This window comes from Drosophila grimshawi, unplaced genomic scaffold (assembly GCF_018153295.1).
Source record: "Drosophila grimshawi isolate 15287-2541.00 unplaced genomic scaffold, ASM1815329v1 contig_1377, whole genome shotgun sequence".
Taxonomy (NCBI): domain Eukaryota; kingdom Metazoa; phylum Arthropoda; class Insecta; order Diptera; family Drosophilidae; genus Drosophila; species Drosophila grimshawi.
This window is the reverse complement of record NW_025062900.1, coordinates 26,073,720-26,217,898: the sequence shown is the minus strand read 5'-3', so window position 1 is coordinate 26,217,898 and position 144,179 is coordinate 26,073,720. Positions and strand designations below refer to the sequence as shown.

The window sequence follows — 144,179 nt, the reverse complement described above, 5'->3', positions numbered from 1 at the left end:
TGACTATTGAACATATTGAATACTCGTCGAAGCTGCAGGCGACTTCGAGCTCGAGTTCGAGATGAGTATTCCATGGGCGCTTAGTGAGGCGTGTTATCGACGGTCTTGCATGCCCGCACAAGCCGTAAATGTCAATTGGCCTCGCATGTGGCAAAGTGGCAAGTGGCAGACTGTCATGCGGCAACAAGTTTGCGTAACGGTAATATCCAGCAAATTAATGCCAGCTCCATCTCACACTGTCATAATTATTAATGGTTATCGGTTCATTTCCGTGATATCTACTGTGATATAGAACCCATAATGCATGGTGCATTTTTTAAAAATTTGGTCGTATTATGTACTGATCAAATATTGATCATAGACAACCAATGTTTTAAAAGAATACGAAGAAAACCTCGGCTGGAAATCGGTTTACGATAATTTGTTGACATTAAAATGTATATATATATATATATGTACACCCCAAACGATTATTTTCTATTAGTATGCATTTCACTTAAAGTTCTAAAAATGTGCACATTTTATTTTATATAAGAAGTGATTAACAAACTAGGGAGAAAAGGTCAAAGTCCTGTCTTTTGTACTATTTAACCAACATATATTTACAATACTTGTAAATACCTTATTTTGAAATTTGTAAGGGGTTAACCAAAAAATCGAGGGCCCATGAAATGTGAATATTTAATAAATATTTCAAATGTTTTATATATTCGAAAACTGAAATTAAAACAATAGTATATATTTGTACGTATTTTAAAATAGATATTAATTGTAAAACGTAAGTTATAATAAGCCAGCATACTTGTAACAAAATATCTCCCAGATTTTATTCTTAGGGGAATCTGTTTTATAGTATATAGTAATATAATAAAAGTCCAGTAACTCTTGAAGGGGCTTGTTTTTCGTTTACCTATTCGACATGGCTTTGCTCAATAATTTAACCATCTAGAACGTCATTCACTCCAATTCTATGTAAATTTGTTTGCTATTTCACTTCCCATCCCTGCGTTTACCCCTTCCGGCAGTCACTTGACTTGTACCCAGACAGCATCTCTCCTTGTCTCCTTATCTCTCTCTCACTCACTCTCTCTCTCTCTCTCTCCCTCCCTCTCTCTCTGATTTAAATGCTAAAGTGCACGATTATCATTTCGATTTTGTATAAATAGGATATGAATTATTCATGGGCACTTACTTATGCGCCATCAAAGCGACTTATGTAGCTCAATTTCCATATCCATCTGCGGCCCCGAGTAGACATATGGCAATATGATGAAGTTGGCTTATTGACTTTAAGCCAGAGATGAAATACTTACAACCAATTTGTGGGTTGAAATCACACACAAGTCATTAGATCGTGTGGTTTGATAGAGTCAAGTTCACAAATTAAAGTATTTTCCTGTTATCGAACTTTTCGCAAAACTTGTGACAATTGTTATTTTAACACACAAATATATATATATGTGTATATATATGTGTTTGTATATTTGTATATATTGAGTGTGATAAACACAAATTACTGTCGATTTCATTTCACGCCTTGAGCAAAGAAACTTTACTATGCCGCGCAGCATGCCAAGCAAAATCGGTGCCCATTGTCAACTGACGACGCGGAGTCCTGGAGTCCTGTTGTCCTCCCATCCTGGCATCATCCTCAATGTCATCGTTGTCTGAAATTCGATAAGGCGACGCACAGACGGAAAGACAACGCTAAAACCTGGAAGCAATTTGCGCATAAGCGTTCAGCACGATAAAAATTTGCAGTTTTGTTTATTTTTCTGACAGATGCTGGGTGAAAAGCAGCAGCTCTGAAATGCTTCCTCTGCAATGCGAAGTTTTGATTTGAATTAAATTTACGATTTGTATCTGTGGTTGGTATACGCTTAAAGCTATTGTAATGCGCAGCTCGCATCTTAGTTATCAGAGTAACTGTTTTGTGTGCACTATGCGAAAATCTAATTTAAACTTTAAAGTAATCTAAAGCAGGCTTCTTAAAATAAATACGAAAGATATACACATACAAAAAATTTCATTTAGTTAGATAAAACATAAATATGCAGCTTAAAGTGTATAAGTTCTTGAATTGTCTAAAGTTCACTATGCGTTAATATTTTTGGAAAATTGAATTACAAGTTACAAGTAACAAATGAGTGGTTCTACTAAAATAATTAATACCAATATAATAGAAACTTAAATTCGATTAAAGCTTGCTTATATAAATTGAGAAAAACAATTTACAACAGATCTGATTTGGAGGCCATTAAGCATTGACAGCACTTCAATCACAGATCTAAACAATTACAGGACAAGGCAACAAATTGGCTGTTGCTGTCAAACAGTCATTAGCCAAAACTGTCAATAACATTCGCCCACCACAAATGTCAAACAAACATGGCCATAATGATAAATCAATATTAAAGAACGTAATATAGGTTGATTTTTTTAACTGTTGCCAAAGTAAAGAACATACAAATAGGGGCTAAATTGTCAATGCAAATTTGAAAACCATTGAATAAGAACAACACAGACAAAGTAAGGGGGTAACTAAATTGTATCAAATCACACAACTAAAACGTATTTGGCTGACTGCCAAATGAAAAATTATAATTGATGCGATATTAATACTCGTGACACAGCCACCCATCCCGCATCAGCACTCCTATTTCACCAGACAGGCAACTGATATTGGGATTGATGCGACGCATTCGCGGAAAAAGGCTTAGCAGCCCGGCTGGCCACTTTGCTGTTAGCTGCCCCAACTGACTGATGGCATACGTCATTAATGTCAGCAATGGTGTTGTACACACACAACCGCGTACGCACACACAAATACACACACGCACTACAAAACACATACAGAATTGTCATCAGAATTGCTTTGGCTTTTTGCCGGCTGGCTGTGAATGTTTCCTGGTCAGTGAAGCCACCACACATTGGATCTGTTCTGCTATTCTCTGCTCTGCGGGCGTTGTGGTAATTAGATGAATGTGCCATAAATCATTTTCTAAATCATTTGTTGCCAGTTACCAGTTACCAGTTGCCAGTTGCATTGGCTCTTGATAGCCCCAGTTCTGCCTGCGAGTGTCCAATGTTCACTTGTATTCTCAATGTAGACACTTTTGATTGAATTTGTGTTTGGTTGGTTGCCATTTTTATACTCTGATACCGAAGGTTAAAGAGTATACTGGATTTGCGCGATGTCCCTCATGCTGTCCGTCCGAATAAACGCATATTGTGTCGACACCTCTTGTCCGCAAGAACCTTGAAACTTGCAACATTTACTGGTCTGCGACGGCGTCAGACAAAGTGTTCAAATTAATGCGTCCACTTAGTGCTCTGAAATCGATAAAATCGATAATCGCAAACGATAAGGCCACAATTTTAAAGCTATAGACACCAAATTTAGTTAGTGAATTGTTGGCGATGTCCTTCATCGATCGGCACGCCCACCTTCGCCAAACTTGGAGAGTAGATTACTAGGGATTAGATGGGTACACCCATTCTTTTCTGCGTCATCTGTTCTCAGATGGTATTACTTATGTCGAATTTCACAGTCGGTTACGCCGACCGCAACGTTCTCACTTATTGTTTTTTCTTTTTTGTAAGTCGATTAAGATATACACACACTTAGTACTGAGAGCAGATGTTCTTGACGATGGAAAGAGATTAGCTGGGAACTGTTGAAAATCTAAAATAGGTCATCTGCACTTGTTACTCCTTTTCTCAAAAGAGAAATAATGAGTCTTAATTTACGGAAACAATGTCTTTTTGAAACTCACTGTAATTCATATTCATCTTACAAAATTAAATTTTTTTTATTTAAAATACGCTCAAAAACACGTCTAGAATAAGATATATCCTCACAAAATAAAAATCTATTGAAATAATAATCTCATAATTGTTCAATTTTAGTATTTAAAATATAGACCAAGAAAAAAATAAAATACAGAAAAGAAAATTAAACTAAATAATTGCATAGGCAAATCACTCTTTACTTTAATTCGAAATCAAATTGAGTTGACTTCAAGTGTGCCGGTTGGTAAACGGTGTTGTGGTATGCTACAGTCCAGCAGAGAGGCTAATAACAACAGAGACCACAACAAACATGTAACTCATTATGCAAGTAATAGCAAGGATCAAAACTCAACAGGCGCAGGGCAACGCTGAGCCACTGGTCACCAACGAAAACGCATTTAACAATGGACCTCGCCCCATTGTGCGGTAAAAGGAGGGGAGAGAGGCTAGCAAACACACACTCACACACACCCACAACAAGCATGAAAACACACACGAGTGTGTGGAGAGAGATGAGGAGTGTTTAGTATATGGTAGCAGCAATATCTGTTAATTGTGTACAACAAGGAAGAAATTGCAGTGAAAACAAAATGAACTGTGGCATAGAATGTCAAAGCAGATAACATAACAGCAACGAAAAGAGCACACTTGAGCTGGGCGTGCCCTGGCCAAAGTTTAGCTATAAAATATACGGAAACACAACACTTCAGATACGGATGCGGATACGGATACGGATATGAAAGCGAATGCGACTCCGACTGCGAATGTTGACCATGTGCTGCCCGCTTGACTTGTCTCAGTGCTTATGGCAACTGCATTTTAAGTGCTAAGAGTCGACGCTGTCAGCTAATCGCATTGGCGCCCAGTTAAGCGGCTTAGATGCGTACATATGTACATACATAAAGAATATTTATTGTGCCATACTTGTATCTTAAAGATACACAATTGTGTGTTTAACACACGGGACACACAGTGCACTGCAAGATATTGAGGGTTCAATTCAATTTCAATGACAAAAATTTAATGAATTTAAAAGCAAAGATGCATGTTAGTTTTGTTATTTCGTAACTTAACAACTCAGCTTGAAAGTATTCTCTTGAAAATACTCGTAGTTATATGAGTTAGCATTATTTCTTGGTTTGCCCTTCTACCGAGCTACTTCTGAGTTAAGTAACTACTAATGCAAACTGAATATCTTATACATTTCTTGGTATACACAGCAGTTAACAGAGAGAGAGAGAGAAAGCACAACTAGCCTGATAAAATTTCTTAGCATGTTTTTAAGAATGCTAATTTGTTAAATGCTACAAAATTTAAAGGGAATAGTTCAATTAACATATAAAATTAAGAAATAAATATAATAAAAAAAGTGTATAATAAATCTGGTGGTAATAAAATGTTTCAACATTTCTTGTAATGATTAGGGTAACCCATTAAACCAAAAATTGTTAATTAAAGATGCTAAATCTTGTTAATTAGGAAAATAACACATTAAAAGCGAAAATAGAAAGAGAGATGAGAAGTGAGAAGTGAGAAAGACACAAATAGAGATAATAAAGAGCTAGTGAAATCTGTGAAACTGAAAGTAAACATAACAGATAATTATATTAACACTACCTTTTTTTTGAGTGTGTATGTAAGGTATGAAATATTGGTGCCACATGTTAATTAAGTTGAATGCCACAGCAAAGGACCGCAACCAGTTGGACTTTTGGCTTAGCTTTGGCATGTTTTATGCAGATTTATGGAGTCGCCACAGGGCGACTGCAACTACAGCAAAACTTTTGTAACTCGACGGCAATTCAATTGTTGTTGTTGGGGTTTCTAAGGTCGCATTAATGCAGAGAGACACACAAACATAATTAATAGTTTCAAAAGGTGAGACAAAATGGTTGCGTACATACATTCCTAAATGCCCAATTGTGTGGTAAATATTTTTGGTGCGTCTGGGAGATAACACATACTGTAATTATACCTTCTTTAGTTTTAATTGTAATTTATGTTGTTGCTGCAGGCTGTGGTGATTTATTGTTTTGTCTGGCGATTCAACAGGGTATTAAAAGTATCATTTTGAAAGAGAAAATATTTATGCACATTCTGCCATTGAGATACAATTAATTTGAGAGTGTTGTTGCGCATTGCTGTTGGCTTATTTATTTAAACAGCTCTTAAAGATTTCGACTGTAATTTTATTTAATGCGATATATCTCCCGAAATGTTTTAGTTTTTGTTAAGTAAAAAAATTTAAAATTAGAATTGCGAATGTATATTAATGAATAATTCGGACTTTGTTTAGAATAATTTCTGTCTAATATCCTTATGCCACTGTCAATATTACTTACATTCTCGAATGTCGACAGAATGTAGAGTTGTTGTCTGTAAATTTACCCAAAATGCACGACATTTATTACATGCAAAAGCACTCCGCGAAATTCGAATTAAGGCACTTGATTTTTTCCTTATAAAATTGGAAATAAACTTGAACAATTTTTTGTTTCCACAAACGTTAGCTGATTTAAATACACATCAAATAATGCAAAATTTCATTTGTAAAATTAGCATAACATTTTTTAAAATCATTTTTAATATGAGATTAAGTTGTGATTAAGGTACTAATACATTTAATATAATATATAGAAATGACATGAAAATAACAAATTAATAATGTGTTCAGTTTGTTTCAACAACTTTATTGAACTCAGATAGTGGGATTTTGGACTGCTCAACTGACTCAAAATGTCGATTCCCCAATTAAACTCGACCCACATTTTCTATATGGATTCACGGTCGCTCTAAAAGTTAAAAATCCTTATCCATAAACTTAATAATCTTACCATAAACGACTCACGAGAGGCCCGCGACACATGTATTGGAGAATTCTCCTGCTGGAATAAGGCATTTGCGTCTGGTTGATGCTTCATAAAACCAAAACTGCGTCCAACAAGTCAATATAACCCCGAGTTCATACAACTTGAAATTTCGAGTAGACTTTCTTAAATCATGTCAGTATTAATTTAAATCGCTTGGCCCATCGAGATTAGAGCTTTTCTCATAAGAAAATAACACGTTTTGCCACTCCTGGGTCCAGAACACGTGTTCTTTTGCAAAATTTAATCTGGCGTGGTGTGTAAATACTGGCTTTGAGCTCATTTTCTTCCAAACCAATTGATTACTACCTCATAAAATTTGTTGACCACGATATTTCGATATTAGAAAGATATATAAAGATCCGCCAGATTGCGGAGTTTTGCCTGTGTGATAATTTTATTCTCGTAATTTCTTAGCATTGTTTGTTGTAGATTTCTTTTAATTTTAACATGCCATCAATTGCTGATGCCGATCGTCGTAATTTAATTGACATTTGGAAAATCCCAATTAATTCTTAAGTTTTTAAGGGAGGTTAACGCCTGTCTTATAATTGTATTATTTATTATTATTATCATTTGTATTATGTATTATATTATCAGCAGTTTTATTTAAATCAAGCGTTAATTTTGCCACTATAGCATGTAAGTGGACGGATGTCCAGAATGCAACTGTGAAATGAAGAGAATGTGAATTTTCCAAATAGTCCGGCTCCAAAATTTAAATATACTTAAAATTAATTTAAAGAAAGACCGTTGGAATTATAATGTTTTTGATCATTCACCACTTAGCAACCAACTTAATTGTATGTGTAGAAACTATCGGTGACAATTGAGTGAACTATCTATTAGAGCACTGTCTACCATTGAACTGACATTAGCAAGAGCTGAAAAGCGGATAGAGAGAGTGAGGGAGTGTGTGTGAGAGAGAGACAGGTACTGGGACAATGTCACCAAATCAATGAGAAGCACAAACAAGACACCAGAGCATTCGACTAATTAAATGGTGATTTGTGTCAATGATAAGGATAATAATTGCTAGGCGAACAAATCCACAGGCAGGCAAAAAAAATATAACGCACGTACTTGAGATTTTCCTACTGCCTTTTCTTCTTCATTTCCCACCCAATGCTAGTTAATGTTAGCAATGGGGACGGCGGGGCATTGACTAATGATGTGACGGCGATAAGAACAGCAAATGGGCAGACTGGCAATAGAATTTTCTACAATATTCGTGTATAATGACAAGTAAATGACGTTTGAAAATATTGAACCACTTGCCGTGCTGTCAACCAATAAATGAAAAAGAACAAGAACAAAACAACAAATCAAACAGCACGTAGCGATGTCAAAGACCGACTTCTACCCATCTTTTGCTGTCTATCTCTCTCTCTCTCTCTCTCTCTTTCTATCTATCTACCTTTATCTCTTTCTTATCTTTATCACTGTTTGCAGCGACTGTTTTGACAGTTCTAATGAAGATGTGTCGACTCATTGAAACAAAGGCCAAGATGAGTCAATCAAACATTGAACAAGAACAGCAGCAACAACAACAGCAACAACAATTTCAACATTTCTCAGCCAGCGGGTGGGCGTGTTCCGACGTCTACACTCAGAAAAAATCGACTTAAAATTTGAAATTTGAAAAATCTTAATAATTTTGATGCCAATTGCTCTACTTCGAAGGGTACATTTTTCTAAAGTATAGAAAAAGATATGGAAATGCTGTGTGTTATTTTACTTGTATACACTGAATTCTCACATCATTTTAATTATATTATTAAGAAATAATATTGCATTAACATTTTAAGAATTCACATTTAAAAATGAATTTTATTTATTATATTTTTAAAAAAATGAGTCTTGCATGTTCACACTTAATATCCTTGTCAGAAATATATTTCTTAATAATAGAAAACATTTCAGAAAAATAAAAAATTTCTTTCTTATTTTAGCACATTTTTTCGAATATTCAAAAATCACTTAAAAGAAAAACTTTCTAGATTATTAGGTCATTCCCTAATTTGCAGACCGAGTTTTTGTCTGAGTGTACAGATAAGCAGCAACACATTGACATTCGGATGCCCATTGAACCATTACCAAAATATGAACATTAGCTACGCATTATGAGTGTGTCAAGCAGCAGCGAGCACAAAATAAGCAAAAAGTTATTATGAAAGACATTTTCATTTTCATTTCTATCATCAATCTTTGCGCTTCAACACTTGCCGTCCAATTTTGTGGGGTTCCATCGGCTCTTGGACACTTGATGAAGTTCTAATATTTATTTAGTTTATTATGCCGCCAGTTGTGCTTATTGTCTCGTTTCAAGATCTTTTGACAGCTCATTTCTTATGCCCTTGCTCAGGGTATACTAACTTTGGGACATAGGGTGTAACAATGCTAGAAAGGCTAAAATAAATGTTCTTTTTTATTTCGAATATTTTGGCAACATTTTGTATACATTTAAGGATGCTGAATAACGCCTATAATAGAAACGCATATAATCTAGAAGGGTATTAAATCGTTGATAATGTTTGATTAGTGAATGAAAATAATCGTTTTTGATTTAACATTGTTAAGCGAAAAATTTAAACATTTATGATTTCGTATTTTTGAGCGCTATCTTGCTAAAATAAATAACACATATTTACGAAATCGGTTTTGATCTGAAATTATATTCACAACATCATCAGATCAAAGAGACACACTTTATTGATTTTTCATGTTTATAAGCACTCGAGGTCCTCAAACTTTTGAACTGATTAGTGTGTTAACACTAAGCAAACCGGCTTAGCGGTGTCATGAATAAAACCCATGAGAACTTTGCCAAAACGAATCAAGATTTATGCTGTCGTGGCTGTGAACAAAATATGTTTTCTTATCAATTTTGAATACAAAATCGAACAACAGTAGCAAGAAATGTGTTGTCAAATATATGTATATAATAATTCGAGCAAGTGAAAAATCATACACATAAACGACACAGTCGCACCAAAACACTAACACTAACACAATAGCACACACACACACACACACACACACACAGATACGTACACACCCACACACACACACCTGCATACTGCCATAAATGGCACGCAAACATTTCATTGTCAAAGCGCGCACACGTGGAAAAATGGCAAGCCTGGCAGCATTAATGGCATTTTTTGTTGTTGCTGTTGGGTTGTCATGCTATTTTGGCAACATTGTTACGTGTGTCGGTGAAATCGTCCGACTGTCTCTTTTGCCTTCTTTCTGCGATTTACCAACACAAACGACGTGTTAAGTAAGAGAAACAGCTTAGGGGCTAGTGGAAAAAGGGAAGTGTGTGTCCCACCTAGAGGGGAGGGGGCAGGTGACTGTGTGTAGGCACACTTGTGTTATTGCCTTGCCTGCAATTGTATTAACCTTATCGTAAACTTGATTTATGTATGTACATTTTTCCTTTGCTTCATTTTTGTTCGTCTGACTTGCCGATCAAGAGCCACGAAAGCTATACTGAAAATTGACTAATGGCATTGGCTTAATACATACGAACATACGTACACATACATATATATACACATACATATGTATGTATGTCAATATAATATGTAAGATGTATGTCAATAAGAGTATTTATCAGTTTAGAAGTACATAAAATATTTGTGAATATATTGATTTTGTTATTTAACGATTATTAATCACATTTAACAATATTAACAAAATATTTGTCAAATATGGATAGTTCAAATATGGTCGTATTTTAAGCTTTATTTATTTTAATCACTTACAGTAATATTTGCTTTGCTTAGATTTCTTTAAATAAAAAAATAGAAAAAAACTTTTCAATCATCTTACACTAAATTGTACACAATTATAGTTTTCACGCCATCAATACATAGCCTGTTCATATCATTCACAAATATTAGTTCGATCACAATTTTGCTGCTTAGCCAGCGGGGTGTGAGACCAAACATACTGTGGGTCAGTGCAGATTAAAGATTCTATTCCAAAATAGAATAGACTGATAACATGTCTCATAGCTGGTGGGGTTACAAATGAGGGTATAAATTGCTCATGCCTGTTACTAGCTGAACTCAGTGTAAGAAGTGACATTCCTAGATCATGTCATTAAATAAGATGTGTTATTATTAAATATTATATTGATTAAGAATAATGTCTATGCCTTAAGTAGTAACCATTAAAAGGTTGTTTTTGTAAATTATACCGACCTTTTAGTGTACTACTTAAAGTACATTCATTGCAAGTCGACGAATATATACAATAATATGCAAACTGTAAATATTTATAATCACTGTATTGAAAATTTAACACTTAAGTAGTTGATACAAGGGCGAGTTTCATAAAGTATCGCATTGTGTGACCTACTTGAATGAGAGATTTTTAAGATACTGTAAATTATGAATAAATGTAGCAATTTAATAAAGCAAGCATTTTAATATAACGGAAAATATTTAATGATAAATCTTTTAATTACAATTTGAAATGCAGTTTTAAAATAAAAGCGTGCAGTTTTAAAAAAAACTGAAATAATTAATCTCGTATTAAGGCACAGTAAAATTTTGAGTACACGTATGAGCCACAACTAAGTAAAGTAAATTTAATGATCAATATTTTAATTTCCGTTTAAATTCAGTTTTAAAATCGTATAGATTGCAAAAAGTAAAACATTTTTGCTAACAAGAATTTAAGAGTGTGTTTTAACACGGCTGCCTTGTTAATGTGTTAACAAAATGTGAAAAGATGCTAAAGCCCAAGCAAGCTGAGGCAGACGTAATAACGCACACAGATGAACACTCGACTTTAATAAAACAAAATCCTATGGCGATAATTTACAACTCGATGTTGCGCGGCAAATTGCTTTGATTTAAACGTGCCAACGTGCCAGGACTTCGGCTAACACCCACCCACGCACACACACACACACACACGCTGAACGCCAAAAAGGAAATAAAAACAAGCAGTCAAAATGGGGCAAGCAAAACCTTCCACAAGATGTTCCTCCACACAGTTGCTACACACTTGACTGGCAAGCAGAGCCAAAGGCAAACCAATTCAACATCCGTTTGCCGCTAATTCAAACACACAAACATACACAACACGACACACACACACATTCACACACCACCACGAAGCAAGCGTCTTGACACTAAGGATATATGAAATACGCGCAAATAACGTGTTAGGAAAATTGTGTGAAAATTGTTATATATATTATATCCGTACGATGGAGCGCTTGATATGATTTCTTATGCCCCATTCTCCGCGAAAGGTGTTGAGCATCGTTTAGTTGGAACCGGATGTTGCTGCGGATGTGAATGCGGATACAAAGCGGTAGTTTTATGGGGTGTCATTTCAATATATAGATAAGCAGAGATTCTGTGATAAGTAAAATGACTCTGCATCTTGGCTACATGTACATATATACCATAAAGTTTTCATGGTAACATATTCAAAGCAATTGAATTTAATTCGTATTTGTAAGATATTTACAGTTTATTAAAGTTAAGTAGAGTGAATTTTGTAAACATTCCAGTTTGACTCCGGTAAATATCGCGAATTTACAAATAAAAAGGACGGATGGCCACCTAAAAATTTCTTTATAAACTCAAATTGTCCAATTGACTCTGTAGATAAATATTTACATATATATACGCTCTGCAGATATATAGCAAAATCATTAATTGATTGTTTTTAATTATTTCTTATTAATTTTATTTATCCTACAAAAAATCAAGAAATGCTGCTAGTTCAACCAAATAATAATAATAATTTTCTATTAATTGAACCAAGCATATTCCAAATGAAACCAAGCTTTGAAAAGAGCTCGACTAGCAGATTTTCTGATGTTAATATAATATATTCAATCGATAAGAATATTGATTCTAGTTTAACTACCAAATTTTCCTTTATGTTTCTTTTAAATATTAGCAAGTTAAGGGTATTGAATTGAGTAGCATATATTCTTAATAACAGTAGGAATCACACACTATTTTGCTTGAACCTTTGTGTTAAATAGTTATATAAGTGAAGGGTGAATGACTTTCTGAATGTTGTAGTCTACTTACATCAACACAAGGCATTTTTCCAACACACAAAACATAAACGCAAAACTCATATAACTAAGGCAAAAGTCAATACTAAGCTTTTTGATGAAAATGCTATTTTTCTGCCGGCACAAACATTCATAGATCTCATTTTTCATCGCTGTGGTTATCAATGTGCTCGCCTCTCACACCTGTATAGAAGTATTATCGATGAAGTTAAATAACTGCTATAGTTTATTTTCCAAAACTTAAGAGTCTGTAATCGACGTGTATATTTTGTGTGACGGATATGGCATTACTTTACTTGGCTTCTGGTGCTGACTAAGAATATACTCGTAAGTTAACACGATCACCGAGCAACGAGAAAATTGCCAATGTGACAATGCACAGACTGCATAATAATTGTGCAATGCTAACGGCGCTCAGGTATTGGTCAGCGCAAACTTTGCGGGCATTGTCCTTCGATGCTAGATTAATGATCATATCTGGAGAATAGGGCTAGCTTTAGTCGTAAGAAAAATTGTACTTGGAGTTCATTGGGTTTTGGTTAATAAATGACTGAGCTCCCGAGCTCAAGCATTCAGAGACAATCATCGTTTATTTGTGCAAAAGAGCAATGTTCAATTTTGATAGTGAAAGTAATAATATCAGAACCGGAATACCGCTTATCATTATTTATATGTACCTCCTGGTAGAGATATGCTTCATAATGTCTGTAACATATTTCGTTACACCCGTCTTCAACATTATTATGGATTCGCACTATAAATTGGTTATTATCTTGTATATAATATATTTAGTTAGAGCTCTAACAATTACCTTTTCCTTTGACCTGATCTTTCTTAGTTGACACACACTTTAGCAGACGCATACGTGTGCACACGCATGTGGCACAGGTACGCTACGGAAATTTGTTGCCACCAAACAATGTGTACAAATGGTTAGCACATGCTCACAACTCATTTGGAAATAGGAATAATGACAATTAGGGAAATAGCAGATTCGTTCGGAGCGTAACCCAAACTCGAACCGAAAACCCAGTCATTGTTATGTGCACGTGACAGATTTAGTCAGCAAGTTAAATTTAACGTGAGTGCGAGTGCAAGAATGCGTACGACGCGAGTACTGAGTGCGATGAGTACTATTGCAATTAAATGGAAATTTATTTAATTGCGCTCCTGGCAATTGGCACAATGCCGAAGACAGGCGCACACATAGTCTAGATATTTGGATCAGCTTTAAGTTAGGTGAAGCGTTCGCAGTTAGTTTGTCAGTTGCATACAGTTGCACCTGGGCAGGGTTGCCAGGTAGTGGCGACATGTCTGCAAACTTGTACGTGACTTTGCTGCAAGTTGCAATATTTTCAGCTAAGCTGCGCTATGAGCTGACAACAGGCCACGACAAACTTGAAATCAAAACTAAAATTCTGAAAGTCACATAGCACAAAGTTTCTCATGCATACAGGTAGGTAGATAGGTAAGCAGCTATCAGGATAGTGTTGTGTAATGTGCATTTTTAAACAGCAGTTACCAAATGTTAGTTTCTCTTCCATTTGTTTTTTATAAATAATGGGAGAATATTTTATAATATGTTGTATAAAATATTTAGCAAAGCGAAGGTGAAAATATTTAAGAGCAAGAAATATTACAACATTAAATGTTATACAATGCATTTTCTTCCGAAAATATATCAGCATGCTTAAGGTTATGTATTTTTATATTTAATGTGAGCTAAAATTATTTCACAAATTTTAGAAAAGTTTTTAATAATAAGAATTTATAAAATTCAAGTTACAAATTTAACGTAAAAAAAAATTAAAGTCAATAATTTAATTACAATTTAAGATGGAAAATAAAAAAGCGTAATACGAATTTGGCACACTGTTGATTCCGCTTATAACTAGCTTTTTTGCAGCGCAGCACTGGCAGCTGGATTGTGTATCTGAGCGATATGCTAGGGGCTGGGTAAAAAGTCTGTAAAAGTCAGTCACTGTTTACTTAAATGATTTTCCCAGTTTTTTTTTTTTGCTCCGCTTTTGTTGGGGGAAACTTTTGCTACTTTATTTTTTTACATTCTTCTTCTTTTTTTTGGCAACGCTGCCACATAAAACTAATATTGTGCCTGCCAGTTTATTGGAATTCGTAGTCGAAAAGTTTCCGCAGGTAACACGCGTATCTTGTAGTTTTATGAAGTTGGCCCAGACTAGAAGTTGCGCATGGAAATCGCAGCTAAAATGTCGTTAAAATCAACGCAGCCCAGGCATCTCAAATGCCGTTAAATGTGCGACTCGAACTGTAAAACTTCTACGCCGGATTTTGTCGTGCGGTTTAGTTTTGCATTATCTAGCCATGGCAAAAATCCATCGCATTCAACCGCATTCCGTCGTCATTCGAATCGAAGCTTACGTGCCCTGCATTCGCATTAGCATTTACAGGACACCTTGTCCTTGGCTTATAGAACGTAGGTCCGGCTCAAGCTCTCTGTCTATCAGTAGCAAACTATTTCACGGCTACGCTTCGATGGCTCTAATTAATGTTTAAATTGCGACTTCTATTATTCAGTGGCTATGCAGCACATCACAAACTGAGCATAATAAAATGATTCTGTTTTCCAAGGATCATGTCCTGACATGTTTTCCCAATATACTATTAAATGAACCAAATGAGCATCGTAAGCATATGTATATTCAAGACAAGATAAGTTAAATCACGCCTTAATCTGGCTTACCAAATGTCTATGATGTTTGTTTATAACCACATTCGTATTTTGTACCAAGCTTTATTCGACACTCAACCTTCTTGGATTCAGAGCTTTTCCCTCTGAAATATTCAGCATTGTATTATTTTTTAAACATGATATCATTAAAAATACCCATACCCGTAACAGGCATAAGGATGGAACTGCTCCCCATTAATCATACTCAGACATAATGCATATTATATATGAATATATATATGCAAATAAATAATAGAATTTTTCTTGACAGACCGACTGGATTTTTGGATCGATTGACTTCTTGCAAACATTTTACCTGTTTGACTTTTATTTAGGAGCAGCATATACAACGGCAAATTCGCGTAGTTATTTTACGAAGTTATGTTATGAACAAAATTTAGCCGTATAGCAAAGCAAAGTGGCAATAATACATGAATGTAATGTATTGCAGCTTAAACACAATTAAATTAACTGCATTGTAATTGTCTGCAGTCAAGAGCAATAATAATAGATTTATTTGCTGAGGGCAGCCTCATACCGGACAAACCACAATCCAATTTATTGCTTTTGGCCGCGACTAGGATTTGGCTTGTTGGCTGCTTGTTGCTGCTGTTACGGCACTCTTGTTGCTGCGACTCCGGGATGCAATTTACGTGCTACGTAAATGTTACAACAAATACAAAAACAACAACAAGAGCAATAAGCGCAAAGGTAAGTCCGTGCCAGGCAACATTTGATTGAAACGCTGCAATTTGGCGGAGAGAGAGAGTCGGGAAAGAAAAGGATACTTGATAGTGGTGCATGTTTGCATAAGTGGACGGAAGTTTCAGGAATATTCATAGAATTGCGAACGCTTGACTGGCAACAACCACAAAAATGCATTGAATTGAAAATGTTTGAATTTGAATTTATATTGCAAGTCTGACTTGAGTGAAGCACTTGATGTCGTTTCCTTTTGACATTGCCCCTGCGTCTCCCCCTTTAAGCATAAAACATAAATTTCAGATTCAGATTTCGATTGAGTTTTTGGTTTTTGCCTGCAGACGTTTGGTTAACAAGCTGGGTATTGCCATTGATTTGACCAATGCTCAGACGAGCTGCAAACACACAAACCCAATAATATTAAAAGCGGTTTAGTTGCATACCACATTACAGCTAATTAATGTTAATTGGGTGAGCAGGACAGGAACCGTCAGGCAACAAATAAAATTAACAAATCGTTGTCCAATTATGCAACAATTGTTTTAAATATCTTTTAGTATTACAAAAAAATCTCTCGTCCATAAATTTTAATTATATATATAGAGTTTAGCATATTGAAAAATTTTCATTTGACTGTGTGAATAACATGACATTAATATACATATTTATTGCAAATGTAAATTAATGCAATATAACGCGTTCCTATGAAAATGTCTGAATTACTCAATAATTTTACGATTTTTAATATACTTACATAGATATTTATTTAAAACAAAACAACAAATGTAAATTTTAATCATAAGTAATGTTTATAGCTAGATAGCTGAGAGAGTAAACATGTTAGTAATCTTGTGAAGCTTAGTTAAGAGCCAACATAAATTAAAGTTAATTCACATAATATAAATAGACTGCTTCTGTTCTACCTCAACATTATTTGGAATGAGGTTTGCCACATAATCTCATCGTTACTTCTCGTTATCAATAGAAAGCAACAAAGTCAACTGCAAAACTGCCAGATTTCAGGTCCCCTTTGACCCCAACCGGAAACGCGTAACTTATTGCGTGCGTGTTTCACTGCCAAACCCCCCTCCCCCCACTTCCAACGAGTTGATTTGCTTCTCCTGCCACAACTCGAGTTAATTTAATAAATCTTGAACAACTGAATAAGCTTTAAATTAATGACCCTGTAAAGTTCATATAAATTATTACGTTATCTCGAGCGTTCGCTCGGCAACGCAACGAAAGCGGAGTTTCCCAGTTTCCCCCATTTTCATCGGTTTCTTGAGCCACCCAACTGGCAGCTGGCAGCAGGGCTCGACTGCCACGTGTGGCACATTATGCCAGCATATGCGTGCCACACTCGCTGCCATTCCAAATGATTTCTCATTTTCAATGCCAGCCCCAGCACAAACATATTTTTCTGCCTGAACCGAAATCAAATTTGTATCAATTACAATTGCATTAACATATCATTTGTGTGCCTCTCGAATTTCACAGCAGTAGCACCATTGTGGAAGGCAGCTGCTTGCCTCAAAATGACTGTTTAAATAGTTGCTAAGGAAACTCAGTTGAGTTTTAAAGCACACATGCTCGACGTAGGTTACATAGAAAAATATCACATTATCTTACTCATACAAATCACTTTAATAAAAACAATTAATATTAACATCACGAAAAATAACCTAAGCTCAGTCGTCGAACATACTGTTGACCTCTAATTGATAAACTTTCTATCAATTCTGCAGGTACTGAACTCATCCACATTTTCATGGATCTCAAGGCGCTGCAGAATACATACATACCCGAATACATATATTTTTCATCGCTTCGCTTATCATGCTGCTCACTTCTCACACATGCATTGAAGTGCATTGAAGTGTTATCGATTTTCATCGATGAAATAAAGTTAAGTATCTGAGATATAAACAAAGAGACGAATACCGGCCTAACTTTAATCGGCTGCTAAAGCTGATCAAGAAGATATATACTTTATGTTGTTGATTAAATATATTAAATATATATTTTTGAATTAGAATTGGTAAGCAATGCCTAAAGCCATGAATGATGCATAGCAATGGAAAATAATAAAAAGCAAAACTATATTTATAAAATTTCAGAATATGAAAGGAAAATGTTCGTATATACTAACATTTAATTTAAATGAATTACAGTTTCAAAATCTGGTTATATCAAAATTATCCCATTATTGTATTTTTTATTCAATATTCAACTGCATATTTTATCAGATTAAGCCAGGTTCAGATCGTTTATATATAATTGAGGTTTTCAATCACAGTTCGTATCATGAACTTAGGGCACAATGCCAAAGCTTTAACAAATTAACAAATTTAACCTTTGGGGTATATATGCGAAAACTTCGCACCAGCTGCGGCACAATATCAACAAAAGGGTCGACGCGTATGAAGGTGTATGTGTGAATGTATATGGATGTGGGTGAATGTGTGTGTGTGTGTGTGTATATGTGTGTGTGGTTAACATAGCTGGAAGACCCTAGTAGATTGCTAACCAAACAAGGACTGCATAGTTGCCATTGTAGTTAGTTGACGTCGTCTTGGCCTTGCCCAGTTTGAAAGCCAAGTCTTTACATGATGATGATGATGATGATGATGATGGGGTTGATGTGGATGATGATGATGTTGTGGCCCAATTTCCATATGCGCCAGTTGTCGGTTTTCGGCTTAACTAGCCAAACTTGTGAGAAGTTTGCGTGCCAAGTTGGCATAACAGCAAGTCAAACAAACGAAAGCTAGCTAGATACCACAGAGGGACGTAACTACACCTACAGATTCCAGATAGCAGATCTCAAATCCCAACTCTCTGCTCTCGATTCTTGGCCACCCGTCGCGCTGCGGCTGTGGGCCAAACAGACAAAAACTTGGCTACCGCAACTGTGGAGCCGGCCAGCCATTCCAGCAGCTTACAATATTGAATGAAATTGAATTTGCGCCGTTAGATTGTTGTACAATTATTAAAAATGGCACTGGATTGGCCGGGCTCGGTTGGGTTTTCAGGTTGTTGGCAACACCTTCGCCTGCGGCATTGCCAAGTTCCACCCAGCCGCATACATAATTCAATTAAATTCCTTGCCACAAAATTGTCTACACTTGGAAATGTGGCAAATTGTAATAGTTTCACGATTATGCGGCAAATTGCAAATTTTCCGATTATGGCATTACTTCGAGCCTTCAGTTTCGGTCTGTGCAAACCGCAATGCTAATTGAAATTGTACCACATAGTTGTAGTACTGAGTAGATGTAAATTGGCAAGAGATAAGTTTAGCTTTAGATAAGTGTTCTAAATAATATTTATAAACTGATATGGGTGTTAAATAACAAAAACAAATGGAGTGTGCCGAACTGGCAGAAGTCCTAATAAAATCTTTCTAACTGAGGTTCTTAATTCAAAGAAAAAATGTATAGAGATCTTATTTTTTATTTGTTTATTTATATGTAGAAAAGTCACATTATGAATGAATGAGATCGATTCATTGCAGCGATAACTTCTTTACTATTCGATCCACGAAATGAAAATTAAAAATATTCGATATTATGGCAACTTAAATCGAAGCAAAAGCAAAATGCTTTACTTAGACAATAGCTGCAAAGCTGCTTACACAAAGCATCATTTAAATTGAATTCACAAGCTGTCGAGGTGGTTGTAGATACGTTGGAGACAAGGCAAGCTACAGGATTCGCCTCAATGTAAATATTCAGCTATAAATCCGCAAATCAAATGCAATCAATTCAAATTTCACACTTCAATATTCATTAGAAATTTACTTTACTTTTCACGACAGCACTGCTGATGGAAACTAAGACTCTCAATTCAATTGCAGCATCAGCACCATAGCTCCGGATGTGCTCGAGCCAATGCAATAGGGGGTTTATAAGGGTTCGGGTTGGGCGGAGTTGTGGGCAGCCTGGCAATGATCCAACAAACGCTTTTGAAATCCTCAATGTAGCGCAAACTGCACAACCCAACATAAAAAACTGCAAATTTTGCGCAAAATTAGCTGCCAATTGTTTTCAATACCGCCAACAACTTTGCGTTGATAAATTGCAAGCGGAAATTGTGGAAGACCAAGCAAGAAATTTCAAATTGGTAGACAGCTGCATAGGCAACAGCTGCTGCTGCTATCTACAGCTTTAAGTTGCACCACTTTAATTTATCCACAATTTATATCAATTAAAGAAACGTAAGCAGCAGCAGTAACCAACTACGACACACGCGGCGTATGCGCAATGAAAAAAATTGTGGCTAATGGCAAAAGGTGCAGTTATATATGTGAGTGAGTATGTGTGAATATTGTGCACATAACTTAATTATGCAGAAGTGTAAGCGTTGCCAGCAGCATATGGCACATAGGGGTCCTTATTTCATCCTAGTCGCCGACTTTCTCCCTTCTCTTTCTCTTTCTCTCTCACTCTGTCTCTCTGTGCAGCTGGCAGACAATGCTCCGCTTGAAGTCTTTTCATAAGCTCAAAGTTCATAATAGGATTTAGTTAGTGTAGCTCGTTGTTTCTCATCATGATGATGATGCATTGTTGGTGTTGTTGTTCTACTGCTACTGGTGTTACAGTGGTAGAAATTTTGAAAATTTGAAATTGAAATTTCACACAATATGAGCAATTTCTATATATTAAATCGTATACGAAATATTCCGATTTAATTTATAATATTATGAATTATTATATTATGAATATTATGGTTTATGTTTTAATTTAAAATATTTTCATATTCACAAATATTTTAAGATATATTTGAAAAATATTACTATATATGTATTAATATATATATATTATAAAAAAAATTTTTTTTCATATTATAAAATATTTGTAAGCTGTTCATATATCACAAAATTAATCACATTTAAATAAGATAATCTCTTTTCCTCAAAATAAATAAGTGATATTGGCACAAGTCAATTCTTAATAAATCTTCAAATTAAATTTAAAGTTGAATTCGTACAAAAATTAAAAGTAATAAAATTTGAATGCAGTTAGTTCCACTGTATCACCTTTGCTCTACTTACTTGACTGGGTCCATACGCCACATGTCGTCCGCAAGTCCTGCTGCGGCTGTAAACCGACTGTTTCTGCTTTTTGGTGTATTTTTCTCTCTCTTATTCCTTCTTTTGTCGTTCATTTAGTGCATTTGCTACTTTCACTGACAGATAAATTATGCACATAAGACAGAAAAAATGCAGGTCGAGTCAGCAGGCGTGTAACTAAAACACTGGGCTCACAGTATTTTGCAAGCGTCTGCTTCGGCTCCATTGCCAACTTTGGGCTCTTTGTGTGCCTGCATCTTATAATTCTTGTATATGAATAATAGCTGGCTAAATGTTAGCATGTGCTAATGGAAATTTATGTGCCACAGACATGACAAAAAACGCAAAAAATAAAAAAAGAAATCACGAACTTAAGTACAGGACATGCATTTTAAAACAGAAGCCTCAACCTTAACATCAGCAAAGTCAAATGGGGTCTTCCCCTCAACGCCATTCATATTTGGCTTTATATAAGAGAAATTTTAACTGACTGCATTATGTATTGATAAACATTAAAAGCCAATCAGCGTAATGGGTTGTGATGTGAAGAGTCTTCTCTGCCCGTCAACCCTCCATCTCTCCCTGGATCTCTCTTACACGCCCTCTACTTCTCGGTTCCACACTTCATTTCCAACAGCTCATAAAATTGCAATTGACTTTGAGCTCTACGTACTTACGTATTATATATATATGTGTTTGTATATATATGTATGCATATGTGTGCGCTTGAATCGCTCTCTCCTCATCCCATCCCTCTCTGTCCCTGGTCTTAAAATGGTGCAGTCACATACGAGCTTAATTAAGTGTATAAATTGATATTTGGTGCAATGCAGTCGTTTCCTGATTATGTCGAATTAGCTGGATTATTTGTTACACTCCCTTGGACTCGCTGTAAAGACATACAATCGCGAACTTGTATATAATTCCCATTAACGAACTTTCACTTTCACATTTTCAAGGGACATTACAACATTCTAGGAAGGCACTTGAGGAAACCCTTACAAATTTTCCTTTAGAAAATCCCGACTATTTGAAACATTATAAATTTTAATAAATATTAGAAATACTGTTCAAAAAATTAATAACTTTTTGTATTGGAATACAATATGTGCTATATATTTTTTTGGATAAATATTAATACTGCTTAAAAATGTTTGTTAATAAATAAACACAAGAGATAACGTTGCAGTCGGGCGGAACCGACTAAGAAATACTTTGATACCTTAAGTTATTCCAGCGGATAACAGGTAGCAAAGAACAGAGTGGGTGTAACCAAGAAATACTGCCCAAGTTTGCTTATCAAATTGCGTTAGATATAAGCTTCTGTGAATTTTAAGGTGTGGAGTGCGTGTGGCCGAATTGTTGGAAAAGTTTCCTAGTAACCTTTCTTCTTTTGTAACTGCAGCTATTCAATTACGGGAGACATGCGCTTTTGTAGATTTTTGGGGCGAGAGTGGGCGTGGCCAAAAAATTATTAGAGAAGGTTCCTAATCTTCCTTCCAAGTTTGGTAACTGTAGCTCTTAAATTGCGGGAGATATAGGCATTTATTGTTTTCGGGCGCGGGAGTGGGCATGGTCCAAGATTTTTTTTCTGGATGTTTGAACGGTGTAACTCTAGCGTTATGGTCTTATCGACTTACACTAACGGGTGTATCGGCTTAGGGAGGCTGAATGGGCATGGCCATCCAATTTTCTATCGATCTAGGGGAGTTACCAGTAACATACTTTTAGGGGAGTTGCCAGTAACGTACTTTCAAAATTTGGAGACTCTAATTTACGAATTGTGGAACATATGCGCATTTCAGATTTCTAGGGCCGAAGCTCTTGGTGGCGGCGTGTATGGGCGTGGTCTGAAAATTTATATGCCGAACATTGGAGGAGGTTGCCGGCAAGTTACTTTCCGATCTTTAAAGGACATCGCCAACAACCCACCAATCGAATTTGGTGACTGTCGCCTTAAAATTCTTGGAGATAAGTGGTCTTATCGATTTGTGAATATCGATTTTATCGATTTGCTAGCCCCCCTTTTGTCTCTATATCTACGGGCTTCGAAAAAAACTGCGTTCATACAGATGGATAGGCAGATAGACGGACAGACATCAGACATTGCACAAAAGCAATATACAATATACCTTCGGCATCAAAGTATAAAAATTACAATATTTCCATTTTCATTTTCGATGAACTTAAATGCATTTATTGTATATCAATTTACAACAAAACTAATTGAGTGATGTAGTCCGCCTAAAAACATTGGAATTTAAACTAAAATAGTTTTAAAAAAATGACAAAAACGGAAACGGAAAATTTTTGTTAAGCACGGAAACGAAATTTTGTTCCATATGTAGAAGCACGACATATGTTTTTTCTAAATTGCGATAATCTACATTAATTATTTTTTTTAATTTTAATGTGTGTTTTCTTGTCGACCTATTGAAGGTGATAACCGCTTCCTCATGCTGTCAGCTTTGTGTCAAGAATGAACAAACAGATCCGCAACATAAGAGTATGAGATTATGTTAAGTTTGCACAGTATCTGAAATAGCAAAGCTCAACATCTCAGAAGAAAAGAGAAAAACTTGCCTAAACAAAACCGCAAAGTTTTCCATAACACAAGTCAGTTTCAAGTGTAACTTGTCGAAAAATCGTAACAAAAACAAAAATGAAATACATCCAGCTTGGATTTTTACTTGAGTCTCACGCCCTGAAACTTGTTCAACAATACTCATTAAAGAACATATTAATTTGGGAGCGGCGTTGCAAGCATTTTGCGGTACATCAACTTTGATAGTAGTTCGTTTAAAACAATTAGAGATCTCTCAGTGGCGCACTCGAGGGAAATTATGGTGAGTACAAGTCAAAAATGAAAAACGCAGCAGAAGTTTGCCCAACTGGCACTAATAAGCGCTAATTTTGTTAGCCCAGAGCGGAAACATCAGACATCTCTGGCATGCCAAATTCGTTGACTTTGCTAACTGATGGCCTGATGGACGGTTGGACTGATGGCCAGCTTTTGAGGAGCCGCTGGACTTTGGAGGCGCTGCCTGCACGATTTAACAAAGTCAGTGCAGCCCAGACACTAATTCCATTCATTAAAAACTTTTTATATTCCAAATTTTTGTTGTTCTCTTGCCATTATGCAGTTACGCTCAAACTTTCAAGAAGCAGCTCGTCTTGCCACTCCCGCAACATAACTCCATTTTTATTTTATTTGATTTTGTTTTTTTCTTTTTGACAAAAACAAAGAGTGCAAGCAAAAAAAAATAAAAATATAATATGATTACTTACTTTCTGCTGCTGTACATCATCAGTCACATAATGAAGTTGCAGCTGGAGAAAAATTCTGGTAACTTGGTAACTTTCGAGTTTATGACTTGTCCGCGCATCAAGTGGACTACACAGGATGCGAATGAAGCAGAAGCAATTCACGAAAGAGATAGAGGGCGATATAGGTTTCTCCCTGTGAGATAACGACAAGCCAGCAAATTAATTAAATTTCTCTTTTAGCTACGTGGTATGCTAAGCATTTTGGCACTCCCCCTTCAGCCAGTTGTCTTGATCTAAAGTGTTGGTCAATTAGAGCAGATTTTTGTTGTTGAACACAAACTTGCTCAAATTAAGAGTGGCGTCAGCACTACAAATTATGTCCCTTAATAAAAGACTGTTGCAAACAAATTGTCTGAATTGGAGCCATAATTAATGCATTTTCGCGGCCACACTTAAGGAATGTCGAAAATAATAGTTTGGGTCAGTATATTATATATTCTAGCTTTTTGAGCTTATTAGTAATTTTATTTAATTGGTTTGTAACGCATTTTTCACATGCTCTTAAAACACTATATTATATGTCAAATATAAAATGTTCAATTGACTGAATATTAACATCAGCTCATAACTGATATATACACCGAGAAGTGTTCAGGACCGCAAAGAATGCATAAAAGTCACAGCAAGTCATCGTCATTGTAGCTCCTGTGGAGTGGAGACAGACAATTTTTCAGTGCTTCAACTGCAACTCCAACTGCGATTGCAGCCAATGGATGATAGTGATGAAGAAGTAGGAGGGGAAGCAAAAAACATCGGGATGGCCACAACGGAAATCGACGTGTAATAAATTTAAATTTATGTTGCCATTTAAAATTGTATAAAAAATTACTATAAATTTATAACCCACGCAACCACAAAATGTGGTCAGCCGGACAATAAAAATGCGGCAGATACGAGTTGAGTGCGAAAAAACTCGTTTCAGAAAGGGAACATAAATAAATCAATTTAGACATAAAAAAAAGAAGAAGAAAAAGCATACGAGAACTAGTCGATAAAATAGTTGGACCATTTAATTTTCACAGACTGTCAATTCAATTGAACTTCAATTTCGTCTTTTTTTTTTTTTTTGCTCTTTGTTTTGGGCAGGAAAATGAGAACCGTACGATACGAAATTAGAACAATTGAATTGTAAATATCAGAGCGCAGAGTAAAGAGATGGAAAAACTGTGACAGGGCTAGAGAGAACGATAACGACAGCGACTTTGACAAAATTGCAAATGCTTGTCACGTATTTTACAAATTCACTGCGACGACAACCGTGTCTTTGTAGCTTGTATCCGTAACTATATAACCGTAAGACGTGCATATGTATCTGTAACTTTAGTTACCCCACACACGAATGAACAAAAATGGGGCAGTGGGCAGTGGGCAGCTGGGCAGCTGGGCAACCCGTCAGAGGAAGGGTGGCATTGTGGCTAGTATGTCGCAAGCCCCATCGATTGTTCATTGATATCTTTTGCGGCATTTGGTCAAGGGAACTGCAACTGAGCAACCAAAGCTGGCTGGCATTAGTATGTGAACCATGTTCTTATGTGTGGCAGTTTGAGCCACCGAGCATTTGGTTAGGACACTTTTGTGCCCGTAAGACAAGCCAAAATTATAGTTGGGGTGCAGCTTTAAAAATTACATCGACAATCGCAATCATCGAAGAATTGCAATAACAAGCCGCGCGAATAACAAGGGAATAAAATATGTACGAAATTTTTGATTTATTTCAGTTTGTGCATGAAATATTAATTTAATATTGACTCAAACTAACAGATGATTTTAGATTGACTACAAATTAAACCAGAACTTGCTTTTAATATTTTAAACAGATTATAACGTCATTACTCTTGAAAATATATATTTGTAAAAGTGATTTATATAAAAATATTCTAACATATAGTAAACTAAACTAGTATGAATGCTGTAGACGAGTGAGCTCTTAAGATTTGTAGTTTATTTTCGACTTAATTAGAATATATAATATTCTTTACTTGGAATACTTTTGTAGATTGCAAATCAGAGGCTTAGTTATTCTGTACATTTCTCTGCTGAATTATGTGGTTGCTGAAATACCAGATTTAATGTAAACTCACAAATTCAATTAAAAATGATATAAAAAATTGTTTAAAAAAACTAATTTTCATTTAAATAATTTGATTTAAAAGATTAATCAAGAACTAATATTTTTCAGTTTTGTCGTCACAGGACTATTTACACACATGTGAACTGTCATTCTCAGCTTTGAGGAACCGTCGTTAAAAATACGTAATGGCTGTCAGTTGCTCCGATTTATAGTTACTCAGCAGAAACTTTAAAATAAACGAAAATTTAAAATTACCGAGCATTTTTTCAGCTCAACAATAACAGCGGCAAACAATAATAATAAAAGCCTGAAACAAGTACACATTTATATGGCCACAACAGACGAGTCGGCCACAGTGTTCAATGAATGGGCTAAAGACCATATGAAAAAGCCAGCCCAAGTAGCTGAGTGAGTGTGTTCGGACAATTCCGTGTGTGTTTCTCTGTGTGTCTGGCCAAGTGCATTATTGAGTTAACTCATTGCAGCTGCAAAAAGTTGCATTTGGTGCGCGTTTAAACGTAATGCGAGTCTTAAACTGCCCACCTGCGAATGGGTTTAATGCGCTTACACGAAACACTCACAGCACCCACACTCGCCGTCCCGGCTGTTGTCGAGCTCTGTTGTTAAGTGCTAAGGTGACTTAAGTTACGCAAAAGCTGTTAAGGTATTTATGGCCAGCATGAGCGTGCCAGGGCAAGGCGTGCCAAGATCCGGCCACGTCGAGTTATTATGTCTTTTCTGGCTGAAATACAGCCTGGGGCTGCAGCTGCCTTCCACCGTTGATGTTTACAGTTTGGAGTTGTGATAGTTTCCAGTTGTTTGCCAATGTGCGCTTAGCCAACTTTAGTTTCTACGCAGAGGATAAATGAAACGACAATTGAAGGTCTCAGACAAGGTGAGCCAAGAGTTTGGACAGTGAAATCTCAGTTAGTTTCGGATGAAAGATGGCATAGAACTCAAACAGGAAATCGATGAGTGCAAAATTAAACGAAAAGAAACGACATGTAACTGAATGTGCCTTTGTTTATTTATAGTTTCTATTGATTATTCTCGACAAATGCAACAAAACTGTGTAGCTCAGATAAAAAAGTATCCTATTTATATTTCAAATAGTATACAATGAGTTCAATAAATATATTTCGTTTTTTTTTTAAGTCGGGATAAGAAGAATGCTTGGACTCATAAACAGAAATAATAAAAGAAATGTAAATAATGTGGAATAATGTAATAATGTATTCACAATTTAAAAAAAAGTGCACAAATTTAAAATGTTTGAATTGCTTAATTACATTTAAATAACAAGCAATGTAACAGATAAAAATTAATATGTACGTATTTTTATCTCAGGAATAGTCATTATGCTTAATTAACGTCAGCATAAAAGAATGGCAAATGTATAATTACATATTCCGATACTTCTTGAGCAGTTGCTGTAATTGGATTAGTTGCTCAAGTTTTGTGACTTTTTGCCTCGCGCTGAGTTGCTGTCTTGGCAAATTTATATAAATGCCCACAAAATTGACCTGTGGTCGTCCCCCGGCAATTATAGCAAATTATCAACTCGCTCACACGAATGGCGTCACACAGCCACACGCACAGCCTCTGTTTAGAAACCGACACACACACAGAAAGGTAGACAGACATTAATTATTCATAACTTGAACTGTGTGTTCGCTTGCCTAAGTTGCCTCTGGTTAGAATTGGGGCTGGGGATGGGGCTGAGTCTGAGGCCTGCTTGCTCGATGTCTCCATTTCCATGACATTGTCTATGTCTTTGGGGAAATCTGCTCCTGCTGCTGACTCTACTGGGTGGATGATGGTTGTCTGGACTGTGGATTGCAGACTGTGCATCTGGCCTGCGGCTTACGCCAACAGCATCAGTTTAATGTCTTCGAAATGTCAAGCCCAGTGACCTGCGGTCAGAACGTCACCTGTTTGGGCTTAAGGTTAAGCTTTAGCTGAATTTCTCCTCTTCTCTCATAATCATTTGTCAACATAGTAAAACAAAAATTCCTATATCAAACACCATTGTCATATATATGTTATGCAATTCATATACGAATATTATTTACATAATTATATTAATGAAATAACAAATTAATTTAATGTAGTTTTTAGATTTACATTCGAGAGTTTAACGAAAGAGTTAAATTTTTATAACAATATTTTTACTTAAAATTAATAATTAATATTGTCTAACAAATCGTTGAAGTACTAAGATCCTCTTAGAACCTTAATCTATTTACCAACCTCTCTTTATTTAATTTATCAAGAACAGTATAAACATGATCAATCTGTCATAAGCATATGATAGATGGAAACGAATATCCAGAATAAAATTAAATTATATAAGTGAAGTTTTCAACCAAAATTTCAATAATTACCCACCTAATTTATTTCCAATTTTGAATTTAGTAATTGTTTCTGCTATGAGTTATTAAATGTATTCCAACTTTTTTTTTTACCGCGTCTGATGGGCAATTGAAACTAATTATAATTATAATCCACTCATATTATAATAATATATAATATATATCCACTTACGACAGCAAAATACTCACTCTAGCATCTGCGTTGCTTGGCTTTAGCCGATGCCTTGATCATATTAATTTATTGCCTGCAGCCACGTGGCATCTGCTTATTTGGTGCACTACTCATTCGCTATTCGCATCTTAATTATATTGCGAAGTTGCGGTGGGCATACTGTGCATCGAACAACCCATTCACATTCCACTCATATCAAATATGCACCTGCGAATTCTGCATTGCTTACTTTCTGTTTCTCTTCATCTCTCTCTCTCTCTCTCTCTCTCTCTCTCTCTCTCTCTCTCTCCCTCTTTGTAAATATCTGTCTATCGCAATGTTCGCTTACACTTGCGGTCATTTGAGCGAAAATCGATCGCGCGTTGTGCAAATATTTGCAAAAATATTTACTTCATTACACGAAGTGATTAACTGCACACGTGTGTGCTCGTTCACTGATTATGTGCCATGCTCTGCATAATTTAGTATTAATTCCGTTTAGGGTCAACAGCATATTAACTATTAAGTCCCTTAAAAATATGCTCATATTGCGGATGCAGATGCAGCTTTCGAAGTCTGCAATGTAATTTTCATCTATATTCATCGGAATATAATCAAACGATCCGGAACCGTCAACGGAATAGCTCTGTTCGGGAATGTGGGCGAGGTTTTTGTTGATATATTTCGGCACACTATGTGAGTGTTATTTATGGGGCCCCTCGAAGCCCTTTTTAGTAATACTTAAAGGGATTGACCAGCCAGGTCAATACGAATTTGCAACAAAAAAAAACTAACAAAAAAGAAAGGTGATGACTTTAAATTACAGGAGAAAAGTGGGAGGAAACCAAGGATACGTAGATGTTATTTGACCCACACCTTCTGCACCCGACTATAACCTGCAAGGGTAATGTTGATTGCAGATCCCCATATGTGCCTACAAAATCATGACAATTTTTCGACCTTATGACTAAGAAGGAAAAAAAAATGTTTAGTTCTCATTTTATAATCTTCGGAAGGTTATAATTTTAATAGCAAAAGAATGGTATACAATTAAGATAAAATTTTGCTTTCATTTTTAAATTACATGTATAACAAGTTTTAATACATTTTCTTCGCTAAACGACTTTTTCGAAATATTAATTGGGTACAGGGTATTGTACACGATAATTTGAAATGCATTTGTTTATGTTCTGTGCATTCAGGTTTTTTTCAGTGTATATTATTGGGGAACTTATTCAAAATAAAAAAAAATTATTCATATTTGTTTACTTATTTGCAAACAAATTTTTTGCAGTGTTTTTTGGAAAACTGTTTGAGTAAAATAATATTCATAATAGTTTCTTTTCTTATTTGACATTTATTTTTTCCAGTGTGTTTCGAAAAATTATTTGAATTATAAAATTTATTCGTATTAACATTTTTTAATCTTAAATGAAGACAATTTTTTTCAGTGTATTTTGAAAACCTATTCAAATAAAAGAATTATTTATTTTATTTATTATTAATTTTATTTATTTTTTAATTTTTTTTATATGTAGAGAAACTTTTTTCCAATGTGTTTCTTTTTATTTTTGCAGAATGTATTCCGTTATGTTAATTAATATAAGTGTTGATTTATTTGCTTCATTTAATTTATTTACTATGATTTTTTTATTTTATTTTCTTTTGTTTTTTATTTTTGCTTTTTCTTTGTTTTCAAAATGTTTTTGACTTAAGCATTTATTCTAAATTCAATTAAATTTTACTGCTCTTGACAAATATTTATGTACATACATATAGAAATGAAGAGGTATACAAGTGCATGTGTATACAATGTATAGAGGTATTTGACTTATTAAAGAGATTTTAATAAGGGGTTGAATAAGTTACATCAGAATGCCAAAACTTTCTCTTCAAAGACTTTACACTAAGCATTACGTTAAATGCTTGCAAGGGACGAAAGCTCTGTACGCAATTAAAAGAGTACCATTAAAAATTTGCAAGAGTTTGCCAAACCAAGAGATCGCAACAATATTTAAGATAGCGAAGAGTGCACGAGCATAGAGCGCGTTATCTAAGCTTACGCTCACGCTTACGAGGAGCCTCCTCCACGCACACTTCAGATCGCTCTCAAATTCTCGCTCACTTTCTCACTTCTTCTATTCGCTGTGCCTGCATGCAAAAGCCTGCGCTGGCTTGTACAGTGGGATGAGCAGCACAAACACTCACCCAAATTAATCCACGATGAAAGTCTTCACTGAAACGGTGTCGTTGTTGTTTTTGTTGTCTGTTGTGTGTTTGGCGATGACTTGTTTTCTCTGTGTTTTATTTTGGTATTGTATTTTTAATTTTTATTAACTTGAAATATATTATATATATATATATATTTATTTTTTTTTACACATATACCTTTTTCACTTAGTGAACATTGTCATTACGATTCTAATTTTCCACAGTGAATTGAATTGAATTGTTTTGAGAACAGAAACAAAAACACTTAACACTTAGAACTAAAAAAAAATATGTTGGTTCTTTTAATAATTATTTAATATTTATGTTTTGTGTTTGTACGTTTGCTTTAAGCCGCAGGGCTTTTAATATTTGTTTTAAATTATAATTGGTTTACTTTTGGATCACTGCACACCGGCTGTATAGTTTTATTGCTTTTGTTTTTGCATTAAGATTTGTTTAACACTTTTTAAGAAAAAGATGTCTGCTTCTTCGGGGACAGGGACGGGGGATAAGGCCAGAACTCTAAATCACATCTCCTCCAAGTTACGTTCCAACTGTTCTCCATGGTGTTTACTGTATTAAATCGCGGAGGCTATCGGCTCTCCGAAGAACTTATCCTAATCCTATACAATTTGCCGGGAAAAAATTAATTTTACGATAAATCCACATTTTTCGCGAAATAAATACCTTAACAATGGACTTTCTCAATTCCACGTAAAGCCGTGGATGGCTTCAAAAATTATGGATTTAATTTTTAACCAAGAAGCAATTAACATTTTTTTTTTAAGGTTCGCGTGATAGACACATCTGCTTGCTCTTCGACCTAAAACACAAAAGAAGGAAGCTGGAGTTAAAAAGCAGGAGCTCTGTTTAAACAAGGCTGTTAACAGTGGTACTGCCGACAACAGACCCCACAGTTGATTTAGTTTCGATACATCGCATTGTGCGGTATTGGCGAAAGCTAGGTCGCAACATTTACATGTAACGATCGAAAATTTGCTGAGTTTTATTTCTGTAAAGTGGCTTTCTGTTAACTAGCCATTCTATAATTATGAAGCTGACGTTTATTGATTTAGATGAGAAGTTTCTGAGTTTCTTTTTTTATTATTTTTTTATTTGTCTTTGCTATATTCACCTATGGAATCTACTTAAATTAATTGGTCTATGGGACCATTGTAGCATTAAAATGTTGTTTTGCACTGTTCACTGTCAAATACAATATAAATAATAATGAAATAAATCGAAAAAAACGAATAAATATACATTAATTGAGATAAATTTAAAAATAATAAAGTCGGGGCTGTGGACAATTTTCTATTGTAAAAAAAAAAAAATTGTATACGAAATCTTCAGATTTAGATATTGAACATCCCTCCAGAGAGTTGAAAATGTTGAGTTTTAAAATAATAAAATAAATAGCTTTAAAAACCAAACGAAGACTCATGCGATACATTTAATCATCAAAGATTTAGCTCAGAATGTTATTCTCATACTGGAATAAATGTTATTGATAAATAAATTATGCATATTTTGATTGAATTGAATTGTAAATAATGCAATGTCTTAATGCTTTTAATCAAATTAAACCTAAATTTCGGTTTAATTATCAAATTTAACAAATGTTACAGTTTTTATAAAGACTAGCACTCATATCCACACGTCTCTGAATTAGGATCCAGCCAGAACCAGCCAAACTTGAATCATAAAGGTCCACGTCATTAGCTGTAATCTCTTTTGTTTTATTTGCTGACCAACTACAAATTTGGACCCAAGTCAGATTTTGAGTGTCTCTCTTCTAGTTCAACGATTTTTCATTTGGATTTAATAATTTCGATTTTTGATTCATTGATTTCAAAATCCTTGTATTTGGTAATTGAACCTAGTTCGGCATTAAATGATCTCAATAAATCGTTTCTGGATTGCTGTACTTTAAACTGGTTGATTATGATCTCCTGTTCATGAACTCTGGCCTACAATTATGCAAAACTCTTTCTCTTAGGTGCACCTCAGTTGCATGTTGTAAGAGCGGCTTACATATTATACGACAGTGTTTATCGCAATCCCTATCTAAATTCTCAGCTCAACAACGTTTCTGAAATACGTGAATTTAATTGATTTATATCAGTTTGCACACTCAATTTCAATTTATTTAATAATCTAACCAAAAAGTTTATTTCAAGCACTTTCAACACGTTTAATTTCATTTTCAAAAATATGTAATACTTGAAGTGTCACTCAAAAGAACACATATAAAAATTAATTTGGTTAGTGAGCAGTTTTAGCAATGAAATCACTTGTTTTTTTTTATCTGAACAAATTCATTATTTGGTAAAAGTTTATATTCTAAATATATATATAATAAATAAATAAATAAATAATATATTCTAAATAAATACATAATAATACATAATATTGAGTTAGAGTGAAAATTATAAGATTAATAATAGAAAATTGAAAATACCTTCGTTGTCACACTCAGAAATCGCACTGAACATTTTCAAAAAGGTTCTGGATTATAGAAAAATGCTCCAAATATACAAAAAATATTTTCTGAAAATTTTAAAGGTCGCGGGTAGAATTGTATCTTATCTATAAGTAAATTTTTCAAACTAAATAAAAAAATGGTAGAAAAAACTTTTTTTTACAAAAATGAACCTTGGGCTCAAGAAAATAAAATCTCTGGATCAGAGAGCTTTTTTTTTAGAGTGCAGTTAGATAAGGCAGCGTGCCTTGCACAAAATAGAAGGTGATATTTAGATTGCTTTGCTCTACAGGTTTAAAGCAGCCAAACACAGCAAAACACATATATGTACTTAAAAATACATGCGCAGAACAAAATTTCCTCAAAGCAAGCGAAAATTCTTGATAAAATTAATTGTAATATTTTATTTATAATTTCGGTGAAGCTATGATTAACCGAAAGCTGATTCGCACTCGAATCTTATCATTCTCATATATTTGGAATATAAGTCAAAGACCAAAACATGCAACCTTTTGCTTAGTTATATTAATTTATTTGTTTATTTAATGTGAACTAAAGTCAGTCGACACACAAAATACAAAAAGTAAAAAAAAATTAATTAAAATAAATTTTAAATATAATTTAATTATATATATATAATTTAAAAACTAAGGAATGTTTATAAGATTTCTGAGGGTATTTAAATGTAAAATAGCAAGCGCATTCATCTCAAATCTTATCAGTGTAGCTGCACTCAGCAAAACAATCTTAGATAACCTTTTTGGCTACTGCATTAATTAAATAATAATTAATCATTAGTGTTTTAAGATTTCCTTTGTACAATCATATTAGAAAATGTAGGATTTCATATAATTTAATATGAAAATACTTAACATTTTATTGAGATTTTTTGGGTAAGTGTTGCAATTATACTTTTTAAAAAGAATTTCTAGCATTAAGAAATATAAATCGAAAAACTCTTACAAATTATTGTGTTTTCAGAGTGTTATTCATTTTAGGGCGACTTTTTTTCTGAGTGTTAGCTTAATGCTTCATAAACTCGTCGCTGATTTAATAATATTAAGTTCAACGTCATAAAATGCTTGCGTTAATGTTGTTCAGTTAACATTTTTATGCTTGGCCCATAAGACTAAACTGGCAAACTGGCAAAATTGCTGCCAACGAGCCACTAGAGGGACGAAGAGAGAGAGAGAGAGAGAGAGAGAGAAATAGAGAGAGATAGAGAGTGAGTTTTGCCTACGTTTTGCGAGCTGACAGACGTGGCTCTTTGGAACATCTGACATCTGTTGTTTGCAACATAATAATCATTATAATTTATTTTAAAATGCAATTTACGCGACACCGAGTCGGCATTGTGTCGAGTTGAACGAGTTGAACGAGCTGATGTTCTGCATGCTAAGCAGCAGGACATTTGAGCCATGAACAGTTGCTGACTGTTTATAGCCCTAAGGCGGGCCTTGAGTTAATTAGCGCTGATTTTGTCTTTGTATTCGGATTGCGTTGATTACTACTGCAAAATAAATACGACTATTTATTTATTACCAAAACAGGTCACGTCACAGAGCGCACAAATAAAAATCGACACCGTAACCGAAACAGTTAGTGATACAGGAATCCACTAAAATGTACGCCCCCCTTTCTCATTCCTTGTCCAGGTCCTCACAGTGGCTGTGTTGCCCATTTACAATTAGGCCTCGTTGTCGTTTGTTTTGTTGTTGCAAAACCGAAAAGGTAAATAACAGGAAACATTTTACACTAATTAGCGACGCACGCAAATGGGCGCTGTTTTGGGGGCCTGATAATGGGCAGTAGGTGGGGGATGTAGACGCTTGTAGCGGCACTTGACTATAAAAGTCACTGCCATAAGCCTAATTATGTTGTACGAGTTGTCGTCAGGGTTGTTCTGTTCAAAACCTAATTTAATGGAGAGTTGCTGCGGTGTGGCGGGGGTGTGCGGTGCGATTCTTATTTGTGGGCTTTAGCTGTGGGTTTTGTGGAAATGGGGGCCGGAAGGCGCAGCTCTTCTTAATTTACATTAATTTGACTTGTAGCCAGATTACCTTAAGTGGGTCAGTTTAGTGGAACTTAAATCAAGAATTCGCTCGAAATGAAAAGAATTTAACGCTAAAAAATGAGAAACAGTAATTTGACTATTTCGGGTTTTCAATCGAATCTATAATTTACGAGTAGGAAATTGTAAGATCTGTGTATTTCAGTAATATCAAAGTCAGTTAAAAAGAACATTTAATTGTGTGACTAATTTTCAATTAATTATATTTTTAATTTTATTATTTTAATAGTAATGCAAATCATTTGTAATCAGGATGTCAACGGGAATAAGAGTGAAAATCGGAACCGCGTGCTTCCCGATTCGGATTTTGATCCGGATGGTGAATAAATACATTTTAAATGGGTTCAGTGTATAAAAAATGAATGTATTCCAAATATAACATTCCCGGACCTCACTTCGCATATTGACACATAATTTTCATTCAAAAAATTTAAAAAACCGACCAATCTATATGATAGATCGGGCTATAGAACAGTAGTCAGTTACGAACGAGTAGAAAGATCTCAATTATTTTTTCAAATTATTGCATGGAACTGGTACAAATCGTTGTCAAACCAACAGCGCACCGTAAAAATCAAGCTACCAATAAGTAACCAGGTATTTTTTTTTACGTACTATAACCTGAACCTAAATTCGATTCGGCTTGACACTGTTTGTAATCAGTTCAAATAAAAATGCACTGAAGCATAACTTAATTTAAATTTATCGCCGTTAAATATCCACACTGTAATATTTGAGAAAAAGAACAAAGAAAAGCCCCTAGGCGGGAGACCGCGACACAAATCAAACAACATTCAAAAAGCGAAACAAACCCCAAATAATTTCCGCAAAACCAACTTTGCTTAAAATAAATTAAACAATGTGCCAAAATGTCGACCGCAGAGCATGCGAATTGTCTGTCGGCAATGCAACAACGTCCAAAAATGTGCAAAACAAATTGTAATTAAATTGACAATCGTCAATGCTCCCGTCTCCCTTCCAGCTGCTATTACATATTGCTGCCTGCCACAAAATGATTTGCGCGTTAATTATGGCAAATGGCCGAGACAGCAGCCTACCATCAGTTGTTGGCCATTGGCCGCTCATTGACAAAACTCAAATGGCAGAAATCAATGACAGCGTGCCGCGAATTGTGGTCTCTTGGCCATTAGAGCAGCTTTTTCAGCTGCAGCGATTTAATATTATACAAAAGTGTGTCAAATTGGCCACAGTTTAGCTCTCAAACACTCTGACCTCTGACCCAAATGGCGTCGCTTTGTGTTGTGGCTTTCGGTTTTGGCTAAGCCGATTCTGCAATTTTTAATGAATGAAAATGGGTCGTAGCACAAATGAGATAAGAACTTTTTTGCATTGGATTTTAGTAAGCTTCCACAATAAAACAAGTAAGCTATTTGTCAAATTTTGTAAATACAGCTTAGTATGTAATATAATTTAAATATTCTCGATTGACTTATACAGAGCAATTAAATTATATATATCATCAATTGAATAAACATTTATTAGAAAAAGTTATTGGTATCTTATGGAAAGTTCTTAAACTTAATATGTATAAGTCACAATCAACCTGTGCATGTACAAAATATATTAAAAAGTAATTTTATTTGACTTTACTCTTTAATATTTAATAATTTAAACCAAGCTCCAAATAACTGTTACTTAAAAATCAATTAAAAAATAGAAAATAAGCAGTCCGAATAAAAACTCATACAAAATTTCTTTTAAAGAAAAATCTTGTAATAAAATACATTTCCCTTTAATAAAAAAGAATACAAGAAGGTCACATAATAAAACATGATTCAGATACAATAAAATATTTCGAGATAATATACATATACAACTTTTTTTCTTATACAAATTCGTATTTCTTGTATAGGTACAATGTTTGTTGAAAATTGTACTTTATTCGTATTTATATATTTATGTGCGCAGCAAGAAATTAAATTTGATCAGAGCATAAAGTTGGTCAAGTCGAAACTCAACAGTCGCACTCATTCCATAGCTGTCAGTCAGACTATATAAGTGTCTGTACGTCTGAATGGCCGAGTGACCCTCGACGCAGTCGGGCAATTTAACTAAAATAATCCCCATTGCATAATTTCATAGAGCAGCTCAACACAGCAATACAGAGTGCATATAGAGTTGGCCAGGCCTATGGGCGACTCTACACAGACATAAACATATTTTACGAGGCATGTGCTATGGCAACGGATGTGGATGAGAATGTGGGGGTGGGATTTGGTTAGGGTGTTAGTGTTGGTCCCGCCCAGCTGCTGCCCCAGAGTCTAACTAGCTGCCACTTTGGACTGTCATCATGCGTCGCTTTGAACAGTTGTTGCTCTCTCTCTCTCTCTCTCTCTGTCTCTCTCTCTCTATCATCGCTCTCTCTCTCTCTCTTTATCATCGCTCTCGCTCTCTCGCTCTGGCTCTCTTCTTCGTTCATATTCTCGATGTGGAAAACTTTATTACCACACGACCTCGAAAAACTGTAAAACGCTGCTGTCATTTCAAATTTATGTGACTTTTGTGAGCAACTCTCATACAAACACATTTAGACACACACACGCACATATAAACGCATACCCACACACACACACACACCCACAGAGAGAGCTTGCTGGGGCCTATATAGCTGCACCAGTTTATGATATGGCAATGGCGCAAATACTTTGCTAATTTCTCCTTTTCGGAAATTAGAGCATAAAGTTTGCTCTTAAAACTTGCCACCCAAAATAGTGGAAGATGCAAAAGCAGAAGTAGCAGTTGAAGTACAAGAAACGGAACATATGCCATCAGCCCCAAAAACCGCGCACTTAACACTTTGGGTATTCTTACCAGCTGCAGCAAAAAAGAAACAACAGCAACAATAGCAACAACCGCAACAAAAATTTATTTTCTTTTGGCAAAGTTTTCAGTGTTGCACACTCTGTATAAATAACAAATAGGGCATATTGCATATAAACTATTTTCCTCAGCATAATTGAAAATTACTTAAAAAATGTTCCATATGTGTAAAAGAAATCAAATACAACAAATAATTTTCAATATCGCAATAATATTATCTAGAAAAATTATTATATTGATTTTCTAAGATAAACTTCAAATGAATAATCTTAACTTGTATGATGAAAATAATACATAAATTTGGCAAAACTAAAACTAATAAAGTTTTGAGGAAAAATTAAATTGGTATTGTTTTATTCACAGTTATTCTAAAAGTCCAGCACTCACGAATAAAATACAATTCGCAAATATTTTATTATTAACTCACATACACACACGCCGCAGAGTGTTGTTAAGTTTTCTCTTTTGGGTTATTGTTGCCTTGCTGCCAAATCCTGCTCCCGCTGCTGCAGTCCAACTTCCCTGCACTCTTCGTCTGCACTGTGCCTCTTCTCAAAGTAAAAGTTATGAGTTGCTGGCAAAGTTTATGCATACAGTTTGGTGTTTTTTCATGTTGTTTTTTGTTGTTGTCTTGCAGTTGCCAGGAAGCTTTAATTGCAGTTAAGCTTAAAATCATATGCAAAGTTTGCCAGGGCTTATTTGTAATTGTTATCAATGTGGGAGTGTCACCAAAGTCAAAAAATTAAAACTGATCAAAAATGAAAAAAAATCTAAAAATCTAAAATGATCAGTATATATTACTTTATTTTAAATTACGTTATTTTTGTTCATAATTAAAATTATTCAGTGTAAACAAATTCATTTAAATTAAATTCAAATTAAATCTTTATGAAATTCTTAATTAAAATACATAAAAACTAAAATCTAAGCTATTCAGCACAGGGCACTTTAAAGCAATAAATAATTATTTGGACTATAAAAATATTATTATATTTCTATTTATATTCAACTTTCAACGAAAGCAAAGTAAATAGGCTACAAGCCACATATAAAATTTGTTGTGATATTTCTTGTGTACACTTTTAACATATTGCAAGTGCAATGAACTTCCATTTATAGATGCTAAACAAATAAGCAGAAAGTCACATAATACAATCATTATCAGCATAACTGAAAATGATTTGCAAAAATATGCACTTTTTATGACACTTTTCTTTAGAGCGTGAGCAAACAACATAGTAAGCCTGTGATAAGGCTGTTTTTACCAAACAACAGCAGTAGCAACAAAAAAAAACTGCTGATATGCATATTGCGTATATGTAGGGTGCATCATGAAATATTCGCCATATGCATTGGCGGAAATTGGGATTTGTGTTACTTTATTATTGTGCACTTACACATACACAAACATGTCTGCGCTGCAGTGGAATTTTTTATTGACACAACGGAAACGTCCGAGGCATTTGCAACTGGCCGCCAGTTATGCACCACGTTCATTTCCTGCAGAACAGTGGGCGTTAAAAATAAATTAAAAAATTCTCTGAACTCAATCAAAATGCGTAAGTCAGAATAACAATAATAACGCCAATGTGTCCGACAACTCAGTTTTTTTTTTCAATTACAGTAATAAAAATAATAATATTAATAACAATGGGCAAATGTGGGCGGCTGTGAGTATGCAACAGTTTGTGACAGCGTGTTATTGGCTATATTGGTCTAGAATCGCTCACTTGGCTTAAATCGGCAACTTTTTGAACAAACTTTGGCATACTTTAAACTTTAAACACACTCAATTAGATAGAATAAAATGTTAAGCCAACTTTTTTGGGGCAGGACACAGCTTGACCCAACGGTCCAACGGTCAAACTTTTTGACTAGCAGCAAAAATGTTGGGCAAAAAGTTTCCTTTTTTTAAACAACTTTCGGCAATTATCTTGTGAGCCATGCTTGTCTCTAAGCATATACTCTATAAAGCAGCAGTATCTGACTGGTTTCAGCTGCAGCTGCAACATGTCAACAACTGAACTGCCGCACACAGTTGTTGCACTACTATTTTTGATGGATAAACAAAACAAAAGCTGTAAAAAATGTCAGAACTTGATGAAATTATTTTTAAAAACAGTGCCACACTTGTAGCCAAAGCATCTGAATTGTGATCGCTCGCCAGCGCTCGCTTAAGTGTGTCAATAACTTGCCACTTTTAAGCTTTTAAGTGCATTTTTGATGGGTTTCCTCAAAGTTTGAATGACACTTTTCCAAATTACAGCTGCCAAATTTTCATTTAGCTTTTGCTTTTCAAAACGAATATTCATCAAATTTAAATGTTCTTCAGACTATAGAAATATTTGGTGAATAAATATTTTGAAACTTAAAGGGAAATAAATTTTAAACAAAGTTTGTTTTCATTAAGAAATACTTTTGCACAATACACCTATGAATTTCAAGCGGATTAAATAATAACATGAATTAAAATTCAATGTATACATTTAAAATTAACTTTAAGATACTCACTGAAAGGACATCATTATACGTAATATGTTCCCAGCAGATAAGAAAATTATGCTTAAAATAATCAAATATATAATCAAGTTAACTAAGATATTGAAATATCTCTTGATGGTAACTTGGTCTACCAATCGTAAACATAAAATTGAAAGAGAAACCACAAATAAAGCTCTTAGCTAGACTGGAAACTTCCAGTCGGCTGCTAAGAGCAAACTTAAGAGCGCACACAAAGCGTTCATTTTCGAACATAACATAAACAAGAAGCGACAGACAGCTAAGTAGCTTGCATACACTCTTAAACACACGCACACACAGTTTGGATAGAATATTGGGTTGCAGTACAAAGCATGACCGAAAGGTATTGCAAAAGCGCCAAAAAGCACACACAAACACACACAGGACAATACACAGGACAATGCACAGGACAACGATACAAGTTGCAATGGCAAACTAAAAACAAAACAAAAAAAGCATAGAGGAGTAGAGGACAACAGAAGCAGCCACACAAAAAGCAAAGCAATGCAGCGAAAACACTTTGCTGTTGAAAATTGGGTCAACATGGCGTATGCTCGATATTTGTTTGTCAGTTAAATGAGCCCGTTGAATGTAATGCATCACGCACACACACACACCAACGCGCACGCATCAGCACGCATAGAGATGCAAATCAAAGGCAAGTAAATTCTGTGAGACATTAGAGTAAATATACATATATCACAGCACATAAAGCTGCATACGTTTTGGTGCATTTGCCTGACTTGGCTGTTTTTAAAAGTCTGCCAACTGGTTGGCTTATGTTGTCGACTTTTGTCATGCCACAAAAAAAATAAAGAAAATCACAAAGAAACAAAGTGCAAGAAGTTGCACAAAATGCAGAAGAAATTCATAAAAACTTGTTGAGATTTATCTTGCCACACGCGACGGACGCTGCAATTCTTTGTCAGAACTCCAGCTCTAGCTGCGACTGCATTAGAGCATACTTCATGCTGCATATGCCAGTTTATTTATGGCGTAAAGCAAATGTGACTTCGCTGTCTGTCGCTGGCACTGGGTGCTGAGCATATAAGCGCCTTAAAGTATGGAATGCATTTCTTTCAGGCCACATTCTTGCCACTTGTTGTGGCACGCGCTTTTCTCATATTGTTGCGCCGCGTCGGTTGGCATTGTGGAAATCTCTGACCCTACATACATATACACTTGACTGCAAGAGTAGTTGCATAATAACCCGAGCAGCGGCTTATGCATAATTGAAGGGCTCGCAAGGGTGCAAGTTAAACATGCAATTGGGTCAAAAGTTTGTTTGATATCTTCTTTTTTTTGTGCATACTGAATTGGTCAATTATTCAAACAAAAGGCATAGCTGGGTTCAAATTGTATACGTTCTTCCTAGTTAGATTTCCAAAAGTTAACTGCAATGAGAACAAATTTGCTTAATTTTAAATGCATGCCATTAAATACACAAACATATTATTTATCGAAACTCATATACATAAATTATCGGAGCTAAAAATAGATATTCATTGATTTTATTAAGTACAAACGAAAATACAACAACATAAATAAATTGCGAGAAAAGTAAAACAACATTTGAATTAAATGAGTTTTCTCTTCTTTTCAATTTGAATTAGCATTCAGAAAAAATTCACCTGCAATTTAGAAAATTTAAATTACTAATTTTTAATAATAATATAAGTAACAGATTTCGTTAAAATGTTTGGAATTTACCCTGGAATTTAAAAAAAAGCACCGTTTTCAGAATAACCTAACCGAACATAACTTTATAAAATGCAATCAAAATGTTTCCTAAGTGTAATTTCATACAGCAAATTATCCACTAATAATACTGAAGATATCACCTTGTTTAAGAAATAATTTTATTAAATAAGAAATGTACCTTAAAGAAGTTGGTTTTATTCAATAAATAATGGTCTACAAACTTTCATCAATATCATTATTTTCCCTTTCGCATATTTTAAATCCAATACATATTTGTGTAGTATTTAAATTTAAAAATATACTTATTCCATCTTAATCATCATTCGCTCACCAATTCCTTCAAATTACATTTGTTTGCCTAGAGTCAGAATACGTGGCCATATTGAATCTATTGAATATTTTTGCCGCTGTTTGCTGTCCAGAGAGAAATGGCACAGTCTCCGTTCCCTGTACGTCGCATCCGACGGCATATTGATAAAAACAATGGACCACAATGTGTACAAAACAAAATGCCAAAATTGTACAAATAAATATACCATGTAGTGCAGAAGCAAAACGAAGCGATAAATTTTGTCCAGTATATAGCGCACAAAATATGCACTCATCGTGGGTTTTGTCCGGGTTTCCTGATATGGCGTGAAAGCGTGTTCTGAAAGCCGTCCATGTTATTCCCCAAGTGCTCGTCCATGGATTAACAAAGTGGCATAAGTTGCAATGCAGCCGCAGCTAAGGCAAAGCCGAAGTTTCAATGATCTTCAACTTCTGGTCAAAAAATGAAAACATATTTAAAAAAATAAAAATTTATATGGGAAAATAATCAAGAATCAAGATTTGTTGAGAATTGTGTGATAAATTAACATTTTTTAGCCTGTTTTACAATTTCTTAAATAAAATAATGAAATTTAATATCTCACAAATTTTTCAAAATATGAATAAATTTTATGAAATATTACAGTTTACTATTTTTAATATTATAAAAATGCTATTTCAAATTCTAAATAATCATTATATATTTATAAACGATAGATTGAACAGACCACCAGCTACAATTGAAATATAACCTAAAAGAAATATTGAATCTAGTATTTTAATATATTTTAATGGTTAACTAATTGCGCAATTATTTAAACAAAAATTTCAAATGAAATATCTGATAGTTTTATGCTATTTAGCGTTATTTTTAAAAATGTAAATTAATAATATAAAATAAAACAAGTATTTAAAATTATTATTTTATTCTTTTTAAAATGCTATTTATATTTAATTAAAATTCGAAATAATCCTATATATCATATCGACAGATTGAACAGACTAGCTGAAGGACCGAGAAGAGAACCATCAGCAACAATTGAAATATAACCCAAATATGCAAAACTGTTGCTGCAAAAAGATAAAAAGTGGAAGGCCTTGCCGCACAATTCGAACCGAAGCAAACCGAGCCAAACAACTGTTGAGTGCTGTCCGGCAAACGCCCAACAATTTGTATTTGTTAGCATTTAAATAACCGGAAGCACACTTTGCCTGCCACAGTAAAACACAGCACGAAGGCAGCGGAACAGCTTCGAGCAGATCTACAAAAACAAATGCAAAAGCGTTAGCACAAAACCATGAAACACAATACTGCAGAGTGCAGAGTGGGTTGAGTTTGGCTCTGGGCTAGATGTTTGGGGAGGGGAGGGTTTAGAGAACTCAACGCCATTCCGCTCAGCTATCAATAACACTTAAAAGCTTTTTTAAATATTTGCTGGCTTTGTTGTTGTTGCTTTGGCATTGCCATTCTGTGCATTTGTTAGTTTTTCTGTTGCGTATATATTATATTCACTCATTTTTTTATTTGTGAAATACGTTTTTTTCTCTCTATTTTTCATGCATTTTAAAAGCAATATTGCTCTTGTCGAAATGAAAAATATGCTACATTTGGTGTTGATTCCCGCCCACTTGGGAATTATATGCAACTCGTTTTGTGGGGCAACCGGCATCATCAAATATTTGCCTAGATTCATAAGTATTTCAATATTTATTGATATGTATGTGTGTGTGAGTGCTGTGCAATGCATTTGTAAAATGTATTGGCAATCCATTGGAGAGTTCGCTTCTCTACTTAGCTGCGAGCTTATAAGCATTTTTAATCTATACTTTTTTTTTAATAATTGCTGTTTTTTTCTTAGAGAAATTCTGAAGTTTTTAAAAATTTCAGTACAGTTAAACACTAAATGTATGCAAACTATGCAATGATTTAGGCTTATATTATTAGTTATATTTTATCCTTCTTCTAATTAACTTTATTTACCTCTAAATTATTTTTTAATTGAGCATAACACTTTTTAATAATTAAATATATTTGCGACTTAAAATAAATTTGGACTCACAATGAAAAGGATATTTTTATGGTTGATCCTTTTAAATCTGTTTGGCACTGGACTTGCTGAAATTGAAATACTTGAATATATCAGATCAAATATGTATATCAGAAATCAACCCACCTAATTGTGGATTCTGCTTAAGGTGGCTTAACTTTAATTAATTTCATTTCATTAAGCCTTTTACGGTATTGTTTACAATAAACTGTGACTATATCATAACATTGAGGGGGACAACAATAGACGGATAACAATAAAAAAATGTATGTAAAAGAGTAATAGGAATATTAAAATGGACGAGATGAATTAAATATCAACAAATTTAAATATATTAAATAAAAAAGATATATATATAATTTAATTAAATGCTTATTATTAAAATACAGATTAGTACACATTCATATCGCAACCAGTTGTAAGCCTATTATAAATCCAACCTGCACTTAATTCGTACACTATCAGATATATTAAAAAATAAAAAAAAAAAAAAAAAAAATTCTCTATTGGCCAACAAATATAGAGCTTAACATCTAAAATACGAATACAATTGAACTTTTCTTATATGTATGTGTGGAAGCAATACTCATTTGCTGAAGGTATTTTGAGAACTTTTGAGATTTTTCTATAAAGACCAAACTCAATCAAAATTGCTATTCTTATGGCAATCGCTTTAGACAAATTGAAATAAACTTAATCAATATTTTAAGTCTTTATCTCTTATATAGGCATTGAAACCCTTTTCTGCCTTCCTAGAATGTGCTTCCTATTCTGCTTATTACATACAGACTCACAAGATAGGCATACCCTGTTTTACTAATTTTTGATGGACATCGCGTGTAAGTAGCAACCGCGTTGTTGAACAGAGACAAACACAAATTAATTTAATTTAAACTAAGTTTTTTCACAAGGAACCACTAACTTTTTGTGCTTTCTGAAAACAAACAAATGAAAGTATATTATTATGAACTTTTTTTTTCAGTGTGAAATAGTTTTTATTCGATCAACAAATGCTTATGAAGACATATTTAAGGCAAATGTGAAATACCCAATATTTTTTATGCAATGAAAGAGAAAAATGAATCCTCAATTGAAATAAATATAATTGGCGCAAATGTTAAGCCTAATTTTGCAGTTGCAATTAAACAAAAGTGAGCCACGTTGTCAAATTGAATTTTTAAGCAAATCAAATATATTTTTTGAGTATGTGATTATTTAAAAGTAAGTCTATAGCCAAATTATACTTGACCATGTAAAAAAAAAATAATTACAACATAAATATATTCAAGTCTTAATGCAAAACTTTATAGCTTTGGTTAGGGCGAGAAGTGACAACCTCTTGAAAAAAACATTTATTAAACAACATTTTAAGTTTGGAAAATGCTCAGCTTGCCTTGCTTTTCTAAAAGATCCGACATATTGTTATAGAATTTGCACCACAACACAATTAGAATACATACATAGTTGAGAACAGCTAATCTAATTGTTCAAAGCAAGCCGTATGCAAACTCAATTAGGCCCAAAAGCAGAAGCAGCAGCAACAGAAGCATCAGAAACAGTTCAGTTCACATCAGTTCGGCATTTACAGGAACAAGAGACGGCGTTTTGGCAAATCGAATTGGCAGTCGGTCAACACCTGATGCTGAGCATGGATCCATCCAGGGGACGCGTGTGGGGCTGGGGACAGTGGTCAGTCGTGCATGCGGCTGCAGCCTTTGACTAAAAATATTTAGACGCTCGAAAGCATTCGACAAAGATGTTGCAAAAGGATATGGGCCCAGGTCAAGGCTTGAACTGGCAATTAACTAAAATGGAGCAGCTTTTGGCACGTCCCCATCAATGTGTATATGTTTGTGTGTGCATACGTGTGTGTGTGTGTGTGTGTGTCTGTGTGTGTTTGTCTGCCGTTTCGCATGAACCAGACAACCATTTTATCTGACCGAACAGGTCAAGCATCAGTTCATTTTATTGACATAAATGTTTATGTTTATTTGTCTGTGCTTAAACATTAATGTTTATTGTATTGTTACAGCCACTGCTACAGCTACTACTATTGTTGATATTGTGCAAATAAATACAGCAACAACAATAATAAGTGCTAGTGCACACAACAAAAGTCGAGTGTATTCACACTCATTACAAGGGCTGCTTGTGTGCGATACTCGTTTTGCCATGAATTTCTAATGAGACTTTTGCATTAATTTTTTTTCATAATTAAGCATCGCGTAATTAAATAAATTTTATTAAAACAAATAAGCCACTTGTGTGTGCTCATTTCATTATTAATTAAATGACTAGATGCTTAAGGCTTCACAATAACATGCGAATAATTCATGCTGTATATTACTTAAATTCAACAATAAAATTTTTTAAAAACAATTATTATTGTAAGCATCAAATGGATCTGGATAAAAAAAAGCTTTAAAATAATTGACAGATTGTTTTATTTCAATTGGGATGATTTTAAAAAAAATTTTTACATTTATACTTTTTAATTTTTAAAGAAATAATGTTAAAAGCATGGGTAAATAAAATTGAAAAGTTTTTGAATTTTTTCCTAATTTTAGTCAATCACTCATCGGTTTTGTGAATGTAATACGATATATACTTTTTTAAAGTTCCCAACTAGTTTGAAAACTTTGATAAGAGACAAAAAGCTTTTAGCACTCATGCTTGGTGAAAAGCTTTGTAAATGTACGTGCTAAGTAAATTTCACCTCTTTCTAAATATATAAGACTGACCAATGCAGTATAATTAACACACATAAATCTAAACACCAAAAATAACCAAAAAGAACATACCACACTGACGATTTATGCTTACACGTTTTAAGAACATAAAACATCTTTAAAAAAAAGCGCAGCAAACCTTCACTTTAAGGCTATATTTTCTTAATATTCATGTTATTATTTTTCTTTGAAACAATCCACACTTTATTAATGACTAATAATTTGCGAGCTCAAAAGTTTTTCCCAACATTTTTACTTTTACCTCTTTTGTAAAATGTGATATATTTCACATGATTTATTAAATCGGTTTTATATGTTTTAAAAATTCACTTCAACTAAAACAATTCACATCATCAACAAATTTTCTCCAAAGTTTTCCCACGAACTTGTTTATTGCAATAAAAGCAGAAACTCGAACATTTCCCCAGGAACTTCGCAATTACACTTATTCTTATCGAAATACGCTAATTATGCGCAAATAATAAAGCATACTTAGCGCATCTTGCCGGTCACACATGAAACACGGCAAAAGTGCGAATATTGCATAAAAGTAAAAGCTATGAGTAAACAAAAGCTGTGATTTAAATCACATGCGAATATGTGTGGCATTCGGTTCTTAATTAGACAGCAAAATGGCGTTCTTCGAAAGGGAGAGTTGCCAAAGCATTTGGCCGGGCTGCTTGTTGCCAGGTGGCAAAAGCTAACAGTTGCAACCAAATCAAAATGAAATGTACAAAAATCAGCAACACGACTCTAAAACACCCACTATAAAAATGCATACTGCTTTGATTATTAAAAAATTAAACTTTAAATAAAATTGAAAATATTATATTATACTATTCTATACTTTTATTACATTTAATTTTAATTTTAATAATTTATTTTTATAAAGACCTATACCTTATGCACATTGTTATGACCCCATGGGTCAAAACTACTTTATGCACATAGTCAATTGCTCTTTTAATACAGATTTCTCAAATTGAATAATTATTAAATTGAATACAAAATTCAATTCGTTTGGCAAATAATTACCTAAAACTAAATGTATTTCGCAATAAATAATTAATTAAATTGTATTAAAATAATATTACAAATGCAGGTAATTACTCTATATCTTTAACATTATTTGCCATACGAATTTAATAAATTCTAATTTATTTTTGTATTAAATTAATTTTAATAATTTTCCTCAACTGAATTCTTCAGTATTTTAAAATGAGTTTTCGTTGTTATTTGATACTCTTTTACACTCAGAATTAAATATGTTATTAAATCAATTGGAAGTCCTCGGCTAACTTGATATACCCCAGAAGAGGGTATAATAATGTTGTGGTAATTAAATGTGTACCGTCATTTGTAATGGATGGGGAGGCATACAAAAAAATCATTATTTTTACACCAATCTCACAAAATAAGCGTGTTATTATGCTCAAATCATTTAGCTAAAAAATCAACATATGTCTAATAGGAAAAATGTATATAAAAGGCTTGGCATTAAAGCATCTATAAACTTATACATATATCGTACTTTTTAATACTATATAACTACAACTATTTGAAATATTTAGTTCACAGCCAGTTGTTAAACAAATTAATAATATTTGTTTAAGTCGTACATCAACATCATAATATTTTGAGAGTCTGACTAAAGTTTAAATGCTTTAAATTAATTTTTTTGTAAACTTTTATTCTAATTACTCCCATTTAATTTAAATATTTTAGCTTGCAACTTTAATTTTAAATTTAATATTAAACCCTTTAGTCCACATTAAGAAATGAAACAAATAAGAATGTAATCCTCGATGTGCCCAAGATTGCCTTTCGTTATCATTTTTTAGTCTTAAATGTTATCTTTTTTTCAGATCGATCTTAAATATAAGACTATTTTCTGAACTTTGCTGCATATCGTTTTCCAAAAGTTCGTTCCCAATGGCATTTAGGTGTAGAATAATCATTATTTAAAGTTGACACATGTTTTTAATAAAATTGTCTGTTATTGACTTGAGATTAGCAATTACAATACCCACCCTAAAATCAAAGAATATACTAGCAATGTAACAGTAGTAACAACTACAGCGACATTCGTTCACATATAAATATTTTACTCACTACAGTTGATGAATGAAACATTTACTATTTTATAGATTCTAGCCAGCCCCATAGAAATGACAGTACCACCAGCAGAATTAGCAACAGTCAGCGGCAGCACCTTGGCGACTGCCCAGCGTCGGCTTCAGGCCGTTGCCACCACCACCACAAGCAAGAGCAACCACCGCCGCCTGTGGCGCCACTTGGCAGTATACAGGACACATGCGCAGCGCCAGCGCTGCGAGTGCCGCAGACAGAGTCAGAATCAGGGTTTGAGTTGGTGTCGCAGTCGGAGTCAGCGCCTGGCAACATTTGAATTTTGAATATGAATTTTGACACTTGATTATCAGCGGCGTTCGCAGTTCTCGGCCAGTTGTAACTGTGTGCAGACGCGTCGGGGCAATCGGAAAGACACAACTTTTTGGCGAAAAGCGGAAAATATAAATTCACGTTAGTGCAGCGGAAACTCTTTGGCAGTGAAAGTGGCAAAAATAAAGAAAGTTTTCTCCACACAGCTCGCACTTCAGCTTGCTGTTGGCTAATGTGAAAGCCAGCCAGCGTGGAAAATGAAAAAAGGCTACGTTCACATCTTGTTAATACTGCAATTTGTGTGGTCAGGCAGTGCAAGCTTCTCAGAATTGAATAATTGTAAGTTGCACTTGAAGCGATGTCAATAGTGATATAATTAGTATCTGAAAAACATTCAAAAAGATGATATTGTTTAAAAAATATCCAATTTAATTTAGTAACCAAAAAATAGATATTAAATAATGTGACTATTGAAACGTAGCAGATTTCAATAGTAAGTTAAAAATATAAATATAAAAATATTGTTAAACAATATGCTGAAAAAAAAGGATTCGATAATTTTTCTATCGATCAAGGCTTGTTGTCCTGAGGTCATTTCAAAAACAATGATAATATGTTATACTAAATAAACATATGTATATGAAATGTAAAATCTGTAAAATAGTTTACAAAATGTGCTGAACTTTATGATTCTCAAAAATCTACACTCAAAGTCGGATAACGGGTTAAACAGATATGTTCAATTTTTTCCCATTTCTTAAAATTAATTAAATGGAAAAGTCTTATTTATATCATTGATGGCTTTGTAGGTTTTATTATTTCTGGATCTTGTTCGGAAAACTTGTGAGAATTCTTTTGCGGTGTCCTGCAAAACAATGGAGAAAAACGAGTACTTTGTACTGTTGCCAATTCTATTTAAAATATAGGCACATAGAGGGAAAGGAGTTATATGTACTATTATTATTTTTTAAATAATAAATTGAAAAATGTACCTCTTTATTCACCTGTAAGCATAGAGTAGGTTCGGGTTAGCAGGTTCAAGGTATAAATGGATATATTTCTAATAATAACAATCAAAAACTAATAAAATGATTTTCATTCCAATAATATTAATAATAATTTATAAATATTCATTTTTATTCACATAATCAATTCGACATCTTTAAAATATAATTTTATTAACAAAAAACTAAAATCACAAAAAAAAGACTGGCAACTTTTACTTGAAGCCTCTAGATTCCGCCACCTAAGACCAATAAACGCTATGCACAACACCTATAATACTGTAAATAACTATCACAGAGGCAAAAAAGTATATCTGTATATGTTTGCATATAGTAAGCTGTTCAACTAATTGAGTGCATTGCACAAGCTACCAAAAATGATAACGAACACCGTACTAAAAATAAAAATACAAAAAAAACAAACTAACAACACACTGCTGACGGTACTAACAAGCGGAAGTCCAACGGTTCCCTAAGTGAATAAACTGTGGCCAAAATGTATCGTAGGCAGAGAAACACCAACAGCAACGACGAGCGACTTCCGTTTGCCGGCCCTGCCGTAACCCTGCTCAAAAATATGGCCGCAAATCAAAACAAAAATAATAAAGTAAAACCAAAACTTTGAGCCACAACATAAAAACAAAAACAATGCAATTTTACTTAGGATGCCAAGTGTTGATAAATATATATCAGAAATTGTTGCCCAAATCAATGTGTCAAGAATTCCAAATGCAAATAAACATGGAAAATATTGGCAGGCTCGCCGACGACCGATGACAAAGCTATAGAGGAGGTTCTGACCGGTACTACCCCCCGCAGACATACAAAGCGGAAGCGACGTTTTTATACCCTGGAAAATAAACATTACGGGAATAATAGCTTTGTGGACAATTGTGTGTAAAAAGCAAAAGGAAGCATCTTGGACCCCATGAAGTTCATATATTCTTGATAACGTTCATATATTCTGGATTACGCGACCGAATCAATTTAGCCATGTCTCTGTCCGTCTGTATGAGCAAACAGATCTCACAGACTTTAAGAGCTATAGACTTCCATTTTAGAATAAACATGTATTATTAAATGTAATCGATAACTTCACAAATATCGATCGGTATCCATTTCCGAAGGTAATGAAAACCACAATTTTAAAAGTTTTTTTTTTATAAATTTAATATAAATAACATCTAGTCGAGCACTGTCGACTAGAGTAATCGGACTTGTTTTTTTATGTTAACTTCCCATAGCACGCTGGCGTTTTTCAGTCCCATATTTTTGTTTTCGTTTCTGAATTTTGGAACGAGGTGTACCGAGGTGTAAGTGGTAGTAGTGCGACCAACTGCAGCGTTTTGGCAGACATTGCGTGCTGACGTATTTCCTTGCAGGCATTTCGCCAAATGGCAGACAGTTGAAGTGTCTAACAGACAGGACATTCACTTTCCGTTTCAAGTTCATCGGAGTGAGAGGCGTGCAGACTAAAACCTTGGCAACAGCTACTACTACTAGTTGGATTCAGCAAAGACACCTGCGGTGTCTGTTTGTCCATGTGCCCGCCGAGGCATTCTTGATAAATCGCACAACTGCTGAACGCAAATAAACCAAATTAAAATTGAAAGCGAAAATCAAAATGAAAACAGTCATCGTACTGGAGATGTAAATAACTAGAATGTAAAGGATATATTTTCTTGTTTCTTTTGCTTTACAAAAGCGTATAAATTCAACTAGTAAAATTTACAAATACCAATCATTTTTCTAAAACGGTATTGAAATTTGGAAACACCATTTTTGTTCAGAATTAATCGTAATGTTCAACAATTGTGTCATAATAAATAAAAATAATGTTTCCTATTATTATTGTATTTTAAAAATGTCGTATTGGTAATATGAATAAATCTAAATTAATAATATTATTGGAATGAAAATTATTATACTAGCTTTGCAGTATAGTGAGCTTTAAATATATATTTATTTGTACCAATAACTTATTACTACGATTATCCTCTATGTTTCACCAACGTCCTATTGAACATTTACAAAGGTTTATTCTTTTTTTGAGAATATATGAATCTAGAAGCGTACATCATTAAAAACTTCGAAGTGAAATAAAATTATTGGTAATTTTAGCCTCAATTCTATTTTACTTTAACAATTCACAGATTTCTGAAGTTTTATAAATGCAGCCGAAATGTTGCTCACTTTCGCAACTGCATTTTATTATTTCTCATTGCATTGTAAGCCCAAAGTCGAACGAGTGTGGCTTTTCTACTATAAATAATGCTTCTTAAATACTATCAACGGATTTTTTATATAGTTTCCTTGTTTTTCGTTATTTTAAACTGTTATATATATATTTATATTTATATTTATTTATTTTATATTTTCTTATTCATTTATTTTGTGAATGTGAAATAAAACTTTTATGTATACTCATTTATTTATCTCTAAAATGAATAAAAGCACAATCAATATTGTCATTGATATTGATCCACAGCCCAGGAATATAGAAAACCTTTTAACTTAAGCATAAACTATTTTTATTTTTATTTTCCGTCTTTCATTATTTGGCCCCAAAATGCAAACCAACAAAACATTTAGTAATCAGCCAACTTCTAGCCGTTAAGTTGGCCGCCAGACATACCATATGCGAAGGGAATGAATGTATTGGTAAAAAGCTGTTTAGACGGTGGAATGTTTCAATACGCAAACATGCAATGGCCAAATTGCAATACCTACAAAACCGAAACAGTCCAAACAAAGGCCGTCTTTGGCCTCCAGTTGAACAGTTGTGGCCGAGCCGAACGCCGTTTGTCCCGAACCCAAACATAATCGCAAATTATAGGTTATATAGCATGGCATAGGCTCCCTTGAAGCTAGTTGGCAAAACAACCACACACACACACAAACACACACTGCACAATGGACAAATAAAAAGGTAACGCGCACATTTACCGCCTTTTTGCATTTTTCTAGTTACTGCAAGGAGACTTTGCTCTCTGCCTCTTTCTGTTTTTATTTTTATTTTTTGCATTTTTTCGGGTTATTATTTGGTCATAATTGTAATTTAGGTATTTGCTGTGTGGAGCGCCGGCGAGCCGCAAAATCATGCTACTTGTTAGGCATGTGATGTGATTTTGTACGGTTCGCCTTTTTGGGGGCGTGATGGTTTCCCATTATGGCCGACAAGTTGACGCCAGTGTTCAGCAACCCCACTAACGAGTTCAATGTGGGATGGGTGGGGTGTCTACCCTTAAATTATCAGTTAGTGTCAAATAGCGACGCCAAAGTTGCATAAACTTGACGTTCTTAACTTTCTATTACATATAAATTGGTTTCTTGGAATTGAATGTAAATTGCGTGCAATTTGAATGGGAGCAATTTTTGAAAACTAGAATACAATAAATAATTGTTCTTCATGTATTAATATTTAAATAGTAAAGATTAATATTAATTTAAATATTAATAAATATATATTTTTTTTTAAAGTGACAAAAATAAAATATAAATTGGATATGCATATTAATAGTCAATTATAAAATCCATATGGATATCATTTAAATCTATAATTTTTATTTCAAAATTAATAAAATACATTTTTAACTAAACTGTACTCAAACTAAAATTGCCTGTTCAACAGGCGTGATTTTCAATTTTGAAGAAAGGTATATTTTCCATATTTCAGAGATGTATTTTTTATACCCTGAACCCATTAAAAATGGGTAAAAAGAGTATAATGGTTTCGTGCAAATGTATGTAACAGGCAGAAGGAAGCATCTCCGACCCCTGTAAGTACATATATTCTTGATCTGGGTCAACAGCCGAGTCGATATAGCCATGTCCGTCTGTCCGTATGAACACGCAGATCTCAGAGACAATAAGACCTAGAGACTTCAATTTTGGATTATGGGTTCTCTTATACCCGGCGCAGATCAAGTTAGCTTTGTTTTATCGATTAAATCAAATACATTTAATTTCCGATAGCAATAAATGCCACAAATTTAAAGGCAGAATCCTCTAATTTATACAGAATATATTATTGATCAACTGTCTCATCGATTTCATCAAGATCGGATAAGAAACACCCAAATTATAGTCGAAAATATATTCTCATATTGATCTCATTTCTATCAGTAGCCGCAAGCATTTTCTGTACGCATAAATATATGCCAGCTCATGTGTGAGAAAGAGATGCCATGATAATCGACGCGAGCGTCAATATGTCTTTGTGCGTATTCTGCAGACCCACGTTACGATTGCGTTTACGTATATACGAATATATATATATATATATGTTTGTGTTTGTCGGCAGAGCGCACTTGCAGATCTGCTCACAATTTGGTGCAAAACTTTCAAAGGTAAATTTTGCAATACAACTAGAATATATTTAGCAACTGGGTGGTTCAGGGTATATCGCAGTCGAGCTCACTCGACTACATCACTCTTACTTGTTAATAATAGAAAATATTTCTAAAAACTAGATATGCAAAGTTCTATCTTAGGAAAAAATATCCTTTTCCAAATGTCGGAATTTTAATTAAATTTGCTCCTTTGACTGCTTTCTTAAAGTTTAGCAGTTAACGGCCATGTATCACTTAACGTTTCGATACTATATAAAATGTTTGTATATGTGAAATCTTGATGGACTACAACTTAATGATGATCTCAGAAACTAACAAGAGATAACCTTGCAGTCGGACGCAACCGACTGCGAAATACTTTGATACCATACGTTATACCAGCTAATAACAGGGAGCAAAGAATAGGGTGGGTGTACTGTCCAAGTTTGCCGTTCAAATTGCGATAGATATAAGCAAGTGTCGTTTTTTCGAAGTTCGGTAATTGGTAAATTACGGAAGATACAGGCTTTTATAGTTTTTGGAGGCGGGGAGTGGGCGTGTCGCAAAAATTTGTTTTCTCGGATTTTTGAAGGGTGTCACTAGCAATATACCTTTTAGACTGGGTGACTCTAGCTTTCAACTAGTGTGAGATATATTGTGTTATCGATTTCAGGTATTTCGGTTTAGGGAGGCGGAGTGGGCGTGACTATCCAATTTTCTATAGAATTTGAAGAATTTAGCATACAAATTGATATTTGTATATTATACGCATTTCAGATTTCGTGGCGCGGCGGGTGTGGGCGTGCTCTAAAAATGTATATGCCGATACTTACTTACACCGATATATACTTACACCGGCAAGTTACAATATCGATTTTTATCAATTTCCTAGCCCCCTGATGGACGTAGCACTCCAATTCTTACACTTTGCCTGACGCGGGCACAGACCACTATATGTTCCAAGTTTCAAGGGTGTCGAAAGCAATTGTGTTCATATAAACAGACAAAAGGACAGACAGACAGACAGTACGGCAGACATTGCACAAAACTAATATACTATGATACCTTCGGTATCAAAGTATTAAAAGCTGATGTTCGAATTTTGTGCAGCCATATATAAGACACTCTGGAAATTAGTTATATTTAAAAAAAAAATCGTAGAATTCACCTTGGAATCAAGAAAAGAAAAGACCCAACTTTCCGTGTTAGAAATATACGTTCGGGCCAAAAGAATGGCGATTTTCTAAAATTCTGATTTGAACCATACAGATTACAATTCTAAAATCGATAACTCAATAGTAGGTTAAGTGACATCCATATTAAGTTAATATAGTTTCCTAAAAAAAAATCGCAAATATGCTTATTAAGCAGTTGCCATTTGAAGGCGTCATAAATCTCTGCATTTAAAAAAAAAATATTCAGATAAACTTTCAAGTTCATAAAGAGTTAGAAATTTTGTAAGCAGCTTATCCTTCAATGGCCTTTGGATTATGGCTTCCTGGGTCTACGGGTCACCCTAACAGACAGCTAATTTACCTAATTATAAGATTATTTGTTTACACAATAAAATTTATGAGCGTGAAAAAACGCAACAACAAACACTTTGCCTAGCTCAGCATCTGGGCATCTGGCAAAGTTTAGAGCATTTCCATTGAAGTTGGGCATTTGACATTTTGCAGACGCTCGCTCAAATGTACAAAATAATTATCGCACTTAATTGTGGATTACAAATGACAAATGGCGACCAGAAAAAATGTGTTCGTTGAGTAAATTTTAATCTGGAAAATTTGATAAGGATGAATTAAATTTTCGTATATTGCTGAATAAACAATTTGAAATATTTTTAGAAATTGAATCATTTATGAAAATAACCTGACACCTTTTCATGCGATTACCAAATGCCAAATTGTAGCATTTGTAAGCATCACAAGCACAAACATCCCTCTCACTCCACTTCTGCATCCCTTCGTTATGCTTGCACCATTTAACATAATAATGGGCAACATCGTAAATGTCAACCACTTGCTAAACGACCAACCTTCTACTTCTACTTCTAGCGGATCCCAAATTCAGTGGCCCCATCAGCAATGTAACGGTGCCCGTGGGACGCGATGCTCTCCTCACCTGCATCGTTCATGATCTCGTCAGCTACAAGGTGGCCTGGCTGCGTGTGGACACCCAGACCATATTAAGCATACAGAACCATGTCATTACCAAGAACCATCGCATTGCCATCACTCACACGGAGCATCGCATTTGGCAGTTACGTATACGCGATGTACACGAATCGGATCGCGGATGGTGTGTAAAATATATGTAGTATATCAAAAATCATTTTAATAGCTCTTTTGTTAAATCCCAGTATTTTAATAACCCCCTTTTATTATATCCTTTATTTTATTCTTTGATTCCAAATTTTAATTTATTAAATTATTTCATTTGTAACCTTAAATTTAGTTACAAATTTATATTCTTTACATTATAAACTTTTTACGTTTTACAAAGTTTGTACTTTTTAAGTCCGCAATAAACAACTTATTCATTTCAATAGAATTCAAAGTGCATTGGATTTAATCATACACCAAATGAACTTAAATTTGCGTGAGAGTTCATTAAAATGATTAGAAGGGGTATAATGGAGTTCTGGAAAAGTGTGTAACAGCCAACGAAAGAACTTATGTTCCCAAACAGTCTATATATTCTTGATCGGCAATAACGGCAGTGGCGAGGTAGCCATGTCCGTCTATCCGTCAGATTTTATGTCTATAACAGTTGGGTACTTTAAATTTAGAGAACGAGTTCTTGTTAACCAAACCATGATTATAATCGAATATATGTCGTTCAAATCAACAATTTATATAGCTTTTCAAAATATTCAAGGTCTGTTGACCTTGGTCTTAATATGGATATTCAATGTTAGAGATATGCCGATGACATTGTTATCATAGCACAAGGTAAATTTGAAGAATCGCTTTGCGACATAGTTCAATTACGGCTGAAAATAACGGGTGACTGGTGTACGGAGGTTGGTAATGGACGATACTGGATGAAATCGCACAGCATAAAATGGTACACCGATGGATCACTCACCAATCAGGGCACAGGTCAAGAAGGGGGGCCCTCGGGTATCCTACTATGAATCCCTGAAGAGGCACAACGGCATATTTCAACCTGAGTTGTGCAATGGGGAGATTTGCGGATTTCAACCTGAAACGTATCTATCGGAACACGGATATGGCCATCCAATCTTAGGGATGTCTGTTTGTCCATGTGTCCGCCAAAGCATTATTGATAAATCTCATTACTGCTAAACGTAAATAAACCAAATTAAAATTGAAAACGAAAATCAAAATGAAAACAGTCGAATGTAAAGAACATCTTTTCTTGTTTCTATGGATTTACAGACGCATAAAGTTATTAGTTTCACTAGAAAGTACACAAAAACAAAATTCAATTTGTAAACTTTATGAATACCAAACAAATTTTCTAAAACGGCATTGAAATTTGGAAACACAATTTCTGATCAGAATTCATCGTAATGTTCAAAGATTTTTTTCATATAAATAAAAATAATGTTTTGCTTTTATAATTGTATTTTAAAAATTTCGTACTGGTAACATGAATAAATCTTAATGAATTTAAAATAATATTGGAGTGAAAATTATTATAATAGCTTTAAAATTTGATGAACTAAAAATAATAAATTTATATTTATACCTATAACTCATTATGGACGAAGATAACGTCAGGAGTAGTTCGTGAGGTCCAAGCTGGACCACAATAGGCTTACGCCAAGATGGGATTCCGGGTCATATGGATATAGCAGGGAATGTAGCGGCCGATGAACAAGCGCAAATGGGGGCAGAGAGGCTCCTAACAGGAGCAGAAACCTATTTGTTTTTGACACACAGTACGACTGCAACTCAGGAACGAAGAAAGGCAGAGGCGACAAAAGTGCTAGACAGAGCCACCAGGCCTCCGTCAAGCCAAATGTCTTCTGAATGGCTATAATAATAAGCGAAATAACCATTGGGAAGAATAGACTTAGGATACTCACCGGTCAATTGACAGGACATTGTAGACTAAGAATTCATCTATCCAAATTGTGTATTTATATGAGCAAACTATGCCGGTTTTATGAAAACGAGGAAGCCACATCCCAGCAGATGGTACCGCCTTAACTAGGAAATGATTTAGTATCCTTGGGAGGCATGCTTTGAGCTCTAAATACATGATAACAATTAACCCAACAAAGATTCTTGCTTTCGTGCAAGAACTGGGAATGATGGAAGAGCTATGGGCTCAGAAAAGGCACAATAGATCTAGCATGTCGCGATGCATGCATATTCCAACAATAATAATGTGTATAAACGTAAGAAAATTGCATTAAAATCAGACTATAATCATATAGTTTCCATAGGAACAATCGGCTGGCTTTTTAAATTTATAATGAAATGTCATCGGGTCGATTCCGGTTTGCAAGGTATTGATATATTCTTCTTCTCCCCGTTCACACTTAGATGCATGATATTCTCACACACTCAACAATTAATAAATAGACAGCAGACTTCAAATTTATATCTTAATATCTTTATAATGAAGAAAAAATTAAAAACAGATAAGACGATAATTGAATATGGATGGGTTTTTATTTGGTTATAGCTAATGAATACCGTATGCAAGTATAATAGCGTTGCCAAAGTCAGTGACAACACATGAGAAGGTTGCCAGCCGGCTTTGCTTAGATCAACGTGTTGCCACTAAAATTCTAAAACGATTTTAGCTTCCAGAACAAAGTCAGCCTCTTATTATCCGCCAGTCCGCTGCGGTATATTTCAAAATATCGTAAGACCTCAATTATATATTTTATTGTAATTATTTTGATGTTTGTTTGAAAAACAAGTAATAAAATACAATTGATTTTTCGCTTGGGATTTATCTTATTATGCAAGTTAATCATCCTAATTATTGATTTTAATTATTTATAAATTTATATTATGGTCGTGTCACTTGTTTTTCTTACTAGTTCATATGAACTATAATGACTAGGCATTATGAGGTCGAAGAATAACCAGGTTTTTTTTCGCTAGAGACTTTCGTATTATATTTTCCTTTTTTATTCCTAATTCTGAATATAATTAATTCTGAATAATATAGCCATTTAGATACCAAATTCCGTCGCGATACAGTAATGAGCACTTTGGGACGAGCCATTTTCAGACTAGCTCCATGCTTTCTATTTTTTAAATATCCCTGCTATTTTTTTATTCATGATATATTTTTATTCGCGATGATAAAAAATTAAAAATTTTAAAAGATCGTTCTGAAAACTAGTTCTTCTTCAGAAATTAATTTCTTAATAATAGAATATATTTATAAATAGTAAGAGAGCAAACCATTATTTTTAGAAAAATTCAATTAGTCAACAAAATCAAAAGTGTTTTCAAAATTAAATTATATAATTTTGTCAACCATCTGAAATGTTTGTATATATAAGGGATATATACTAATGTTTAATAATAATAAATAAATAACAAGAAAATTTACTTAGTCAAACTTTTTCTAAATTTTATAAAAATGTGTTCTGGACTTAAGAAAAAAAATCTCTTGTTTTTAGAAAGACACAACCCCTCCGCTTATAAACAAACTTCCTGAATAAAAAGGCGAGTTGTCCTTGGCGACAAGTATTTCGTTTTCGTGTATTCTAGAGCCATTTAAATAAAAAAGCTTAATATTTTTAATATGAAAGATTTGTTGCCATTTGTAATCTATTCTGTTCGATAATTATATCCATCGAAGAGGTGTCGTCAACACGCCGAACGGAATAATGTTCTCATAATCTTATCTGCTCAGTTAATTAATATTGGTTAATAATAATATTTATAAATACTAAAGGTACATGTGCCAAATAAACACCGATCCGATGAAGAGCCAAATGGGCTATTTGGATGTGGTTGTGCCGCCCGACATTGTTGACTACCAGACCAGCCAGGATGTGGTGCGCGCCAGTGGTCAAAATGTGACACTCACGTGCAGTGCAACAGGTGTGCCACTACCGACAATCACCTGGCGACGCGAGGAAAATGCGCCGCTCTGGCTGCCCACTGAACACGGCGATGAGCAGGTGGACGAGATCTACAGTTTGGAGGCTCAGAATCTGACACTGTGGCAACTTCAGCGCGTCCACATGGGCGCCTATCTGTGCATCGCATCTAACGGGGTGCCGCCAACGGTCAGCAAGCGCGTCATGTTGGTTGTCAACTGTAAGTATTTTTATCCAGGTCCTCTCAGCTCGGGAATACAATTTGTCAATTCCTGCAGTTGCGCCAACCATTTGGACGCGCTACGATACCATTTATGTGGGTCTGGGCCAGAAGCTGACGCTCGAGTGCATCAGCGAATCGCAGCCGGCATCGATTAATTTCTGGATCAAGGATAAGGAGCTTCTGCAGGGCGGCACCTACGACTCCATGGTCGTCGATCATGTGCATCGCATCGTGATGCGGCTCACGCTGCGAGCGCTGACAAGGCGAGATTTTGGCGAATACAAATGCATTGCCCGGAATGCTTTAGGAGAGACAGAGCGCAGTATTATATTACATCGTAAGTGGGGAAAAGAAGAAAGGCGGAAAACTTACATTTAAAAACATTTCAATTAATTCAATATATACACAGATAAGGCCAAAAAGCATGTGCAACACTCGCATCAGACCTCAACACGCGACAATCAGTTTATCGTCATTGAAGGTGCGTAGTAAAATCCACTTAACAAAAGTCCAAATATTTATCCAATTCAATTGTTTAACTTAATTCTCTTTTCAACCATTTCTAGAGTACATAGCAAATATGGCAACAACCCATATTGACTGGCTGGCAAATATTATTAATGGTGTCTGCATCATAATCCTGATTTTGTTCAATAAAATTTTATGTTTTTGAAAGCAAAAGAAATTCTTTCTATTACATGGTAAAAGCATATTGATAAGCCCTTAATCGATTTGCATTCAGGTATCAAAATCTCGACAAATATATATATTTAATTATTGTAAATATTAAATATTTGTTTTCGCATCTAATGAAAAAAATAAACCAATTGAATTATATTCTTGTACTGAAAATATGTACATACAATATTTATGAACATGCTCATGCATGTGTAGGACTTTTCCTACGCATTTGTCTGCATTATTATAGTCAACATATAATATTTTTTAATATTATTAATCAATGACCTAAAAATAAGGCCCTAAAATCTGTGAACAATATCTGTGGTTAATAAGAAAACGCAATTTTCAATTGTGTTTTTGTCACTTTTGAAGCATGACTTTAATTATTGTTTTTATTTTATTTTGTCTAATTTGGTTTATTTTTTTAGTACAACACTTTCTTACATAACTGTTCAAGAATGAAGTAAATTTTTGATTTTGTTGGTCAAACTTTTTAAATTGGCTAAATTTGTTTTGCTATAAATTAATTTTTATTATGCCTTTAAAATCAATCAATTTGATTTAATATGTTAGACTTTACGATGTTAAACGTAACTTTCGCTTCGATTTGCAACATTTAAGTGATTTTTGCTTGGTGTTTACACTTTTAAAATTAGCTAGCCTTTTTAATGCATAGTATGTACAAATGTGTAGTTGCTTCAATCATTTAAGAAGATTTGACTTCAACAACTAATATAGAAAAAATTGAACTAAGGTGAAACATTGTTGTTTAACGAATGCTGTCAAGAGCCAAGCGACAATAATGAAAGTTACGTCGTTTTTTAAATAAATTAAAATGATTAATATCTATATATATATATATTTATGAATATAAATTCTAACTATGAGCGTGTCGAGGTAGGCTTAACAATCTTTGTTAGTTGGATACGCTTATCATTTAGGTGCTTGTGTATGTGTTGTGTGACTGTGTGTATTTGTGTGTGTATCTGTGTATGTGCTAAACTTAAATCCCCAAGTCACCACCCAAAGCTTCAACTTGAGCTGCCTTGTCCATTGGCTAAATTTGTGGGCGTTGATGCGGCGGCGGTGAGTTCCATGGTAGGCACTATAATTGTCGGCGGCGGCGTGGCGCCTTTGGCCTTGGCCAGCAGATCGCGTTGCTCGTAGATTTCGTTGACGAGCTTCTTGACAAACGGATGGTTGAACTTGCCCTCTGTGGAGTCAAAGAACTCCTGATGCTTTAACAGGCAATTATCACGTTTCTCATATTCAAACGCCTGCATAACCATATCCAAGCGATCCAGGTCCTTCACAAACTTGGACTCGGCACTTTGCGCATGCTCGTACTCCTAAATAGACAGGAATTCAGTTTTAGTCGTACCCTATTACAATTTATATGCACTTGCTCACCTCGAATAGCTCCATGATTCGCTTGCCGCGTGGCTCAATCAACTTGCATATGTCCTCCATGGCTTTGAACTCCATGGCACGCTTCTCGTCTTTGGAGACACCGCAAAAGGGAGTAATGTCGCCAACCAGACTCTCGGCCAGATCATGCACCAGCGCCAGCTCCATGCAGCGTATCTGATTGAGACCCTCACTGCCATCCAACAGAAAGGTCAACATGCTCATCCGATACATGTGACCGGAGATGGACTCACAGTCGTTCACATCCCGCAGCACCCACCCAGTGCGTTTGGTGTGCTATAAAAAAATAGAGAGAAGGTTTATTCAACATGTACGTAATAATAATATGACTAACAGCTGTGTTTGCTACACTCCTACAATCGTTAATATATATTTAAGCTACGCAATAAACAACATTCATTTAGCTAACCACCAGAAATAGTAGCAATAAACAAATTGCACTGCATATGCTAACTTATCAGCTTTTCAATAATATGTTTAATTTCATTATTACTATTATTATAATATCTGCGTAGTCATGACTTATTACGGGGCATATTCGTCCGCTGATAAGTACAACAATTGCATAAAATAACGTGACTTTTACCCAATTGAAGATAAGCTCTATAACGTAGTGCCTGAGATAAGCCGTACTCGCTTTGTGTGGACATGTAAATATAATAATATTTATGAGAAAAGAGAGAAAAGACGTTGGCAACATCTCTCGACCTTGTCTACCCCGCTGCGGGGCTTCTATAAATAAACCGTTTATTGATCAAATAGCAACAGCCTACAACCAACTGTATAGGTTTAAGTTGAAGGCCTGCGCCGAAAGGGGGGAAGTGGGCTAGCGGAGAGCGGGCGGCCTTGGGCGACGATGTCACTGGTTAGGCTGTCAGTGCTGTACCCCATCCCCCTCCCCTTCTTTCTACCTCTCTCTGTGCCTATCTTTTTAATTAGACATAGTGCTTTGAACACTTCATGCAAATAGAAATATTGGGCTTATGGCGATCGTTAAGCGCATTAAAAATCAAATCTGATATTTGACAATTATTGTATGGAGAAGTAACTTGATAATCACAAGTTGCCAACTGTCAATTAGACCGATTATTTTTAAAATCCGGCTCCTGTTAGAAAACTATGAATCTTATTTATGTGGGAGTATAGGGTATTTCCTATCAATCATTTTTGCTCGCCTTCTTTTGTATTATGAGACCGTCTGGCAGTTTGAGTAACCAAATATTATTGTTGCGGTTTCTCTATTCTTGTATCTATTTTCAACAATAGCAACAGACCACAGACGAGACAAGCCCCTCCCCCACACACACCTCTTCATAGGCAAGTTGCCTACTACATGTAGTATAACATTCTGAGTATCGTGTCTTCACTTTGAAGGCCAAGATCAAAGTCACAATTTGCGTATTCCTATTGCTATTTTAATTACACTTCTACGCTCTACAATTTTTCTTAATATACCAACAAAATATATATTTTGTAAATTCGCCTTGCAAAAATATATATGTATATATATATGAATATATATATATATATATATGTATATATGATATACATATTTCAGCCATTTCAAAATAATTCCAAGTCATTTAAGAATGAAATGAGTGAATATTCACGTGAGGCCTTTGGAACTTTGCCATTGTGAAATAAAAAAAAAAAAAAAAAAAAAAAAATAAAAACATTCACTTATGCAAGCGAAAAATTAGCTCAAAATTCAATTAGGAGAACTGTCAGTTGAAATCGATGTTTACCTGATTTGCACCGAAGTTTTAAATTGGAATGAATGAATGTAATCCGTTTTATAACACAGATAAACCCTAAGAAAATGTTGAACACAGGCAAAAGTCTTTCAGAAAGAATATAATAACAAAAAAAAACGACATAAATAAATTTATTAATTAACCGAACTAATAATTATGAAAAAGAAACTAAATCTAAAGAAAACATCATTTGTATTTATGTATGTACAAGCATAGATTTAAATAAGTATGTGTATGCATGTTTATTTATACATACTACGAAAAGCGTTCAAATATTAGACGAGGTAGTTGTATATATAAATTCATATACGCTTGTGCGAGAGTAAAACAAAGCGAATTATGCTGGGTAAAGCTGAAAAACAGCAAATTAAAGCAAAACAAGCCAATATGTTTATGTGTAGGATTTGTGACTAAAAATTATTCTTACTTTGATAGAAAAGTCTTGCAAGAAGTTTATAAAGAAATAAGTGCATTATTATATAGTACAGTCCCACCAACACAAAATCATGCTAAGTGTCGAAATATCTTTAATATATTCTGCTCTTGGAAAATATATCTAAGAAATGTTCGTTTAATTTGTAAGATTTTTTGCTGGATTCATAAAATGCTCGATTAAGCTTTCCAATTTCTGTTTACACATTTACTTATCACCGTATTCCGCTATCTTTTGTTGAATTGCTAATGTAGTAATTTGTGTACTATAAATTTATTTATATATTGACATCACCATTCCCGACATCGACATGTCATCGCTAATCAAAATAAAGTCAACTGACTTGAATTCGGGCTTTTCATCAAAATAAGCTTCTTCCGTCGACCAGCCCCAATATCGTCGTTGCAAATTTATATTTCGCGTATTTATTATATTTTATTACTATTCACACACATACGTACACAAAATAGATCTGCTTGAATTAGTGCGATATCAACAGCAAACAGCCAGTCAAAAGAAAGCAGTGGCAAAGAAGAATGCAGATATTGAGATTGAATAAAAATATTTTAGAAAGACGGAAACAAGAAAACAGACGTCTATATAAATTTTGGGGATGCAAATGCAATTGTTGAGAAAAAAATCGATTGAAATGATGCGTCTGCCTTCAAATTAAACAAATCAACAACAAATCGAAACTCTTTTCGTATCGAACCGTGCATTGTGGGCATCATCAAAAAATTAGCCGCCCAACATCTATATTCTGCGGTTGTGCCTTAAATATGTGGAACCAAGTTGTCGTAATTAGAAAATGAGAACTAATCTAATGCAGATTCACAATTTACACAAAATGTATGCAAGTTTTATCAAATCTTCTTTAAATTTTATTGAGATTGAGGCTTACTTCAAGCTGACCATATAATATTTGTGTGTTTGATATGTTTTGAAATGGGTGACGCGCATTTATATGGCTGCTATTTTTTCCATGAGCATTTGACTCATTCAAAAATAGTTCGTGGCTTAGCTTGATTTTGTATAGGGACTGTACTTAATAATAATGCACGTATTTCCTGCTAAAATTGTTGCCAACCTGTTCTATTTAAGTTTTTTTTTTTTATTATCTTTGCTGTTTTCGCTCTTTACCCAAAATAATTCTCTTTGTTTCAGTCTCACACAAATGAATACGAATTTAGGAATTATGGATATATATATTGTATAATACTTGAACACTTTTCGTAGTATGCATACATAAACATACGTACATATACATATTTAGATATGTGCTTGGACATATGCAGATCCAAATTATATTTTATTTAGTTTTAGTTTATACTAATTATTAGTTTTGTGCATTTTCTGTTAATAGCTGGTGTTTTATTGTATTTATATTCTTTCGAAGAGACTTTCGCTATACCCTGTTTTATTATCTAATCAGCATAATTGATAATTTCAAATTGACGGATTACAATGGGGCAAATTGAAGAACCCGATTGAAAAACTCGCTTTTCGTTATCAATGCGATGCTGGCCAATTAGTCGAACATCGATTTCAACTGACATATCTCCTAATTGAACTTTGAGCTCAGTTTTCAATTGCATAAGTAATTTTTTTGTTTATTTTTTTGTCGCAATGCCAAAGTACCAATTGTCTCACGTGAATATTCACACATTTCATTCTGAAATCACTTGGAATTATTGTGAAATGGCTGAAACAAGCAAAACACATATATATATACATATCTATACATATACATATTGGCAAGCGAATTTGCAAAATATTCGAATATATCTCAAAATATATTATTCGTTTTTAAAGAATATTTTTAGAGCGTAGAAGAGAAATTAAAATGGCTATGGGAATATGCAAATTGTAAAATGTAAACATTATCAAAACATATCAACTTATCAATATTATGCATCTGTTTACTGTTTATAAATACATCTAATGATCGCTCGAACATGAAATTTATTGTGAAATTATATTTGTAATTTTCTGAAAATATATTATCGACGCGATATATCTAAAATGTAAACATGACCAAAATTGTATCAAAATAGCTCTACAATTTTGTTGAATCCTATCGAGATTATTGTCAGCTTTTTGGTTTGCAAAGTTTTGCTGATTAACTGAAAGCACAGCACACAAAAATAGCTTTTGTTCCAGTTGTGGAAAAATCGATGCGAGGGCATTTGGGGGACGTCTCAAAAAACTGGTTTCTTTTTGATTTAATTTTTTTTTATATATATATAAATTTTTTTTTTTTTTTGTGCTTACCTTGAGGTTTCCAATGAGCTCCATGAATTGGAGGATGTCAGCGAGGCCGGTGCTGAAGCAGGGCTTCTTGCCTGCCGCATTGTTTGAGGCAGCCTCGTGGCAGGAGGCGTTTCCCTCGCTTGCAGCGCCATCGACGACGGCAGCAGCGGCTACGGCAGCAGCTGTGATTCCGCTGCTGTCATCTCTGCTATTGCTGGTGATAATTTCCGCCTGGAGAGGCTCCGCTGCCAAGGAGGACATGGCAAATTTGATGGTTGTCTGTTGTGACGACGAGGAGGAGGACGATTTGGAGGATATGTGACGCTGTATGCCGTGAGCGTGAGTGTGCTGCTGTAGCAAACTGCGTACAAATTGCTTTGATAAATGAACGACGTGCGCCGACTCCGATTTCGATGCGTACGAACAGCAACCGTGCGCTGTCAGGGGCGAATTGCGACTGACAGTGTCGTCGCTGAAGTTGAATTCGCTCGACTGCTGCTTTTCTGTCGCTGTAGCTTCAGCTGATGATAACGTCAGCCCGCTGTTCAGCTGACTGAGGAACTTGCAGAGATCAGCAGCGGCACCACCACCCACGCCGCTTCCACTCGTCTTCTTGATCAGATGCTGCAGTGAGAACATGGTCGAATTGAGCGTCTTATTCTCCGAGAAACAAAGGCGAATTTGAGTGGACAAGCGCGTGATGTTTAACTACAATTGTGTGTAGTCGACGACGCAAGCATGTGATGTGTTTGTACTAAAAAGATACAGAGAGAGCGAGATAGAGAGAGAGATTGGGAGTAAATACGTGCGTTTCATTTGACAGTCGCTGCTTGATGATTGAGTTACAGTTTGAGCAGCACTTACACAAAGAAAAGTATTTTAAAGTTGGTTTGGAAATCGGTTTATCTGCTGTCAATTTATGACTTTAATTTTACATTTTATTTTCAATCAATAATAATTTAATCAACATAATTAAATTTTTGTATATTTTGTGTCGACTGACTGTAGTTAACATTGAATAAATAAATAAAAATAAATATAGGCCACAATAATTTACTAGAATGTGGCTCTATTAGATGCTTAATTTTATATTGCTAGTCTGTGCCGACGCAATTATGTTGCATTTGGATATAAATACATTTTACACTTCCTATTTGGCTATTCAATGTAATTAATATAATTAGACGAGGGCTGCTTAAGAATTTCATATTAAACATCTAGAAATTACCTTCTGTGGTATACGTGAAGAGTTCTTTATCTAACACAGTTAATGATAACAGCATGTATTTAATCATGGTTAAGTGATTAGTGTTCTTAAACTGTACATTCCCAAATGGATTTTATCAAAAAGCTCTAAAAAATTTTTTATAATCAAGGCACGCCTAGACGGCTAGTAAACCAATTGTTATCATTGTCAGCAAATAGTTATCTGAATGAGACTTATTATTATTATTATTTTTTCAGTGTTATGTATTTGCTTTCAATGATCAAAATCCAATTTAAATTCAAGTTTCACAAAATATTTATATGAACATAAATAGACACAATTTCTTCTAATCACAAATTTGAATATTTCAATACTTTCTAAATATTCACTTCTTTACGTATATTATTTTTATTATTAAATAATATTTGTTAATTAACATATCCCAATAAATATTTGGTATTATTTTTATTTCCTATCGATTTTTTACTTGAATCCTTGAAGAATCGCTAAATTTCCTTTTGTTTTATTGTCAAAAATTCACCAATGCCTCAGTACATTTGAAGTAACCCTCGTGCCCACACTTTACACGCAAAATGTACATTGATTATTGTGCTTTATGCAACAACATTCGTGAACTCAACACTGACCGAAAAGTCGCAGACACAAATAAACAAATATTTGTTGAATAAACTACAATGCAAATTGAAAAATATATACTTAATCATATAAATGTAAATTTATGCACTCATACATATATATTATATATTTTTTTTGGGTTTCGTATCAGCCAACCTTGACACAAACGCGGCCTAACTGAACTTTTCCCAGACTTGGACTGGAAGGAAGGAAGTAGTAGGGAAGGCAACCGTTAGCAATGAATCGCGTGCGCCTTGTGACTGCGGCGGTCAGCGGCGGCCCGTGGCACTTCAAGGTGACGACAACGCTCGCGGGCAGCGACTGCGACTGCGACGTTGACAATTCTCTGTCGCTGCTTGGTTGTAAATGTTCACTAACGGCAAAGGCGGTAAATGAATTTGACAATGGGGCAGTGGACGGAACGACGACGGCGCACAATTAAAAATATCACTAAGCTAATACAGAAACACACACACACAGGCGCACACACAAACACGTACTTATATTAGCGCAACTCATTGTGCTTCTTCATTGCCTGCGTGTTCGGGCCTTGTTTCTGTGCGCTTCTTTCAACGGCGAGATCGTAAAGCGTACAAGTTTGTATTGCATCAGCTGATGTCGCTCTCACAGCTAACGGTTAATGTAAAGTACACGTTCGTCTCGCGTCCATTAATCCTCTTAGCAAATTGCACAACGAAACCTTTTTGTAGCAAATTGAGTTGCCGCGAAATATTTTCGCGTCGCTTGCACTCAAGCGATACGTTGAGGCGGTCGGTCGATGCAGCAGCTATTGCGTTATCGGTATGCTGCTAAAATACCAAAATGTTAGTAAAATACCAAGAGAATTTATCATATATTCATCTGAATAATCGATAACACCAAAGTATACAGCACATGGTTTCGTACTTTGTTTTGTTACCGATCTTCGCGCGATTTTCACTCGCCAGCAAAATAATATTATTGATTGCCACTAGCAATGTTGGCACCCATTAAGCATTTGCTGAGCAATTATCGCATTGTCCTCGCCAGCGGCTCCCCTCGCCGCAAGGAGTTGGTGCAGATGCTGGCAAGAGCTCATAAAAAGTGGAGTGTGCAATTTTAAACAGATCTTATAACTTTGGCTTGTCTTTCCATAGGGTCTCAATGCGGAACTGTGTCCCTCAACCTTCGAGGAGGATCTGAATGTGGCTGATTTCAAGGAGTTCTCCGACTACATCGAAGCAACCGCCTCGGGTAAGGCCGAGGAGGTTTTCCAGCGCTTGAGCAGCGCCGGCGACGTCGAAAATCTGGTGGTAATTGCTGCCGACACAATGGTCACACTGGCCAACGAGATCTACGGCAAACCCAGAGACGCAGCCGATGCTCTCCGCATGCTTACCAAGTAAATCAATTAATCAGATATTATAATGTAAAAATCAATCAATTGATTGACATTTTTCATCTGCTTTTTATAGCCTCTCCGGCGTTAGCAATCGTGTCTTTACCGGCGTCGTCCTCAAGCATGCGAAAGGTGTGCGGCAATTTACAGAAACAGCTGATGTCTACTTCGGAGAGCTGACGGCGGCACAGATACAAAGCTATATAGACAGCGGGGATCCACTGTGAGTGTGATGTCTCTTTTCCAGGTTTTCAGTGTAATTGCAAGCTGCAATGTCGTTGAATATTGTGACACAATGCTTTAAAACCGTACCTATGCGAATGTGATGGGAAATAGTTGAAGAAATTGATAGTATCTGTGTAAAAACTCGTAAATCTTTTCATCTAAGGAAAAACTTTCCAGTTCAGTCCCAGTACCCTCAAAAGTCCACACTGATCAAAACAAGTTTTTATTTTGCCCTGGAAGTTTGGTTTAAATGGGGTACTTTTCGTTTATAATAAATGCTCTTAGAACTGTGAATCAAGATGGAAGAGTAAATTCTCAATTATAGGATCAGTACATGTGCAACTGTAATTAAATCGGTAACTTTTAAATGAAAGTAAAAGTGCATCTTCAACTGTTTCAAAGAGCAACGGTAATTCAGTATACTTAAGACTACGAACAGCCAATGACTAAGCACAAAGCAAACACTATAGCAAGTTTTAAGTCGACTCGACGCCTCTAAGTATTGTCTGCTTAGTGCTTTAAGCTAACCATCAGTCAGTGAATCTGAATTATTATTATTAATTTATTACATGCCTACCACTTCACAGCCTGCATTACCCTGTAATGTGTGAGGGGTCGTAGACGGAATTATACTCTTTAACTCTAAAAATCAAGAGAGTCTATTGTAAGGCAGTTGCATTACACCTCCAAATTTGGAAAAATGTGTAGTATATATTAAAAGTTTAGTTATATATCCAAAATATAGAAAGTTTTCTATATATATATATATATATATATATATAATATATAATATATATATATTATGACATCCTAGGATATAAGATAATTTCAAGTATAAACAAGACTAGAGCAAAGCAAAGAAAATAATTAAAAGAGTTACTAAAACAAAACAGTCCTTAAATTTAATTAGTTGTTTTTATATTTATTTTCTTAAATTATTTAAATTTATCATTACAATAGTAATGGAATATTGGTGAAGTTTTCCCCGCTCTCCCTTCGACCAAATAATATATTTAAAACTAGATATGATGGCGTTGATTATTTCGAAAGCAATAATATTTTTAAACATTGCTAGATGAAAAGCCAAAATCTTGTGTTTTACAGAATTTATTTTTTCTTCATACTGAAGATTTTGTAGAGGTCCTGATTTTAGCACCATAAAATAAGTTATATTTTTATTAAATGCTCTGCTAAGTAGCACTACTATTATTTTGACTGCATTTGAAATATTAAGTTGGTGCTTCACTTAGAAGCTGCAGCAATGTATTCTTTTGTACAAAACATCTTTAACTGCACTCAACTTATCTTTCTCTCTCTCTCTCTCTCTTTCTCTCTCTCTCTCTCTCTCTCTCTCTCTCTGTCTCTCTGTGTCTCTGTATATGTGTGCTCTGCAGCGATAAGGCCGGCGCTTATGGTATTCAGGGACCTGGTGGCGCCCTCATATCTCGCATTGATGGTGATTTCTACTGTGTCATGGGTCTTCCACTGCATCGTCTGTGCTGCGAGCTGAACAAACTGTTTCTGGAGGACCTGAAGTAGCTGCCATACGCTTGCAGTTAGTCGCTTATCACAGTACAACATTTGTAATCTGTGCACGTCAGAGGCTACACTTTAAGTTCGGCTAGTCTATGTCTGATAAGACATTTTGTTTGTTGTTTCTGTTTGCTCATAGACTAAGTCAAGAGTACAAATTAAAAAAATAATTATAGAAAACAGTGTTTTTTTTTTTTTTTTTTTTTTTAGACATCAAGTTAAATTGCTGTGTCGTTTTTGTTGTTAATTCTTTAGCCGCACAGTGTCGCTGATTTATTTTTATTTTCTATATTTGCTTTCTATAATTAAATAATTATTGTTGTATATCGTATTGATTGATTTTCATGTACATTATTTTTATCTACAATTTGAGTGTTAAAATAAGCTGCTACTTTTTACATCATTTAAATCCGAATTTTTAAATCTACAATTTATTAACTGGATAAAAGATTAAAATGAATATCTGAATATTAAAATGAAAATGGTATTTTAAAACATATTTTTTGTCATTTATTATTTTTATTAAATTATTAGAAGTACGTCAGCAAAAAAAAAAAATTAATAAAAATATGTCAAAATGCCACCTAGAGCCTTGCAAGCAGCAAAGATTATTAAAAAGGAAAATATATATATAGATATATAATTAAATATTTTTTATATATTTTGAATGAATAATTACCATTGTATTAAATAAAAATATAAATGTACAGAAATATTTAAATAGATTAAGAGAAACAGTGCTCTATAAAGTAGTTGACATACAAATTTGTATAGTTTTTCTAAAATCAACAAAAGCAAATGATTTACAACCACTGTGCCAAAGTTTCATCAACATAAAGCAAAACATCAGTTGGGGTTTTATAGCATGCTAAAAGCAGCGAATAAGATCATTTGGGAAAGTAACGTATATTTCCAAAGATAAGGCACAGATTATATATAGCTAGATTCGAAATAAACATACAACAATTATTTTTAAATAGAATTTGACAAAATGAACAACTGGCAGTCAGTCAACAGCAAGCAAGGCAAACGGAATGACGCAGGAAAACTCGCACTCCTCCAGCTATCAGCTGTGGGGCGGTCGCTTCACAGAGCAACCACATCAGGTGCTGCAAGAGCTGAACAACAGTTTGTCTCTCGATTGGCGTCTCTATGCGGATGATTTGGATGCGAGCAAAGCCTACGCGGAGGCACTGATGCGTGCTGGTCACCTGAATGCCGCCGAGTGCGATAAGCTGGTGAAGAATCTGGAGCTGATACGCTACGATTGGATTGAGCAACTCGTCAAGTTTCAGGCCAGCGATGAGGATGTCCATACGGTCAACGAGCGCCTCCTAGTGGAGCTAACCGGTGAGCTGGGCCAACGTTTGCACACGGGACGCAGTCGCAACGATCAGGTGGTCACCGACCTGAAGCTCTGGCTGCGCAAGGCGATACGTGAAACTCTGGGCCGCCTGAGCCTGCTCATCAGTTCGATGGTGGAGCAGTCGCAGTCGCATCTGGGCGTGCTCATGCCGGGCTATACGCACCTGCAGCGGGCTCAGCCCATTCAGTTCTCCCACTGGCTCCTCTCGCATGCCTTTGCCCTGCGCGAGGATTGCCTGCGGCTGCTCGAGTTACGCGATCGCTGCAATGTGTTACCTCTGGGCAGCGGAGCTTTAGCCGGGAATCCACTGGGCATTGATCGCCTGTGGCTGGCAGAGCGTCTGGGCTTCGCTGGAGTTACGGGCAACAGCATGCACGCTGTAGGCGATCGTGATTTTGTAGGTGAGTTGGATTGATTGGATAATCCTGCAACTTCATTTAATTAAAAAAAGTTATTAACAAAATATTATATATTAAGAGTATATATAAAAATAAGCTTATATATATAAAATATTCTATATATATTATATATATATTATGTTGTATAAATATAATATATATTATATATATATTATGTTATGTTATTCAATCCTGCTACAAATGAATATCTGTATGCAACACCGCATATATGTCTATATCAGATAATTATATAAAATTGTTTGTGAAAGAAAAGCTTTCTATTTAATATATCTATGAAACTTACCAAATATGACCACACTATTTATATTTTGTAACTTTTCATTTGTAACAAAACATGCTTAAATTAAGATTTAATCATATAAGTTTGATTATTTAAGATAAACACCCCAAACAAGATTTCAACATGACATAGTATTGTGTTATCCAAACCTATACAAAATTATCTTTATATACAAAATTATATATAAAATACATACAAAATTATCTTTATATGCTAATATAGTTAGGCACCTGAATGTCCCAGTGGCAATGATATAACATATCAAGCTAGATTGCTTAGTTTATAACTTCAATTTTGGCTGTGCCTAATAACAATAACAATAATTAAATGATATGCTAAGAATTATTAGTATCTCAGGAATACAACAGTAGTTATGAAGCATAAGAAAAATTATTATCAAGTTTTCAGCTGGTTTCTATAGCTATCACTAGAAATTTGCAACTGTTTGTTTCTTTATGAACTATACGTGGATTTTTCCATGCAACTCAAATAAAACCAAATATCAATATATCTAATTCTTTTTAACAAAGTATACAAAAAATAATTTATTCTTAACTTTTCTTTTGTAACAAAATATATTTAAACTTTGATTTAATCGTAAGATAAGTAACTAAGAAATATCTCAATTGCGTTAAAAACAAAGTATTATTCAATCCAAACCTAATAATGTGAAATGATATTTAAGAAATAACCACATATGCTCACAATATTTATTCTTTAATACCGAAAGTATCATAGTATATTGGTTTTGCCCGTCATGCAGACAGATATTCCGTATGTCCGCAAGTAGATTGGACTTAACGAAAAAAATTGGAAATTTATATACATAAGTGTAAGCCATCGAATAAATTTAATTATCTTTGGATTCTTGCCACAAAATATGTTTTTAAAACAATTTAATATTATATTAAGTCAATTATTTTATATTTTATTTTCAGTGGACTTTATCTACTGCTGTTCGCTGGTGAGCATGCACATGTCTCGTCTGGCCGAGGATCTCATTGTCTACAGCACCAAAGAATTTGATTTTATCAAAATCGCCGACATATTTGCGAGCGGCAGCAGTTTAATGCCACAGAAACGTAATCCGGATAGTCTGGAGCTGATTCGAGGTATATCGGGGCTTATAACATCGAATCTGGCGGGCATTATGATGACCATGAAGGGCACTCCATCCACCTACAACAAGGACTTCCAGTTCGATAAGCAATACTGCTTCCAGGCCTACGATAAGCTGGCCCAGAGTCTGGACGTTGCCATCGGCGTAATTGAAACCATGCAGGTGCAGCGTCATCAATTGGAGGCGGCTCTCAGTTCCGATATGTTGGCTACCGATTGGGTAAGTTGTTCCACGGGCTCAGAAATCTGAAATTAAACTTACATAAAAACCAGACTCAAGTTAATTGTTCTTCTTTGGATCTAAAAATAGGTGGAATTTTTCCATTGCTTCACAATGTTTTCTATTTATTTATTTATTTATTTAATGTCAACTAAAATCAGTCGACAGAAAACAATACTAAAGTAACAAAATGAATGAAATTAAATTAAGAATAAAATGTAAAATTAAATTTAAATTAAAAAATATGAAATATTTATAAGATATCTGGGGGTATTTAAATGCAAAATGGTCCAATATCTAATCCTTAATTAGGGAAAATACAGGAAAACGCAAAAAGATACACAAAAAATAGTTAGTATGAATTAGTTAAACCCCACGACAAGTGCATACGAAAAGTTATTCACGAGATAGGACGTTTAAAATGTAGTTCTAAATAATATAAATGAATTATTCGAAAATCTACTTCTGAAATATATAAAAAATGCTCTCAATTTTAGTCAAAGTTTCATAAAGATTGCTCAAAAACAAACAGATTGTCAAGAGTATACACTTTGCTTTTTAAAAGGTACGGGCTCACGATTTTGCTTATATATAAAGAGGTCCGCGCTAAGATCATAAATACCATTAATGAATGTTAAAAATTGACAACAGAAAATGTTGTAAATAAATTAGGCAAATTAATAATCAAATCTGCCTCGTAATTTAATTGCTTAGTGTCAAAATTCTTGGGTCTTGGTATTAAAATAAATCAACATTGTAATAAAATTATAATATTAACAACTAACTAATTCCAGGCCTACTACCTGGTGCGTAAGGGAGTGCCCTTTCGGCAGGCCCATCATCACATTGGACGCGTGGTGACACTGGCGGAGCAGCGGGGCGTGGATATAACGGAGGTTCCATTGGGCGAGCTACAGCAGATTTGTGCCGCATTTGGAGCGGATATTGCCAGCGTGGCGGACTACGGTTACAATGTGCAGCAATATGATGCGATTGGTGGCACCGCCACGGCCAGCATTGTGGAGCAACTGCGTCTACTCAAGAATTTGGTCAAGCAATTGGGTGAGCAGTCCTAAACTTAATCGTTTGAGGCTGCATTTTATTTGAATTTCACTTTGGCATTTGATTACGAAATTACATATATTTTACATTATATTGCTGTTGATTTTTAATTGACGCTGGGACTCTGGGGCGTGTAGGTGTACGGTTCATGTGTGCCCGGCTCCCTGCTATTCTCCAGCTGCTGGTAGCCGCTCATCGCCGAGTTGGCCGGCAGACCCATCTTGCCGCCCGAAATGAGAACGCCGAGGCTCTGTTGAAGTTGCCAGCGACGTGCCTCGCGTATCGACTTGTTGCGCCGGAGCGTCTTGGCCAGCATGAACGCACAGAGCACGCCCAGGAGCTGGACAAAGGCAACGGTTGTCGCTCCAGTGGCAATGAGCATCGCACTCTGCGACAGTATGAAGTTCATCTTCCGGAAGCAGCCATATTCGAAGGGCTCCAGGCAGTTCACCTCGTCGTTATCGTTGGGATCCTGGGCCAGGCTACCACAGCATGAGATCGGCACAACAACATCATCCGAATCCAGGTGGGACATGTTCTGATTGGGCGAGTAGTACAGCTTCCAATCATCGGGATCCCTAACACCACAGCAGCCCAACTACAATAATATAAAGTAATGAATCAAATATTTCAAACTTAAATAGTTTCAGTGTAACAAATAATTTCAAGCCGCAAAGCCTATAAAACAACTGTTTATAAGATCAAATTAAATTTTAAAAATATAAGTAAATTTAATTTATTAATATTACTTTACATCTTTGCTATTTAAAGATGTAAAGAAAGTTAGAGTTGTACTTATTAATATTTGTACAAAGCGAAAAAATGCATTTTGAAAACCAAAGCTAGGAACTACAAGCTCCAATCAAGAATCTATTCCGTGAAAAGAAACTGAAAATTAAACTAAGTAAGATTAGCTAAGAACAACAATCTGAAATCAGAAGTCTGTTAATTGAAAAGAACTTAAAAGATGATAAGTCGTACTAATTTTTATAATAAGGATAAGTTTGAAAACGATAAAGTGTATTAAATACAATTTTAAAAACGTAATTTTTAACTGAAAAAAAAAAATATTATTGGTAAAAAATTGAGAAATATTTCATTATATTTTCATGGAATATTTTAACTTGAAATTAAACTAAAATCTCATATATATAAAACTAAACTAAAAACTCATATATATAATCTTGAGCTTGATATGTATTTCAAAAAAATATTTTTGAATTTGGTTCTTTTTGTTCCCTGTGCTGAACCTCAATAATGATTGGATATCCATTCTCGGATCATACTTACGCCAGATTGCATAAAGTCGACTCCTGCAGCGACGTTGGTATCCGTTTCGTAATCAGCCAGGGCATCGGTCATGGTGCGCATCAGCATTTCGCGGACCTGGGATTGCATCACAAAGGCGGCAATAGCTGCCGACACCTCGAGCAAAAAGACGAGGAACAGACAGACGCCGTACTGTAGATTGAGATGACACAAAAATGACAAGCTGACAACTGTGAGTGTTATTGCTTCGCCACTTACCACATTAATGAGCATAACGCTCTCCTTCACAGCTCCATAGGCGCCCAGGGTGGCGACCGCAATTAGTATGAAACCAATGGCAATTAGGAGCGCGGGCGGGGACGAGAAGTGTCCATCAATGAAGAGACTAAAATCGCCGAAAATCGCCTGAATGGTTGTACCCACCATGATCAGTAGTATGGCTGTCAGCTGGGAGGGCAAAAACAAATAACAGTTAACAAATTCACTTCGCAATCGTATGCCAAGTCACGACTTTGACGTTGAGTCTCATATCGGTGACAATGAGTAAGTGTCAGAATTTCAAATGGCAAGAGAGGTGGACAAGGGGAATAATCTTATATAATTGTTGTAGTTGTCAACCAAAGTGGGGTCAAATACAATAGCGATTGTAAACAACAACCATATTAAGTTATAATTTTGGTTATATTTGGTTTGCACATATTAGAAATCGCTTTTGCTTTTATTTATTATATGTAATTACTTAAGTTAATAAATCTTTTCGTTAGATCTCAAAGTCAAGTTCTATAGGACACTAAAACAAAGTTGTATAATATTATTTCGAAAGTAAATAAATGAATATAGGTATATCCCACACTTATATATGAATAATAATTATTATTCTTTATCATGTAATCAATCCATCAATCCAATCTATATTTCTATCATTTTTAACTCGATTTTTATCTTCTTGTCTCGTGAATAACATTTTCGAATGCATCTTAATCAATCTAACTCTTTGTTTTTTTTTGTCTGTTTGTGTTCTTTCTGTGTTTTCCTTAATTCTTGCAACTAATATTTAAAGACTAATTTTACTGCTACTACTACTGACTACCACTAGAAATTGTACTATTTTTGGCTTGATTTTGCACTTAAGGTTAAAAAGCATAAATATTGAATTTTATTTGTAGTTTAGTTTAACCTATTCTTTACTTTTAATATATTTTGTGTCGACTGGTAATAGTCGACATTAAATAAATAATTAAAAATGTTAGACAAAAATATTAGAAATCTAACACATTGTATAACAAAATAAATATTCGTTAACAAATCATATATAGTTATAGTAAAAACTTTTAATTCAGTGCAGCGATTATTTTAAAGCTGCAAACCTGAAATTAATCATTGTTTGCCAAGAATATAATAAAAAGAGTGTTTAACGAAGTCTAGCAACGCCTTGGGTAAATGAGTGTGTCATATAAATGAATAAGAGCAAATAAAAAAGAATTCTTGGGTATACATTTTCTCATATTATATCTGTGCTCCTTGAGAGTTCTGTCCCACTGTTGACTATCTTATCGAAATACGCAAATTCTGTCCGCACTGGGTAAACATAGTAATTAATGTACATAACTTTTGAACGGAAGTGAATTTTGGGAAAAAGTTTAAGAATATAAGAAAAACCTACAAAAATTTAAGATAACAAAAGTCAACTATTAATTGATAATATCTGAGTTATCTAATGTATATAGATAGCATTACAAAAATACATGTACATTTGTATGCATATCTGAGATAGGTTGTCGTATATTCCTATGTATATAATATTTGAAAATATCTCTGCTATCTTCAAAGTACAAGCGCTGCGTCATCAGAAATAAATGTTTTCAGCGTTATCAAGAAAAACAAATATCAGACACTTGACCCGTTTCTCTTTTGCAAATTGTTCTCATTTGCTCTCACAGTCGATGTAAGATTGTACAACTGAACAATTCACAGACGTATATTATGATTCACAATCACCACAAAAAAAATTGCTCAACTACTGATAAGAGCGCAAAATAAAGCGCTGTATTATCAGTGCCTTGATATTTTTTCCGTATGTGAAAAACAAAATGGCGTGTTTGCTTCAACTAATGAATCATGAGAACTGTAAGTTGGAAATTTTTTTGGAAATCTTACCGCAAACATAAAGCTCACTATAATGAGCATATATTTGGCGCAGCGCATTCCGGAATTTAATTCAAGTTCCCGGTTCGCCATTCTGTTGGTTTTTCTTCCCTCTGTTTTTCGTTGTTCAAAGTTGTGTAGCTGCAAAGTAATGTATAAGTTATTTTATTTTTTTCTAATTGTATTGAGTATTTTTTCTATTAGTTCATTCTTGGCCACAACACGTACTTTAACTTTAGCTGGCTACACGTTGACTGAGCGAGCCCAGAACGGGAACGTTGCCAGTTGCAAACGCCAAACAGCTCTCGGTTTTCGGCTCTTGGCCAACTCACCCACTTCTCTCTCTCTCTCTTTCTCTCTCTCTCGCTCTAGTCAAACTAACTGGCTCTCGCTTTAACGCTCTTTTGCGTAGCAGTTGAGTTCGCTTATCAGCCAATATATGTTCAGGTTTTCTCAATGTACTAGATAAAAGGCAGCGATAAGATTATGCCCAATTCATTGCATTTTGCAATAAAATGTGAAATTTGTTCAACTAATAGTGCTATGAGTCTATTAATGCATAAACACAACTTATACTTAATTCAAACGTCATTAATAGCCTTACAATTTTAAATTCACACAGTGTTTCAAGTGCAAGGTCATTCGGGTTGTGGGTCGGCAGGTGTTGGCCATATGTTATTGATTTTATGTCTAAATTTTAATGAATCAACTGACATGGCTTATCGATTTTTTAATAACACTACTTTAAATTATTCATTGGCTGTAGTCATGCATGCAACTCATATATACTAGGTAGGTATACTTGCTGAATACACTTTCTAGAGTTGTTTACCAATTAGGTTGAGTGTCTGCATATAGTATATATTTAAATAGGAATAACTGAATGCTAAAAGGATGCCATAATTATCACAAATCGATTACTATAATTGTGCGGACTGAGCTGTTTTTAGAAAACTAGGCTATTTGTTTTTGACTTTCTTTCTTTTCTTGGACACGCCGAAGATTACATGACCTTGCAGACCGTAGTAAGGTTGCCTTCATGTAAAATTAACTATAATTTTAAGAACCAACCTTTTCCATGACAGGTTTATTTTATTGAGTTTTAATGTTAATAACTATTTGACGATTAACAGCATCGTTGAAATCATAACTGATGACTTTGTTTAGTACAAATTTGTCCACAGATGATTTTTTTTTCAACTTTGTAAAATATTTTAATACCCATATTTAACAAAATTTAATATTGAATATCATGGTGAACAAATACGTTTTTTCTTAAAATAACTAACTTTTCCACCGCTTGCAGTGATAGTGATCCGATACGATCGGCTCCGAAATGTACTCTTCCTGGAAAGAAAGGACGGGTAAAAGCTATGTTTCATCAAAATAGCATCTTATTGCAATTTCAAACCTCACGGCCTTGTGTAACAAGGTTTATTCGATAACAATTTAAGTTTCCTAATTTTAATAGACCGGATAGATCGGATCTTTGTTTAATCTATACAATTCACAACTGAAAAATCTAAACTAAATCAATAAATTAAGCGCCAAAAAACGAACAGTTTTTATACCCTGAACCCATTAAAAATGAGTAAAAGAGTATAATGGTCTTGTGCAAATGTATGTAACAGCAGAAGGAAGCATCTCCGACCCCTGTAAGTACATATATTCTTGATCTGGGTCAACAGTCGAGTCGATATAGGCATGTCCGTCCGTCAGACGGTCAGTCTGTCTGTATGAACACGCAGACCTCAGAGACTATATAGCTCTCGTATACGCGGCGCAGATCAAGTTTGCTATGTTTGATCGATAACGGACTCCGTTTCTCGAATATCGATATATTTCGATTTCGATTTAACGGCAGAATCTTCTAATTCATATGCATATGCATATTATTGATCAACTGCCCCAATTTCAGTAAGATCGGATAAGAAACACCCAAATTATAGTCGAAAATATATTCTCATATTGATCTCATTTCTATCAGTAGCCGCAAGCATTTTCTGTATGCATAAATATATGCCAGCACATGTGTGCGAAAGAGATGACATGATAATCGACGCGAGCGTCAATATGTCTTTGTGTGTATTCTGCAAACCCCCGTTACGATTGCGTGTACGTATATACATATGTATGTTGTATGTATTTTGTAGGTCGGGCTTCAGTGCCTGAGCTTGCTATAAGAAATGAGTGCACTTGCAGACCTGCTCACCTTTGGGTGCAAAACTTATTAGAGGGAAATTTGTCAATAGTTTCAGAATATATTTACCAGCTGGGTTTAGGGTAAATCGTATCGAGCTCACTTGACTACAGTATTCTTACTAATTATTGAAACACTTATATTTTACACTAAGCCCCAACTTCAAAGTAGAAAAAAGTTCTCTAGTTATATTTTGTCTCAATGTCATCACTTTGTTCGCTAATACCTATATTTTCTATACTACCATTTCTTTCAATAACAAACCATTTGGAATGCAAGGGGAATGGAAAGATTGAGTTTGTTTTCGCAAATAAAGACGAAACGATTTGATTCAGGGAATAATGGGAATAATTTCCATAAAGCAAACCAAAAACAAATGCAGTTAATTTATGTTCTAGTATATGTATAATAGCGAAATTATTTTTATTCATAAAGTTATACGTTTACAAATATTTTATAATTTAGCCTTGAAAAGCGGGAAATGAAGAACCAATTGTGACTTAAGAGTAAGCTAAGATTGCAGGCCATGAATTTGACTTGCATCCATTTTAACAGTGGACCCAATTACAGACGTCTACATAATGCCGGTGATGCCATTGCGAATTTTGATCTCTCGCGCTATGTAGCAGGCAAAGATGACGCCAAAGAACTGCAAAATCACAAATTGAAATTAGCTAAAAATCAATATAATGAAAGTACAATAATCTCACCTGAAGGACGGCAATAACGACGCCAGCAGCACCCAAACTAACCGCATGATCAGCTATATAGTCGGAAAAGCCGAGCAGACATCCTTCGTCGTTGTAGTTCAAGTTGTAAATGTCAGTGTCGCAGGTAAATGTGCCCACTTGGCCTACGGGTATCGAGCAGCATGACAAGGGAAGATCAGTTTTTCCCAGCACAGGCTCCCAGTCCGTATAGTTTGTGATGCCACAGCAGGTGAAATCGCGTTGCACATTGTCCCAAAGTTTCGTGGTTGGATCCTGCGACAAGGCGGAATACTTACTCAACGATGCCTTAAGCGATGTGTCTATATATTCGTAGGCATGGCTGCGCAGCACATAGCCACTAATGCCACCAGCCAGTTCCAGAATGAATATGATGAACAGCATCACCGAGAAGCTCAGGATGAGACAATAGTTCTCCTTCAGCGCACCCCAGCAGCCAAAGAAGGTTATTAGAATGATAAACGAGCCAGTCACAATCAATAACGTTGGTATTGAGAAGAAATTGCCAACCAGGAAGAGTTCATAGCCAGTATAAACGGCGCCAACGCCAGCTCCAACTGCTATAAGAATGATGCCAGTGATCTAAAAATAATTAAATCATAGATAAATATTATAAAAATAATATAAATAATGCTTAAAATGTGACTTAATTGCTTAAGTGAGCTTAAAAGGCCAAAAAGCAAACCATAGATAAGATATGTGAGATATACAAGAAAATATTTTGTACGAAGAAACAATTGTATGCCGCTAACACATATAATAAATTCAATTTAAATTTTACATTATTTAATTTGTAACTTTAACTTTAAGTTCAAAATTTTAGTTTTACGACCCTTTTGATATATTGTGGACTGATTTAGTCCAAACTACATAAATAAATAAATATTTTAGAAAAAAGAAAATAAATATATATTTACCTTAAAAAGGGACTATTACAAATATGAGTAGTGTGCTTAGATCAAAATATTCGGAATATATATATTTAAAAGTTAAAGAAAAATATTTAAAATGTTTAAATATTTTTTAAGTTTTACTTATTTATTCCAAGCAATAGAAGAAATAGTAGAAACAATGGGTGCATTATCTAAGTCGCTTAAAAATTAATCAATGTCTAAGCTTATCAGTAAAAGATCATAAAACAAAATGAATGTAGATTAAAGAGTGTAGGTGACTAACTGCGCACATTCGTAGAAATATATCAATTAAGTATTGCATTCTCTGCCTCTAACTTAACCCACCTTCGTGTTATATTGATAAATCATCTGACTAGACACCCGTTGTATCTCTATTAACAGATTTGTGTTCTCTAGATCACCATCTATCTTATCTGTATGATTACTGTCTGGTAGCATATCGACATAATGACAGTTGACATTTGGAGAATGCGCTAGTAGACTTTAGACTAATGCAAAATTAACTCCATTCACAATGCATAGCCTGATGACACAGACATATCGTTATTTCAACTGCTATGGCTATTTCACGTACTTACCAAAAATATCAGATTAAATCCAAATAGCGTGTATTTCACCGCATTTGCGCTGCCTGTTAGGAGTGACATGTTGAACTTCTAGTTATTGACAAGTCTGAAAAAAGTGTATATTAGCATTTTAATATTTGTATATAAACAATAATGATAATTAAATATTAGCTTGAGCACTTTACCAGTTGGCTTTACCTGCAAAGCTTTACAATTGGAACACAACCGCCGTTTATTAAATTCAAAACGTTAATAACCGACCAAAGAAGCCAACGAAGTTTTTCTTCCATTGTTTCTAATAAAAAATAGATGGTGTTGTCTTATCGACAAATGATATGGCAACTTTTTATTTAAGCCCAATATGGTCAGCTAAATACTACTGGCTGTTGCTGTTGTTATTGGTTTTGCTCAGACCGCAATTTCAGGCAAGACAAACTCAATTTTGGCTCGATAAGATAACAGATAACAGTATATATATATATACATATATATACATATATATATTATCGGCCTTAGGTGGATGTAGATCATGATTTATTAAAGCGTATAGCAATATAAAAATATACTTTTTGTGCAAGTTTTCAGTTGTTTCATTTTCTCCTTATAGCTTTACATATAAATATATACATATATAAATATTGCTCAGTTATTTTGCACATTTTACCGTATTTACTTAGCACATATGGTTACAAAACAAGTATGTTTTTTAGAATTCTTAACAGGTTATATTAAGTTAAATGTTTACTATTTTATTTAGACGCTTAAATACTTTTTTGGAACAATAAATGTGTGTAATTCTTAATATTCATATTATTATATTAAATAAAAAGTAATTGTAATGAAAATAAAAATTTGTAATTAATTATTATTTTGTGTTGGAATTATTTTCGAGATTTAATATATTTGGCTTATGGCCAATCGTGTAAACATCAACTTTGTAAATACATAAAATACTCAATATATTTATATTTTATATATTTTTCCGTGTGTTTTTTGGACACAACACTTAACAACTTCTCAAAAGTAAAACAAAGCTAATTGTTACCAAATTTAAGTCGTACAACGCACACCTGTTTACATATCTCTTCAAGCCCAAAGATTATTTCGTTCTGATCGTTCCTTCTTTGTGCACGTATTTAATATTGATCGTTATTTGGTTAGAATGACTCATGCCGGCAAAACGAATGAATCATAGTTATCATAATTATCATTTAAGCCATATATCATCGATGTGTAGGTTTCAAATACAGTTTATTTATATTATTCCACTGTGAGAGCCGCTCTCTGATATGTATCTACTCACTTGTCTGGCCGTGAAGAGCTCGATGTAAGTGGCGTCGGTAACGACGGTTGGACGACAACTGAGCAATCTCTTCATTTGCCCGTATATACTAAAAATCGCATTGACGTGCGCCGTGCTCAACAGTGTTTATCAACACCCACTCATACATACACATACATACACACACACATATCCACACCCAGAGCGAAAGTATTGCTGAATCTATACATAAATATGCACATACAATTGTTTGCCTACATATGTATGTAGATGGTCGCAGTGGCAAAAAGATAAAATCGCTTTCACGAATAGTCGACGTACTTGACAAAATTAGAACTGTAGCATTAACAAGTAATAATAAGTAAATAAATGGGCATTGTCTGCGGATAGATTCTGAGATACTCCATACCCTATATTTTTGAGATGGTCACATATTCTACACCTTATGTTTCTTAAAATTTCTTAAAATGTTGCTCCGTTTAATTTCATATCTATAGTTAAGACATGTTTCATTAATAATTAGTTCGCCTTTTAATATACAGCAATGAATAATAACACTTTTATTCAAAAGGACATGACTAGATAAAAATTGTTTTTGCATTAGAAAATGTATACGCAATAATTAAAGGCTCAAGCTAAAATTGACCGGAATCTTTTTTTGTCTCAATTTATTGATTATTTAAAAAATGAATGAAATACTGGATTGTAAATAAAATTTTTGTTTCAGTTGCTCAAGCATTTATCTCATTCTTATAACAAAAACTTCAGATTAAAACCAAATTGTTCATTTAGAAAATATTCATTTTTATTTTAAATAATAATATATCGAAATGTAGCATTTAAAGACTTTACAAAAAAAAACATAAGCTAATTTTTTGTGCAAAATGTTTTGAAAATTATTGCGTAAGTGAATTTTTTATGTCTTCGCATATGCAAATAATAAAACTTAAAGCTATTGAAGAATATATATGAGTATCATTTGTTATTTTAACATTTATTTGATTTGCGTTTTTTAATATTTGTAAATATAAAGGATATTTATTATTTAATAAAAATTGGGTAAGTAGTAAGGTAGTAAAGGTAGTGGGGGTCTGCCAAATGTTAATACTTGAATTTGGAATTTATGCGTGTAAATTTAATAAAAGATGTTTGTATGAATGCGGAAGGAACTTCTTTTTGGAAATTTTTTGATAGATGCACGCATTAATGGTTAATGGTTTGTTAGTCAAAAAATTCTGTTTTTTCTTCGACTTATTGTTCGCCAATTCGAGTAATTACTTTGAAATTTCTGTAAGCATGTGAAAAATTTCAAAAATTACCAGATTTATACACATAAAGTTGGCATCATAAGCGCACGCTATTTAAATATATTAATTATAATTAGTAAATGGTTTATTGTTTAGTTTAGTTTTAGTAGTGTTCGTTGCTTCGTTCATTTAGCCATTGCCAATGGTTCCCTCCCTCCCAACTATTTCCTATCCTTGCCATGACGATCGCGCTGCTGCTTTGTGGCAGCAATTGACGTCGTGGTCAGAGTGTGCACATGGTGCTGCGGTGGCTGTCCTGCTTGGTGCTTGCTGCCACTGCTATTGTGGTGGTGGTGGTGCTGCTGCTGATGATGATGATGTCCATTCAGTGTGCTTTTACCGTGTCTGCCGATAGGAGATAAAATAACAATTAATTTAATTAGCATTGCGTTTTGAATTGATATTCAAATGCGTTGATTTTCTTTTTAATATGCTTTCTACTGGTTTTTATACATATACATATACAACATATCCTTTTTATAGAGTACACCAATGCGCTATATCCACTACGTAGTTCCAGTAGCTAAAGTACCGCTTTTAGTGTTCTGGTACATAAGAAAATAGAGTAGAGCGAGCGATGTTGATGTTTATTTCTATTCAGTTCATTTCCAATTTCATTGATGATATTTTGTGTTTTGATTTTCATTTTTTTTCAGCAACATGTTCATAGTCAGTTTTTAGAATCAATACTAAAGTGTGGTAGAGAGTGCTACAAAGTAGAGTGTGAGCAGAGCATTAGATGATATTAATCATTTTTAATTAAAGCAGGTTTAGTTTTTAAGAATCATGCAATTAAAGCTTTGAGTATATTATGTCTCTAATATTTAAAAGAATTTTAAAAGAACTACATTTAAGTGAATACTATTTTAATTTGTTGAATAAATTTCAAAAGAAAATTATTCATAAAAATATTGTTCTGAATTTATATTTTATATTTTTAAATCTTCTAATTTTTGAAAAAACTTTACCAATTTTAGTATTTTTAAAAATGCCTGTATTCAGCATAGAAAAGTTGAGACTGTTGTTATTTAATTAATTTTTTTGTGAAAAGTTAGTTTAGCATTCTACAGACGTGTTCAGTTTTTTAAGTTAGCGTCTAAATTCCTGATGCACCCACAACATGCTTTCATTTGCTTAATTACAAAAAAATATTAAAAATTTTGAAAATTCGCTTACGCTGTGAAAAGTAAAAACAGAACCATTTGCATTCATTTTGTGTGTGGGTGTTTTTTTTTTTTTTTTTGTATGTGCATTGCCGAGTGTGCTCCAAGTACAAAAACAAACTCTCCACTTTCTTTGCCATTCTCTCTCTTTCTCTCGCCCTCTTGGGTTTTAAGTAGTATTATTAGTGGGGAACACAGGTTAGATAACTGCAGAATCGTTCATTTCGATAAATATGTTTATATATATCTATTTTTTTTTTAATATCTCGTGTTGATTTTCGTGCTTAGTTTTTTTTCGCGTGCGTGAAGTAGTCAAATAAGAAAAACTGACCAAAACAAAAGATAAGGAAATTTTGGAGTGCATAGGAGTTCTACATATTAAAATACGTGAGAGAAAACTGTGACTGTGACGAGATCCGGTTGCGCTTATCCTTTTGCGACTATCTTTTTGGTTTGCTGCTCCAGCTCCAGCTGACTATGAACATGTGCAGATGCCAAAGGGCTGATGCGTTGAGACGCTGCTGCGCACCTGCCGCATGCGCAAGCGCTTCGGCCAGCTGGCCAGCCGGCCAGTTAAAGCGCTCCCAGCGTTGCCACCGGAAGCCATCGCTCCACCACGCCCGCTGCTGCCAAAGAGCTGGGCATGCTCATTGCTCAAGTTGTGCTGATAGGGACGCAGCTTGGATGCTGTTCCTTTGAGTGCATCTGGCGCTGCGTATAGCAGATAATTGTCATAGACATGGCTAACGCTCGAATTTCGCTTGGCCGGCAAATATGGCAGAAAGGCGAAACTCGAGCTCGTCGATTGGGTGCACTTGAGCGAAGATTTGCGCGGCTGCTTAACCTTGCAGCGCAGCGTCGACTGATTCGAGTAGCTGGGCTTCGATTGTGTGGCTGGTATCATTTCCAATTTAATGCGATGCTCGTAGGCGGCAGTGGGCGTGGCACTCTGAATGGGCAGTGGTATGAGCGACTGCTTGCGCTTGCGTCGCGGCGGCGGCAGTGGCAGCGGCAGTGGCAGTGGTAGCGGAACTGTTGCAGGCATTAAAACTGCCTCATCAATGCTGGCGTAGTCTGCATCTTCGCTGGTTTTTGTATTGGCTAAATTCGTTACGTATACGTACGTCAGTTCGTTGTGCGGTGTTGTTGTTGTCGGTGCCGTAGTTGTAGCGGTTGCTGATACTGTAGCTGTTGCTGTTGTTGATGTTGATGCTTTATGTGATGTTGTTTTGCTTGCTGCGGCTGTAGCTCTTGTAGTGCTGCCTGTTGTTGTTGCTGTTGCTGTTGGTTTGGCGGACTTTCTGTGTGCAGTTGTTGCTGTATCGTGATAGCTGCGACTGCTTCGACTCGACTTGTGACCAGCTGAACTGGGCTCACTGTGTCTGGAGCGACTTGAGTGACCTGTGTGTGGAATGTCATGGCATATGATGAATTGCGTTTTATTTGTATGTTTCAGTTAGTTGGAATAACCAATTCGCTGTTTCAGCTACGATTATTATATCTTGTGTTTAGACTAACTGGTTGTGTGTTTCAGTGTGTGTGTATGTGCCAGAATGAGTGGTGTCAATTTGCAGTTGGTTTTACAGCTGGGAATGAAAAGTTTTTCGACTTATGTCAAAGCATATTTGGAAAAATTATGTTCCAATCTGATGGTAACATCGCAGAAGGCATTCTTTTCAGTTTCTGAGTAGTACAAAAAATAGTTGAATTCTTGCCTATAAATTTATTTGATATTTTTTCTAAGATTTAAGTGTTACGTGTAGAATAAACGAACGGACAGATGGACACGGCAATATCGACTTGGCTTATACTTGGCTTGATGCTTATAGAGATTATATATACATTATCGGATTGGAGACCGATAAGAAATACCCTTCTGCAAAGGTATAAATAGTATTAGAGTCTACTTGTATTGACTGAATAAGAAAAGACTACCAATAGTGTTTAATAGATATTAAATATTTATGCTTGTTTGATTTCATTTCATTGAATAATAATAAGAAAATGTAAAGAACTCTTTCGAATGCATCTCTTTCTCTGCTCTGTTCATTCCCAGTACTGCGGTGTGGTGAATAAAACGAGTGCCAAAATGGTCAATAATAAAAAAGAAGAAGAAGAAGAGTGGAAAAGCCTCGAACAGCCATTCCATAAAGTTGTGATTTGGCACATGGCTAACTTGTAACTTGTAACTCGTAGCTAACCTAAAACGTTTGCGTAGCCGAGGTGGTTGTGTGGCACCCATTATTAGCAGGCCCAAAACAAGCAGCTCTGCAATAGATACATACACGCATGTACGCATATAGCATAGAGTAGAATTCAGCTCACACTTGAACCGCTGCGAACTTACCACGAGAGCGCGAGAGTTCTTCTCGATGCTTTTCACTGCCACGGGAACGTTCACGATCACGATCACGGTCACGGTCACGATCTTTTCCCCTTTCATGTTCGTTGTCCCGCTCCCGCTCCCGCTCCCGCTCCCACTCGCGTTCGCTTGTGCGCTGCGAGCTGGTGCGCGGGCGACTCTCTTCGGTGACACGCGAGGAGCGCAGCAGACGAGTGCCGCCTGAGCCAGAGACCGAGCTCAAGCTATGCTTGCCCGAGTGTTGCTCGCTTGAGTGATGTGAGTGCTGCTCCTTCTCTCGGTTGTTTCGGCTGTGGTGATGCAAACGTTTGCTGCTCTCTGGCGCCGCATTTGAGCTGTTGCCGCTGCGTGGCTTGCTGCTCTGCCTGGATGAGCGCTGCTCTGCGGGCTCGTGTCGTGACTTCTCACGCTTGGGCGTTCGCATGCGTAGGCGCTCGACGCGCTGCTTGCTCGATTGCTCATCGGATGAGCCGCCTCCTTGGGTCATTGACTCACGCGAACTGGAGCGCGAACGGTCTCGTGGACAGCACTCAATGGATGACTGCGAGGAGCTGCGTGCTCTCGTTGGCGACGGCGTCGATTGTCTTGAATTGCGGCGCGCCTCCGAAGCAAACGTACTGCGTGCAACGCTTAACGCCTTAGCGTCGCAGTTTTGCGCCTTGACCTTCTCATCGATGGTGGCCAACGGCTTGGCGATGCGACGCTGCAGCGAGCAAGAACGTCGTCGCTGATCCTTGAAGGCAGCCTCATCGGACAATGCCTGAAAACGGAACATATCACATTTTAATTAACATATAATTACAAGTTTATAAATGTATTTAACAACCTTACAATCCCCATTACTATGCCTAATTAATTTTTGCCTAGATCTTAAATCGGATCGAAACTAAGATAGTAATTAATTTTTTAGCCATTTCCTACAGGAATGATTGGTAAAACAAGCATTAATATCGTATGCAGATCAAAACTCTCCACCCAAAAGCTCTTTCAGGTTTTAAATAAAGAAGTCATTCGGTTGAGAAACATTGAAAATATTATCAAAGAACAATCTCTAGATCACACATTTCCTCTTCTTGAGTCCACTGTTAACCGAATCAAATATTATGAATCCAGACTCCTTGATTTCACCATTATAAGGCGGATAAGCAATAATTATCCGAAATAACTTTTTACTGTAGCTTTTTGGTACTAAGAAATTTAAGTTATCATGATCAAAACAGTTTTCCCTTGATTTTTTACCTCATTATGAGGAATTTCCAAATGTCTAGTTAGGAAGGAAAATAAACGAATGTAAGAAAAGGATGCTGCTGTCTCACGAATTCAAGTCAATCCGTTAGACAGGCATTCAGTCACTCAGTCAGTTAGTCAGTGAGCACAATTGATTGTCTACCTTCAATGTTTGATCAGCATTTCTGGTCATCTCGCTGAGTATCTGGGCATCGCGTTGTAAGTCTGTCTTCCGCTCGTAGTTGCCGGGCGATGGTGACTTCACCCTAAAAGTGGTTGTTAGCTCGTTAGCAATGTTCTCGTAGCAGTGCTCCCCATCTTCCGGGTAATCGTTGTATTCCTCGTTGGCCTGCGGGCTATGCCTAAGCAAATCGGGTCGATCGTTTAATAGTTGCCACTTGGTTGTTGTGGTTGTTGTTGCTGCGGATGCTGCTGTTGTTGTGGTCGTTGCATTGGTTGCCTCTTCGTTGTGGATCTGCTTGCTGCGTGTAGGCAGCGTGCGTCGTGGATTACTGGGCGTGGCTAGTAATTTGGGTGTTTGTGTTGTCGTCGGCACATGTTGCACACCAAAATAGGAGAGCTCATGCTCTCGCAGTTTGCGTGCGCCGCGTGCCTCCTTGACAATCTTTAAGGATTCGCTGCCAGATTCGTCGGTGGTGTCCGCAGTAAACTGTGGTTGCACGAGAAGTGTGCGTGGCTTAGCCACCGGCACCAGCTCACCAATGCGTAGAGTGGGCGTTGTTGCGTGCGGTTTCTGCAGCCGCGGAGCATGCAATGCAATATTCATCACATTTGACTTTGGCAGATCTGCGAAAAAAAAACCACAAAAGGAGCGTAAAGAGAAGGAAATATAGCGAATGCAGTGATTATAGCTGCCTATTTCCTAGTCACTCAATAAACTCCTCTACCTGTACCCTGCCTGGAACCCTTAGACTTGGTATTACCTGCCCGCTGTAGCGTTTGCTCTTGTGCCTCAATCTTCCATATGGTGCGCTTGGCTTTCAGGCGACTCCAACTGGTCGAGTACTCGCTACCCTTGAGCACAACATCCTCAGGAGAGGAGCTGCCCTGTGTGCCGCCACCACTATCACTGTTATGGTTGTTGTTGTTATTGTTCTCGCGAAAATAGCGTTTGACCTCCTCGTCGGCACTGTCCTCCTCCTGTTCGGCGGCATCATACAGACGCCGCAGCTGCGTCAGCTGTTGGCTAACAGGTATTTGCGTATTGCCCAATAGCTTAAGGCGTGGCGGTGCTAGCGGCATGCGTGGCAATGAATCATATAATGCACTGCCAAACAAATCGCTGCTGGCTATGGAGGTCGTCGAGGTGCGACGGGAAGCGCTCTCCTCCTGATAGCTGTGCGAGCGCAACATTGGCGTGGGCACCACAATTGTGGGCTGGATAAGTGCGGACTCGATTGAGGCTATGCTCAAGCGGCGCATGGCCTCATCGAATTCGCTTGCGGAGCGCATTGTTTTCATTATGAGCGATGTGGACTTGAGGCCCTCGTCTAGGATGCGCTGATGGGCCCGTAAGTCCTGTAGGAGCAGCTCCTGTGCGCTGCTGCGACGGCGACCTGAGGTGGCACCTGTGATGGGGAAATGTGCGAGAAAATGTTGTTGGTGTTTTGGTTTTTTTATGCACTTGGGTTAGCTGCAGTTTTAGGGGTGAGATTTGATGCGGTTGAATGAATATAATCATGACTGAAAATTTGTTTATTCCATGTTCCACTTTTCACTGTTTTTTTATTATATTATATTATTAATGTTGGGAGCCAACAAATACACTAAAAATCATTTCAATGTATTTCAAAATGAATAAAGAGTCTTGTAATGTAGGGGGTTGAATCATGTATGTTTTTATATTTTGGAAGCAAAATTTCAGACATGATTTAGAAATAAGTTGAGTCCAAATCGTAGTTAATTTTTTTCCAATACTATTAAGTATCTCTTGCTTATATTCATGGGTTAAATTAGGTAGTGAGCTTATGAGTAGTATTTAATATTGGCTTAGTGCGAAGTAAAAGCAACGACTTAGACATGCATTACGAGTTCAAGTATTGATTATATTAAGGCTAATTGAGAGACAAGTAGAGGAGTTTACTACTATACCGCCAAAGACAAAACAAAACAAAACAAATCAATAGAAAATACATTAAAATAAGTACGAGCTACAGCTACAGCAGCTAGATAAATATTTGGTTTATGTGTTTTCCATTCGAAATACCAACCTGTTTCTGGCCACTCCTCAGTTCCAAGGCTCACATTGATCTTCGTTGAATATCCACTGCCGGCAGGTGACGGCTGCTGCTGGTGCTTATCGAACTGGCGCTGTTCCACAATCCGCACGCGTTCAGCCACTGATTTGGTGGCTGTCGGTGAGTGGCTGTCGCCGGCAGCTGTGGTTTAAACAGGGAAGTCAATAAGTAAATGTTGTTTCATAAAATATAATTACTACAAATTGGTAGAATTTTTTAATTAAGATTATAATCATTGCAATGATCTAAGGCCATTGATTTATGCCGAGGCTAATAAAATTTCAAATGCTTTCACAAAAGCATTGAGTTCTCGCTACAACAGAAAAGAGACACGATTTTTATGTATCAATATATAATGATTGATTTGTCACAAGTTTTGTTGATACTAAAAAGTGAAGTTTGTTTCTCAATTAATCATTTGGCAAATATCTGGATACTTCATGTATGGTACCTAAATAGTTTTTAAATATACTTTTAAGTTGACTAAGACTTCTAAGTTGAAAATATATATTTGTCAACGTATTATGTGATATTAAATCCTTTATCAATCTTAAGAAAAAAGCTTTCTAGGATTAAGAAAATTAGATCGAATATTATTTTCATCTTTTTGTGGAGAAAATAAGATTTTGAGAAAGTAAAATTATCCATGGAGGCTAAGCTCATTATTTTAAAGTATGGGAATTTTAAGATGGCTTTAACGACAATCTTAGTACGTCTTATATTTATTAGAGTTTTCCAAAATCCTTAAGGTTAAAAAATATATATTGATCCACTTTTATAAAATTGCTAAAATATTATTAGACTCTAATTAATTGTAGACTTCCAAATAAAACATTCTCACTCTATTCGAAATACTCACCAATTTCGCGACTTGGCGGACTGATCTCCCTGTTCTCACATTTTACCATTGCTGGCACACTCCAGAGCACATCGGCACTCTCAATATTATCGCCCAGATGATACGGTTTGGGTTTCACCGGCTTATTCTTGAGTATGCCACGTATATTGGCCAGCTCGTCTGTTTCGTTGTCCGTTGTGTCGACCCCGCTGGTGGAGGTGTAGCTAAGTCTGGATGTGGAGCTAGTTGTCTCCAGCAGACTATAGCGTGGCTCCACCAATGGCTTTGGGGTGCTGGTTATAACCGTCACCTGCGTGCCAGCGACCGGCTGTGTCACCAGCTCCGGTGGTTCCATCAGCGTCGCCCGATATGTCACCGTGCTGGAGGCAATGCTCTTTTTGGCCCCGTCACCAAAGCTGGTCCCATTGTTGCTCGATGAGCTGATGCTACTGCTGCTGCTGCTGCTGCTACTGCTGACACTGGCCGACTTCACCAGGCTCTGGAGCGGACCGCTTGCTGTGCGTCGACGTCGTCGAAAGTTTTGCGTGGGCGGCGGCTTGCCATCAGTTTCCACAATGTTAACGCGTCCCGATTCGGCAGCAAAATGCACCTCTGTCTTGCAGAATTCTACACGTTTCTGTGCGCTACTGCGCTGCAGTTGACTGGAGCTGTTGTTGTTGTTGCTGCTGCTGCTGATGCCATTGATGGGCTCACCATTGACGCGCACCTGCGAAAGAATTTAAAACATTAAAAGATACTCGATTCGCTGCAGAGGAAATACGTATAAAGAAATTTATCACAGTTTATCCTTAGAAGCTAAAATCTATTTTTTTGGTTCTTAAGAGTACAATAAACCCTTCTGTATTTTAATAATAATACCATTTCATTACCCATTCACTTTTCGAAGATCTTATTGCTTGAAGTATGCACAGAAACGAACATTTTTATTTTTAAACTTTGATACTGAAGGTATTATGGTATATTAATTTTGGCCAATGTCCGTCATGCTGTCTGTCCGTCTGTCATTCTGCTTGAACGAAACTTTTTTCAACACACTTAGAGATAGAGACTTGAAACCAGAAACATATATTGGTCTGTGCCCTCGTCAGACAAAGTGTAAAAATTGGACACACCCACTCCCGTCGCTAAAATTCACAGAAGCCAATATTTACCTCAACTTGAAGGGCATATTTGGACGGTATTTCTTGCCTATTCCCACCCAGTTCTTTGCTGCCTGTTATCAGTAGGTATTACTTATGGTATCAGAGTATTTCGCAGTTGGCTACGCCCGACTGCAACGATCAGTCTTGTTAAAAAATAATATAGTGAACAACATGCTTTTAAAATTATACAGGAAAGAATCTTAGCCATAAGCTATAAATTCGATCTCAGCTACATTTTCTTCTATATAGGTATATAGAATACCTTTCCACATTGCCAATGCTAACAATTGGTTCGATATTTTGATTTTGGGCGCTTACCTGCGAAGTTTTACGTATATCGCGCCAAGTTTCCTCCACTGCAATCGAATGTCGCTTGCTCAAATGCTCCGTTTCATTGGGACTTGCCAATTGTGCAGGACGCTGTTGCTGCTGTAGTTGCTCCTTTTGGCGTCCAAAGTGTATAATTGTGGAATTGGGGCCATTTGCAGCTGCTGCTGAACGCTCTGTGGGCGACCAGTTGCCAAGCTGCTCACCGGATCGACCCAAGCCACTATCCGTAGAAGCATCGACGCGAAAGATGCTGCGATTCTCGGGCGGTGACATTTTCTCAAAGCCATACGATTTGCGACGCAAATGCCACTCACTGGAACTGGTGTCCTTGGGCCGCTGACGCGTCTCCAAGCTGTGCGTATTGTGCACAGGATGAAAGGCACTTCGTGCCACAGTCAAGGCTGTTGGCTCCGGACGTTGCAAGTCCTCAACAGCTGCTGGCTTCGTGACAGCCTGATGTGCCAGAAAGTCGTCCTTGTACAGGCTCTCGTCAGAGAGTTTCTTCAACTTGCCGCGTATCTCCTGCAGGGATTCGGCTGTGAGAAATGTGCAGCGCTTCATCAGTTGCGGCTTGTTGCTAGTCTGGTGTGGTGTTGTGTTCAGTAGGTTGTCTAATGCTGCCAGATCGGTGTGATTGTTGCGCATCACCGTATTGAGCTGACGTCCGTTCTCCAATTCTGCCCGGATGCGCGCCACACTAACCGTACTGCTGGGCAAGTCCAATGGACGGGGTCGCGGTCGCGGAACTGCAGCAGCAGCAGCAGCAGTCCTTGTGTGATAATCCTGCGATTGAAATGAGCGACGCAGTTTGCTAACCCGCCGCCAATCGCCGCACGGCTGATCCTCGTCGTCCTGCTCGCCAAGCTGCTGTTTATGCTGTTGCCAATCGTTGCTGAGATCATCCGTTGAAATGGAACGCGAACGCTGCAGCAAGCTGCTGCTGCTGACGGACAACGGTGGTGCATATACGGATTGGGACACCTGCTGGCGTCGCTGATGCCGTGCGCTGAGCCTGCAACATGTGAGTTCAATCAAATAATGCCACGAACATAAGACAAAATTTTAAAAATTTCAATTCACAGCACTTACCGCAAATCATCAGCGTCGTCGGCGGCGGCGATGGCATCGTCATCGTTATAATGCCGGAAACTTTCCAAATCACGACGCAGCGTTGGCGTGGCGACGACGTCAGCATCGCCAGCAGCAGCAACAGCTTGAGCTTCAGTTGAAACGCCCACGCGACTCTTGTTGTTGTTGTTGTTGTTGTTGTTGTTGCTGTTGGTGGCCGGGCCATATAAGTCAGCCTGCTTGGGCCACGTTGATGATGTTGTTGGTGTTGTTTTCTGGCCTACAATTGCATGTAGGCTTATTTTGCCAGCATTTCTGTGGGTGTTGCCAGTTGCCGCTGTTGCCGCTGTTGCAGTTGTTAAATTTGAGTTGTTGCTGCTTTGGCTGGAAATACTCGAACTGCTTTTCTGTAAATGGCAAACAAAAGCAGATTTGAACGCATAAGTGTTGTTGTTGTTGCTGTTCTGGTGTGGGTGCATTGCAGGAACTTCACAAGGAAGCTCCACACACTTTAACTCTATATGCTTGCACACATGTGCCTTGGATAATGGATTTCCGTATTTATAAGCGTATAAATTGAATGATGGGCGTTTAAGCTGTGATTGGCATGTGGCTGAGAGACTTAGCTGAGTGAATGGGAAGAACAAGTCTACAGTGGTCTAAAGCGACGGAATAAATTCCGAGAAACGCAAATAAGCATTTAAATCTTAATACTTAATATATTAAAGAAATAAATTGATCGACTAGCAGTTAGCCTGCAATAAGCAGTGACACTCTTAAGGGGTAACTAACTAAAAATCATTTATAACTTTTTTTTTTAAATCGGTAACAATTATAAAATATCATAAATGTATAAAATCTTGTATCTTGTATTGCAAATTATATTAATCTATTAATATGACAATACTGTTCGACTTGCAACAATCTATACAAACAATAAACTTTACAACTAAGTATACTGTGTGAGTCCCATCAAGGCCGAAAGTATAAGCAATGGGTGCCTTCAAAATTGTCTTAAGTATTCCTTTTATCTTTGATATCCTTTTAAAGTTATGCATCACTTAAATGACACATGAAATATTTTATTTTACTTTTTTTTTAATTTATGAAAATCAATCGTTTAATGTTTTTCATCTTATACTTCTATCTACATTCAATATTCTATCTCTACAGCTCTGACATCTGTGCTGCAACAAATAGATAGACCGACTGCTCATTCTGGAATACGGCATCACAATGCCCATTTGAAAGGGTACAAAACAAAGAAATTTTCGTGTCAAGATTGATGGGCCTGGCCATGTTAAGAGTGGGCGTTGTGCTTGGTTCGAACGTCGCGACTGCTTCGTCGTTTTCTGCGACTGGCTACCCACTAATTAAATACTTTTTGCTGTTCGCCTAATGACCATGGCGATATTCGCCATGCCATCGGTGGTGTGCTAGAATCTCCTTTGTAGTCATGACCCAAATGTCTGGTTGCCAAATTGGTTCGATTGCTGTTCATAAATTTCGCTTAAGTGTTAAGTGCTTAGCTAAGCTTCCCTATTAAAATCGATTGTTGCCAGGCGCTTCATTTGAACCGCACTTAAAGCGTGGTTGTCAAACTCTATCTACCAACTGATGATCTATCACGATTGGCCAATTGCCAATGGCTAACTAAATGTGTCTAGACTCTAGAGTTGACTTTTTCTTTATTTTTGTTCGCTTGCTGACATTGTGTGCCTTGATAAGCGTTATTAATATATGAAAGTTTACTACAAAAATGTATTTCGAAAAAATGTGTCAACAGTTACAATACAAATTTAACATAAAGAAATTAAAATTTTCCAGAATTTATACCGTTTCGTTCTCTTTCTATAAATTTTATTAATTTACAAATATTGTCATTTTATTGTTTTTTTTTTACATTTTCAAGTATGCAAATACTAGACTTTTAGATATAATGTGTTAGAGTTTTAAAAATTGATTTTTACGTTTATTTCTTAGCTTTTAGCAAAGTTATGCTTGAAATTAAATTAAACTAAGAAAGTTAAACATTTAATTGAAATAATTTAACTAATTTTAAATTTTATATAATAATTCATAAAAGATAAAAGTAATTAAATTCAATATAATCATGTATAATATTAATACAATATAATAAAAATATTGCTAAAATTGAGTTAGTTTTAAAATTGGAATTTTTAAATAAGGTTCTGAATTTTTTAAATGAAATATTTACACAGCCATACATATTTAATAGTTTAATTATACTTGTTAGTAAGCGTTAATCAATGACTTCATAATTATATCCTTTCTTTATTTATGTTTGTCATTTTACTTTACTTGTAATTTATATGAATATCATATATGGTTAAACGGCTCGCGTTTTCCGATTTACTCGAGTGAAGTTTTTGTTAAGCATGGACAGATCGTTAAGAGCCAGCAAGTTGAACATTTTCGGTCATTGCCATGGCCGAAAGAAGGAAACCAAAACAGAAGCAAGCGAAGAAAAACGAAAAGCAAACATCGCAGCATGCTAATGAACCGCATGAGTAATGACGGGCCGAGAGCTGTGACTACCGCATTTAGGAGCCTGGCCAAGCATAGGGTAACTGGCTGGGGGTTAGGGCTGGGAAGGTTGTAGTGTAGTGCGGGGGGAGGGAAGCGGGTGGGTACAACTTACCATTAGATTGCTCAATTTCAAGCTGGGCGCTGTATCGGGTAACAAATTGTGGCCGAGCTTGTGCAGACGGTAGACGTCGTCGTCATTATCATCATCGTCGCCATTAATCACAACAAAATCAACATGATCATCGACCAGCTCCTGGCCATTGCTAGCCATTGATGTAGTTGTGCATTCATGGACGACGCCAGCGTCGCCCTGTATGCTATCAAAATCATCATCATCTTGATCATCATCACTGCTTAGCTCGCAAATGTCAACGCTTTGAGCGGACGAAGGCGACCAAAGCGCTTTGGGCGCCGAACCTCTGCTGCGAGTGGTTCTTGTGGATGAGGAGCAGGTGGCAGTGGCAGTGGCAGTGGAGGCGGAGGTGGCCCAACGGGATGTGGACGATGTCTTTTGTACTGTCTGTGTGCGTATCACCTGCATGGCACCATTGGCGCTTCGTAGTACCTCCATTTGTTTGCGCTGTATGTGCTGTGTGCCATTCGGCTGTGAGATATTTTGTGAATCCGATATCTGCAATGTTGATCAGATGGGGAGAGGGGGAAAAATAGACAGAGTGTTGGATTTGAGTGAGAGCAGGATTATGTGTGTGTTTTTGTTTTGTTTTTTTTTTTTCCTGGATATCAAGGTCTTAATTAATTGTATTTTATTTTTCTTTTCCGAATTTTTAGTATGTCAGTAAGATTTTTGGATGGTTTAGTAGGTATGGCCAACGGGGCGTATGCAGGTTGACTCCATATATAACTGTCAAATTCATGGGATCGCCAGGGGTTTATTGTTAGCCTTATAATTTGGGTGTTCTAAACATATTTTCATTCCTAACAAGTGATTTAAGTGAGCTCGTTAGTTTTATGCTGACCAAAATTATGTTTCATCGCCGAGCAGACAATATGTATTGTAATGTATTGATTTCATTCAACCTCCTGCAGATAGCAACCAAATGAAATTGATAAAAACTATCAAAGTCATAAAAACATTAATTTTGTAAATACAGTATCGGAAAAGACGAGTTTTTGTGTGAAACACATTTTGTTTAAAAACATAGCCAAACGACTCACACGTAACAAGTAAAATACCGATGCTAAGATGTTCTCAAGAAATTATCAACATAGGAATACTACATACACTAGCTTTCCAAAGAATAATCGGTCGTCTCTTAAAGTGTATACTTGCTTAATATTGTTATTTCTCTAATTATTTGTTTAATTATTTTATTTACATAATGCAGATTTTACTCAGTCCACAAAGTTTAAAAAAGTACGAATTAAAAAATTCTCTCTTCATTTAATGTAATGCCTTAAAAGCTTCGAATGTGCTTAAAATTAATTTTTGTGAATTGTAAATCGTACAACAAAGTAAAAAAAAATGAACATGTCGAATTTGTTGTTTATTGGTATTAAACTTCTGAATATTATGCACTTTAATGATATTTTTAAGTGTGCACTTAAAAATTAAATACATACTGTGAGTGAGGTATATACTCCTAACAGGCAATGTGCAAATGAGTCTGACAAAATTGTATGCAAGTTTATTAGGTGTGTCGAAAGGGGCGTTTGAGTGTTTCTGCTGCATGTACATATGTATGTATAACTTGCAACAGAGTGTGGGCAGCAGTCGGTGGCGGAGGAGGTTTGTTAGTATATTGCTTGTTTGTTTGGTAATGCACTTGAATGTCCACTGTTTGCTGTACTCTTATCTCAACAGCTGGCCGCACACGTGACCAAATCAAGCAGCCGGCAGCAAGAGCATAGAAGCCACTGCACCCTTTTCATTGTGTGCAACCATTTACAAATGTGTTCGATCGTGCCATAAACACTCACACACACACACACACATCTTTCTATCGACGTGCGGCTGTGTGGCCCAAAAGATCGATTGTGGCAATCGATTATGCTGATGATTTATAGCGTTCGAATTTTTATTAGGGTTCACTTGGGCAAATTCGTGTCAATGACCAAATCAAATGCATTCTCAATGCTCTACTTCCATGCAAATGCACAACAACAACTACGTAATAGTAACAACTGGCTGAGTCAATGGAAAATATATAAAATTTGATTACAACAAAAAGTCGAGTGCAAATGTTCTTTGTTTCATGTAACCACAGAAATTCCACCGATACTGTCAGTGGTTATTGTGCATTGACTCATACGCTTTGTGCTCTGACTAAAACGAACTGTTGTTAATAATGCTATTGTAGCCACCAAGAATAGGTAGATAAGTGGATTGCATTTTTGAATTTTATTATCTTGTTATTAATTGTAAACCACAATAAGTATTCCAACTTAATTAAAATATTTTCATGTGTCTCTTTTGTAAGCAATAATAGTTCATATTTAGTTATGATATTTTATTGACTTTTAAAAGTTACTATATTTTGTAATCAACGTACGTCCACTTTTAGGTATGTTTCCAATATATTTATACAGTAATCTAAAAAGATGCCAAGATGAATTTTAATCTGTGCATTAGCGCACATAGAGAATATATCATAGAGAGGTATCATAGAGAAAGTAATACATTCTAAAATTAAATACATTCTAAAAGAAGGTTGATTCAATCACTTTTTATTCCAGACTTCAGAATCTTAAGTCACGAATTTAAGTCATAAAATAAGAACTCAAAGTTTAAAAATAAGACCGATGATTAGAATTAAAATCAGAAAACAAATTAATTCGAAATTCTTCTAGGCTAAACGGAAAAATATAAGAATATATATATCTTGATTTTAGGAGGCCTTATTTTGTGCTTGTTAGCACATAGCTCTGCTTACTAATCAAGAATATATATAAATTCTAATTTTTGACTCATACATAATTATCAGTTTATTCTCCATCCTGGCTATCACTTTCAGCACTGTCCTTGTAATATCGCATTCATTGCCAGATTTTTTTTATTGTTTTTTGACTCTGTTAACACATTTCTGAGTCACCGCATGATAACCGTATTATCCGATTGCAAATGTATAATAATTTGTGCGGGTTCCTAAAGTCACACTTATCCTTGAATGCATACCAAGTGTCCCAGTAACAGTTCCGACACACTAAAAACGATTGGTCTTATGTGTAATGCATTGGTATATTACATTTAACTAATCATGGAGCTGAGTCGAGAAAATGTGTTGGCGCTCATGGGAACGAGTTTATATGTCCTTGCGAAAGTGCGACTCAGTAAATTTGTCAACTGGGCTCAATAACAGTTAGATCGACATTTTTCAGGATTTGTTTTTAGTTATTGAAATAAAAAATGGAATTTTGTACTCAAATATTTACAATCCATTTAATGATTTCTTTATTACTCGTGTTGTAATACGAAAGATGTACTGTGCAAGTGCCCAAGTACTCCAAGTACTCCAAGTTACCAAGTACCAGTTACATGTACCCGCCACAATTGCTGTGCAGAGATAAATTATTAGCAAAGTTTCAAACCCTTGAGGCAATGCACGTTCGCTGTCGCTGAGTTTCTCACGCCACAGCGCAGAAGAAACATTGTCTAAAATCTCCTTTTGGCCATGTAGTACATTTTTTGTTCAGCAGTCTACAGTTCTATGTGTGTCTATCGATGACCTCTTTTTCCCAGCCTTCTGGCCAGCCAGCCAGTCAGCCATGCTGGAATATGTTAGTGTAGTCTATTGCTAAGACAGACCTGGTTTCGCTCTGGCTGCCAGGCTAATTAAGCTATGCCAATCTGCATGGCTATTGAAACTCACACACACAAACACACATACCCTAGGGGGGTTTGTTGCTCCAATCAAAGGAGCAAAAAATAGATATATAAAAATGTACATGTATATATAATTCGTTACGGCCAAACAATCAGTGAATCAGTGTCATGATCTCGAACTTGAGCCCCCATGCGGCTGGCTGCCCGACTGATAAAGCCAAAGAGATTCCGCGCGCTCCTCACCGCAGCCAAATTGAAAAATGTTCAATGGCTTTATGGCTGCTGCTGTTGCTGATTTTGTTGCTTTTGGGCTCAAAGTCAAGTTGAAGGTTCAATGAAATGCGGCAGCTGCAAAATGCAGGAGGGACGCGCATATATTACAAGTGCGCAAGAGCCCAAAGTCGTGATGATGTAGAGTCGGTATAGACGCTGTTGCCTGCCGTGTGGCAGCCTTTGTCTCTGCCCCTGCTCCGTACACTGGCTTTGGCTTTAGCTTTGGCCTAGGCCAAAATATTTTCGCCCGAGCCATGCTTTAAGCGAATTTAATGATGCTGCCCGCAACATCGTCGTCTTTGTGGCTGTCTCTCGCCATAAGATTGACTGTCTATCTCAGCTCTTGGCTTGCTCCGTCTTACTGTCTTGCTGTCTTTCTGTCTCTTCCTCTGTCTATCTCTCTGTCTTTGGTCTGCCATATGCTCCATGTCTGCGCATGCATGTCGCCTTTCATGGCGGCTGTTGCTTGTACAGATCTCTGCATAGACATGCCAAAGCGTTGACTCTTTTTATTTTTAGCTGACACTAACTTTGGCTGCACTGTGGTAACGAAGTGCTTACAAATTAATTGCACATTTTAAAATTTCACTAAATTTGGGAGTTATTGTACACTTCCTATTTTTTGTACCTCAGAGGATTTTGTAATGCAATTTGAATTTTTAATTCTTAAAAATATATTTATTTATTAATTTGCGTCATTTAATTTTTAATATTTATGCTCACCCCATTTTGACTATTAGAAACTGGTATTAAATAAATAAAACTTAACCTGTGGTTAATTTACTTTTATGTATATATATATAATTTTACCTAAAATAAAATGAGTGTTTTTTTAATTGTACAAATTATTATTATTTTTATTTTACTTTTATTATTTGTACTATTTAAATGTTGTAGGGGTTCTCTTCAAGTAGTGCCCACTGTGGTGCATTTTAAATTGCTTTTTACCTAACAATGGCCATTTTGTTGGCCATGCTGGAAAGACCAAGCTTTGCGTTAATAATACACATTTTTATATGCATTATTTCTGTCACGATCTCGTTGCCTTTATATCTCTATAGAGCACATCATATATGTATGTATGAGCTAGCATTAAGTGCAAGTATGAATTCGAGTATGAGTACTCGTATGACTAAATCGAATAAATCATTTGTGGGCCCTTCTGCTCATGACCGATTCATGGCCAAGTTGTGGGTTGTCCAGACGCATTGTATTACAACTATACGTGTGGATCTGATCTGATTGTGTTGTGTTCAGGAAATTATAAACCGGTGATGCTTAATTGTAGCGAGACACGTTGATTAACATCCTGAATTAGTTGCATACCATTCAAGTAGTAGTAGTAGTTAATGCTCAAACGACTGCTAGTAGAGCTGGCCACGCTGCAAGATTCGATGACACATCTTAGACGAGGCTGTTGGCAACCTAGTGACCCACAAAAGTCGTCTCTTGCTCGCGGCTGTTTTTTTTTGTTGTACCGTTAGACTGCACTCTTGTCTTCCTTCAACTCCAACTCCAAGTTCAACTTAAACACCACATCCAGCTTTGGTAAAAATAATTCAAATTGAAATGCTGCATGTCGCTCCGGTAAAATGTAAATTTGTTTTTCCAACCATCCATAATATTAATGAAGCAATCGTAGTTCTTTAACGGTGCTTGGAGCTTGAGTTTTGCTCTAAGGTGGGTATGCGTCTGGATGCTCCGTGCCACAAATCAAAACTTGCTCAATTGAATTCTGTCGGCAAGTTTGCCTTTGACTTTGTCGGTAGAAACAGAAACAGACACAGCGGGATAACCAGTCAATAGACTCTCTCTCTCTCTCTCTCTCTCTCTTTCCCTCTCTCCATCATGATATAAATCCGCACTATCAAATGAACTGCGCGACTATTTAAACTGAAATTGACCACTGAAATAGCTCGAACCTCTCGTCGTTCCTTAACTTCAGCTTTATCTTCTTTCATTTTCAAGGGGTTTCTTTGATTGTTCTCGATTCTATTGATCGCTTCGAGCAGCGGCAGCAGCAGCAGTGGCTGCAAAGTTCAATCGCGATAAGTTAGGCATAAAAACAAACAAAAAAAGACACAAATTTCAGCAAGTTTCTATATAAACATACCCTGCAGCTGTCATGTAAATGCAGAGGGCATATGAACTCAGAGTGAGTGTATGTAACAATCGTCAGCTAAAGGTCTTTGTAATTTTGCCAATTAAGCAAAATATTTTTAAACGCTTTTAGAAAATGAAGATCAATTATTCAACACAAGCCAAAAAGGAATCGAATAACATCTACAATTACATTTTATTCATTCCGATTTGTATTGTAGGTATTGCAAGTGTATCTTATTGTTATATATATGTATTTATTTATATTTATTTATTTTTTTTATTTTTATAAATTACAACAAAGCAACCGCTAATGTTATAAATAATTTTTACATTTTATTTTCTAATTTGCTAAATACATATGAGTATGCAGCAAATGTATATTTAAGAAATAAAATCTTTTAATGCATAGTTGAGTAATGCGATAAAGGTTTCATGCAAATCAATTAGATCAAGTCTTTTAAATAATATGCATTATTTTACTATGTACAATAGAAAGTCTCCAATAATTTATACAAAGCTCAATAGCTGAAGGTCGAAACTGTTTTGAACCCGAATTCACTTATGAAAGCTTTTATAAAGTCAAATGAAAAGCATTTAACGCTTAGTCTGTTCTAAGAATTAGTTTCGATTTGTTTTGATTACGAGACGGTACAATCTTCCTGAATTCGTTTTCGAAAATGTCGAAATATTTAATTTCACTAACATTTTTTCTGCTAACTTTCTTATGTGTAGTTAGTGCTGAAAATGGAAGAGTTGTAAGTTTTACTGACATTTTTTTCTACAGTTGTAAGCTAATCTGTTTATTTCAGAAAACTATATTGGGTCTTGAGCGTCAAATATCTGCACTGGAAACACAACTCGAAAATAAGGATGAATTAATTTCCATGCTTAGAATACAAACAATCAGCGAACAAGAAAAAATCGATCAGCTGGAGAAGAAGTTATCCGAATTGATGTTGCAGAACAATAAATGCCAATTCTCCAGTTGTCTATGCAAATCGACTGATGTGCAAGATTTAAAAGTTCCTGGCTCGGAATCCTTTCAAGTGGCATGTGACTCAACGTTAGCTGGTCCAGGTTGGTCCGTTATCCTGCGTCGTATCGATGGCAGTGTTAACTTTAATCGAAACTGGCGCGATTATCAACAGGGTTTCGGTGATTTGCGAGGAGAGTTCTTTATGGGGCTCGATAAACTACATTTGATAACCAAGTCTCAGCCCCACGAATTGTATATATATCTGCAGAATTATGATAACGAAACCCGATTTGCACGATACGATAATTTTGCAATTGCGAATGACGACGCCTCATTTGAGATCACGACTCTTGGTGCTTATTCGGGCAACGCTGGAGATGCAATGGTTCATCATAAGAACATGAAGTTCTCCACATATGAAAATGATAATGATAATAGCAATAGAAATTGTGCAGATGAAAATAGTTCCGGCTGGTGGTTCAATAACTGTTATCAATGGTAAATACTTGAATGTTTTTTACTTTTCAATACTATTTATTTTTATCTTTCTGTTATTCATTGTAGCAATCTCAATGGACCTTACAAAGGCGGACTTTATTGGTACCCCTGGCAGAGAAATGTTTTGAAATTTGCCCAAGTGATGATACGGCCAAAAGCTCAATAAAATACTTATATTTTCATATATATATATTGGGATAATAACATAGTGAATTGGTGAAAATGGTTAATAAATTTAAAATTGAGTTTTGTCGTTTTTTCTGCAAAATATCTACATGTAATTGGGTAGCTTTTAAAGCTCTGTTTTCTAAGCTAAATTTAGTTTATAAAGCTAATTTATTATTTATTTAAAATCAATAATAAAATATTCATGAACATAATTTTACTTGGAATTTTAAATAATTTTTTATTCAGGTTATTTAATTTGCACTAAGCAATGTTAAATCTCTGTCTCTCTCAATTTTATTAAACAATAAAATTCAGCCAATCATAAAAATGTACGGGTCAACAAAAGAATACCCAACTTCCTTTAATTTATTCCAATTTGATTTAATCTAAATTAAATTTTTGGTATTGTCATTTACAAATACTAAGAACAATTAAATTAGAGGAACGAAACAACCTAGTTTCAATTCAAATTATATTGTGCTAAATATATAATTAATTTTTTTTCAGTTTGATTTTATCCAAATTAAGCTTTTAGTATTTGCCAAGAACTATTAAATTGATTCAGTCTTCAGTATATGTAGTTTTGTAGCCCCAAATGATGTCACTTTATTTCTCGGAGTAACTCTGTTCTAGCAGTCTCCAGTGTAATACGCTCGAATTGCTGAACCTTTTGCCGCTGTTTGACACTTGAGGCGTGAACTTAAGTTGGCCGCAAGCACGACTCATGAGATGAGATGGCTCCGGTGGTCGGCACTTAGTATTCGTCATTGGAGGTACTCGATACTCTCAATGAGCAAGCATAAAATTGTGGCCCGTCTGCCATTATAATTAACCGACAAATTCTAGAGCAATCAATGGCAAGACAAAGCTAAAAGAGCATAGCCCAAAGACAAGTGAAGTCTGAAGAGGGCGCATTAATTACTAACTGCGAGTTGGTTGTATAAATATACATGTATGTGTGTGTATGAGAGAGTGTTCGGAAAGGCAAAGGTTCAAAAGCGAATCAAAACAAAAGCAAAATAAACACTTGCTCAAATTTATTCAAGTGTCTTGGCCATCTGTTTTGCTATTTCTTGGCGTTTATAAATGCGAAAGATTCATTCGCTTATAACTTGTGGCTGGCAAATCGATTAATAAGTGGCACAGTCGTGTATATCTTGTATCTCTGAGCAGTTCGTGCGTGCGATCTGTTAATTATGCCCCGGTGGAGCTGGTCAAAGTCGATGCAGTTACTTGCCGGCGTAGATAAGTTAACTGACACAAAAACGCAAAGCGTCAGAATAAAAAATATCTCTCAAAGTTTTCGCTATGCGTAGCTTAACGGTTTGAGCGGCATGCCCAGTGGCATCAATGGATATTTTCTGGTACAACTTAAAACAGTAAAATCTTAATTGCAATCAACTAACGACAGGGAGAGAGGTAACCAAGCCATTTAGATACTTTCTATGAAATTATTATAAAAAGATGGATTTCAACTCTAAATTAATATTTAATATCCTCTAAAATAATTAATGTTATCATTATTTGATATTTTTGAAGCATTAATAATTTTCAAATATTATTATTATCAGTATTATTAATTGAAAATCATAACTTATAGTCTGTTATTATTTGAATATTCCACCGTTTAATTAAAACACACACATTAATTATATATAAGTGATTATTGTATATTATAAGCACACTTTCATAACAACTCATGATAAAGTTATGCAATTTAATTTAGCTAAAGAATAAAAATTAAATTCTTGGACTTTAATCATTTTAAGACACAATAGTTCACTTTAAGTGTAAGTGGGAATACTTGTTGTTCACTTAATCCTCTTATTGTTATATGCCTTTGCGGCCGTCAATCGACTGCTTGATAGCTAAATGAACTATTAACAGATTAAAATCGAAAGGCAGCTAACCAAACTGGCATTTAGGCTCAATCAGTCGATAGCCCAGTTCGTTGCGGAGTGCACTAAGTTAGTAGACGCCTCTACAATTCGAGTGATGCACTTTGAAGCGTGCCTTTCAATTTCATTTTGATGTGCATGCCCAGTTCTACCTATAGACTGTATGGACTGCAAGCAATAGCCACAACAATTAGGCCTCCACCTAGGCAGCAATCAGAACTCTATCAACGCACTTAACACAGTGGGACGTTTATTATGTAAGCTTGAGATAATCAGGCTAACTTACTTTTGCTTTTCTTACTTGTAATTGTTTTATTTTCAGCTGTATCGATACTGTAAGTTATAGCTGTTGCTGACTTGAATTTAAAAATGTATTTATTCACACAAATCAATAATAAACCAAACAATAATTCAATTTAAGAAATATTATTTCTTCTTAAATCTATTACTTTAACTTTATTTTCAAACCTAAATATTCCAATATATTTAGAAAGATACTTAGTTTTATACATTTTGGCCTCAGCTTTTATTCTGTTGTGATATTGTTAAATCTATCGATTGTATGGGCTTCTTACCTTGCCATAACTGTTCAGTGGTCCATTTATCCAGCGATCTGCCTCCAAGCGGCCGCTGAACAGCGCTCCAGTGTCCGGATCGATGCGCTGCCATTCACGCACCTCACGCTGAAATGGGGAACGGGAACCGGCGCTGACGCCGACAGCTGCGCTGCCATTGCCAAGATGATGATGATGATGATGATGGCTCTGACTGTGATTGTTTGTTGTTGCCACTTCCATGTTGCTGTTTTATAGTTTCTTCTTTTAGCGGCTCCTTCGAGCTACTGTGCGCTTTTAATTTGCACGCTCGACGCGCTCGAGCTGCTCTTTCTTGGATCTGTATATATATGTATGTGGTTGGAGGGCCGATGCACTGGCTTCAGTTCTCCAGTTGAGGCCGAAGTTGCTCTCTGTGTGTGTCTATTTCGCTCGCCTATTTCAAATTATTATTTATTGTTATTATGCTACCGTCTGGCTACCTTCCACAGCCGTTTGCGTTACTAAATTAATGGCAACTTTAATTTATTAACATCATAATCATAATTTTCTCGACCGTTTTAGCCAAGCTACTGTCTACCCCCTGCCTACTCTTTGCCCCTCTTCCTTCTCCTATGCTAACTATGATAATTTTCGTTGCTTTTCCCTTTGCACGCTTTGCTGGCGTTTTCCTTTTATTTATGTTTATATTTTTATTATTACGAATATTTCTTGTTGTTGCTGCTTTCACGGTCTAATTTGAGCAATGTGAGTGGCTTTCTGTGTGTGTACTGAAATGACAAGAGCAGAATAGAAAGAAATTTCGTTAGTTCCATTTATTATAATTGTATTGCAAGGTGTGAAAATGTTTATTATTTTTAGCGGAAACTAGGTGCCTTGAACTGGTAGCTCGCTAGCAGGCAAACCCGTGCAGATTTCTAATTAAATTTGCGGTCGACGTCCAGCGGATATGTTAGATCCAGAGGCGACTCATGCTGATTTCAACCATGACTGCCTCTTGGTGCTGTCAGCACTCAGCACTCAGCACTCGGCGGATGTCACAGTCTATTTCCGCCTGGCCTACCATCAATTCTGTTTCTATGTGTATGTGTGTTTATTAAGGTACTTAATTTAATTTACTTTTGATGGCACACAGTCGTAGAAACGGCTGGCCACCAGTACTTGTCGCAATAACAACATACATCCATTTATTATTGTCAAACTTGCGCAAGAACATCATTTTTCTCTTTTTCTTCGCGCACCGCATCGTGGTGAACGACATTTGTCTGGCGCAAAGGTGACCAACCAAACAATGACAGTGGCTTAAACATTATCTTTAGTTATTTTTGGCGATTTTATGAGAAAAGTTTATAAATATATCCTACATAATACAATTTAGTGAATGTTTGGAACTACCTTTTAGAATCTACTAATCCATTTCAAATTATGTGTACATTTATATATTTTTCTACAGAGATTTGACTCTTTTATGTATATGATATAGAAGTTTTTTTTTTATTTACAAAAACAAACATATATATATAATAGTATATATATAATAGTAATAATAACACTAAATTTAAACACATCAATTTTTTTTGTAAGTCAAGTGGAACAAGTGGCTTTTTAGTATACTTCTACTTGTTCCACTTGTACATTTTTTGCGTTAAACAGAGCTAACTTTCTCAGCATAGCTTCGAAGCTAAGAAATAAATAACTAACTGATGCTTACAAACCACAAATAATTCTTACATCGGCATTCACTTTTGCAAGTATTAATTTTCACTGTTTGTATAAAACCTGTTCTCATTTTATATTACTTTAAGAGTACTTAAATTACATTTCCAGAAAGCACAAACTTGTATGTGTAGTCATCCTACAGACACAAATAAAAGTTTAACAAAAATGCTCGACGAACGATTTAATACTTAAAATAAAAATACAAAGAATAGCTTTTCAAATAGTTATGCAAATAACTTAGGACAATTTTGTACTATGACTTTTTAATGACAAGAAACTTGTGTCACTTTGGCTTACTATGTGTTGTAACAGTTATGTTTTTCATTGCCAGCAACTAAACATTACCACACTGTGCTGTCCGTAGCACCGTCAAAACAAGTGTTGGAGCTGCATTAACATTGAAACAACCGTTTGGTAAAAAAAATCAACCGAATTTAGCACACAGCCAAGCAGTCCCAGACCCACTTTGTGCACTAGTTCGATGCAGACCCCCTCCTTCCGCTCCATTCTTGAAAGAAAAGCAATTTTACTGCATATTTTATGCAAGGCAAGGCGGCAAACAAATGCCGGTCCGCTAAATAGTAACTGTTACTTAGTTTTCTTTGGTTTTTTTTTTCGCTGATCTTTGCGTGTGGAGCGCAAAGTTGCCCGCTGCTCAGGCATTAGCTTCCTCATATGCGGACCGGCTCTCTGTCCGCAGCGTTGGCGATAGCGATGACGATGACGATGACGATGACGATGCCGCGACTTGGCCAACAGAGCACAAAAGTATAATCAAATAAAATAATAAAAATGTGAAACTCGTTTTTGCCGTTGAACTTGCACTCGTTTCGGCTTTGGCCATATGCGTTGTGCTAGTCTCCTTAGCACTTGGCTAGAAATTAAAGTTGTTATTATTACTTGCTAAGAAAATGCTTGAAATTTGTTGCAATATTTCTCTCTTTCTCTTGAATGCGGCACGCAACTTGGCCAAAAGACATTCACATTTGCAGTGGACACGTTTTGCCGGTTTTACTTTTGGCTTGAATTCTGTTGCTTACTGACTCGCAGTGTGTTTGTGTGTGAGCAGCTCTTGATTGTATTAATTAAATTTTAATTATTCGCAATTATGTATAATTAGACCTCATTCGATGCGCAAATATAAGTGCTGAGTGCTGTGCACCACAGCGTTGCCAATTTATTTTTCCCGTTGGATTCCTGGCTGTTTGTTTTTGGCCTAATCGTTGGATTTGATTTATATGCCTTATCGCTGAAACGTCATCACCAAAGGTTACTACCAGCCATGCATTATTTATACAAGTTGTATACATTAGTCGACCGAACGTATATTAATTGCTGCCTATGCGTTAGCCACCCTGACTATTTAGATAAATTATAGGGGCAAGTTCATATGAGGTTTAGAGTGTGTGTATATGAAAAACATACTAAATTGGCTATATGTTTGATCCCTTTCTTTTTCTTAAGACTATGTTTTCACTTCTCACCCAATTCATTTTGCGTTTTATATGTAATATTTTCAATAATTTCTTGGTTAAAAACCGAAATCTGTGTGAACTGTGAGAGGGCAGCAAAAATTACAACATTTCTTAAAACTTTATTAATTTTTTTTAGAAATACCTAAATGTCTTCCATTTTATTTACACAAATAGCTGAATTCATTTAAAGATAGAAGAATAATTTCAAATAAATGTTCCCAGAGATATTTGAATTTAAAAAAGTAATTTCGATTGAATTTCAGATTCCCAGGAATTATAATTAATTGGAAGCAAATTAAATAATAACCAAAAATACATCATCCCACTTCAATATTTAAGTAATCCTCAGAAAATAAATATTTTAGTCTAAGTTAAGATTAGAGCTGTAAAATAAATCAGTGAAGTTAACTGAACTCACAGTTAAATATGCTCTCACTAGAGAATGTAATCCGTACAACTTCCCTGTTATGTGGCCAAGTTCTGGCCTAGTTCACTGGATAACCACAAAAACCACATGACCACCTGGAGCCACTGACAGACGTGAGAGACGTTCAAGTCTACTTGGAATTGTAGCGGACGTTTTATGTGCATATACAAAGCCAGATATTGCGAAGGTCAGTGCATATAACAATATTATTATAGTTTTCTTTCTCTTTTGCAAGTAATTTTTAAACATTTTTTTTTAAGTTTTGCTGTTGACATTCACTCTGCTGAAGCAAAAAACTACAAAAATACAAATAGAAAAGATAAATTATGATCCATAATTATTGAAACGAAAGTATGTTTTCTGTATGCGTGTGGTTGAATATGACTTTGGGTTGGGGCGATATATGTACATATATTTTTTGCATACTATTGTGATGCGTAATTGTAGCACTTGACAAATTTGCCCAAAAATATTTTTTATGTAGGTTAATCCGTCCTTTTAGGTTTTGTGTTACATATGACAAATTAATACGCACAATTGTTTTCGATATACATATATTCATTTATTGCTTTTGCCAAATGATTTATTTGTTTGTTTAAAAATAGCTACAATGTGTGGGCGGAGTGCTTAGCCATATTTATTTTTATACGGAATTTTGTGCAGGCGTCTAACAGTGGCATTGAAAGTGCGTCGAAAAATTACAATATAAAATAATGTTGGTAAAAAGTTGTCAATTTAAAGCCCACAGGTAAGAAGAATGTGTTTCACAGTCATCGGGCAACATTTTGTTATTTTGAGCGCGTGCACAGCAAAAATCGTGCACCAATTGACCGATATGCAAATCTTATTTTGTTTGCAATTCACTTGTTGGACTCGAAGATTTGCATAATTGGCGTACATTCGTGCAATTTTTTTTCGTGTGTTGTTCTCATTTGAATTTTCTCAGTTCAAACACAAAACAGAAGCAGGAGCGCGTCGGAAAATGCGTCAGCTTGACAGATATGTACCATAAATATTAAAGACTTAAGAAACAAACTATAAAAATTGTTAGTAGCAAGCAAGAAACATCAGCTACGAATTCAGCATAACAAGTAAGCCTACTATGGCAGTCTACTAAAACAGTCTATAAATTTAAAAAAAAAAATAGATATATTAAATTATTTTAAAATTATAATTAAAGTTACAAATCAATTGATTTAAAAATTAAAGTGAATACTTGAATTAAAATCGAAAATAAAAAAAATATGAAATATATTTTTTATAAGAATATAAATATTTGTCAACAATATTTACTTTATTTTTAAATATAATTTTCCCACTTCAAATAAATCTGTACATGTCTGTAACTGCTTAGCCCAGCAACAATTATTCACTTCCTTGCTTTGTCAATGTGTTTTTTTCACTACCATTTTTTATTTTATTTATCTGTTCTGCTTTCAACATTAATCTTTGACTTCGAGCATTGGCCGCATTATATAAATACATATGTGGCATGTACAAAACATGTCTTAATTTTCATTATCTGAAATCTCTTTGATGTTTGGCATAATCTTTCAGCAAAACTTATGCTACAATTCAATTATAAATACTTTTTGATTAAAGTGCCGCACATTAGACAGTATCGCCCCGTACTTCAAATATATACTTACATACATACATATACATATATATATCTAACAGAATGTACTTGTCTATATAAGCCACAAGTTGACTGTGTGTAATTTGTGTGCTTTTGTGCTTCCGTCTGCGTCATTTTATCCATATTATAAATCTAACTCGATCCGAGAGGCTGTGCCTTTGTTTTTACTTTTGTTGGTTTTATTAAGATGTTTTGTTTGCGGTTTTTATTCCATTGGAAAATAAATTCATTTTTAATCCATTTTTTCTTCAATTTACCTTTGTTTTTTCATCTATTTTGTGGCTGGAGCTAACCGCAATGCTTTCGTTTAGCGTCTGTTATTAGGTACACGCAAATGTATCTTTCACATTTGCTTACGACTTCCGCATGGATAGTTCATGGAGAGTGGTGGCTAAAGCTTGGTAAATGCGCAAATCTTTTAATTATGTGGCTATTTATTGAACACCCGCACTTATTCGTCTGTGGCCGTTTCTTGTTTACATTGATTAATTAGCTAAGTGAATCTATTGCATTTATGGTTTTTTTTTTAAATTAATGTAATGTGCGTTTAAAGTGTTTTAATATGAAAGGCAACTGGTTTCCAATGCGGTTAGTTCTCTGCATATTTTGCATTTGGCCGCCTTTGTCTTGCCGAATTGCAAACAAAATTACATAATTGTGAGTGCTAAAAGCACTGGCAATAGTTTGCGTATAGACTCGGAACAGCAGGTTCCACCTCCGAGACATTCACACTCTGCCCACAATTGCAGCAAAACTGGTAATTGTCGCTGTAACTTATACGCTTCGCTGTAGTGACAAAAGTAACAGATATATTATAAAAAACTCTACTGTATTTTCCGTCTAATGAAAATTACATTTTATGATTTCCTGCAACGCCCACAGTTTCTACATGTATGTGTGTGCGTGGTGTAAATTTCCCATACTGCGCTCACACAGCGAATGCGTAATTTCACTTTGCTAATGCGTATGCGTAATGCCTCATGAAATATGAGCCGAGAAAGTGGAAATTGACAAAAATCTGAAGGAAATCATCGTCCACAAATTGTTGGTAATTTGCATAAATATTGCCTTACTACCGTTACACTTTAGCACTTGCGCTTGACTTCATTTCACACATGTCATTTTATTTTCGTCAATAAGGCAAATATTTGCGATCATGATTAGCAACACAGCTAAACAAAGACCCAAATGACAGCTATGTGTGCGACTTGTTGTTTGCGTGCCCATTAAAAGCGACCAGTCTGCTGACTGTTGATTGATATGCAAAATTCGAGTATTTCGTATTTTCAATGACTATCCACTTTGAAATCATTTTTTGTTATTTGTGAAAGTATTATTTTATATTTGTTTGCTACAATTTTAGCTATGGTGTCAGCTAAAATATGTTTTCATTGAAGAAAAAATGTCTTACGAACTCGAACTGGAATTGGATTTATTTTTATATATTTTCATATTCTCATCAGATGATTGCTAAAAAATTATATAAATCAAGTTTACATACTTATACTTGGTCTCTGAATCATATTAAGTAGAATCGAAAACAATTATTTTTTTATCTGCAGAGAAATTGTTTGCTGGTTACTTTCTCATGTTAAGCACTTACTCTTGCACATCTATCCACTGGCTTCGTAATTATTCATAATATGCTCTACTCAACATGATAATAAAGTCATTACCAGAAGATGTGATTATTTCAGCGCGCTACAGAAAAGTTGCATTGCAACGCTAAGCAATGAATGAAAATTTAAATTATTCGACAAAACCAACAAAATAGAACAAACAAAGAACTAAACCAAAAAAAAAAAAAAAAACAATTTGAGCTGTCAAAAAGCTGGCAGACTGACGAATTGCCGGACATTTATTTTTTCATATACTTATATTGTTCCCTCAGTTATGAAATGCATGAAGAAGATTGTGCGCTCTCAGCGTTATTCTCATTGTGTGTGGCCAAGAACGGACTTTAACTGATAACTGATAATTAAATTTACCGTTAAGTTCTGTAATTTCGGTCAGACAAAAAAATAGATGTCACCAACAATATTTTTAAGCAATCATCGCTCTTTATTAACACACATACCTTCCGAGTTCTGCTTCAAGTTAAATGTCAGCTTAAGCAAAAGACTTAGGCAGCGAACTGGCTATAATGGGTCAAGAAAAAAATCAGCAACCCTTCAACAGAGCTGTCTTCATAACTGTGAGTCATTATTCAAGAGTCAGGAAGTATTGCATGACGAAATGCAAAACGCACTTCGAAATTCGATTTACGTAGCGGGTTTTTTCATACCTATATAAAAATATACAGATAATGTGAGATACACAGAAACACCCACATATACATTAAATACATATATACATGCAAGTATGATTTATATAGATGCTTTTCGGAATTTAATTTGTTAACTGCCTTCTGGGGACGGGGCTACAATTAAATGGCCATCAAGCTTAGCTACAGATACACTTGCACTTTAATAACTGGTTTCAGCGCATCTACATACGTGTATCTTTATCTGCATCTGTATTTCTGCCCGCCCTGTGTATGCGATTGACGACGAGTGTCATAACTTGAGCTCTAGAACCAAGACTGGAACGCCTTTAAAGTCAAGTTCAATGACAGACTCGCCATGAGGTACTTTAAATGGTTATGTGTGCGTGCCTGTTTTGGCTTGGCAAGCGATAAGATTAGATTTCGTATTTGTACATAAAAAAAATGCGAACGGGGAGCAACTAAACTACAGCAACTTGTTAACTAGTTTATGTGATAGGATCGATTGCAAATTGTGTTTCGATTTGCATAACTAATAGGCTATAACTGCTGCTTTGGCATATCATCAAAAAGTAAATAAACGTTTAGAGATTTTGTGAACTTTTGTGTCAGCAATATAAACCAATAGAAAATGTCACATATTTAGATTTAACGTAGATATAATGTATATAAATAATATATATAAACATACAATTTATTCTGAGCAAATTCCGGCTTATAGCAAAAGTGAACCAGATATAAAAAGAAATCATTCATGTGACTTGTTAGGTCAGATTAGTTCATTGAAATAATTTCAAATTTAGGTTTATATTTTTTCATTTATCTGTGCAACTTATTCCCACGAATAGATTAACGCCCTTGAGCCACTTTCCATGCCAGTTTTTCCTTCTTTAAGCTGCTGTCCATCAACTGTCACTTAAGAGTTGCCAATTTGGACGTTACTCCGCCCATTTTCGTACTTTTCGTTTACTTGCCATACTTCTTATTGATGCCACACTTTCATTTGTATTGTGCTAGAACAGTTGAATAATGTGCGAAATTTGCTTTTATTTTTACGGCCATTTGCCAGTTGACAATAGACCCAACAAATCTTTAACTTTCTTCACTTAAGCCACACAAAATGACTTTCATGTTGCCCACCTTGCATATAATTATAGAGAACTCAATGGGCGAGTACCCATATGTATATACGAGTACTCGCAATTTACCGTTTTGCTTTACTTTGATTAAGATGTTGCCATTGCCAATTGTGCTGCTGACAAATGCGACCAGACTTGGGATCCAGTAGCATTGTTGAATAAAAAACTAGAAGAATGTGTCATAAAATATCAGAGATCTCTCACAGCATAGAGCGTAGGTGAAAGTTGTTTCGTCTGTATATTTATGTTATTTATTGTACTTATTTATTTTGCCTAAGTATTGGGTACTCTACACGTTTAAAGATACTCTGAAATATTTTGCTTGCTTGAATTGGAGATCTTGACATAACCGGAATAATGAAAGTTCTGTTTAATAAGAGTGTGTGTAATTTAAAATATCATAATATGGAAAAAAAAGGATTAAGATTAGTGAAACAAAAAATATTGGGTATTTTCCAACAAGGCTAAGCACTCCCAAACTAAGCGAATCTAGCTAGAAGGAAAGATAGCATTATCCAAATAGATTTATTTTCGCAAACGCCTGCTCTGTTATATCCTGCTAATAAAGTATACAGTGTTTACGCCGCCTCCAGCCTGACATCCAAAATGGTAACAGGCTAATAAATAAAGTTAACAAACGGCATTTATCAGACGTTGAAAATCAAGCCAACATACGGTACAATTCACAGCAGCACTCCCTTTAAAACGCCCACGCATGCGAAATGCAATGTGACAAAATAAATGAACAGCAACAGTCCACAAAATCATAAACAAAAATTCCAGTGAAAAATATAATATATAAGCGAATTCAGGAACTGTATATTAACTGAAGCGTAATGAGCACAGGCATAAAAAACCATATGTGCAGTCTGGAGAGCAATGGAGGGGAATTGGGCACCCTTCTCGTAGGGCTAAAAGTTAATTACATGCGACGCCTACATCGGAAATGCCAGCGACTTCTTAAGGTTTCTGTGTGGTCAGCTTTTGCGCTTTTGCGCTTTTTCTCTTTTTTTTTTTGAATGTGAAATATGAGCTGATTTATCTGTGGTCAGCTTGCAAAAATGTTAATATATCCTATACATATGTTGCGGCAAATAGGGTATATTGTAGTGTTCAAGTAGGTAAAGAAAACTTAATTTATTTATGTAAATAATAGCATATATATTCTTTTTGGAAAAGGGCATTTTGAAAAGATATTTTGAAAAGCGTGAGAATTTAAATTGACATTACTAACATTAATATTGTGAAAGCAAAAATTCATTTTTCTCTAATGCCTACTAGAATTATCAGATGTTCAATTGCCAGTCGAAAATCATTAAGTCTAAATTGCTGTAAGAATTGTTTCTTTCGGACAAGCCATTAAACAAAATTTAATGTCTAAAATTATAGTAAATACAAACGGCAACCTAAAGCTAATTTCCTAAGATGTCAATCCCTTTTTTTAGAACTTGATAACTCTTCTTCGAGTGAAAGGTATATTAAAGTTGAGCTCACTTGACATCGTATTTTTAATGGTTTATTTTTTTTTTTCTGGCTACATACAGTTTCACACTTTTACTTTTTGTTCTTTTGTATAGTTGATAGTAAGAAATTATAATTTTCATTATGATTTAGCGGAATTTGTTGAGTGATTTTGCCTGCTTAGCCTTGAAACTCAATGCTCTGAAAATTTTGAAGCAGTGGCTTTGTAGTCAGGTTGCCGCGCTTGTCGCCTAAGTCTTTTGTATGCCCTTAATTGGACAAAGAAAACAACAGCTAAAAAATAAAACAACTGAAAATATACAAACATTGAACATGGTAACATAGAGCTGATACATTTGCATATGGAGTTGGCGGCATTTGCAAGAAAGCTGCGCAAAATGCTGAGCAAAACTCTTTAACGCTGGGTGGCAGCTGCTTAGATACGCGTTGTCCGATTATAAGCTTGACAATCAGATTTACATAAATGGACTCAAATATATCACAGCGCTGTTTGAAGAAGGTAAAGGATGATCTTAAGCTGACTGTGCTACGATCTTTACGGCTTAGGAGCAGCGTGGAATGAATGGTTAAAGTGGACAGACAACAGGGCAATCATTTATTTAATTGGGTTAAAAATGGTATACAAGTTAAAAGTGTAGGTATGTTTTCAGAAAATAAGTTAGGGTCTGATTAATGCTTGCTAAAATTGTAATACAGTTGTGAGCAGATGTGGAAAACTTATTTTATATATTTTTTTCTATATATTGTAACTATTAGTTTCTTATTTTATTTTACACTTGTATTCGCTTGTCTCGCAGTCTCATTACCTTCCTGTTTCAAAAGAAGTTTGCTGTGCCAATTTGTACCAGATCTCTTAGTCGACTGTCGCTTTAATCGTATGATTACTTCGAAACATTTTTCACACAAATTTGCATACTTTATCGTATAGTAATACTATTGTATAATTATCAATCCATTCGTATTATTGACTCATCATCGCCAATATTTACATACATCATAATAACTCATTAAGCAAAGTCAAGTCGAATGAAATTAGGTATTCCTTTGTATTTCGCATCACGCACAGATTTTTGTGTTCAAATTTTCTCAAGCCAAACAACCGAATCTGGCTAATTTACATAGTGAAATTGTCAATGACCCAAGCCAAGCCAGTTCTTCATAGAAGAGAAGTCTGGGTTCAATGGAAGCAGTTTTGATGAAGCCAGTTTTTGTCTGATATTGTATTGACGACGTTTAAAATATTTTATTTATTTATACAATTTTAAAAACAACAAATTTTTTCTATTAAATCTTAGAAATCTTTTTTCTAAATAAATTTATAGAAGCTCATTAATATGTGTATATTGTATATCTTTCATTTTTTTAATTTATGATTAAAAAATCTTGTTGATTTTAATGTGTATTTAAGAATGTACTTTTATATATTTTTTTATAATGCTCATGTCATTTAAAAAATTTTTTTTTCGTTCAGTGTACGCTCCACAGTGACAGCTGAGTTTGAGCTCAAGTTACCTAATGCCACGTTCTATGTGGATCAGTTATAAAGTCCCCTCACCTCAATGCGTAGGCGTCTGTTCCGATGATGACAAATCTTGCGCACACGTGTGCCTCGGATCAAACAAAGAACAGACGGCATTGCGTCATTTCTTGGTAAATTCAATTGGTAATTTGGGAATTTGTACAACGGACCATATTCCACATGGGCCACACGTTGGTCATAAAACTGCATTTTATGGCCACTTTAAACATATATAAAGAAAAGTCTATATGGAGGAACTGAAACACGCTCAAAAATGGAAATGACCAAAAACTAAAGTGCACGTCTTCGATTGGCTGTAGAGATCTGTATCTTTTTTTGAACATTTTAGGGGACTAGCTGAAGGCTGACGCGGAGGCGGCGGTAGAGGAGCAGATGCATTCCATACGCGCAAATGCTTTAGTTCTATGGCCTTTTTGGCCAGACAATACCAATTGTAAATATATATAGTATGTATAGCAAATAGTTTTAGATGCCTGGCATTTGATTAGCGCTGACACTTTGCCCATAAATAACCAACCAAAACATGTGGTCCCAAAAGGCAGCGCCTGTCGAGCGCTGCATGACACGCAAAAGTACTTAACAATGACCAAGGAGTACTTAAAAAGCTAAAAATGGTCAACGACAAGACTAGAAATGGCAGACGAGGCCTAACAAGCAACCAACTCTTGGCTGGCATCGTCTGCTTCTTCTCCATCTTATTCTGCTTCTACTTCTGTTTCTTTTACCTTGGCCAAGAGAAAAGGATGCTGCGGCTGCTCGCTGGCAGCTGCTTAGAATTTTTATTTTGCAGCAGCAGAAAATAAGCGGGTTCAGCTGCAGCTCCTTTTAAAGAGAACCAATGCCTTAAAATCAAACAAACGGTAATGGTGTTGCGGAAGGGGTGGTAGGGAGTAAGGCGTGCGTCGGGGGCTTGCTGAAGAATCACTGTATCTGACAACAGACTGGCTAAAAGCTGCAGCTTGTTAGACCTTGCTGTGTGTCTATCTCTCTCTTACTCCCACTTTCTGTCTCTGTCCCGCTGTGTGAGAAATCATTTTGAGTTGTCTTGTTTTATACCTTTTAATCAAAATACATTTAAGAAAGGTATATGCTATTTTGACAAGCTTACGAATGCATTTACACATTATTTATATGGTGTTGGTAGCAAGGCACCAAGCCAGAAACACCTAAAAACTAGTTCTAATTTTGCAAGAATTAGGCTGAAGTACCATATTAGTTAACTGTTGATTAATATATATGTTAAAATGTATATCAATTTTTGTTTGAGAAGTTATGTTAAAATGAAAAATTGAATTAAAGTAATTTTTTTTTTAATGTTCAGTTAATACTGCAAAAAGATATGATTAAATTTATATTAAATAGAAATATAAATAAATTTATATGTACAAATGGAATGCACAAACGATATGAAAATATTTATATTTAATAATGTAATAAATATAAATACAAATATAAATACTTATTTTTGTGCGAGTAGACTTAAATCACTATTTTTACAGGGTATCTGCTAGCTCCGTTACCCGGTAATCTTGCTGCTGCTGTTAGTTTGCTTGTTCCTTTGTAGCTGGCAGTCTTTAAAAATAGTTTATCGCCCGATCGCGCATTTATTTCGTTTGTCTCTGTCGAAGTGTGGCCGCTGCGCCTCCTTTGCCCCCTCACACACCCCTTAGCAGCAGCAACAAAGTTAATGCTGTCAAGATAGCAAAAAGGAAATCAATGCGAATGCTGGTTGATGTTGTTGTTGTATTTCTTGTTGCTGCTGCTGCTCTAAGGGCTTTGTGTGAGCCACATGATAAATGCAAGGCAATGCCATAACAACACTCTTACAGCAGCTTGAACAGCTGCTCCAACAAATGTATCTGTGCTGTACAGGAAATGGTAATACAGAGGAGGGAGTCGAAATACCACCACCCCTCCCCTTACCAGCACCATGCTTGAGCCTTTTTGTTTGCTTTCGGCTTGAGCAAAATATTCTAAATTGCTGATTAACACGCTGGTCATGGTTTGCGGCTAGTGGCAACGCGACTTGGCTTAGTCATGCAGCTCGTTTGGACTTTTGAAACTTATGAACGGAAGGAGCTGCATACTTATTGTATTGCCCCTAGTTGACTCTAATGAGATTTGGTTTTTGCAATGACTTGTAATGAGTGTTTGAATATATGACATCATCAAGTGTCAAGTGTTACTGACCAATACAATAGTATCGCATTTTAAAAATGTTTTAAACACATGGGAAAGAAATTTTCATATTTTTCATGTTTTTAAAGACAAATTTGGAAAACGCTCCGGTTCAAAAGAAAATTCCTTTTATTTCGTATGATTTGATATCTTAATGAGTTGAAGAAAGTAAGTAAATAAATAAATAGCTTAATAATATTTATAAAGATTATTATAAGACCTAAAAAAATAGTGTTACACACATCTAAATACACATATATTTAAATAAAATGACTATATCTTTATCTTTACGAATTATTTGGCATAGGTGTGGCAAGTAAATGAAGCTCTGCAAAGTTAGCACAGTATCCGATAACCAAAAATATCTCGGTTACTGTTCCAAAACTGCAACGCTTCGTTTACTTTCGACACCTAATTAAACCAACTCGCAGAGACTGTACGTTCGTTTCCCATAGTCAATCTCAACATTGTATACATGTAAGCTTTCGCTGTGGCTCATTTATCACCTCTCGTGCCAAAATAAATGCCAACACATCTTTCACTGCACACAGTTCGAACTGGAGCAGATATAAAAAGTCGATCTATCTATCTATATATAACATACGCTCATTGGCAATTCCAATGATTTTTTAATGGTTTTCAATGGCTAAGCGCTGTTGCTGTTGTCTTCAATTAAATAATAAAGCGCAAAAAATTAATTATGACAAATAGTAAAGCGAAAACTTTTCATTTCGGCTGTCCGTTCCCCAGGCCCCAAGCAGCGAGAAATATAACAAACAGCAAACTCAAGCAAACTCAGACAAAATGAGCAAAAATCACATGGCGCACATCGTCAATAAGTAATAATCAATACGAATGAGCTGTAAGGAAAAGTGAGGAGCGAAATGGAAAAGTGAAAGCGACAGCAGAGGCAGAATGAAAACAAGATAAAAGTCATAGTTGTTTCTTTTTGTTGTTAGTGTTACTATTTTTTTATTTTTATTTTTTTAGTTTAAGAAAATTACGTTTATTTGTCTCTGGTTTCCATTTTGGTGGTGCAACTGCAACAGGTATGCAGGCAGCAGGCAGTAGGCAGCAGGCATATGAAATATCTCTTAAATTGTACTGCAGTTCCGCAATATTGGACCCAACTGTGATTAGGTAACGGTGCTTATGAAAGCTTCAAAAACAAATGCTTACAGGCCAACTTTGAGCCACATGCGGCGTTGGGCCAAGCCCCAAACAAAAAAATTATCTTGTATGTGGCTGATAATTTGGAGGGGTCTTTCAACCTGCATTGAACCTGCCCGTGGCTCATTAGCAGCATGACTAAACAAGTAATAACCACATAAATGATGTTGGTACTCACCCGACGAACCAAAAAACATGCGAGTCAATTAATTTTGAAGGTCAGGGCAAGTCTATTAACAGGCAAACACTAGCAGCCCGATTACGATACCAAATTTAAAAATTGTTTACTTCCTTACCCATTTTTCGCACCTCGCAACGATACATAAAAGCGATCTTTCTGTCAATACTCGATACTCGCAATTCTAGGTCAACAACAGGCTGCAATTTACATATTTCTCACTCAATGTAGACTATTATATAATTCCCAATTAGCCCGCATTATTAATTTTGAACTTGAACTTCTTTTTGGCTATAACAATTTCATTGGCAATGCTCATAGAAATGGTTACCTAAGTGGCGCCCCATTATTAAAATCGAGGCATTGAATTTGAAGCGTTTATAAACGCGCCAAAAACGCATTCAGTTCGCATGAATTGCCGTTTCTATTTAGGAGTTATTATACTCTTAAATATTGATATTCGCCTAGTTTAAAGGTCAAGTTTAGAAATTAGTATGTTAATAACGCTTTGGGCTGCGGTCCATTCTATATTTGTATTAATTATATGTATTTTAATGCATTTGAAGTTTCTAATTGAAAAATACAACATATCAGAAAATGGTTTTATAAAGATGAGGAAGTGCATGGTACTGTAATTAATGTTATATTTTGATAACTAGATTAAGAATTTATAAATTTGTATGTATTTTATAAAAACAAATATTTTATAACTTCATAAAAAAGTTATTTTTAAATATAGGTCTTGAAATAATCTCATTTTATACCTAACAATTTTGTTTTTCCGCAACAGAGCAATTAGTTATTGTTTGTATATTAATTACTAAATAATCATTAGCATAGCTAACACTTAATCGTTAGCATACGAATTGATGTTGCAGTCGGCGGTGTAGATAAATAAATATATTAAATAAATACCTGTTGCTTAATAATGATTTTTATTTCTTAATTACTTAATTAATATGTTTATACTGCAGTATAATAAAATGTTTAGCTGTTGTGCGGCAGTCAATTAAACAACTGCTTGAAACATTGAATAACTGGGTTACCGGGTAAAATCGCTGTCTGTCTGTCTGTCTACGTTGTTGTTTTCTTTTAGAAATCGTGTAAAAGTTAATTGCATTTTGGTTCAAGTTAATTGAAAAACAGTTGTGCATTGTGTTTAGCTACCAATTATTGATCATCAATTGATATTATTGAATCACCAGCGGAAAACGCAAGTGAAAACAATGATGAGAGGCGGACATTTGATTATTCATTTTTTTTGTTATTATTCAATGCAATAATTTACCATATACCTCTTTAAACTTATGTTTCTTTTCTTTTATATTGATTTAAGTGAAAACGTTTCAAAAATATTTATATTTTTTTAAGTACATTTATCCAATTTACCTTTCCCATATTTAAGTCACATATCTTATAACAATTTCCATTGTCACTGAAAAGTTTTGCAAGCCAATTAACTCAAGAGCGTGAAATGTAAAAGCCTCCAAAGTACTAAAAAAAAACCGTATATATAAATAAAAAAAAAATCAACAAAAATAAAATTATTGTGAGCCATGGCTAAAGCTTTACAAAAGTACAAGAGAAAAAAAAACAAAGCAACAAATTAAAGCATGAAAAACAAGTCATAAAATAACCGAAACTACAATAATAATAATAACTTGAGGAGCTCCAACTAAGACAAAAATGTTACAAATTTTCTAGTTTTTGTTGTTTCTGCTTATTGCGCAGTCAAAGACCTTCATGCTGGTAATTGCCAGCACAGTCGAAATTCAACTTATTAAAAAATGAAATAAAAAACAGCAAGCGAAAAATAAAAGAGAATTTTGCTCATAATTATGCAAAAAAAAAAAAAAACAAAAAAAAAACAGACAGCAGCAGGAGCTGTTCTCTGGTCTGACCTGGGCGAACTTGGACCCTATCTAATGGGATTGCCATGGTAGTTTTTTGGGCCATATGATAGGCTAGCTTAAGACATTGCAAATATTTCGGCTACAAAGCAAAAAAAAACCAAATAAAAAATTGTCTTCAATGAGACCGAAACCGGACAAGACAATGGCCCCAGTACGATCTCGAGTCTGCTTCGCTCTTTATAGCCATTGTAATTGTTTGCAATTATAACAATTCGCACAGCCTCAGCCTCCGTCTCAGCGGGTGGCAATAGGAATGAGGATGGAGCTGGGCACTGGCCTGATCTGATCTGGCCTGGCAATTTTCGCCACATCGCATTTTGCTCAGCAGATTTTTTGTCTGAAGTTTTTTTTGTGCTTATTTCATGAAATGACGTCAAATTTGTTGAGTTTTTCTCTTTTTTTGTCGTCTTGCCTTTGGTTTCTGCTGCTGTTGTTTTTATGACACTCTCTGGTAGGCTTTAGACAACGCTGATAATTGCCATTTGGTATTGCCGACTTGTCATCAATCCTGAGCGGTTGCGCGTTGTCAGTTGTAAGGCGATCGCCGCTGATTTGTGTGACTGCAGCCATAAACTATAAGTTTTCGTTTTTTTTTTTGCTAAGCGGCTTTGATTTTTTCTCCACGTTGGTTAGTTATCTGGCTATCTGATTTGCTGTGCCCGGCTAACTTGCTAGATTGCTAGTTGGTTCAATGACATTGTTGGGGTGTTGATTTGATTGCTCATTTAAATCGTGTGTGACGAGTGACGACGTTTGATATTTAGACAATTGACTATGCAATTTATACCAGCTTTCACCTGACAGGCGAAATTTGCAATCTGCTTCGGATCAAATAATTAATTAAATTTGGATTAGTAAGTTTTGGTCTGACAGCTTCAGGCTGTAATTATTACTAGTTTGTGGATTTGGTCTCGCTGCTTGAAAGTAAGGTTAAAAAAATGTAAGGGTAAATCTATGAATGGTAAAAGCTTTTTAAATGTATAAACATTTATTGAGTATATTTGTGTATAATTTTATAATTTGTTTTATATTTCATAAACTTCAATTCTTTTTTTTTTTTTAATTTTTGTAAATTTATTTATATATCATATCCTATATCCCCCATAAGACACAAAGATGGCCAACTCCTTTCAAACGAACTACCGCTACTGACGCAACCTAGGGACGAAATGGCAGCCGAATACATATTCGAGCGAAATTTCACAGTTTGTATGAGTATTAAAAGGGAATGGACAACTCTGGATGAGGTCCATCCCATGAAACTGCACACCATAAAATGGTACACCGATGGATCACTCACGAATCAGGGCACGGGTCTTGGAGTGGTGGGTCCTCGGGTATTCTACCATGAATCCCTGGGAACGCACACCAGCATATTTCAGGCTGAGGTGTGTGCGATAGGGAGATGTGCGGACTTCAATATAGAACGTAACTGTCGGAATACGGATATATCCATCCTATCCGATAGTCAAGCAGCATTGAAAGCTATAATGGGGACTAAGATAACATCGAAGGTAGTCCATGAAGTTCGTTCAAAGCTAGACCTACTCTGGAATAATAACAGGCTCACCCTACGATGGATCCCGGGCCACAGGGACATAGCGGGAAACGAGGCGGCTGACAAGCAAGCAAGAATGGGGGCAGGAAGACCCCTAACAGGACCAGAACCGTATTGTGGCATAGGGAGACACACTATGCGACTGGAACTTAGAAACGAGGAGAGGCAGAGACGGCATCAGAGCTGGTCGGAGGCAGTCGGACCCCGACAAGCCAGATGTCTCCTAGGTGGTTATAATCTCGTACGATTTAATCAAATTATAACCATGGGAAAGAACAGCCTTAGGAAACTCACCGGTCTATTGACAGGACACTGTAGACTAAGGAGTCACCTAGCAAAACTGGGTATATATAGTAGCGACCTGTGCAGGTTTTGTGAAAGAGAGGAGGAATCCTCGATGAACATCCTGGCAGAGTGTGTCGCCTTAGCTAGAAGAAGAAGCAGCCTCCTAGGGGCGCATGTTTTGAACTGCAAAGACATAGAAGACATACCAAAAAATCAAGGAAAACAAAGTAAATGATACACATTACTTTTTTATTAATACCAAAGATAATCAACTGTTGTCCATTTAACTATTATGCCATACAGATAAGCAATGCAAATACTTTGAAAATAAATATATTTGTGCCAGATTCTGTAACTGAATCAATTCTGTTACATATTATTTTATGACTCAAAGAAATTTGCATTTTATAGGCGGTCCAAAACAGAGCCAACACCCTCAACGGCGCATTGCACGCATACAATTTTATTTCTGCGCATATAGCAAATATCATGCCCAACATGCATATCGAATGAAGCTATAAAATGTATAATTGCCAGCAGAGCGCTGTGTGTGGCTGCTTGGCCCAGCCCGACCATAAAGATAAAGAAAATCATACACGAGTTTCAACCCATCTGTTGGAGCACTATTCAAATTGGATGCTCGTCGGCACATGGAGCTTTAATAAAAATGTAATTTCCTTTACTAATACATATATGTGTGTTTATGTAAGCTCGATTGTTTGGGATTGAGTGGATAAAGAGCTGTTATAGGTGAAGAGACAATGAAACAAATTATTTTCATATTTCTGGTTTCACATCTCTTTCACAATGCCGAAATGAACAAAAAGCCTAATTGAAGGTAATTTAAATTGATTAACCTAAACGTAAGCCCACCACAGCAAACAAAAACTTGTCCTAGGTTGGGCTATGAATTCATTTTCAAGTGTTGATTGCGGGGGTGTAGCTGCTGCAATTTTCAACTGCTCTTTCAATTGGCATTGTCTAAAATATAAAAAATACCAAAAACAAAAAACCAAGAAGTCGTGTGGGTCGCTTGTCATATGGCAATATGTTGAATATAGTAGCGTGATTTTAGGTGTTTATGGTTTAATTAAGCATGATGGAAAAATGAAAGGCACTCATGCCTAACAATGTCAGAAAAACATTGTCAAAAAAAGATCAAGTCAGAAACTTGGCTCTAACTATGCACATAGCTAATTAGGAGCACGGCTGTAATCAAGTCGATTAAAGATTAAAACATCTTATGTGCAAAGGAAGGTTCAGCCATATAAAAAGCCTTGATGCTTGCCTAGAATTACTTGGCTCACTGATGTCATCCGTTAAGGCTTGACTCTTCTATGACGCGTATCCTATCTGGATATGAAATTTATGCGAAAAAAAACAACCCAAAAGCTAGCATTGAAATCATTTGGGTATTTTTTATAATTTTTCTCAATCCAAATGCAAACAAATTGCAAACGGTTTGACGTCTGCCAAAGTTCATTGGAATTTGTTTTCTATGCAAAGCGCAGCAAGAAAATGATTTATAAAGAATTCGCTTTTTGGCTTTTTGTTTTTAAGTATTTAAAATAGCAATGTGCTGCTATAAAAGGCAAAGCTAATAATTATGACTTTGAAACGTTCGCTTATATCGGTCTTTTTTTATTGTTCACTTTTTTTCTTATATACATATACATTGCGATAATTTTCAGGCGGGAACATTTCAAAAGCAACGGCAAACAATGCAAAAATATTTTGTCAGATACTCAAATTAAATTCACTGCAAATGCAAATGCTATACTCGGGTGTGGTGTCAAAAACACCATTAAATTGTTGATTAAAAAAAAAGGTGAAAAACTGTCGTAGATTTTGGTGACCATTTACATTAGACCTTTTTGGGTACAATAGAATGAAGTGACAGGCTTCTGACACCTAATAAAAAATTATCTGAAGACTCAGCGCTCGACATGGAGATACTCATTAAAATTATTAAGATATCTAATTTAAAAACCTCTAATATATTAAACTTGTGTAGAAAGATTAGATTCAACGGTGCGAAAGGTTTTGCAGATTATGTGCCAAAGTCAATACTGATACTAATCATTGACAAGAGCTGTAAATATCAACCGAAAAAAGTTTATATAGCATTTAAATAGCAGTTGAACGCTTACAAAGTACTCAAGATCTAACACGTGTCGCTAAAGCACATCTCGCAGCTGGGCGATTATATTTTTTTTTTTGTTATCGCAGTATTGAAATTCGCATAATGTCATCAACAACAACAGACAGACAGATAGACAGACATTCTGACATTCAAGCTGCAGATAAATTGGAAAAAAGGCGCGTGGCAATAAAAATGATCGTAGACTGTGACGCGGCGCAAGGTAATGCAATATGCTTTGGGCCTTAGAATTCCGCACCCAGTTTCATTTTTTCTTGATATCTTTGGAGGTGACAATTGGGGCCAACACCTTTTGCCAATGGTAATTTGCGTTAATTTACTCCACAAAGTTCTTTATGGTGACACTGCTTGAACTCTAGGCAACAACTTGGGCATATGAGATGGCCATAAATATGATGGTTAGCGAAAAATCACACTCCACAAACATATCAATCAACAAATCCAACTCAGGCTCTGAATTTGACTAATTTCATTTTTAAATGACGGCCCACGATTTGTATATGCTCTCTTAAATGTGTTTTTTGTATTCAATACAACTATCTAAATATGGAAAAATTATGACTAACATCAACGACTGGGCAAGCTGTGAACTCATGCACAGACTAGAATCATTGAACTTTAATTGTAAGCAACGATTTTTGTTTTATACACTGATATCGAATGAATTAATCATTTTATAACTAGAATCCTCAAGCAGAAATTATACAGCCGTAAATTGCCGCATCGGACAAAGTGATAAGATTTAACTACGACTTACTGATTATCGTCCACCTAAATAAAATCCTATAAATAGTTTTTAAAATTATTTAAAACTAGGAGTGGCGATGGTTCCTCCTTAAAAAAACGGTAAACAAATTTTACTGGGTAGTCTCACACCTGAGTGAAAATCTATATTTAAAAAAAAATAAAAAATTAGATGGCATGACACTTAGGTCAGGGTATTACACAGTCGGTTAGTGCAACGTTCTTAATTGTTCATGATTCATAGCGTCTGAGCAAGTATGTGTATTTATTTATATGTATGTACGAGTATATATTTGTATATACATAAATGTAGACATATATGTATGTATGTATACGCTCAAGTCTTTTGTTTTAGTGGTGAACAAAATGGAAGAAAATCGTTGAAAATTACAATTCATGCTTTTATGTCTGTGAGTGCTGCCAGAGAAAAATCTTTAGCTAATGAACGTTGGGTGGGTGAGAAAAACTAAATGTAAATGTTGTGTAATACTCCTCAGCTGCCGGAAGTTTTGATATGCTGACTCGTAAGAAGATATACGCAATTAAGAAATGGGAGACTAGCTTAAAAACTTGCTTGAGTTTTAATTTGCTCACAAAAGTTTGCTCTACTACTTACATGTAGAGCAAATAAGTGTAGAAAATCTTCTTTCAGAAATATTTTTACCTATAGAAATAATTATGGGAGAACTATAAACAATTGCGACTCTTGCTACGAAAATTAATTTTAAAACAGAACAATGGTGGTTAATTAAAAGAATACCAAGGAAAATGCCTGAAGCTTGTAATGTCAATTAACTTTCTTCTTAAGCAGTTCCCCCTTTTTAAAATATTCTCATTCGAGTATTTCGAATTGGGTTAAAATTCGAAAATATACATTTTCATAAAATTTACGTAGATCATAAGTTTGGACTAGAGCTATATATTACAAACACATATATAAACGGGCATAAAATATATAAAGATATAAAAAATGGCAATGGACAAAACGGTAAATAAATAAATCAAATGACGAATTGCACGAACCTGCTGCGATAGTCAGACGTTGATAGCTCTTTTTAGCATGTGCCTTACATTCGAGCCGAAGTCCACTGAAGGCGTTTTAAACTAGTGCTGTTGCTTTCATTGTTGTTGCTATTGTTGTTGGTATTCTGCTTGCTGTGATACAGAGAGCGGCCAACAATAAAAACGAACAACAAATGCACCAGCGATTGGCATCAATGTCGCTTGGCCGCTTTTTAAGCTCCGATTTTTGTTTTGTGATATTTTATTTTCTTATTAAGACACATACGCAACACACACTAAAGCAGCCAACTCGAAACGCGTGGTTTGAAATTAATTTTTTTTACGCTTGTATAGAAAATCTCGTACTCAGCAAAGCATTGGCATCGAAATTATTGAAAATAATATATGTATAAACATTTAATTTTCAATGATTTTTATGCCAGACCAAGTGGGCGAGCAGCTGAAGAAACAGAAAAAAACACAACTGTTCGTGGTTCTCTGAGGAGACCAGAAAATTGTGGCAATACTTCTGAGCGTTACACTTGAAAAACTATGCAAAAGTTGGCAGGTTCCAAAAACCTTTCCCTTTTTTTGTCCCGTCTCGTCTTTCACTTTCTTTGCAATTGTTTTAAGCGGAATTTAACTTTTGCTGCTTAGCCTTTGTGACTATGAAAACGCGTTTTAAATTCGCTTGCTTTGCATTTCACACTCAACGCTTGGATACACTTCAATTCACGTAGAGTTCAACTTTGGGACTGGGACAGAGTCAGCGACTCTGCGACAGAGACTGACATCAGCCAGTAAAGAGCTTTATCACATTCACAGCTGCAAGTTTTTTACAATTGTTTAATGTTTCGTTTTATTTTTGAATATTTTTGTTTATTATATTTATTACGCCTTTTTGGTGTTGTGAAGTGCTTATTTTTTGTATTTTGCACTAGTTGAACGCCTGCGCTAAATGTGTTTCTGTCGTATCTAAATATATAAATTTGTATATTGCTCGAAACTCGAACTCGTTTTGTTGCCAGCTTGTCAAGTACTACTTTGTGTATCTTGTGCTCAACCGAACCGTGTGTCTCGCACGCCAACGCTATACTAAAAGAGTTTTCAGCTTGGCTCGCACGTTAAATAAGCCGCTGACAGACAGCTGGCCTGCTAAAGCTGAACCAGCTAACTTGGCCCGTAGCTGAGTCTCGGCTTGGCTGCCTATCGAATGATGTCAGCTTTTCTGCTCAACTTATAGAGAGAGGGACAGCATGAGAGAAAGAGAGAGAGTGACAGAGAGAAAGAGTGATTGTGATTCGAAGAGCAGCAAGAGCACTTTTTAAAGAGCAGGCGCTCTTTAGTATTCATATTGATCTGCACCCACTTTAAGTAGTTGCTCCGTCTCGAAAATGACACCAGATAAACTAATTGTTATTACAAAGTAACAAATGTTTTGTAATAAAACTTGATTTATTGTTGTCATCCCCAAAAAGGAACTGCACATTAAAGCTGCGTTCAATTCATAGTAATTCCCATGAAGTCATGTATTCTTATATAAAATTAGGTGCGTGCTTATCCTCTTACAAGGAGAATTTAAAAAGTTTTTGAGTAGTTTTCTACTTGATCTGTGCTGAATAAACATATTTCTTACAAAGCAAAGCATTGCTTTAAGCTCATTTCCAAATTATATATTTTAGAAATTAAACACTTTTACTAAAATCAAAAATTCCAATGAAGTATCATTGAGATGTGTTAACACAATTTTCAATATTTAAAAAATGTTTTCATTTTTGTACTGCTTAAGTTAACCTGTTTCCTCTTTTCTGTCGAAATTTAATATTTAACATCTCCTACCCACAACTCGGCAACCCTATGAGTAGTTTTAAGAGCTGTGCTCTTCTCGCTCTTGGTCGTGCTCTTGTTTGTGCTCAACGCTCACATAGACAATAACAAACCGGCATTTGAGACCGGCGCGCATTCGTAAGAAATGAACGTAACATATACAACGTAACTTCACCTCGTATCATAAAGCAACAAATTGTAGCCAACGTAACGTAATGCCATTGAACTTCCATTAATAAATTAAATTTTTACGAGCTGCTCCTAAAATTGGATAATCATAAGAATTATATATTTTTGTAATAAAAAAGTCGATACAATAAAAAAGCGTCAGCTGATTTCATAATTATCTTTTACAACTTTATTTCATAAATCATAATAACTTTATAATGGTGGCTGTGGAACGGCGCCCATTGCCAATCGCAACAGAATTGAGTCATTAATTAGAACAGCAGAAGGCAAATCGAATATTAAGTAAAACATTTGATATGCCCCAATGCTGTACGTAGGTTGTGCTCCAATGCAGTTCACAATTCGCCAAGTCTAGACCGGAGATTTAGCTACCTACTCGCAGTTACCCCCCATTTACTCATTTACTCATTTACTACACGCACTGGCAAAACAAAATGCATGTCAAGTTCAGACAAGTAACGCTCAACGATTGCTGCTCTATCGAGGAAGGTCTCTTGCGGCGCTCGGGCGTGAAGATCGAACTGACAACTGATAGAAAACATTGCATAGCACTTTTGGCCCTTTTGCAGCCTATATATACATATATATGCATGTATCTAAACAATTGCAGTTCCAGTTGTATTAATTGAATCTGTGCATTTATGGTCATTACAAGCGAGGGTAGATAGACAAAAATAGAATGAGAAATACAACTGATCTCACCCGATAAAGTGAAAAAGTTTAATTTTTTTTTAAGCAAAACTCGATTTAAAGTTATTGGTTTATCGGTGTGGATTTTTCTGGTTAAACTTAAGGACGCTAAAATTGAGTGAACATTTTACATTTGGAAATTTTCGAGCCTCCACTAAGTAAAGAATATTAAGCTGCACAGTAAAATTGTATGCTTACATTTTCAACTATTATTTACAAGTAAAATGTACCAAAATTAAATGAAAGACCCTCGCAGTTATGGCTTTTAGAGGATTTGGTCTGGCCCTATAAATATCTATGCCGCTATCGTGACTTTCGCTACACGCGCCACTTGACCCTTTGGGGCTTCGGGTTCAAAACGTGTCGCTAGCTGTAGCGGTTTCCCATTGGGGATACGTATTTGGAATTGGCTTCGGATTCGGTTATTGGAACAGCAGCGACCAGTCAAGCATGTCTAAAATAAAAATGTTGTCACGCCGTTTAGAAATGCTTGCAATTGTTTTCGACAACAAATTTTGAACAAATCGCATTTGGAAGGTTTGCGCCTCTGAGTAGATTTATTAGTACTTTATGTATTCCTTGTCTTAACTTTTGTTAATTCATTTTTTTAGCTGTGTGTTTTTAAAGAATTGAGTTTCACTTGCTTAGAGTTGTTGAAATTGTGTCCTATTTAAAGTTGGAGTTGTCGTTAATGGATTGAGATAAAAACTAACATTTGCATAAGGATTTGATTTGCTTCTTAGCCAGCTCCCTCAAAGCCTAAAATAATTTCATATTTTAAATATAATAATAAAAATTATTTTTTTGATGTAGGGCATTAAAAACACATTGTAACTTAAAGTTACAACTAGAATTATACAAAATTAAAAGAGAGTAGTTGAATTTAAGTTTTATATGAAAAAAATTAATAAATTAAAAAATTATTTAAAAGAGATTAAATATAAAACCTGACAATAATTTTAATAATAATGCTTTTTTAACTAAGCTGTATGTAGTTGCTAAAATTCTTTGTCAGATTTTAGCCTACCTTTTTGCTTCAAAACAGCAGCTTCTCAATTCTCGATGTTCTATGGTTGAATAACTTTGCGTACAGTTCAAATGTCAATAACACCAAAAACGGAAACTTAATGCAACAGCGATTAACAAAATTGTGGTGGATCCTCATCATTTAACACACGTGCCAGACTATGTTGTAGTTATTGTTTTTATGCCGCTAGTCAAAACACCAATCAAGTTTTTTTTATTTTGACGTATGCACAATAAAACAGCAAATCAAAAGTCAAAAACGCATGCATTTTGGAAGCAAATGTATTTATATTGGCTACTTCCTCAACATTTGTTGAAAGTTTTCTTATGCCTGCACCACAGTGCCAAAAACTCAGGCCTGATAGTGTTAACCCGCTTGCTTGACTAATCGCTGAAAAAATAACGTAAAACTGAGCCACATCAACAAATAAAAAACAAAACCGACAACTAAGCATAACAAGCAAATTATATTTGTTGGATTTTAGCTCCACTTTTGTATTTGGCCAAGAGTTCATCAGTCGATGTCTATCTCTTGCTTCCGGTTTTGGGGCGCCAGCTGCAAGCAAGTATTTTTTTTTCTTTTCTGTATTCGAGTTGCCATATGTTTGACGACTTATTGTGTCATCTTCCTCGCACTTAATTGACAGGTCCCGAAATTATTATACAAATTTTTAAATACCCAATGTCATAAGGTCTACAAATGGTGAAGTACTCGTTAGCTGTTAATTGTTTTTTGAAATTAAATATATACACTCCTAACCTTTAATTCTTACATCACTGTTAAAATACTTTTTGAGTCAAACAAGTGAATAGTAAAAGTAATGTTTCTTTAGACATAAATAAAATTTGCAGTAAATAAAACTTCATTAATACAAACCTTAATATATATATATAGTAATGATTCTTACTGCAAATAGAGAATTACTTTAAAGCTTTAAGGACCTGTTTTTTAGTAAAAACATGTAAGCACCTAACATGATATTGTAATATGATGTTATTAAAAAATTATAAATAGAACTAAAAAGTAATATAATAAGAAGGAAATATAAACCACTAGTTCAAATTTGATGAGCACGCTACAATTTTGTAAGCTCAATTAAAGGCTTAACCTCGAAGCTAACATTAATGTGCCATTATATAATATAATTGGATAATTATATTAGCTTAAAACAATTAATATCTTTCAAACAAATAAGTGAATATCTCTACTGCAGCTCCGAATCAAATATGATAAAAAAGATAAATAGAACGTAAAGACTTGTATAACTTATAATCATTTAAGGCTGAAAGCCTAGATTCCGTTGTGGGCATTTTGAGAAGTTGCGCAAGAAATATATTTAAATATGCTGCCAACATGTGTTCTATGTCTACAAGCCATTGTGAACATATTTCATGATTGATTTACGTCCAATTTGCATTTCTTTATGCTACGTGCCCTTTTTGTCAAAATAGTCGTATTTATGCGACATTTATGGTGGGAATATGCTTTGAATTTATAATTGGGGTCTCTTTGAACGCGTGCGTATTGTATGTGGGTGTGTGTGAGTTGTGTGTATGTGAACTATTGGGACGTGTGCAATAAAGTATAGTAATTAATGTCCAATTAATTATTAGACGAATGCAAGCGTGCCATAATCAAATGATTTGTGCACATACTCTACACAAATTGAGTTATTTTGTGGCATTTGGCTTTCTTGTTGTTGTTGTTGTTGTTGCTTGCTTTGATCGTTGGGCGCACGTTTAGCCGCTTAAACTTTGGCCTTAACTAATCAATGTGCATCTTGGTGTATAATGTGTGGCGCAGTGCCAAATAGTTGGGCGCAGTGAATGTGTCTAATGCCAGAGGGAAATCAAAAGACTTAGGCAACAAACTTGGCTCACATGCTTTATAAATAGTTGCATACATAACACTTTGTTGACCCAATTGCGCCTGGTTGTTTTCAAACTCGGGCGCGCTTAGCTGAACCTTTTAAAGAGCTATTACATGTTTAAGCACAAATATTTTGTACGTTGGGCCTGCTTGGTATAGTTGTTGTTGTGGCCTATGTTGGCCCAAAACGGGGCAAACAACAAACAAGTAGCAAATTTTCTGCGTTGTCTTGCGGTTGACTGACGTCGACATCGCGATGTAGCTGCAACCACATCTGCAAATCACATGGAACGCATGTTGACAAGCCGCGGCCTCAGTTTCAGATGGCAAAATTGCTAGAGAGGTGCCTACATAACATAAGCTGCCTCGTGAGAAGACAATATTAAACAAATGTAAAATTAACAATTATTTTATAGCAAAAACCTTAAATTATATAAGGCATGCAAAATTCATTCATTTCTGAGAGTTAAATAATGTTTTTAAATTAAATAAAAAACTTCCCCAAAAAACATATAATAGAAAGTGATTTCATTTTCTTTATAAATTAAATGTTTTGTAACTTTTATTTGCAATCTTAAACTTTATTAATTAAATAATAATAGGGTTTTATATTCAGACTACTTAAATTTGTGTAATTAACATGAAAGTACTTTATTGTTTTTTTTTTTAGTTAGGCTATGCTTTATTTTTCTTTATTAATATACATTGTTCTAAGTTCAAAGGTAAGTTAATTACATAAGCTTTAACTGTTGCACATGTCAAATATGTTTGAAATGGATAATTTTATCGATTGTAAGAATATTGCGTCAAACCTCTACTAAACAATTTGTTTGTCGCAATTTCTGCTCAAACGAGCCGAAGCAGGAAAACTTAATTTTCATATAAAAATATAGAAAAACTTTCTTCGACACACCGATACAGACCGTAGCTCACTTGCTCACAGCTTAATTTAAAATATATCTACCTTACCGCTGTTAATAGTTTTGGCCCAAGATTTAGGTGCATCATTAAATATAATCAGATATCTTGAAAAACTAGAAAATACTTAATATATAATGTGAAATTTATAGGGGTAACAGATATTTCTTCTTGAATGTATTGCATATATTATTAGACAAGTATAATGCTATTTGTACGCAAATAATGTAAGCAAGTTTTTCATGACCATTTTTGGAATAAGTGAATAACTGGCTTGCTATCTGAATGACTTTATTGAAGAAGTTTGCGAAAGCGATTGCTAAAATTGTCTCACAGCTAAAAAAGAAAAAACAGTTTACATCGCGTAACTGGCAGCTTTGAGAGAGGTAGCGTAATGGGGCATAAGTTAAGACTGAAGGCCTCAATGAAAAACAAGCCAAGTTAATGGAAAAAAAATGTTTGATTAACTTGGACAGCAAACTGGATGCAATAAAATGTAGTTATATAGAAATCACGGCCTAACTACCCACTGTATTTAGCATAATTTTAACACCTAATATTTATGGCCAAAATGACAGCCCACTCCATTGAACGAGTGCCAGCAGTGAGTGTGTGCTTGTAAGTTATACATATTTATGTGCTCGTTTGTATGCCAACAACTGTCATCTGGGCACAGCCCGCGAATGCTATAACAATTACTTTGTTCGACACATTAAGCAGACAATCGTTTTGATGCCAAACTTTGACAAATGTCTGCACTTTTTACTGATTTTTCGTCTGGCTCTATTAATTGATTTGTGAAGAAGTGTCAGCTGCTGACTGTTGCATAGATGTTGTAAGGTGTTAGGCACCCAAAATACAAGAAATGTTTTGAAAATTTCAATGAAACCGATTGGCAGTGAACTGGAACAAATATTAATAACTTATGCGAGGGGTGCTTATTAAGTTTTTTACAAATAAGAAAATATCTCAAATAATTCATTTACCATAAACTTATTCTGTATATTTTATTATTTAATTAAAATAAAGCAGTCAGTGGAACTAAAAAATAAAATATTCAAAATAAATACGATAAATAATAATAAGCAAATAATTTAAATAAATACACAATTAATGATAAATATAATAAAATATAAAAATGATATATATTTTAAATAAAGTCTTTATAGATTTCACTACTCTCTGCATAACGTAACATGCGCAATGCAAAATTGTAGTATGAACGTATTGATTAATTGCAAACATGATAAATACGTTGCGCCTAAATGTGACACAAGTCGATATAGGAATACGGTTGCAGAGGGGAATATAGATAAAGCCCCACAATGGCAACAACCACAAGCAGATCTAGCCATAACAAATCATTTGTAATTAACACGCGTGGGCCTGACGCTCAGATACAAAATGCAGAGCGAGATAGAAACACGATTTATTTAAAAAAAAACTTTTTTTTTAAATTAATAATTCGATTTCGCTTTATCGTCCGTTCATCTGCCATATAGGGTGACTCGTCTGATGGCCTATGGAGAGAGACGCTGCGAACTTTAAATATTTGTGTTATACATACATATATACTTATAAGCGAGAACTCAATAAATTATTTATGTAGATAAGTATATTGATTTGTATATTGTATATGAATTCGTGAGCACCATTTTTGAGATACCTGTCTAAATTCGTTTGCTTGATTTATTTTTTGTGTTTCAGTGTATTTTATTTTATTTTTTTTTCAAGGTATTTGCAAGCTATGTAAATTGTGTTGCTGTGTACGGCGAGCTATTTATTTAATTATTTATTTATAATTAAATTGTTTATTTACTCGGCGATGTTGTCTTGACCATTTCAGACATCTGTTAAATAGGAAGCTAATTAGTTTGACCAAATACGGCATAAACTATGCGACTGATGGCTGCTAGTTGGGTGCCTGTTTGGTAGCATCTCTTAACAATTTGCATGTTAACCTAAGATATTTATCGCCTGGTTGACAATGTACAGCGAAAAACACGCTCCATATGGCAGTCATCGGGTTGCGTAGGAAATGGCTGAAAAATATACGCAAATGTTAATTAAATGTTAAAAGATAAGCCGGAAAATACTTATGTACATATGAGCATGTCACTTACACTTTTTTTCTCATAACTCATATTACCGCACCCCGTACTGAAAGTCTTTCCATCTTAAGTATAGTTGGAGGCCACAATTTACTTGTCACAGCCGTAGTCACGCCCATTTCAATCGAAGGAATTGATTAGACATTTACTAATTCCAATTTCACGCCATTGATCTGTTGCTTTAAGTGTCAGTATTGAATCGTAATAATCTGTTGGACAGGCCGCAATTTTTACAGTGATCTTTACAGTAAGACCTGGTCCTTGTCAACATTTTAGTATTTAATAATAAAAACTACCATTAATCAGTGTAAAGCAATAATCCGCTTTATACGCTTTGCAACGTTACAGCGGCAATAGTACGTTTATTTCAATAAATAATGTCATATAAAATTTAAATTGTATTATCAATCAAAGCACAGCTTTGGGCCAATTTGTGGAAGTAAAAAGTTGGGCCAAATTCAAAATATATTACATGTAACAACAGATTTAAACATGAAAGTTGTGGTAATAAATAATAACCACAATTACGTCCGTGGTTAAACCCAAATGTATTTTAATCTTTATCTTTTATAGGAATTTTAACAATCTATTAGAGTGCAAATTAAATGATGTGTGGCTTTCGTTCTTTCTAATGTACAAATACGCAGTGCGTATATCATTAAAACATCAAACGCATATCATCAAACATCATGCCCACAACTCCTGACAAAGCTCCACTGAGGGTCACACTTAGGGCTACGGCCAAGTGGGCGTCAGCATTGGCCAAGTTACAATTGCGCACTCGCACTGTGCCCCGGGTCGTGGCAGTTGCCTTCTAATTGTCTGTCAACCGAGCACGAGTACTGCGAGTATTGCCCACATTAGTTAATTATGCGACCATTAGGCATCACTGTCGCCGTGAGTTGGTGAATTGATGAGTTGGTGAGTGTGTCAGCAGTGGCAACTTCAAGTTGGCGAGATCATTGTGAAATACGCCAAAACAATTGTCTCCATGTGTGTGTGTGTGTGTGTAGCCAGAGCTTTTCATTTATAAGA

The 144,179-nt window shown here is 35.3% G+C and overlaps 8 protein-coding genes across 21 annotated transcripts; 4 read left to right on the top strand and 4 right to left on the bottom strand.

The window, feature by feature from the left end:
* The first annotated feature begins 50,684 nt into the window (after positions 1-50,684).
* On the top strand, positions 50,685-62,701 carry LOC6567125 (neurotrimin). Its single transcript, XM_032739443.2, has 6 exons — positions 50,685-50,766; positions 57,820-58,063; positions 61,658-62,025; positions 62,084-62,365; positions 62,438-62,509; positions 62,595-62,701. The coding sequence occupies exons 1-6, from the start codon at positions 50,685-50,687 to the stop codon at positions 62,699-62,701; spliced, it is 1,155 nt and encodes a 384-aa protein (XP_032595334.2).
* An 853-nt stretch (positions 62,702-63,554) lies between these two features.
* LOC6567124 lies at positions 63,555-71,166 on the bottom strand. Of its 2 annotated transcripts, none has more exons than XM_001993519.2 (4): positions 70,918-71,166; positions 68,596-69,328; positions 64,120-64,413; positions 63,555-64,058 (listed from the first exon to the last, which is right to left on the bottom strand). In XM_001993519.2, exons 2-4 carry the CDS (start codon positions 69,211-69,213, stop codon positions 63,741-63,743), a joined length of 1,230 nt encoding a protein of 409 aa, XP_001993555.1. In that variant the 5' UTR covers positions 69,214-69,328; positions 70,918-71,166; the 3' UTR covers positions 63,555-63,740. The 2 variants fall into 2 exon arrangements, with proteins under 2 accessions (XP_001993555.1, XP_032595139.1); XM_032739248.2 differs by lacking the exon at positions 70,918-71,166 and adding an exon at positions 70,574-70,638.
* On the top strand, positions 70,655-73,733 carry LOC6566780 (dTTP/UTP pyrophosphatase). Of its 4 annotated transcripts, none has more exons than XM_032739251.2 (4): positions 70,655-70,712; positions 71,554-71,798; positions 71,872-72,018; positions 73,415-73,712. In XM_032739251.2, the coding sequence occupies exons 1-4, from the start codon at positions 70,656-70,658 to the stop codon at positions 73,557-73,559; spliced, it is 594 nt and encodes a 197-aa protein (XP_032595142.1). In that variant the 5' UTR covers position 70,655; the 3' UTR covers positions 73,560-73,712. The 4 variants fall into 4 exon arrangements, with proteins under 4 accessions (XP_032595142.1, XP_032595140.1, XP_032595143.1 ...); XM_032739249.2 differs by having other exon boundaries at positions 70,656-70,805; XM_032739252.2 differs by lacking the exon at positions 70,655-70,712 and adding an exon at positions 71,140-71,241.
* Positions 73,734-74,560: 827 nt separating this feature from the next.
* On the top strand, positions 74,561-78,033 carry LOC6566779 (argininosuccinate lyase). The gene is made up of 3 exons (XM_001993516.3): positions 74,561-75,320; positions 76,557-76,957; positions 77,752-78,033. The coding sequence occupies exons 1-3, from the start codon at positions 74,588-74,590 to the stop codon at positions 78,031-78,033; spliced, it is 1,416 nt and encodes a 471-aa protein (XP_001993552.1). The 5' UTR covers positions 74,561-74,587.
* LOC6566778 (tetraspanin-7) lies at positions 78,016-81,735 on the bottom strand. The gene is made up of 5 exons (XM_001993515.2): positions 81,662-81,735; positions 81,446-81,574; positions 79,547-79,735; positions 79,310-79,480; positions 78,016-78,617 (listed from the first exon to the last, which is right to left on the bottom strand). Exons 2-5 carry the CDS (start codon positions 81,524-81,526, stop codon positions 78,126-78,128), a joined length of 933 nt encoding a protein of 310 aa, XP_001993551.1. The 5' UTR covers positions 81,527-81,574; positions 81,662-81,735; the 3' UTR covers positions 78,016-78,125.
* A 2,284-nt stretch (positions 81,736-84,019) lies between these two features.
* Positions 84,020-87,229, bottom strand: LOC6566777 (CD63 antigen). 3 transcript variants are annotated; one of them, XM_001993514.2, is made up of 4 exons: positions 87,145-87,229; positions 85,854-85,947; positions 84,344-84,943; positions 84,020-84,282 (listed from the first exon to the last, which is right to left on the bottom strand). In XM_001993514.2, exons 2-4 carry the CDS (start codon positions 85,920-85,922, stop codon positions 84,208-84,210), a joined length of 744 nt encoding a protein of 247 aa, XP_001993550.1. In that variant the 5' UTR covers positions 85,923-85,947; positions 87,145-87,229; the 3' UTR covers positions 84,020-84,207. The 3 variants fall into 3 exon arrangements, with proteins under 3 accessions (XP_001993550.1, XP_032595468.1, XP_032595467.1); XM_032739577.2 differs by lacking the exon at positions 87,145-87,229 and adding an exon at positions 86,040-86,093; XM_032739576.1 differs by lacking the exon at positions 87,145-87,229 and adding an exon at positions 86,027-86,090.
* Positions 87,230-88,133: 904 nt separating this feature from the next.
* LOC6566775 (platelet binding protein GspB) lies at positions 88,134-135,571 on the bottom strand. Of its 8 annotated transcripts, none has more exons than XM_032739088.2 (12): positions 134,535-134,731; positions 111,662-112,410; positions 101,502-102,020; positions 98,861-99,246; positions 97,760-98,783; positions 96,300-97,005; positions 95,414-95,581; positions 94,127-94,771; positions 93,346-93,989; positions 91,941-92,715; positions 90,718-90,994; positions 88,134-88,775 (listed from the first exon to the last, which is right to left on the bottom strand). In XM_032739088.2, exons 2-12 carry the CDS (start codon positions 111,881-111,883, stop codon positions 88,592-88,594), a joined length of 5,550 nt encoding a protein of 1,849 aa, XP_032594979.1. In that variant the 5' UTR covers positions 111,884-112,410; positions 134,535-134,731; the 3' UTR covers positions 88,134-88,591. The 8 variants fall into 8 exon arrangements, with proteins under 8 accessions (XP_032594979.1, XP_032594983.1, XP_032594978.1 ...); XM_032739091.2 differs by lacking the exon at positions 88,134-88,775 and adding an exon at positions 91,795-91,861 and having other exon boundaries at positions 90,893-90,994; positions 134,535-134,734; XM_032739092.2 differs by lacking the exon at positions 101,502-102,020 and having other exon boundaries at positions 134,535-134,726.
* LOC6566774 (fibrinogen-like protein 1) lies at positions 108,150-109,265 on the top strand. Its single transcript, XM_032739093.1, has 3 exons — positions 108,150-108,301; positions 108,356-109,020; positions 109,087-109,265. Exons 1-3 carry the CDS (start codon positions 108,224-108,226, stop codon positions 109,184-109,186), a joined length of 843 nt encoding a protein of 280 aa, XP_032594984.1. The 5' UTR covers positions 108,150-108,223; the 3' UTR covers positions 109,187-109,265.
* Positions 135,572-144,179: the final 8,608 nt, after the last annotated feature.

Coding starts and splice junctions, on each gene's coding strand:
- LOC6567125 (XM_032739443.2), top strand. CDS start 50,685: ATGAAAAAAGGCTACGTTCACATCTTGTTAATACTGCAATTTGTGTGG. Junction 50,767..57,819: donor CTTCTCAGAATTGAATAATT/GTAAGTTGCACT, acceptor TTCTACTTCTAG/CGGATCCCAAATTCAGTGGC. Junction 62,366..62,437: donor GCGCAGTATTATATTACATC/GTAAGTGGGGAA, acceptor ATATATACACAG/ATAAGGCCAAAAAGCATGTG.
- LOC6567124 (XM_001993519.2), bottom strand. CDS start 69,213: ATGTTCTCACTGCAGCATCTGATCAAGAAGACGAGTGGAAGCGGCGTG. Junction 64,414..68,595: donor AGCTCATTGGAAACCTCAAG/GTAAGCACAAAA, acceptor ATTTTTTTATAG/CACACCAAACGCACTGGGTG. Junction 64,059..64,119: donor GAATCATGGAGCTATTCGAG/GTGAGCAAGTGC, acceptor CTGTCTATTTAG/GAGTACGAGCATGCGCAAAG.
- LOC6566780 (XM_032739249.2), top strand. CDS start 70,656: ATGAATCGCGTGCGCCTTGTGACTGCGGCGGTCAGCGGCGGCCCGTGG. Junction 70,806..71,553: donor GTTCACTAACGGCAAAGGCG/GTAAATGAATTT, acceptor GTCTTTCCATAG/GGTCTCAATGCGGAACTGTG. Junction 72,019..73,414: donor ATAGACAGCGGGGATCCACT/GTGAGTGTGATG, acceptor TGTGCTCTGCAG/CGATAAGGCCGGCGCTTATG.
- LOC6566779 (XM_001993516.3), top strand. CDS start 74,588: ATGACGCAGGAAAACTCGCACTCCTCCAGCTATCAGCTGTGGGGCGGT. Junction 75,321..76,556: donor AGGCGATCGTGATTTTGTAG/GTGAGTTGGATT, acceptor TTTTATTTTCAG/TGGACTTTATCTACTGCTGT. Junction 76,958..77,751: donor ATATGTTGGCTACCGATTGG/GTAAGTTGTTCC, acceptor AACTAATTCCAG/GCCTACTACCTGGTGCGTAA.
- LOC6566778 (XM_001993515.2), bottom strand. CDS start 81,526: ATGGCGAACCGGGAACTTGAATTAAATTCCGGAATGCGCTGCGCCAAA. Junction 79,736..81,445: donor TAGTGAGCTTTATGTTTGCG/GTAAGATTTCCA, acceptor TTGCCCTCCCAG/CTGACAGCCATACTACTGAT. Junction 79,481..79,546: donor GCGTTATGCTCATTAATGTG/GTAAGTGGCGAA, acceptor CTCAATCTACAG/TACGGCGTCTGTCTGTTCCT.
- LOC6566777 (XM_001993514.2), bottom strand. CDS start 85,922: ATGTCACTCCTAACAGGCAGCGCAAATGCGGTGAAATACACGCTATTT. Junction 84,944..85,853: donor GATTTAATCTGATATTTTTG/GTAAGTACGTGA, acceptor AATTATTTTTAG/ATCACTGGCATCATTCTTAT. Junction 84,283..84,343: donor TCGTTATTGCCGTCCTTCAG/GTGAGATTATTG, acceptor GTGATTTTGCAG/TTCTTTGGCGTCATCTTTGC.
- LOC6566774 (XM_032739093.1), top strand. CDS start 108,224: ATGTCGAAATATTTAATTTCACTAACATTTTTTCTGCTAACTTTCTTA. Junction 108,302..108,355: donor GTGCTGAAAATGGAAGAGTT/GTAAGTTTTACT, acceptor TGTTTATTTCAG/AAAACTATATTGGGTCTTGA. Junction 109,021..109,086: donor TTCAATAACTGTTATCAATG/GTAAATACTTGA, acceptor TATTCATTGTAG/CAATCTCAATGGACCTTACA.
- LOC6566775 (XM_032739087.2), bottom strand. CDS start 111,883: ATGGAAGTGGCAACAACAAACAATCACAGTCAGAGCCATCATCATCAT. Junction 98,784..98,860: donor GACGACGCTGATGATTTGCG/GTAAGTGCTGTG, acceptor CACATGTTGCAG/GCTCAGCGCACGGCATCAGC. Junction 93,990..94,126: donor GCAAACGCTACAGCGGGCAG/GTAATACCAAGT, acceptor TTTTTTTCGCAG/ATCTGCCAAAGTCAAATGTG.